This window comes from Osmerus eperlanus, chromosome 9, assembly GCF_963692335.1.
Source record: "Osmerus eperlanus chromosome 9, fOsmEpe2.1, whole genome shotgun sequence".
NCBI classification, from domain to species: Eukaryota; Metazoa; Chordata; class Actinopteri; order Osmeriformes; family Osmeridae; genus Osmerus; species Osmerus eperlanus.
Genome location: NC_085026.1, coordinates 8,967,007 through 9,077,584, shown reverse-complemented (window position 1 = coordinate 9,077,584; position 110,578 = coordinate 8,967,007). Strand labels below are relative to the sequence as shown.

Below are 110,578 nucleotides of genomic sequence, written 5' to 3'. Positions count from 1 at the left end.
GTTATGTAAAGGAACTCTAGTTGACTGGCATCATTATCTGTCCTGCCTGTATAAAAATAAGGTGGAGGACTGAAACAGTGTGTGGCATTTATGTAACTGAGGCGTGGAGACGGGTTTCAGGATCCCAAGCTGTTTCCCTGACAGGCAGGAGCAAATGTGACAGGAGAGGGTGGCGAGAATGAGGGCAAGCCGAGATACAGAGACACAGAGATAGTGTGCTATAAGGAAAGATAGATATAGAAAGAGAGAGAGACAGAGAGAGAGAGACGAAAGCGAGGGTGAAAGAACCAGACCAGATGTAAAAAAAAAAACATCTTACTCTTTGCTGACCATAACATGTTTATAATAAAATGACTTTGTATTTATTTTGATGTTTGTCAGCTTCTATTAAAATAAATCCCAGCTATGCCTCAGTAGAAGCTTGTCTCTTGTCCTACAAACGCACTACATTTCCAGTACCCTACAAGTACAAGTGCTCTACACTACAAGTACAGTACACTGTATTTGAAAACTTACAATGGGAAGTCAACAACAAAAAGTGTTCCACAACCTCAAATGCTCTGAACAAAAGGCTACAAATTACACAAATGCAGGCTGTTTTGCACGGTCTACATTCTCAACAGAGTAGCCTACAATATGTCTCCATCTATTTATTTCCAAACTAGATTTAATCTCAGACAATACATTTAATAAAGCTGCTTGTATATCTCACCTCCACTCTCCACATGTGAAACCCCCTCAACAACAACATGTTAGATTATCTTAAACCACAGTCTTCAGTTTCATATAATGACCCTCAGGTAATTGCATGGTGCAGTGTTGAGGTAATTACTGAGCCTTCAATGTGCTTGCCTCCATCTCTCCACTCTTGGGATGGAATCAGCTTGGGTGTAATTACAGCAACATTATTGACTAAATGTTTTCCTTTATTAACATGCAGTTAAAGTCCACTGCAAGACCTCGTTTTAATTTGTCGCTTCCATCTGGTTGTCCCTGGTCCAAGTTTCTGTCACAGTTCCAGCATCCTAACGAGGACTCTGTGCCCAGCTGTGTGTGTGTTTGTGTGTGTGTGTGTGAGTGAGTGTGTCTGTGTGTGTGTGAGAAAGAGAGGGTGAGAGAGAGAAGGTGAGAAAGAAAAAAAGAGAGTGTGTATGTCTGTGTGTATGTTTTCTATACTGTCTGTGAGTATAGGTATGTGCGCCTGGCTTTTTCACCTCCAATAAAACACTGTGCAGCACCAGGAAGTAACAAACCCTAGCCTGAACCAAAGTCATCTGGGGCAAATTATTTATGTGCTTCTCGCTAACTGTAGCACATTAGGCTAATCGCTCAGGTGAATAGGGATGTGTCAGATAAGTGCCTCGTTTACTTGCTTCCCCATGATTGAAGCCTGATAGAGTAGGGGGCCATGTTGTTAATGTATTAACAAGGTGATTAAAGCTAGTTTTAGAGTGACCCTTTGAATTAACAGCATGTGAAGCTAATCCTTAGGCCATCGATGAACCAAGACGAGCCTGGACTGGTGGTTCATCATCACCGAGACCCAAGCGGCCACTATGCTGCCAAGCCCTAACGTCATCACATGCTGTACCACTAGCTGAGTTAATGGATAAGAGCTTTAGCACATGATGGACAGAGAGATGTGCTATAAAGCAATACAGCTGACTTGATAAGTTACATGCTGTGATTAACCACAAAAACGGATTGGTGAGATTTGTGCTTGTCTGCACCAATTTCCAATTTGCTCGAATCTGGCAGACATAATAGAAAGGTGTAGGAAAAGTGTGTATTTTATCTGTGTATTTTTTGTTGCTGTGCTTATCTTCTTCTGTCAATGGGAGGTGATCATTAAAGTTAACAACCCATGCATGAGGCCAGTCAGCCAGCATACTCCAACATATGGCACTTCATGCCAATCTAAGTTTGCCATCTCAGCATTTTCTGAAATACATCATGTGAAAGTAAGCTATCAAGTCTGAGAATTACGGTTTGGAAAAGAGCAAGTAAACAATCGCTTTAGACAAGTCGTTTCTAGTGGAACGATAGCGTTTTTGTAGATTTCTGTTGTTTGATGCTGAGTAGAGAGAGGCTCCTATATAGTCTAGCTTCTGAGATTCAATCAGCTGCAAATTCAGTTGCCAATCTCTAAGGAAATACACATTCACCCACAAGTGAAATGTGTACATGTCCCAGATCTCCTAACCCTCTCACCGTCAAATGATTGTTTACTACCTTTTAACATTTGTGCAAATTGTATTACCACCCAGATAATTTGTTTCTTGCCTCATAGACTGTGGTTATAATGACAACCTTGCACCCTCCTTCCTGTCCATGTGAAGTGTCCACTGTCTTCAAGAATGTTCTCAGTCCTATGTTGTTCTCCTTGTCAGCCTGAAGTCAGCCGAGTGACTGAATTATTCAGGCTCACAGCAGCACCTTTCCTTTATCTAGCCCCAGACCTGGCAGGGGATGCAGGAGAGGCAGGGGAGTCAGAAGGCAGGGCAGGAAGGGGAGACATTGGAGGTAGGGCAGGGAAGATGTCCCGCTGCCTGTCTTCAGACACACATCCCTGGCACCACTTTCACAGCAGTGGGAAACACCAAGCCTAAACATCGCACCAGATAGAATTGCAGTGGATTACAGTATCGGTATCAGTGTAGATGTATTTGATACATGTTGTCAACGGTCCAGGTGTTTTTCTAGACTCCATTCTCCAGCCTCTCAGTCACCATAAGTGTGTCAGGGTTCCAGAACTCAAACTGGGCACAGCACAACGTTTTTGCCCCTCCCTCCTGCGAGAAGACAAGCTTGTTTAAACACTCTCCGCTGAGAGAAGGGAACCGTTCCGCCTGTCAAACAGAAGACCGACCTCCCTAGGCTCCTCTGTAGGGCCCTACCATGATCGGCTCTGCCCCCGAACCACACCTCTCAGACTGCCTGAACCGGTCCACAGCTGCCCAGTCTTCATGGATGCTACTGTACATAACTGTGAAAACACAGAGGGTTACTGAGAGATGCTTGAAGGGCCTCAGTTCTCAAATGTGTCAACATGAGAAAGCTATTTGTGTATCGTATCTCATATTTCTATCACTGCTTAGTGGTTTTTCCTTTGTCCCAAAACACTTTGATTTGAAATGCCGCATTTGAGCTTCACGTGATTAATTTCAGAGGCCATATGGAAGAAAAAAGAGCTAAAGAAATCCGTCCCTGATTCCAAGATTAAAAATCCAACTCTGCGAAAACTGAAAATGGCAGTCCATGGAAACTGGGAGTCAAGGTTAAGGAAATGCAACAAAGCAGCACAGTGCTTTCATAGGAAATCAATAAGACTTTCCTCGTTAATGTACTCGTACTGCTGTGTGGATGACTGTCCAGTCACTGGAGAGACAAGGAAACAGCTTTCTCAACATGATATGGAGGGGTGGTGGGGAGGGGGTTAGGGGGGTGGTGAGGGAGCAGAACTTAGAAAATGCTGCAGTTGTCTCTTTCACAATTTGCTTTATGTCAAAACAACTTTCAGTTTTTGAAATACACCACATATGTGACTCAACAAAGCAATGGAATCTGCGTTCTAAAGTCGCTTGAGGAAGATCCTTCTTCCCAGCAGTGGTCTGGTCTGACATGCTGAGGCCACAGCTCTGAGCCTCTCTTCCTGTGACCTCATTACTCTCAATGCTCATGTTCCTAGAGAACCTATCAGATTCTTTGACTTCTGCATGACCCATAACTAACAGCGTGTACTGAAGGTTGGCGCTAACGTGTCTCTCAACTTTTTTGGTCAGTATTCAAATCATGTCTTAGCCGTGCAAATCCTGCCTGGGAAAGGTATTGGATGCAAAACCGAAAAGGATAAGTAAGACTGAGATATCTGCCAAAAATAAATTCCTATAATACCTGTAACTGTTGTATTAGTCTGGATGGTTATAAAGGATATAAGGTTTAGGATATACTAGGTTTAGCTGGAGATTCCTGTGTCTCAAGTCGGAAGTATCAACTTACAGTGATCTCCAGAAGGGTGTTGCTTATCTACCTTCATGTACTTAGTGTAATGGTTGTTTTTCTGATGATTTTCTTGATTGATGTTATGAAGTAGATCGTATAATTTGATGATGACAAAAGACTCTGACTGGAAGTTTTTTAATGAAAGATAAACCAAAAAATGAAGATTGTAGAGGTTATCTGAAGTGGACTACTTCAAATGCATTTGCGCAGTTAAACAAAATTATATTTACATGTAGTCATTTTTCATTTTATTTTTTACATTTAGTCATTTTAGCAGACGCTCTTATCCAGAGCGACTTACAGTAAGTACAGGGACATTCCCCCCGAGGCAAGTAGGGTGAAGTGCCTTGCCCAAGGACACAACGTCAATTTACACGGCCGGGAATCGAACTGGCAACCTTCAGATGACTAGCCCGATTCCCTAACCGCTCAGCCACCTGACTCCCATATATATATATATCTAATCAAGATTACCTACGTTTAAAGTGTATCCCTAAAAATCAGATTCGTCCGTAAAATTACGAGTTTGTAAATGATCTTCCCCCCAGTAAACTGCAGAATCACTAGACTGGACCTTGATGGTGGATGCCAGCCATGACACCACCTTTCCCCATTGTCCAGAGCTGTCAGGCAGCCGAATGAACAAGCCCTGGATATGAAAGACCAGCCCTGCTTAGCTTGCTATCTGTACCATTTGCGCTAATATGAGTGGCTTTATTACCATATAAATGAGATAAGGTCTTCAGTAATTGCGGGAGGAACCCTAACCCTGCAGGAATTAAGACCAAGTAGCATGCATTGCAAAGAGTTGTGATTCAGGAAGAAGGAGCAACAAGCTCCAGAAAAAAATGCCAAAGTTTAATGTTTATGTTGTCTGTACATAACCTTAGAGATCTCTCTAGTCAAGACTATTGACAAGGATCTTCTAATGAAATAACTAATGTGGTAAACCAAATCAAATGCTGGATTGATTGTCCTTATTCTCCAAAGACGTTTTCACAGAATTACAAAAACGTTTGAATCATAAACCTTTTTTTTTTAATTCGGTGACTGCCTCCCCAGTTCCAGGTATCTGATACAACTGCAGGAAATGCCATTTATACTACGACTTAACTGCTACATTACTGTTAGGCTAATTAGATATTGGATAAGTAAGGTAATGACATTTTCTAAGATGTGTTCCATTGGGCATTTCTTTTACGAGTGGCATTGTAAAACGTAATGGTGTTTGGGCCATATAGAAAAAAAGACAGATGGAGAGAGATAGAAAAGTGAGAGAGAGAGAGAGAGAGGGGGGGGGGGAGAGAGAGGGGCAGAGAGAGATGGGGGAGAATGGCATTTATTAGTTGATGGAATGACCCACCTGGGATAAAAGGAGCGGTGACATTTTAGCTATGGAGCAGTGCAATTACCCCTCGTGTCAGCTGCCACGGAGAACACGTCTGTCACTCTCCCCTCAGCGCGACTCGTCCACATCCACAGGAAAACAAGCTCTAATCAGCGCATGCTAAAGTCTGGACTCTTAATGTGAACACAGAGAAGAAAGATATGGGTGTCCTCTCCTGTGTAGGAGGGGATGACTCGCACGTCCTCCGTCGGCCGCACGACGAGCATGTCCGCGAATGCGAGGCACTCTTGATTGCTGTGAATAATCAGATGGAAGCAATTGTGTGCACCTGCACACGGAGGGTTCGTACATGCCCGGGTCATTTCAACGATTGCTCCGAAAAGGAGGGGTTTGAATCCAGCGGATGTGTCGCTCATCTGCCACCCTGTGACATGCCATGACGATGAGGACTACATAATGGTTTACGGTGGCTACAGAAAGCGAGAAGCAAGTGGAAACATCAGCATCCATGTGCTCTCATCTAAAAGGGTCTACTTGCTTCTTAGCTACATTACATGATGACAATGCATCAATGAGGCAGATTCATTCATGCCATTACCCTGTCAGGACACAGAGGATAATGATTGAAGCAGGCCATCACCTGACCTTTCCTTGTCATGAAGTAACAATTAAACCCCATCCAAATCACAACACTGGGTGTTTCCATTACCTTTTATATCATAATGGCCGCCTCTCACAAAACACCACCCACCTGAAGGTCATGGTAACCTTTAGTAGCATGCAGTCAAGACCTATCGTAGTTGACCTTTCCCCCAAAACTGCCCCTCCATGAGCCGACTTTATTGAGAGGTTTGATTGCACGTTAGGTTTCATCATCAGAGTTTGGACGAATCTTGCATTATTGATTGAAATAACAACTTCTGAGAAGACAAAATTGTTTCCTGGGGTGTGGGTGTGATAGAACAAAGGGTGTGGAATAGAAAGGTGGGGGGAGGGTGGAGTGAAGAGTGGGGTTGACTGAGTGAGACAGAGGTAGAGTGATGAAAAAAAATGAAAAAAAGAGAAGAGGGATCTTCTCACAATAGCCTGTCTGTCTCTAACGTGACTACGTGACCTGACTTGATTCAGTCTCGCTGTAGCCTTCTCGTTAATCTTTCATAGCTTGCCTGTAGTTATCATGACTAAGAAAACAGTCAGCTTCTCTTCCTAGTATCTGACACAAAGACATGCACTTTCATCTCCAGTGCCATTGAAGGACAAGTTTGATTTGTTTTTGTTTATCGACTTTTCTCACCTTCCTCTGAAGTCTTCCAATATTTAGCAAGCTCCAGTATTCAGACCTAGACAAGAGGTGGTGGTGATGAAAGGCACTGACTTTGGCTGGTCTTTGATCAATTACAGTAACTCTGTCATGTGAGTCACTGGTCCTATCAAGAAGGTTTGATTCTGAACTAAACACAATTCATTAAAAACATATGGAAAAAAAGATACAAATAGTTCTTTTTGAGATTTGAAATCTTCTGTCCAACTGTTCTCCTGAGGAATCTTTTTCAGATCAACTTGTCTACAACTGTCAAAGACCAATGTAGTACACATTCGGACTGGCAGAACCATTGGAAAAAACAGCTACAGCCACACAAGCTGTTTTGAAATCAGTTGTTCTTTTCATGCAAGAAGGTTTATCAACGATGTATAAAGGGATAAATGTACCAAATAAACGGTCCTGAAATGTACAGCATTGAAAGAATGTGTGCTCATCACAATTTAGCTGAGTGGCACATTTGAACAGAAGGGACTAATGGCATTCTGAGCACTTGAGAGAGCGACATCAGTTCTACTCTCCATGAACTTCTCCCTGGACTGATTCTCATACTGTAGACTTCAGTAGCCATTAGTACTTACAGACTGATGAGAAAAGGGGCATTTGGGTTACGCTAATGTATTCTTGCATGAAGGGAATCTGATGTCCCTACAGGGGCATGTTGTAGCCAGGCTTCGTCCAGCTGAGCTTGTCACTGCTTCCAGAGAGTGGTCCAGATGAGGTCAATGGTGGTTACTTTCTTCATCTCCCCTGGGCTGAGTTGGTGCTGGACTGGCTGAACTGGATCTAACCCCAGTGACTACCATGAGGAGTTCAACAGGGAGATATGGGTTGTATTTGAGGGCACATGTATGTTACTAAACTGTAGTCAACAAGCAAGATGATTTAGGCACCTGATAATTGTACTACTTCAGCATCAGGGCTAGCGACAGCAGCCTTGCTTTATACAGTATCAAGCTGCAGTACCATTTAGATGCTACACTTTCCCACCTACCAGTGCAACACATCCTCCATACAGACCTTTCGTCACCACACCACTAGAATAAAACGATTCGACCAACTCACTGGTCATTCACAGACACAGTTACCTCCACTCCCCCACGCTTCTACTATGAAGTAATCAGACGATAAGTCAGTAACAAACAGCTTCATACTAGTAGATGAGCTTCCTGCAGCCCTGTTTGCGTGTGGATTTCCTGGAGTCAGAGAGCGGCGATATTAAATATTAAAACTCTCTTGCTGCCACGGGGCACGGCTACGTTCACAGAACAACATAAATCTTGTTTACATATCCTCATTTGGTAGTCTTACACAGAAGTTTAATTTCTCCATCATTATTTTGTACTCCTGGAGGTCTGGAATAAGTGGGCCACAGAGGATTTGTTTCTCTAATTGAAAATGTGGATAATATCCCTTTCCTCTGTGCGATGACCGCGGGGATTTGGAGCTTTCATTTTACATCTGAAGCCACTCCATACAGCTGACCCAGGACGTACTCTGCTTTAGCTCGATATAAAAACAACGTCTGATTATACCTAAAAATACATTTAGTTTTTCATGGCCAAGTACTCAAGCTACATGGCCCAGGTCAGTTAGTTGGAGTCCTTCAAGGCCACCAGGGGGAAATGCATGACGCCTTGATTCCACAACAGCCTTAGCATTAATTAGAAAGAGTGAGTAATGACTCCCGTGTATTAAATATATCTTTGGTGCTGTTGTGATATCAAGCCTTAATCCTCAGCAGTCTGGCTGTGGAGGAAGCGCCATGCTCCTCAGTGCGAGATGAAGAGCTTAGATGCCTAAGACTCACGACACAGATGTTGGAAATAGAGTGGGGTGCTGGTGGCTCAGAGAAGGTCTTAATCAACACCGTTAACACTGAAGGCGCAGCATGAGTTGTTGTGTTACCATACAACCAAAAAAACAAAGCGGTTTGATAACTTACTTCAGAATGGAACTGCTGACTTTATTTATACGCCTGTCTCTTTACCCCCTCCCCCTTTGTTAAACTTCCAAGCTGCTTCCCTTTCACGTCATTCTCTACAGGGACACGTGCGTTCCACCCAGTCTTTTTATAAAGCAATTTTCAATAAAGTCAGCTTTGTTCTGAAGCAGGGCACACCATCTGCCGGGTGTCTAAATAAATGCAAGGGGATATTTAACTGCACCTTGCTCTGCATTTAATGACACTAGGAAAAATGGCGAGCGAGACAAAAAAAAACTGACAGTTGTAATTTTGCAGGAACAGGATGCGTATGAGGACACTCACCACCCCTGTGACAATAACATTTGCTTTCATGGAAGAGGCAAAAAAGAAAGGCTAATTAAGTTGATTTACAACCTTTCATCTTTTTTAACATTTTGGAGAGGGGAAATGGCTGACACATTTTGGCTGTAATGGTTTACATTTGACAGTTTAAAAAATTTACTCATCAAGGGCACTTTTGCCTTTATCTTTCATATAAAAAATAATAATCTCTCAGCACAATGTCTGTCCGAGGGTACATTTCCATTGAAACAGCTGAGTTTGAAGGATAAAGGAACTATAGTTCTCAACTCTCAGAGACACTCAGAAGTACCAAGGAGGTGTATAGTTATGGCTTTGCCCTATGAGATATTTGGCTCTCCCTGACTTCAATGTGTTGGTATTTTTATAGCTCAACGCCACCCTCAATTAGTATCATGTCACTAAGTGCCCTTGACTCCAGTCAAGCAGAGCTGCGTGTGCTGGTGTGTTGTGGGTAGCAGTTGTAAGCTGTGCTTCAAAAGGGAGTGCAGGCACAGGGGTTTGAACAGGAGAGCAAACTCCTGCTTACTGACTGACCTTCACATTAATTATTTAGGCTGTCTAGGGAAGACAAAAGGATAGATCCTTGAAACAAGTCTGGAAAGAGTCCAATTTATGATTTATGCATCTTGTTTTTAGATACAAATAGAAAACAGCTCAACAGTAACTTTGTCTGATGTTTAGAATTTGTGTCGTTTAAGTTCAAGATTTCTATCAAAGGTTTGACAGTACATTTCAATAAATCCAATATCTGTGGGTGTCACAGGACTGTAATAAACAAGACCAATCATTTAGTTCAGACTGAACTTAGTTAGGTTTTGAATCCTTTTGAATTCAAGCCAGGCAGGATCTTACCGATCCTGCCCCAAAAAAAGAAAGTAAGAAACTGCAGCCATGGGCTCTCCAGCAAGATTAATGACCATTGATCCCCAACACAAACCACCAGGGCAGCAGACCTTGGCTCTGATGCCTCGCTCTCATCAGGTCCAGATGACCAGTACAAACCTCATTACAGACACTCCAAACCCCTGGCACATCCCTCTGCTCTCTGTCTCCACCTCAGCCAAGGACAGGTGTGTGTGTCTGTGCTTCCTTGCTTTTTTGGGTTCATTGAGGTGTGTTAAAAAGGCAAAGCCTTCCTGCTCGATTTAGTTTGTCTGTAAAAATCTAAAAAGATCTACAAATACATTTGTGATCGTTTCTAATATGATGCATTTATCTAAAATGAACAGGAATGATGATTTGATGATTTAAGAAAAAAATTTAAGATCACATTTCGCTGTATTACTATTGTCTTTCAGATTTCAGCAACAGATATCCATATATTGTACATGCTTATTCTACCCGTCCATCTCAACTTCTTCTCTTTTTATGAGATCAAACCACCAGCCCTCTATGATAATCTGAGGGTTTTGAAAACTTTTCACCATCTTCTGGGCAAACATTGTGTATTGTACCATCTTCCTGATCAGAAGAAAACTTCAAAACTGAAGGGGCACAGGGTCACTGCCGATCCGAGGTTGAAATATAGAATTACCATTCTGTATAAATATCCCTTTAGCAAATCAGCTCTCCCACTTTCCTGAAGGCAAGTATTTGATTCCTGCCCCTAACACAGTCTTTGATATTGGAAAAAGGCCAGTCCAGGTGATGATTAGCATTAAATAGTATATATCCTCATTATTTCTCGAAAAAAGACTATTTTCACTTTTCACTTAAATGGGAACAAAAATAAAATATGGTCATTATAGATTTCTAAGAATGGAGATTACTGGATGTTTGCATAGCACATCAATGCCTAGACAAATAGGTGACTTACAGTAATATGACATGATGGCAATGTAAAAAACCTTCGCTGATTAAGATATCTTAAAAATTCTCAAAAGCAGACAAGACTTTGATGTTACCAGACTAACTGGGGAATCTGAAATTGATAATAATGGAAGCTTGTTAACTTTAGATTCATACTTTAACAACAGTCTAATACTAAGGAAAAAAATCACCATCTAATTAGGCCACATGTTTAAATTTCTTAAAGAGGAGCTAATTAAAGGAGAAAAATATTTACAAGTAATTAAAAAAAATACAAGACAAGCTGCTCTTTAGCATTTCATTTCAGACATGATATAATTCCACCCAACCTGAAAGAAGACTTCTCTACAACCAGTAAAACTGGATTGAACCCAGAGGTCTTCAGGTCCACAGCACAGGCACACATGCTGAGGCACCATTCCTCTCATTAGAATTAAAACAACATGATGGGCCACCGAACATCCTACTCCCTCAAGATCCAAAACATTTCAATCATCCAAAGAGAACCTGGCCACGACTAGATGCATCTGGAGGCCCAGGAACTTGGATTACCAGATGGTATCTACACACATGAACTTGCTGATGAAGCAAACGAAGACTTCATTGAATACATTGGAGCCAATGTGTAGCCATTAGCATGGATATCACACCCCTGTTAAGATACTTTCATACAACATTGCCCATCAGGGGGTGGTGGAGACATTGCACCATCTCCTTTTAAAAACATCTGTCTAACATGAACTAATCATGGCTGTCCAATCAACAGGAATATTGAATGGGCTTTCACCGTCTGCTTCAACACAAGGATTCCTGATGTCCCACTGAAGAGTTCACCTTGCACATATGGGATGAAGTACCAGAAAAGCTAGTATGAGGACAGTTAGCTTGACTGAACAAACATCCCTTAGATTTTTCAACAATGCATTTTCTACCCAAATGTACAAAGAAACAAATCAAAATCCATGAATTGCAATCATTGTATTTTCTGTGCTTCAGAACCAGAACGGGAAGGTTGGTTCATTTTCAGTTGTAGAAGTGTGTGTGTGTGTGTGTGTGTGTGTTTGGGCTGGAGGACGGGGAGGGGGAGGGCACAGGCAGTGAGCACATCTAGTATTTTGTGTAACCCAAATAAGCAGGGATCCTGCAAGATGGACCCTAAGAGGGTTTTCCTCCATAGCTGGACAATTTCATGCCCTTCAGGGATCTCATACATCAATTCAATTTATTTCAGTAAATGGACCAATTCATCAGGGAAATTTAGAATGTCGTCTGTGTTTTCCATCAAGCCGTACCTTGCTCTGCTTTATCATCTCCACCAATGGATTAAACACGTCTGCAGAAGTTAGAAGAAAAAAAGTGCGGACATCTTGACAGTCGCCAAGGTGATGTGTTATTATGATTTTCTTCTACATGTGTAATAAAGCAGGAATATAATGTAAGAAGCATGACATCTCACACAGCCACAACCACATTTCAATGTGTGTTAGCAGAGTTAAAGCAATCGCATCAAATGAAACGGACTACATCCGTGTAGTCTGTGAGGGACGACGTTGGGTTTCTTGACGTAGGTCACATCTCTTGACTTCATGTCAAGAACCATCAATTCTATGTTGACATGTTCTTCATAAAAAAACAAGTGTTGTGGTGGAGCCACAACAGCACGGTAACAGAAGTGATAACTCAGCGCCTGGGAGAGGAGGGAGGCAGTGAGCGTCTGCCGGGCGGAATCCTTCCAGATGTCTGTGCGCGATACGCCCCTCCTCCCGCCCGCCACCCGGTGCTGACGAGCCTGTGTCATCCCCGTGACATTTTCAGAGCCATCACATTCCATCAGGACAGTAATTAATCAGAGCCATAACAATGTGATGGTGGCCTAGAACAGTCGCGTTGCCACGGCACCGGAAGGAGAGGGAGAGAGAACACTGCCAGGGACCTCCGCGGTGCCCACCAGGGTGCGACAGGAAGTACTTCCACGGCAAGTCGTCAATGACATCCCGCCTGTCCCCATAGTGACATGTGTCCTTGCTGGTCCACACCAACCCAGACTGTGCCTTCACAGTCAAGAGATACACAAGCTTCATTAATATGATCAAGATCTTCCAAACGTGAGTGGGCCATATCAGCCACATGGACATGCTGTAAAACAAATAACAAAATGCACCACTTTTATAATCCACTGTCAATTTAGAATCCCAACTTCCAACCATTTACATAAAGATCTGGTTCAGCCCATCTCGTTCTCTCATACTGACGAGGTAAGGGTTTAACACCATACTGTGAGCCATTGGTTGTAGTCCTCACTGATAATGTGGTTGTGTAATCCCATTCACAGTATTGTTAATCCTGTCACCTACTGGCTAGCCAGGAGGGGTATGTGAACTTGAATCAGCAGGGCGATTAAGTGACACAAGCTGCAGGCAACAATTGAGTTGAATGAGGACCAGATGAGCCCAGGAGTTTCAGGCTATGTAGAATGTACAAGATTAGACAACACAAGGGCAGACAGCTGTGGTGATTCTTTGAAAATTCAACAACAATTCAAATTCAACTATTTGACTTAGTTGCATTACCTGGACTGAAGATTGTTGTATTTGAATATCTGAATAAGTGTTTTGGTGACTGTGGATATCTTCAAACCAATAGCCAATACAGTCACTCATCCGTACTTTCATACTTTGTTAGCATTTACATCTAGCCTTGTTTGTTTGGTGTTTTCCTAGCACACTGTGACAGGCATTTCCTGGTTTGCTTGTCACCTTGTCACTGTGACCTTTACATGTGACATAGCAATGATTGTAGGAGTGCTCTTCAGCCAAGTGGATACTAAATGGAAGGTGCCATTGCATGTCAAACAATTTAGCCATTACTGTCAACACTTCATGTTAGCCTGTAGCTATCGTCTGAAACACGCATCTATACTTGTTTTAATTGTTGTGCATATGTATGAGCTATATGTATGTTTGTATGATTGTATATTTTGTACGTTCCCTTTATGTAATATGTGGTAGTCAGTATGTCTGTATGTATTTATGTTTGTGTGTTTGTGTGTACCCCTATTGTAATATGTTATGTGTACTTTTCTATCTGGACCTTGAGTCTGCAAAATAAAGTTATATATATATATCTGTGGGATGGAATGGCTTCAATCCAGTAGGAGTCTGCTACAGGACACAGGGTGACAACAGAACACATGCAACATTTATATGTTTAATTCCACCACTCATTAATCTTCCATAAACAGATGGATCAATGTTAAAAGATTAGAACACTTGATTCCTTTCATCACCTGTTAGTTTGTGTTAATCCTGTGGTTTACCTCACTAGGGTTTAAGGTAATACAGAGTTGTAGAGAAAATAAAAAAAATGAAATAAAAGCTTTACCTTTCAGTCCACCAAACCAGGTGAGTTGAAATTATTATGAAAGCTGCTGAAGCAAGAAGGTAAAGGTGCTGTGCTCGGGGGAGGGGGAGGGGGGGGGGTGGAGGCCCACGGACAGTCCAAGGCCTTAGAGAGCACGGATGCTGGTGGAAATGCCTCTGTAAGCACTGGAATTATTAACATTTAGGTATGCTTACAAGACAGTATTAAATCAAAGTAAGCAAAAATATCAAAAAAGGCTGCAGTGCTGTAGGACCGCACATACACACTTTTATTCACTCATTTACATTTCATGTCAAAGTTGCCCTCCTCGACACTCCCATCTTTTATTGAGAAATGAACCGAGCTCAGAAGAAGCCTTGAGGCTGGAGAGCGTATCTTATCACTGACCCCTTTTTGTGTCAGTCTTTGAAAGCTCGATATTTCTTGACTGTTGTAATATTTTTGCAGCGAAGTAAGGGTTTCTCTCTGCACGTGTCAGGACTTTTCCCCCTTTTCCCCAAGTCTGTTGCCAAACAATACTGTAATGAGACCAAAACATTTATTTGTCAATAATAGTAAGGGGGGAAATGCGAATGACTACGGTACATGCATGCAGATCCATTGCTCCAAAACACAGTTGATGCAGATACTGATTTAGGTGGCGCTTTGTAAGAATTTGTTTGGGGGTGTTGTATTCATTACAGTGACGTGTAGATCATTATTGGCAAATTGTTTTGTGTAGCCATTGCCCACATTTCAAATTCACACGTCTTCACATGCACCCAAAATGTTAAAAAAAAAATTGTATTCATGGATTTGGATATGCTTACCAAAGAACCTTGACACATCTCACGTCTCAGAGGCTGCTGGTTAGTGGGTGTCAGTATGTTTTAGCAGCCAGAGCTCCGTTTCAGCTCTGTCTAACCCTCCTACCCTACAACACTGTCTACTTGTGTGATGGATGAGAATTGATGGGCAAATCAATCGAGATCACAGCTTAAATAAAGAGTGATTTTAATTGACTTAGTGTTATTGACTTGTGATTCCCTCTGGCTCTTCCTGACCACTTGCAACAGAGAGTGAAAAGAGGGGATGGAAATGCTAACAGTCAGTTGTTAATCATGTGGAACAGAGTTAAAGGAGGATTGACAAAAGCAATTCAGATAAATGTCTACTTGGAAGAACCTGATTCCATGCTTGCAGTCTAGTCTTTAGTGTGTTTTCAAACATCCAATAACTCACATGTATTCATACAAAACATTTCTGAAGTGTATATAGGTTTTCTTATGACTCAGCACCAATGATTTAGACTGAAGTATAACTGTCTGAACAACTAACTGGCTGGCTGGCTGACTGACTGACAAATATGACATACAAAGACATTGAAAAGTTCGGGACAAAAAACCTTGAGAATATCACCTCAGATTATTCCATTCAGAACAGGAGGAACTTTGGATAACGTGCAATATTAATTAAGCAAGAAGACAGTGGTTGAAAATAGATAAACATTCTAATGGGATTCTTTAGAAACCTAACTGAAGACTATGACAGTAAATGTGACCCAAAGACCTTAATGAATTCAAAAATTCTGCTGATGGAAATGTTTTAGCATACAGAGCAGGAAGCTTCCAGAACCTTAAAAACGTAATATGATAGGAGAGACGTGAGGAGAATTTTAAATTTCCATCAGCAAACATTCTGAGATATATTTTAGAATATCTTGTAAAAGCTAAATGAATGAGGATGTGGATGTGTTTATGCAATGACATCCAACCTGCCAGAATTATGGCACTGTGGTAAATAAACTCTGAAAAATCTGCCAATGTATCATCATTTTCAAATGATTATAAGTGAACAGATTTCCCATTTACAACAAATGAATCAAGATACACATCTAGATTAACTGCAGTTGGGTCATATAATTTATCAGCATATTATTAATGAAATAACACTACCAAATTAAATGAATGTCTGAACCCCTAAAGCATTGGATCTTTCTCAGTCTCCGAGAGTTTGGTCAGTGGAGACTCTAATTTCTAGAGAACTATAGCCATTCCATTACAGACGAGGCAGGATGGGAAATGATCATTTTTTTCACACCGAATGAGACAGACAGATACAATATCTGCTGGTATCAGAGCAGCGGTTGGAGAAGCAGGAATCCCTCTCTCTCTCTGCCTATGAAATATGCAGAGTCTGCATATGATTATGAATCGAAACCTGAAACATAGCCCCTAACCTTTGATACACGCACAGTCAGCACAAGGGAATGCCTGTAAGATTAGCACGAGGGAGAGGGGGGGGTTGCCGATCCCTATTGCGTTGGAGCAGTTCAGAACCGGCTGTTTTAATAATGCATACTCACTCATAAATATAGTCAACCTCCCGTCAAGCACAGTGAAATTAAACAAGTTTCGCATCTCAGAACGGACTTGCTCAATGCTAGGGTTTTTTGTCAAGGACTAGTCAATGGTGATCTCTCATTTTAGTCCATTGCGGTTGGTTAAATGTGATGTAGATTGGAGATGTTAATCAGTGATCATGGAGGAGTTATTAGAGCATGCTGAGCCATAGCAAGTCCATATAAGGCTGAACAATTGTAATTTGTAGGCTTAAGTGTACTTTGGCGTGGATTCAAAATAATCACTTCTTCATGAGAAAGTATCTTTTAGCTTTCAATCCCTTAGAATAAAAAACAACAAACTAATACAGCTTAGATATTGCACAAATCAAACACAACTAAAGGAACTAGGGAAAATAATCATAATCAGCACAGCTAAAGATAACAGTAAAAACTTGACGTAACTCTCCCTCCAGAAAGGCTTCTGGTCTACTCCTACAATCCTCCAACTCTCCCATCTACCTACATGCCAGGTAGCTAAACACAGACAGGCTTGCAGCTGACACAGTTTATACTCTTCCTACTGAGTTATTGATGGATGGATTGAGATCTGGAAGACGATGGGCTGGAGCTCATTTCAACCTCACGCCTAATCCCAAATGTATGTCTTTTTAAGTGAGACCATTAATTAAAAAGAAAGAGGCAGAAAGGTAGAGACAGACAGAGGGAGAGAGAAAGAGAGAGATAGAGCGAGAGAGAGAGTAAGAGAAAGAGAGTGAAAGAGAGAGAAATACAGACCTGAAGACAGAGAAAGGGGTTTTCTTCATTGAGTGAGTGTGCTGAACCTTCTAAATCACCTGGAATGAGCACATCACAACAGTCCGGGCAGTACAGACTCAGACATCTCTTCCAATTCCATTTTTAATATCACTGTATCTCCTGAACCATCCAGGATCTTTCTGCCGTAATCCCTCTGCTACATATTCCCCATGCTCAATATGTTAATATCTCCCACCACATGCATCATTCGTCAGGGACATGGCTGGTGACTCTGCATCTGTTTCCAACCAGACAGATGTGCTAACACGCTCTTCTAAAGCCCTGGGTGCCTTTCTATGGTTGATTCGCCATGCGCGTTACATGATAATAAGATCAGTTCATTTTTCATGTTAAACACACATTGTAAACCCTCGGACAACAGACATATCAGGGTAGTTAGGGGTGTTTTAACAGACCTTATTGTTTACAGCAGTTAAGAGAGGTGTTCCATGGCAGATGGCGATAAGTGCATTGGTGTTACCCATTAGACCAGATACAGCAGAGATTGTGTGCCATTTCGGCTCTGCGCCCAAATCCTTATATTTTCCAGCTTCCCTAAAGCTGCATTTCTATTGCATTTATTCATATAGAAATAACAATTTTCTCAGCTTACAAAGCCCTGACCCTCCACACACAAAATCGCATATTCAAATATTTCTGTAAGTGGGAACAAAACTCTTTGAAGTTGTTTTTTTATAATTACAAAGTGGTTTTGACAGACAGTGCTGTTGTTAGTCTAACGACAAATATTGGTCTTGAAGGACATATTTTGCATAAATATGTAAGCAACAGCATTATTGGCTTTGATAAAACTTGCCTCCACAATCGTGAAATTACCCTTGTTCCCACATGAAGGTGTCAAGGGTTAAGGATAATGCAATAATGCTGAAACGCACCTGATTAAATGTCTAGCACTCTGTTCAATTAGTGGGATGGAATTAAGTAAAGTAGTTAGGTAAAAAATAAATAAAAGTGGGATGTTTCCTGTATACTTAACTTTTTTGTTGCCTTCAGCAAAGTAACCAAAAGGGGTGACTTTGGAATTCTTAGTCATAGTACCACACAACTTAAAATACACATTTTATACAATCATCCATCTCATACAGACAATTTGTAATTCTGATTTGGACTTACATTTGTACATAAATCTGAGGGGGTTGGCATTTGCGTGTCTGTTTATGAAAAAGTATTCATTTATTGTGTCTTCCTCGCAATTTTACCTTTACGTTGTGTGCATTCAAAGATAACTCTGCAACCCATAAAAGATCGAAATGATAAGAGGTATTTTGTGGTTGTTTATTACAATTATTTTCCATACCACAAATGTATTTTAACTATTCCAAAGGCAATACGACTGGAAGCTCCTCAGCAGCCTTTGAAAGTTGACTCCCACTTGAAGCAACTGACCATCTGTAATGATCGGACTCAGGAGAAGTGGTAGCGATCCAAGTGCGGGCTTTTAATGGTAGTACAGAGTAGTCAGACAGGCACAGGTCGTCAACAGGCAAACAGCAAGGTAGGCAAATCCAAAGGATAGTCGGGTCACAGTCTTGGGTCTAACAGGGGCCGGCAGGAATTTCAGAGACTAGGCACAGAGCAGGTACGGATTTCAAGCAGGGGTCGTTATCTCCGTTTCTAGAAAATCCAAAGGGAAGAGCAGAAGAATGGTCGAGGCAAAAACAAAGGTTCGATACACATAAATCTCTTAGATAAGTAACACAATAACTAAGACTTTGCAGTGAAGAAACAGGCTAAGCTGGTATATATAGATCGAATATTCTAATCAGGCAAATGAGGTGCAGGTGTGAGTGTGTGTTGAGTAACGTCAAAACTCTGGTGACAGTGATCTGGGAAGGGGAGCCACCACTGTCACACCGTCAAAAGCATCATTGGCTAATTTGTTTTTATCAAAGTCACCTCTTCTTCATGCTTGAGTATTGTTTATCGCACAAAAGTCTGTCATTATGGAATGTAATATGTGCTGCTTACAGTACCAAGCAGTACTGAGAGGAATACATTTGAATGCATTTCCATGAGATGAAAACATCTTAAGTGTATATGCGCTGACCCGGGGACATTTCCGGATGGGCTCCATCCGTTTGAAGGCATGTTTGGAGGATAAATATAAAAGCTGCAGCAAGTGTTGCAGTCAGTCAGCGTGCATTCGTGTTTGGATGAGAGAGAGAGAGGGACAGAGAGAGAGAGAGAGAGAGAGAGAGAGAGAGAGAGAGAGAGAGAGAGAGAGAGAGAGAGAGAGAGAGAGAGAGAGAGAGAGAAGAGAGAGAGAGGTTCTTTGCAAACAGGCTTTCATGTGCTTAGGCTGACAGGCGTTTGAAGTAAGTGGTCGAGTGTGAGATTAGGCTTGAGTGTGAGAGGACGGCCTTTCGAGAGAGAGAGAGAGAGAGAGAGAGAGAGAGAGAGAGAGAGAGAGAGAGAGAGAGAGAGAGAGAGAGAGAGAGGAGAGAGGAGAGAGAGAGAGAGAGAGAGAGAGAGAGAGAGAGAGAGAGTACCTGATGTATATCCTCCGAGTTTGTGACAACACTTCCACAGCAAAATATCCTCGCATTGATCAGTTTAATCTAAGCGCCACAACACAACACTACACAACACTTTTAATTGGTGTACTTCCCAATGCTACTTTTTAATTTGAATTGAATTCCCTCTTGTTTTGACATGAATCTGTTTCCTTTTTCTCCACGAACACTAATTTGATGTTTGGCTGTTGGAGAACCAGAGAGCCATAGCTCAGGCACCTGAAATGATGCCCTCCAGGGACTGAGAACTCCTGGGTGGAACACACTCACTAAACCTGCCTCTCCCTCTCTTAGTTCATCCAAGCAAGGGCCACATTAATGTGTCACTACAGATACGCATCAATATTTCCAGCTCAGGGATTTTCATATTCACCCACAGACTGACAAACTCTATAGACTCTAACTAGATATACAGTATTTTTGAAGGTTGAAGTGCTTTACATGACAGAAATAGTTTCCTCACAGGTGGAGGCCATAGGTTGAGCTTCCCGTTATCAAAGTTCTAAGGCCTAGTATCACAAAGTCATCTGGGTTCCAACACAGAAACCTGGGGTTGCCCATGAGGAGACCTGGGTTTGATCCCCAGTGCATACAGTAAATCAAGGGGTTACACTTCAGTCTGAAATTTCTCTATAGATTCTCACAACATTGTGAAACTATTAACTATTTGAACAAGAAAAATTGTTTAAAAAAATAGTTCCTCTGTGACATGCTTGCGTGTAAAAAGGGCTATACAAATACATTTGATTTGATTTGATTCATTGAGGGTATATTGAACATTTATAGATCATCTACAAATTCACTCTTCAAAAATAGTGTTACCCATGTGTACTACAGTATATTTGCTCAGTATTATTGCTCTATGGTATGACACTGATATTTTTTGTTTTAATAACCCAATTCTAATCCATCAAGATAAAGATTATTTAAAAACTAGAGAGGGTACAATTTCTGGGGAAATTGTAGGGTGTGCTTGCTTGCGTCGGTTGCACAGGGGTCCGTTTTTGGATGACATTTTTACAACTGATATTTCTGTATATTTTATATAAAAATGCATACTTATTATTCATAAAGATTACATAGATTTAAAAGCATTTTTTTTGCTCATCATTTACAACTGAAAATACGAGTGAAGTGTAGAATGAAATAGATGTATTCTCATTTCCCCTGCAAGAGGCAGCCTCATAGCTGAATCAAAACGAATACATTTGGCAGACCGGTGCAAAAATTGACCTAATCTCTATGACTTAAACGTCCTTTTAAGTTTTTCCCTTCTCGTGATATTTTAAGGCATTTAGCCTACTCATATTGCATTCATTCATGAATAAAGAACCTCCTTTGAAGATTATTCTACGACGTTACCGGCAGTAGAAGATGGAATCGCGATTCAAACGGTACCATCTGCTAACTGAAAATATGCCCCCAAAAACGTAAATAAGCTTGACATTTATTTAGTGGAAAATCGCTTTCATAAAAAGCTCACTGGTAGCGATCGTTGTCAGTAACAACGCCAAGTGCGATATAGCCCTGTGTGGAGAGCTGCCCCGGTAAATTGTACTAACTACTACGGTACAGTACTAGACTACTGCTGTGTTCGTCTTGGTAGCGATTGCGTTGGTTGAATTGGATTTAACGTTCCGTTGTACGGTTTAGATTTAACAGATTGACAAAGTTTAGGCTGTGGCAATGAAGTTAAGGTTAGTAGTTAGATAGACTTTTGATTTAAGTAAGGGGAGTGCCGAACATGTTCTGTCGCCGTTTGACTTCCTACAGCTGTAGATGTTTTTGTAGTGTCTCGCGTAGGCTACAGCGTTGCAGTGAGCAACACTGGTTTGAAACCACAGGTAATGATAATTTCACCCACAAATCGTTTACTTGTAATGTAATGTCATAATAAATCCTACAACGAAAATGTATTTGTGAGGAATGTTTATTTTAACGATTGAAAACAGATGCATCATAGACCACTGTAGTATGTGTTGCCCGGGCAACAGAGGCTAATGTCATGATGATAATACTTCAGTGACATAGTAGACTACTGTTTCCGAAAGTAGATGTACTTCCTTAATAAAATCAGCTTATATTGTACATTACACGTCACAATTGTGTGTCATATCACAAAGTAAAATTAGTAAATAGTTATCACCCTGGCCTCTTTGCTTGTGGCGTTTCTGCAGCTGCCTTGCAGTAAAGCAGTTAGCTTAGCTATCTCCCAGAAGTTAACGAGCTGCTAAACTAATGTTCTGCTAGAGGTAGTCACGCGAGTTTTCGTGACGTTAGTGACGTAAGTAGCGTCATTGACTGTGGCTAGCAAGTTAGCCACCGTTAGCTTCACTTTTCGCCACAAAAACTTAATTTCCACTTAAACCATGCAACGGAACGTAAATCCCAATAGAAGCAACTCAATCGCTACCAAGACGAAACTTTTGACACCTAGGTTGTATATGTAGGCCAAATATTGACTGAGTTTTAGGGGGGCAAAAAAAATAAAAATACAAAATAATATATATGTGAGAGAACAAAGGTTGTGCCCTTGCCGAAGGCAAAGCACACCCAATTGGTTATTTATTGATCCATACAAAGGATTAACATACAAAGTATAGTATAATTGTAATATTTCAGATATGAACCACATTACAATGAACATTAGCTAATCTGATCAAAGCTGTGATGGAATTATTGAATAACCATGTGTCTGAGTTATTCCATGGCAGTAATCTTAGCCAATAAAGTGGATACCAATGTCAGAAAAAGCGCATATAACAGAATAAGCTAAAATCTTAACCCAAACTAACCTAGACTCCAGACCCATGCTTTGACAGTGCCTTCCCAATCTTCCTATCACATCTATCTTCCAAGATGAATGGAATATTATTTAACAACCCTCATCATCTTTCCCCCAGAATGTGTTCTACTGACATGGCAGCCTGGGATAGTGCAGCTGCTGGCGTCTCTCTCTCTGCTGGTCTCCCTCTGCATGTCTTCTCTAAGGCTGAGGGGTAGTCCATGTTCCTGTCTTGTTCCCCTCTAATGATCATTAATGGCGGCCATGACAGTGTCTCCTTCTGTGGACAGACGACCACACTTAAATCCCACTTATCTATTAACCGCTGAACTACCAAAGCGCCCCATGGCAGAGATTTGAGGTTGCTGAGATTTTGGAAGCACCCAGGTGCAGTATCCCCTAATCCTTGATTGTCAGGTTTACCTGTTTTTGAGGCAGTTCATGTGGGCTGATTGACACCAGCAGGAAAGTTTCTTGGCCCTGTTTGTGGTCGACTTGTTTGTGTAGAGAAAAACTTTCGCTGTCTCAATAATGGATGAGACTGAGCTGCTGAGCTGTGGTGTCTGAAGGAGGCAGGAGAAGGCCAACGTTAGGAGCGAAAACAAGCACACGGAGGTGTAGTCAAAGGAACAAAAAACACAGACCACTTCTGTCATTGTCTTAGGAATAAAAGGATTTCACGTCAACACCATGAGTCATAATACAGAACACCTGAGCTTTTTAGCAAGACCAAGACCAGTTTCCATCCTTCCTTCTGAATGTAGCGAATCAAAATGCTTTTGCCTGCAGCTCAACTTATCTGTAGGTTTCAAAGTCTCAGACTCTGCCAACCAGGATTCAAGACATTGGTGCTGCCCTTTACAACACACTGAGCGAAGGGGATATACCCCATCACTGCAGGTAATCCCGAGGTCCTGTCATCTCTGTTTTGCAAACCCATGCAAACCGCTTTGTGCAGAGCGGTTCAGCAAAGGGACAAGCAGGTGAGTCTTGTGGTGAGCGGTAGTTTAGCAGCTCAAACTAAGGGGGGAGAGTCAAGCAGTTCAACCGTGTGGTCAACACACATCCCAACTGCACAGTAAGACTGAGTAAGAGTAAGATTCAGAAGATCACTATACTGTATTTTAAGGTACCCCAAGATTTATGACTGGTCTGTCATGAGTTAATGATGGGAGAGTGTATCTACCACTGAATTCGAATATTTTACCTTGGGAAAAAATGTGTGTGTGATTTGGTTATCAGATGACAGAAACGAATTAGATGGCCTGTCTGATTAATCATTATTAATGTACCTGCGGGTGGCGGTATTCTACGTAAATTATTCTGAGACAGGAAAGGACTGAAAGTAAGCAATACAAATATGCACACCAATGATTTCAGCCTGCAGGAATGTTTCCTTTACATTTCCATTTTTATTGCTGTCCATTCCAGGCCATTTCATTCGCAAAGCAACGTCAAGACTAAACCAATTTGTTTAGGCTGTTTCCCATTCTAAACATTTCCATTACGTAACTTGCCCTCCCATTTTAATGAAATATTATCTATGTAAAACGGTTGGACATCAAGTTTGGGAAACAGTATAAATCTAATCCCTGCAGGGATCACTAAACATGGACTATGAAGTTATCTAATTTGAATCAACTTTATGGAGCAGAAGGCAGAGTTTGATCAGAACAACCGAGCCAACATTAATCAAGGATGTCCACTTAGGCTGACTGGGGATACAGTAGTGGTATTCTGCCATTGAAACTGTCCAAGTCAACTGGACAAAAGGTCTTCTCAGATGAAGCAGTACTACTCTATATACAGTACAAACTTTGTATTCAGCTGAAGCACTGTAACATCTGTAATGCTTTTCTTACATTTAAGTGTACTTCTTGTAAATATCCAATTTCTTAAGTAGCTTTCATTGAAAACTGGCACTTCAATATGAATGTTTTAATTGATAATCACTCTAGCAAATGAAGCGAAACAAGTGTCTGAAAAAAAGACAGAGGTTGTCAGTGATAAAACATCTTTGACGTCTACTGATAAAAATCAGTTAGAGATTAGCCCTGAAAGTTAAATGCTGTAAACATACCAGTTTACTCGTACCTTTCACAGTCAACACAAACTACATTTTCACTGAAAGGCCTGAAATAAAAAGAAGAAAATGAATGGCATGAATACATCTGCCTCTTCTTCTGGGAGGTAAAGAGAGATCCAGCCAAGGTGATTCACGCTTCAGTGTCACTGTCAGTGAGCCACAGAGACAGGCGTCTCCTAAGCACAGCACTCTAACCATGAGCTCATGTTTCTCTCCAACAGAGGAAATGCAGGAAGAAGGAAGCAGAACGAGAGGAGAGGATGCCTGGATTCTGGAAGAGTGGTCTCGCCTGTAGGCAAACACTCACATTGGATCAGTGGGTCCATTAATGTTCATGGTTGCTGGTTCTGGAACCATAGACAGCAGATGGGGAGGTGTGTAACATGACGCCTCACAGGCCTTAAAGAAAAAAAACGCTGTCTGTTGAAGAGAATTGTCCAAGAAGTAGCGTGCAGACACACACACGCATGAGCACACAAACATGCAGACACGCATTGCACACACACACACACACAAACCACACAAACAGACACACACAAACGCGCAGGCACACACTCACAAACTCACTAAGAAGTGAGGAGCCCCTCGCCCCTCAGCCAGGCCCCTGTCACAAGCACTTCTTGTCGTCAGGCATTGTGTGACTCCCCTGAGCTGGTTGCCAGGCAACCACAGTTGCATTGATATGCACAAGAGAGAGAGAGAGAGAGAGAGAGAGAGAGAGAGAGAGAGAGAGAGAGAGAGAGAGAGAGAGAGAGAGCAGGGGATACCTCTCTTGCCTCTGTGGCGTGGCATCAGCAAAGGCGTCAGCACGGGGTGCGAGTCTGGCTCAGCGGCTGCCGTCTCTTATAGCAGCCGAGCGCTCGCGCTGCGCTCAGTCACACAGGGAGACACAGCCAGTGAAGCGCAGGAGAACACTTGTCAGACAACTAATCGCTAGGGAAACAGGAGCACACCAACATTTACAAGTCAGTCAACGTTTCTACTTTTCCTTTATCCTGGATGGGGAAACCTTCTGAAACTCTTGGTGGTGTACAGAAGAAAGTTTGACGGCTTGTTAGACGACGTCTCTGCCAACTTAGAGATAGGTGGATGTCCAGCCTTTAGGAGAAAGACAGGGCAGGGGTACTTGAAGGGATTGAGGTTGAGCTTAGCAGGGGCGTACTGTTCAGAAGAACATGGATCTGCACATATGAAACTGCCTCCTTCCTCCCCTCTCTCTCTGATCTGCCTCTTGACTGGCTCCACACTTCAACCTGACACAAACTCCCCCAGCAGAGAGAAGAAGAGAAGAAGAGAAGATCAGGTCGAAAAGGAGAGGACAGGAGAAGCCAGGAGAGGAGGAACGAGAGGAGGAACGAGGGGAGAGAAGGGAGGAGAACGCCGGCTCCTCCGGCTCGTCGAGGCGGAGGAGGAGGACTCCGGGAGGCGGCGGCAAAGAGAACTTGGCCACGAGTGAGATGAAACTCGGGGAGCAGACGTTCCACCGCCGCAGGGTACGACAGCCAACCACAGCCCTCCAATCGGACAGCCCGGAAGACGAGCCAGCCCTCTCTGGACCCAACGCTGAAGGATGAGAGGACACGACTTTCCCCTTAGTTGCCAGGGATGTCGGCGCGTCACGGAGAGACACCCCCCTCCAGCATGTCCAATGCTATGTTTCTCCTGATGCTCTGCAAGGTAAGCCCTCCACAGAACTTGCTGTATTTCACAGGGTTTATGAAACAGTTTGCGAGTCATGTAGAAGCTGCATCCATTTGAACAACAAAAGACTTCAAACACGCTCTACAAATGATCTACCAACAGGATCTCCAACTTGGACAAGTTTTTGAGTGTGTCGCTTGAAGCACTTTATAAAGGAGTTTACATAACATTGGTATGAACCGCTACAGTACTGTCCTGTCTCCCTTGGTGCTGTATGAGGCTCAGTCAGCTGAGAGTGCCATATGTTCAGGTTCATATGCACTGCTGGGAATCCTATGCAGCGCGTTGTCAAAAAACAATTGAGACATTTTACAGTAGATATCACGCATATGATATCATTGATAATATGGTACGTTGAGACATTTTTACCAATATTGTTGGGTAGGAACAATAAGAAAAGGTCTACTCGGGCTGTATGATTTTCAATTTTTTGTTATATATATTTTATTATTAATTTATAATTGTAAATGTATCTATATATAAGGAAGGGGAAATATTACACTGGATTTACTTTTGAAGCAATGTTGGATCTAGTCCAGTACCATAGGTTAAGCACTGTACAATGTGCTTCTATAATATGTACAGACTGTGTGTGTGTGTGTGTGGGGGGGTGCATAGTTCTATACGTTCCAATTTTTCTGTGTGTGTTTGCATGTGTGCACATTCATGCATCGCATTGCATGTGCACGGGCGTGTGTGTGTGTGTGTACATATGTCTGCCTTTACTTAGGAAGGAGGGGGGTTGTTTGTTTTAATTCCATTTTAAAACAATGCCAAAAGCAACTCTGCCCGTCAGAGTCAGTTAGCATCTGGAAACATTTGGCATGCTCAGAATTATCCAAGTGGCAAAAAGCCTTTACTCTCCACTGATCTGGAGATGCTTGTCCCCACTAGGTGTGGATGGAGGGCCTGGATGTGGAGCTCCAGGTATAACAGCGCTCCCCTTTCCTCCTCATGCTCTTTTTATCTGATGTGCGCTTGCGGCGTTGGCGTGGAAACTTTGGAGTCAGGTGTGTGGCATTGTTGTTGCCTTCAAACAGCAGCTTGGAACACACTAGGCAACGCTTGCTCCAACCACAAGCTCTGCTTTAAAGGTCTGATCTGTGAAGCTGAACAATACTGTGTGATAACAGATGTTAGAGACACATCAGGGATCTCTAGCTCTCTCTCAAACACACACACACACACACACACTCACACACTCTCACTATTTATCTGTCTCTCTCAAACACACACACAAACTCAAACACACACACACACTCAAACACACACACACTCACTATTTATCTGTCTCTCTCAAACACACACACAAACTCAAACACACACACACACTCAAACACACACTCACTATTTATCTGTCTCTCTCAAACACACACACAAACTCAAACACACACACACACTCAAACACACACACACTCACTATTTATCTGTCTCTCTCAAACACACACACAAACTCAAACACACACACACACACTCAAACACACACTCACTATTTATCTGTCTCTCTCAAACACACACACAAACTCAAACACACACACACACACTCAAACACACACACACTCACTATTTATCTGTCTCTCTCAAACACACACACAAACTCAAACACACACACACACTCAAACACACACACACTCACTATTTATCTGTCTCTCTCAAACACACACACAAACTCAAACACACACACACACTCAAACACACACACACTCACTATTGATCTGTCTCTCTCAAACACACACACACTCAAACACACACACAAACTCAAACACACACACACACTCAAACACACACACACTCACTATTTATCTGTCTCTCTCAAACACACACACACAAACTCAAACACACACACAAACTCAAACACACACACACACACTCAAACACACACACACTCACTATTTATCTGTCTCTCTCAAACACACACACACACTCAAACACACACACACACTCACTATTTATCTGTCTCTCTCAAACACACACACACACTCAAACACACAAACACACACACACTCAAACACACACACACTCACTATTGATCTGTCTCTCTCAAACGCACATCCAAACACACTTTCTCTTTCTTTCTCTAGTCGCCCGGCCCAGACATCAAAACAATTTTGTGCTCAGACTTATAAAGCGCACAAACAATACGGTTTTATTGACACCACAATGAGAGTAAATCCCATGTAGGCTCGCAGTGTAAAACAAAGAGACAAATCAATGCTACGTATTTACTGACATCGTAGCGCTGCTGTACACTGCCAGCGATGCCAATTTAATCTTCAACACACCTTCGCCGTCTCTGAAGCGCCAGTGTCGAGGCGCCCAGACAGAGAAGAGCGATTTGGACCGTCTCCAGAGCGTCTGTTTGGGAAGAGCAGCTGCACTCCACAGTGATGTGTTTTCCTCTTTTTTTGCTCTCAGTTTTGGCAAGCTCTCTCCCTCTCTCTCTCCCCCTCTCCCTTTCTACCGCCCCCCCTCTATCTCTCTCTATCCCTGTCTCTCGCCACCGCTCTTTCTATCAGCAGAGAGCAGCCGTGTTCACGCATGAGGGCGCAGTCAGGGTGCCACACAAAGACTCATTCAGGTTGAGGGAAACCCCGTTTATTGGCCTCCCCGTGAGGGGTAATCAGATGCCATTGTGGGAGATCTGAAGCTGGGCAAACAGAGAGCACTCCAGACAGCGTTGGATCTAGCTCCTCTCTCCAGCAATATGCAGTGAAGCACATAATGGCCCAACTTGAAGATGCTGGTGACAAGACCATATCTTGCATATTAGGATTCATCTCCTTCCCATATTGACAGCTGTAATATGCAGTTATCCAGCTTCCTGGTGTTAACGATTCATCTACACCTTGTTCGAATCAACCCACTAAAACAACGGCATGGTGATCGATGTTGGTCACAGTGACACGTTGATCCCAAACAGGACATCATCATCACGCTGCCTCTCCTGCCTGTTTGTCTTAGCCACATGGGACTTCACATTGTTTCATGTGTTCTGCCCCGAGATGCTTTAGGTCTGTCTCTGACATAATGGCAGGTTAAAAGGTCCATTGACCAGAATGACCCGTCTCGGGGGCAGGGGACTGACTGCGACTCCGACATGTCCTCATGGTCCGTCTGGAGACTGCCTCTCGCTGCTTCACTACTGTCAGCGTTACTGTCCTCGGAGTCCCTGGAGCTGGACTGGAGTCTGCTGAAATGTACTGTATGTCCTGAGTGTGACAGGAACTTTTACCTCAACCAAACAGTTTGAGAAGAAGTCAAGACTTGGGTAGGGGAGAACTAGGACAGGGGCGAGAAAACACAAAGGGCTGTTACTCTACCCAAAAGGATACATAGATTTCAAATTACTCTCCAAACGAGCCTCCGTGGATTGTGTTCATAATCTGGCTTTTCCAGATGTTAATTACAGCAAACAATTGAGTGAGATAGTATCGACCATCATCAGCCAAAGAGCAGGGGAAGTGTTGGCAGTGTAGACACTGTGATGGGTGGAGGGAAGACAGACTGAATATTAAACTTATACTGATGCGGTTCTTCCCTGTGGCTGATTCAACACTCGGGCCTGGGTGTGTTTGCATAGAGGGACGCTGGAAAATTGGCTGGTGAGGAAATGAATGCGGAAAGTGTTTGTCCTGTCATTAACCTATCGTGAACTACAGAACAAGTCAACGTTTTGAATAACTGATATAGTGAGTCTAACGAATGAGCAACTGGCCTCTTCAGACATTTACCTTGACAATTATTCGATTTTCAACTTGTTTGGTTTCTCTTTAAATCCCCAATAAGACCCACAAACTACAACATTATCACGTGAATGCATTCATTACAATGCTGAGGAAAAAATTATGCTCAAATTCCAAGTATTTAGACTGGCTTCATGGACTGTAGACAATAACCCTGGCCCTGCCAGAGAAGGCCCACTCCACACCACTGGTTGGGTCGACTCCTCAGCGGGCATGATGAGTGCTCCTGCTCTTCCTGTAGAAGCGTAAAAACTCGTCGACCCGTTGGATGAGCTACGGTCTTGCAGGACGTGTTCGGATGCCAACCTGCTCCTTTGGGCTGCAAACACCCCCTGCTCCTTCACCACACACGGAGCCTGGCTGAATCACACTCACCTCATGCACCCCCTTCTCTGACATACACACACACACACACACATAGGTATACTGTATTGTAGACCGCTGCAAAAGCCACAACACATACATAGCCATTCAACTACACAGACACTTTTTCTTCAGACACACGCATGTGCCTTTACAGAGGTAAAGGTATATGTATATATGGTATATATCACTGATGGATCATACACATACCTCCAACCACACACACACAGACTTGTCTTCAAGCCACACAGGCACAATCCCTACCAACTACACACACACTAATTCATCGCTAAAACGAAACACACTGCCTAATGTATCAACACCTTTTTCCCAGAAACCCTACCTTACCCACTACACAGATACGCTTTAAAAATGCTTGATCGTAAACCAAACGTTTGAAAGCAACAGTGTTGATTCGAGCGTTTGACTACAGCCTTTCTTGTATTAAAACACACTTAAAGCGGATGGCTATATTTTATTTAGGAAATTAATATATTTTTGATGAAAAACGTCTCCCGTCTCTCATCTCCCTTCACTGAATAAAAGATTGCCAAGTAAAAGCTTGAGAAAAAAGGAATGCAACATCCAGGAAGTCCCTGTCCAACCAGGAGCCAATTGTGTGTGTCGTCTGTGTAGTGTCTGTGGGTCGTGTTTGAGAATTGTTATTGTTGTTGCTATCATTGCCCTGTTTCTGTGTCAACGCTTGCCTTGCACAATGCCGTGGCCAAAACGACACCAGCATAGAAAAGGATTTATTGACAAGATATTTCCCGTTGACATTAGCCGTATTGAGTCATAAAGCTGACAGAATCTCACATCAACCTCGAGTAATTCAGTCCCAGACTTCCTCAGACATCCTGGCGCTCTGTTCCCAGCACATCAGCTTCATGCAATCACCTTATTAGTTCTCAAATCCACCGACTCAAAGCTTTTGGTGAATGGCTGTGATTTTTGATTGATCAGCAAATCCAAATCTTGCCTTTCACAGATTTAACCATTTCTTAATTACACTGCTCTTGAACTTGCTTGAAATGTGTTTTTGAGCTCCTCTAACTCTCGAGCACAGTCTTTTGTAGAAAGATCAATAATCTAAATTAAACATAGCAATACAGTACACTGATTGATTGTACTTTTTCTTATCTGCTTGTTCCAGACTGGTCTGAGAGGAAAACTGAAGACTTTTCCAGGGAAAATGGTAAACACTGCCATCAGTGATGAGGAAAAAGGAATCCAAGACAAGGAGGGTAAGGAGGAATCCATCTTGGCGATGCTGGGAATCATTGGGACTATTCTCAACCTGGTAGTCATCATCTTTGTCTACATCTACACTACCCTGTAGGCCGAACCCACGGTCCTACAAAATCTGAACTACTACTAAGACTTCCTGTTTCTCCACCGGCCCTAGCAATGCTGATTGGCCGGAAGTGGAAACCAGAAGGAGGAGCAGAATTAAAAAATGGCCATCATGTTAAAAGGGATGTGAAACTGTACGGTCATGGCACCATGTGCAAGCAACGACAACTTCACAAAGTGGTGCTAAGACTGTGGGAGACTGGGCTGTTGCTGTGGGAACCATCTCTGAGGCTGTCAAAGCCATCCTTAATGAAAGACACTTTACAGTAATAACCTGTACATATGCATGAGGATACATATGCGTGTGGTATCTTTGGTCAGACATTGTCTGAGACGTAACTCCCACATGCCACTTCCACAGGAGAGAAGGAGCCGGAACTGAGTGTGGCAGCAGCTGCTTTTCCGAAAAGTTGGAAGAAGTGACATTTGTACAATGGAAATCATCAAATTTGTATCGATTTTTTGCGGTACATACGTAGGTTGGAAGATGACCTACAGTCCAGTTTGATGTGGAGGGAAGCTGACCATGAGCCTTTTTCATTCTTAAGTATGGTGGCTTAAACTCACTGTAAAGACATTCTTTACATGGAAAAAACATGAATCAAATGTTGATATGAGTGTGTTTAGTGGATAGGTTGTAGCAACATGTGAATCAACCTGGTTTAATGATTGTTCATATTGTGTCTTTTAACTATTTTAACAAATATTTGTCACATTACGTTGATAATTTAATATCAAACTAAAACAGATAGTTTATTGTGTGTTTATTGATAGATGGAGCGGGCCTCAGTAGGATATTTGTTTCCATACAAGGTTTTTTGGGGGTGTAGTTCAGGTACACATGATTTGTGAGGTAGGAACATAAACACATCCCTTACACATGTGATCTGCATGAGAAATATAAATGGACATTTACTGTAAAGGTGGTTTAGGGTTATTATATAATATAATGTCATCACACTATGTGTAAATAGCATTTTGGGGGTTTAGATATTTGGATATATATAATTTTGTGCTGCCCACTCCCTCAGTATGCCAAGTATTTCAGCTTAACTTTGACAATGACTGAAATGCCTTAAAACACAGGGGAATTGGTATTTCCAATCATGTATTTACAATATCAGACTAATGGTACTTTTATGAAAGGTTTATACCCTTGTTCTCATTTTGTCTTTTGATTAGAAAATGATTACATATATATATTATTATATTATTATACATATATAAATTCCAATTGTATATAATCATATGGTATGTTGAAACCACTGTGCAGCACTGTTATGTTGGTTGGTTGGTCATACATTGGTAATGTACGACCCGTAAATGAAATACCTTAAAAAGCACAATAGAGGAATGCTCATCTACAGTCTATGCTAGTGTGTCAGCAGACAATAGATGTTATAGTAGGTTTAATATAATGTTTGTGTATGCCTCAGTCTACAACCGCTTGTGATTTCAGAAAGTGCCTGAGTTCAGAAGGAACATATTAAGAGATTTACTAATCTGACATAGACCCCTTTGTGAAGTAGCTCCAACAGTTCATGCAAAGTTAATTGCAGGCAGGTATTCACATCAACAGGATATTATGATAAGAACTGATATCCTTCATCACATGTATGCCAGTGTTACAGAAACCTCCAATTCTGGATCAGTAGAGTTGATCGTTTTAAAAAGGAAAAGTAGGTCTCCATCCATCAGCTAGGAGAGAAGGAACTTGTACAAGTACAGTCTGTGGATCGTGTTTTGCGAATGTATCTCAGATTTGTTAGTTGAATTTATTGGCTCATTTCTTTTTCTTTCTGTTGTTCTATTATTGAAAAGCCTCTGCCAGAGAATCCTGAGACAAAGCACAGCATGGGTCTTAATAACCTTCCACATATTGTTTATCTGTTTTCCCAGAGCTATTTCTACATATTATGTAAGCTTTTGCTTATTTTCAAATTCTCTAAGCTCGTGATTCAAAGTTTCTACTTACCCATAGGGGAACGTTTAGGGACTTTTAGGCATTCTACAGTTTTATCTATTCCCTTTTCTTTAGATATTGATTATTTCAGCCTGCTGTTTTGTTAAGATAAAACAATAAAACAATTAAATATTCAGTTGACATGAGTGTATGTAATTTGTATTATTTATCTTCAAATATGGCTCAATACAGTATGCTCACTCTCATAGACTTTCATGGATGGAAAAGGATCAAATAGACTCGAATAGAATCAATTATTTAAACTACCAAATCAAGTGTTGGTTACACTTGTCACTTTTGAAAGACTTATCTTTGCAAAGTAACCTTCGGGTGTTGACATTGTTTCAAGTGGAAGGGACATTAAGCAGTTTTTAGAAAAGATTTACACCTGAATATGGAAGGCACTCGACAGTGCTCTCAACGGAGGCTTTGAAGATGGTGTCGTCCTCTGACACTTCAGTGAGGAAGTACGGTGCCTGCGAATAGACAAGGAAAAAAATAACAGACTTTGGAGACTGCAGCGTTTCATTCTATGAGACACATATCTCTGTTGAATCCCAAATCGATCTGAAAGACGTAAAGAAGGAAAAGGAACACAAAGCTAGCACGACAAAGGGAGCAAAACCAAATCATCCTAAACAAGTTTATTTTTGTTCCATCTCCTTTTTGTTTGTATCATTTGGTCATATTTGTGTCAGAATAATTTCTCCCCTCCATTAAGAATCCTCTGGAATTGGAAACAGACTGGAATAATCCTGTTTGAGAAGAAAAAATGGGAATAAAACAGCTTAACTCCACATTTTGAATCTATTGGATTAGGCAATGAACCAAGTAAACAGTGTTGTTTGAAGAACCACAGCTGCTTAAATTCACGCAAGCCTAGGAGCCTTCTTTAAGCTATTGTTTCACCTGGATACAGAAGCCTACATAGCCCCGGATCATTCCCCTTTGAAGCTGAAAGAAGCTTTACTGAACAATGACTGGAAGATTTGAATGTATTACACATGGATGATTCAATCAACCTGATTGTCCAAGCTGAGGTTCAGTCTCTATAGAGCACATTTAACATTCTTTATGCGTCTCAGTAAAATGTTGCAATCAATTCATGTAACACGATGAAGATGCATATGAAAGAAAAAAGCCACCGTATAATGGCTGTCAACCAGAAATCTGTAATGACTGACTGAATGTTTCAGTCTAGATGCAAAGTTACAGAATACAGACGTTCAACTTAGACTCTTTATTGCAATGTTCTCAAGACATATTGTACAATGCCTGAGGCATACTCTGGTACAGGATCTTTGGAAAGCATTTCCAAGCATGCAGTCCTACAGTGATTCAGTGTGCATAATAAAGAACTTTATCAACATCACCCCCTGAATCCACCACAGAGGCCATGGTCTCTAAAATGATTATATTCAATACAAAACAGGGCCAGATATGTTATCATCCTGCACACCCCAGCAAAACATTTTAAGAGGAACATTAAACACCACTAGATGTTTAACACACATTTACATTTAGCAGACACTCTTATCCAGAGCGACTTACAGTAAGTACAGGGACATTCTCCCCGAGGCAAGTAGGGTGAAGTGCCTTGCCCAAGGACACAACATCAATAGGCACAGCCGGGAATCGAACCGGCGACCTTCTGATTACTATCCCGATTCTCTAACTGCTCAGCCACCCGACTCCCTACATTCAACATTTCATATTGAATGTAGATGGTGCGCATAAACATACATTCACTCTCAACACACCATCTGCCATCAACCTGCTGTCGCATCCAGGGTCAAACCAGGTCAAAGTTCACCTAGGAGTTACCAAGTTTAAAACGAGCTCCCTTAAAGCCTCCCAAGCTACAGTCCACAATGAGGGATCTGAGAAGATTTCCCCAATAGATGTGTCCTACATAGTTTTTCTGTCACAGAGGGTGCCCATATCCAGCTGCCTTCTTCTGCTTCTCGCTCGTTTATTCATGCAACGAAAGAAATCCTATGATCAAAATAGGAGTGGGGTTGAAAGCCATAACAAATCCTGATATAAATGTAAAACTGTAAGGCAGGCAAAGTGGCAAAGTGTCACATTAAGTCAGGAAGTCAGATTACATATCTTTCTAGTGAGGATGTTCTCTGGCTTTAACATTCTCTGGTTTTCTCTGGTCAACACTGATTCCTTGCCAGGAGTAGTAAACAACAAATACAACAAATTTGACCCCCATGTTGAAGGTAAAATGATAGCGAAGATGAAGGACTACTGTTATGACGATAGAAACTACCGCCATCCATGAAACCGCAAGAACATCAATATGAGGAGAGGGCTTATGAGGCCCCTTCATCACAACAGTTACAAACCACCTCAACTACATAAACAAGAGCTGCAATCCAGATGAGCACCACGGAATATGTCTTCTCTACTTCTGGGCTTGAAGGACTCTTGAAGGAGTAATGAGAACTTTCTATTCAGGGTTTCATGCCAAGAGAGGACCAAATTATTCAAATCTGCCCCACGAGATCCACTTTGCACTACTGTTTATCCTCTATTAACATAAGACAAGACCAGAAGAAGAGTCATTAAAAAAGGCAAAGATGCTTCAAAGTCTTTTGTCTTGCGGTTTGGATACAAGCCAAGGATGTTTGCTTGAAGGGGCAAACAAGCTTCGTGCTTGTCTTTATTCAGAGAAGTAGGTCATAATTACACCCTGCTATTAACAAGAGTAGGCTGCTACATAAACTTTAGTTAAGCATTTGAATCTAACGCAATAGATAGTTGCATCTGTAGCCACCATTTTACAAAGTCACATAAGAAGCCCCCTAATAGGTTGTTTTAGAAACTGTAGTTACTGTAATATATAATAAGGAAATTAAATTAAAATGATGACATGAAAGGTAGATTAGCTTCAGTGACAGGGAACATCAAACGGTGCGTCTACTTTTGGACGACTCTCAGGCCCTGCAAGGCAACATATAAAATGTACACATATATGTATTTGTTTAGCAGCACTCTTTAATCCCCAGAGACTTACATGGTATTGGGTACATGACACATAGTATGCACGGTGCAAAAAAGCCGGATGGAATTTAACTTCCAAGGGCTGAGTGGGATTCCAACCCACAGTGGTGTCCGCAAAAGGCACATTACAGGAATAACACCTTATCACAGTGAGCCACCATGAGGCTTTGGTTCAGAGGGCTTTTTAAACATAAGTGATGTCCTGACTATGATTAATTATGTGCTGTGTATGTATAACTAATATGCTGAAGAGAACTGTGTTATAGAGTGGAATGATTAAATAGCCTTCTTGTCATCCGTCAGCCTACTTTCTTCTTTAATCCAACCAGATTCCTGGTCGGATTTCCTAAATGCTAAATATGTTGGCCAACTGGAACGCCTTAGGTTGGAAGGTTTTCACTTGGAACTGTTTGTAGGCAGGATATCAAGACAAAGTTCCTCAGCCGTCTGCCCTCTGAAGAGATCCAACACACATCCTCTATCCAATGTACACATTTCAAGTGACATGTCGTCCAGCTCTCCTGATATGTGAACAATAAGCAAAATTGAAGAATTGAAGCGTTTGAGCAGTAAACGTTGTGAAGAGGTGGTTTCGCTTTCCCTGGTGTGTACATACTGATGACAAACCACAGATTACAGGGTAAACACAGATCCGATTGGTCCATATCGGAGAAAAAGCGGAGAACTGGAATTGAAAAGGATAGATCGCAGCAAGTTGGTTTTTAATGAGAAGGAGCAGGGGGAGAGGAAGGGACAGCTGTGCTGTCTCAGACTGAAACTTAGCTACTCAGCTAGCAGTAATTGTCACTGTGCCTTCCTAAACACCAAACAAACACAGTTCACCATCTGTATAACATAAAGATTTCTACATTCCTTACTTACAGACCTATTGTTGTACGATTTTTTTTCATCCAACTATAGTCACAGAATAAGACCTACAGTTACTTCAGAGGAGTCATGGGGTTTCGTTTTTCACTGTGCAGTAAGTAAGCTGTGGTATATGATGGAGTATGTTTACAAAGGAAATCAATGGTAGTTAACTGCATGTTTGGCGGTTTGCAGGTTTTAAGCTTACCCTTCAATTGGTGACTGACAGTAGAAGACTTTCTGACCAAACAATTAGGAGCCGAAGACCTGAGGTAAAGAAAAAAGCTGCAGACACTAAACTTCAGCAGCTGCTGATACGGCCCAGTTAACTTAAATCCCTCCTGGTGCTGTGGTTGTGTTGTGGCTGTGTTGTCTAGTTGCTCAGGTACTTATTTTACACAGAAGCATAGGGGGTTCTTCCAGTCTCATCAGGTTGCTGGGGCACTCCTGTCTCTGCAATGACATATTGGATGTTTCACTCAACAAAATAGTATGCTATTTTCATGTTTGAAAACAAAACTACTAAATGAAGCATTTGACAATTTGAGCTATTAAATAATCATGTCTCCTGGGTACGGGCAAGGTCCTAAGGGATTTTCGTAAGAGGTTAGAGGTCACTAACTTCACCCACAATGAACACTGGTCATTAGCTATGTAAGTCTCGCTTGACAGGACACCCACGCTTCATCTGCAGTAGAAGGTGACTTCACCTACGACCAAAGACCGTACAGTCTCTCAGGGTTCAATACCCCACAGGTTTTAGTTCAGTGGGCTAACACAAGCACAGTATGAGCACAAGTGGCGATCAGTCAGTAACCATTCCCCCATAAGGGCTGGATGATCAGCCAAAGCCCACCACGGAGCCTGGCTTCTCCACTGCTTCCATGAAGATGTTGCCAATGCGATGGTGCACTCGGCAAAAAATCCTGCTGTAATGTTGTGGTCACTGTCGACAAAAGGGTCCGGGTTAGTCACGGCCTCCACCTGTGCCTCTGCTCCACACCCCGGAGCTCCCCCTCAGCCCTTGTTTTGAGGGGATTTGTTTCCAGTGACCCATTTTTCGTGAGGGACAGACATGGGAAACGGAGGGAGGAGGAGTGGGGAAGATGTCTTCTTTAGAGCCGCCAAAGTGATTTCACAGCCCCAGAGACAAGTCTATGTTCAAAGAGAGGGCGAGAGAGAAACAGAGCGAGGGGGCTTTGGAGAGTGACGCGCCTCAAGGAGAAGAGCTGCCCACACTGCCCTCTGCAGATGGCTGCTGTCAGCTAGCGCTGGTGAGGATGGGGATCTAAACAGTGTAGGAGAGCCTTAAGACATACTTTAACACACTGCTGTATGTGCCTTGATTGTCTTCTGAGAATTCAGACCTCAGAGGGTGTTGTGAAATGTTCCTTCAGAGCATTCAATGTCTCTTTAATGTTCAATTTCTGTTCATGGTTTCTGTAAAGCCCTTTCTTGATCATGAGGCTATCCGTTCAAAGGTAATGTATTCATTTAGAAGACAATCTTCAAAGTGGCATACTAAATACTGAATACTAGTGCATCAGATAATCAAGGACTGAAGTGCTAACAGTATCACAGGGTTTATTGCTAAATAACTTGAAAGTCTGTGTTTACAAGATCATTGTGCATCACATCTCATATCATATTATTTTTTTGCACATTATCATTAAGTCATGGGTTTAACCGTGTGAGCTTTCAGTGGGAAATGATGCATTTAGTTATTAAAAAGTGTGAGCGGCAAGAGTTTAAGTTTCTGGTTTCAAAGTCAGCAAACATTTCACATCTCATTTGAGAGCTCAAGCATACTCTACCCGTGCCACATACAATTAGGTTAGAGAGAGGGCAGAAAGTAATCAATAAATAATCTTCCATTTCCCTAAACTGAAATCCAGCCACAAGCCTGTCTCACAAAATACAAAATTTGTCAGCTACTGACCTCTAGTGAGACAGAAAGCAATAGCATATTGTTCTGAAAACACGCTACTAAAATCTTGATCCGGTTTCATTTTGAAGTTCAGTACATTTTATTTACTGTTGCTTCTTGCTTGCAAAATGTGTACAAATCTGCATGAATGATGATACAGTTGTATAATGGACTTAAAATCAGGCAGAAAATCTGAACTGTTTTCAGAACAGCCCATGAAGTAAGATGTTTCACAGTAATACATTGTAGTTAATGTAGCATTAACGAAAGGTGAAAGACCCCTGAATGATTTCTGAAACTCTGTTTACCTCCATAGTAAAGTTATGTTTGGCACTTTAAGTTCAATGACACAGTAACACAACCTTCATGATGGCATTTCCCAGCCTCTGTTGGCTAACAAAAGGCTGCTCCTGAGTGCTATAGAGGGGGAAAGGAACAAACCAACATCCATGATTCACGAGCTCCTGTGTTATAGATCGAACGATTCAAGGTCTTGGATTTCTGCACACAATAACCGTGCCACCAATATTTTCTATACGCCTTACCAATTTGGTAATGAGGGTGTGACAGTGCATGACTCGTATAATAGCCCAACATTCAGCTCTGCTCAATGCCGTACTCCAGCCCCATAAAATAAGCCCTTCACGTTATTCATTTTAATGTGCCTGTTGACTCCTCTGACTAAATCAGAGCAGACAATTGATCCCATTAGCTGAGGTTTGGACTGTGTCACCTGGCCGGGGGTGAGACTCTAATGTATGGCATCTCCAAGCTGACATGGGTAATTCATTCTACTTAATCACACTCTTTGCATCACCTTAATATCATGTCTTTTGTAATGCCTCTCTTACTCTCTGACGATAACTTAGTGGCATGATTAGGAGAGGAAGCACACATGCAGTAACGTGCAACCCCATGTTCATGAGAAAACACCATCACTGTCATATACAGTATGATAGGGAAGAATAGGAAAGCACCATGTGTTAACAGTTGAAAGATCAACAAAATTGCCCAGCATTAACTTTTTCACATCTAGTCGAATCGTCTAGTCCATAACTGTCCACTTGGATCCCCTTTATAATTTCGGATGAAAATACCCTTTATATCCTGCCCATTGTACCATGCAGTTGTCACCAGCATATCTACTGCCATTCAGCAGGCCCTCCACTAATAAGCGTTGGTAAGGGCAGTTTCCATCTAACACGCCAACATTACATTATTTGAAATGTCACAAGTGTGATAGCCCGGTTGAGTAACTGCTGTTGTTGGGAATGGCCCCCGTGTTTTTGCTGTCTGTCACCGAGGCTCAGTCCTTGTGTGTTGCCGGTGGCCCCGAGGCAAACAAGAGCGGAGGTGGAGGGGTTGAGGGAAGGACAGAGAGAGAGGGGGGGGGGGAAGGACGGAGAGAGAGGGGGGGGGAAGGACGGAGAGAGAGGGGGGGAGTGAAGGGGTACACAGACGGAGGTTGATGACCTTTTCAGAGCGTCATCTTTTAATAAACAGTGACAGCCTTTTAGAGACCACTTACCATTCATATGGCCAACAGAATTAGGCCAACCAACAAAACTACCCACTGATCAAATCACTGTCTCACTGTCTGTAAAAAATCTGAAACAACACAAAATCAATATTCCAGTGAAGGACATTCATATTTCTGGCAACTACATACACAGCCCAATGTCTTAAAAATAACTTCAAAACTGAGACCTAAATAGTAAGAGATGTTTCTTTTTTTAAGCATAAACCAATATTCTGACTTTAAAAAGACAACAGTACATTTGGTTGGTGGATCATGTCGGATATGGATTTACATGAGTCAGCCAACCTCCCCTTCACCAGTCCTTTGCCACCACCAAATGTGACATGGATTGTTTCCAAGGTGCCGTATTAGTGCATGTTCGCTTGCAGAGAGAGTGCTTGGCCACACTCATTTGGTGACATGTTTTTATGCACCAGTGCAGCAAACACGAGAAGTGCATACAGGAAACAGCCTATCGGAGATAAAAGCAGGAATGGCGGCAGAGGGGGCACGCAATCACTGCCTCCGCCTGTGACGGCCTCCAACCCTCCCAGCCTCATGTTCATTGTATTAAACATGAAGCAATTACACAGCCCTACCCAGGCCGCAATGATTCTCCGTTCTCATGTTTGAGCTGAAATAGAAATGCCCCTTATCCTTGTTTCTGTCCTGTGGGAGGAAATCTCAACATGTTGGGGAGTTGGACATTCCTGTGTGTTCTTTTTTTTTTTTTTTTTTACACTGATAGAAAGATGATGCGATTAATTGACTAAACTGCGTTCGGATTAATAACTTAGTAGGCAAACTGGAATACATTTGCATCCATATGAGATTAAGATCCTGACTATTGGCCTCTGCTTCTTCCTCTCAACATTGTCTCTGGATTTTCCCACAATTCATTCATGGGGGCGGTCTCAACACTAAGATCAAAGCTGGCAGGCTGCTATGATAAATTCCATTGACACTTGTTAGGGGTTGGGGGAAATATAGGAAGATAGGATTGGACACCATTCATACCTGCTAAAGGTTTCTGGTTCGTTGCAGTGTGGTGAAGATGCTGCTGGACTCAGTAGCAGCAGTCTTATTTACAGGCTACCCACTGCTCTCTGGACTCTCTTGAGACACCACTTGGGAACCAGGCCACAATATACACATTCATTCTAAACGCTGCCCCTACATATTGGCGTGGAGATCTCTATAGAGCCATAAAATGCCACGTTTACCAGCTTGCATAAACAGATGTGAAAGGTGAGTACTTGCTGGTACTTTTGAATGTACTTTTAAAAGGTTCCGTACGTGCGTAGAGTTTTTTGGAGTTCTGCGATAAGAGCCATACCGTGCTGGGTCCTTGTTTAGCTGAGCAGGTGCCTAACTTTTTAAGTGCCTCGATTCTATGCACGTGCGTGTTCATTAAGGGGAGTGTTTGGTGTCGCACAATTTCAAAGAGTCCCCGCTGATTAAATTAATTAAGCCCACTTCAAGTCACTCCCCGTGCAGGGAAATGTAAATGAAGCCAAAGTGCATCATGTGGGTTCAAACGATCAAATCATGTTCAGCTTTACTGATGCACTTCCATTTTACAACTCGTTCTGTAAGAAGCAGGCATGCAAGTGTGTCTCTTGGGAGGAATGACCGGTCCCCAACACTGATTGAATACGAGGAACAGGTGGATTGAGTGTGCGTGCATGTGTGCATTTGTGTGTGTGTAAGTGTGTGTGTGTGGATGCTCCATGGGGAAATCTACTGAGAAACAAAGAGCCTCATGCCATCAGTTACCTGCACTACTTTCACCTCATTACACACACACATACACACACACAGCAACCCCAAATTCACTTCTGTAATCACCTGTGTTTCAGTCCGAGGCGGCGTGGTTTAAAAGCTGATGCAATACTGTCCTCCTGAGGTTCTCGATTGACAGATGTGGAAAAACACATTCTTCTTATTGCTAGCAGTGGTAAACAGTAAATAGTGTTATCAAACAGGGTTATCCAACACTATACGTTAGAATATCATCCCTGTCACATCCACAGCTTGATAATAATGATAATCAAACTTGTTGCACTTCTAACCTGTAGTAATCACATAGTTTGTGATAAGATTCTGTTTTAGATTTTAGATTTCGAGATTTTGAGTCTGTAGGTTGCAGTCTGCATTGTAATTATCTGCGACAAACACACAGAGAGAATAACCATCCATTGATTTCATTTATCTAGTCTTGGTCATGAAACGTTTTGATTTTGACCACGTTTTTAATTGGTCCTACCAGAGAAGCAGTAATGGCCATATCCTATCCTGTAGGTTCTCCTCTGCCTGTCATCATGTCCCCTCGACATTTCCATAGATGTCCTGTGACATTCTGCACCGACCATCCATCTCTCCCTTCCTCGCTCCTCAGCCTGGCTCTGGGACGTGCCACACACACAGACCCGGGGTTTTAAGGGCCGTCAGCAGTCTGATCAACCCATCTGAGGAGGAGGACCGAGGGCGGAGGATGAGGAGTGAAGGGAAAGGTCGGAAAGGGAAAGAGGGCTGCGGAGGCATGTTGGCAGGTGCATGGAGGCAGGTGCATGGAGAAGATGCAGACAGACGGTCAAGTTGATGTTTTATGGCAGCTCTGTAGGCGGACAAGGTTTTCTAGAATCTACCGTCTCAAGGGACTAACATTATAGGCTGACGGACAGGCAAGGATGTCCACTTTAAATCACAGAGGAGTATCAGTGACTCCGGGAATGAGCACTTGATCTCTAGAGTGACCACTAAGGAGAGGCTGACCTCTGATTTGGTCAGTTCATATTCAAGGAGGACCAAAACAATGGCACTGTCCAACACTCAAATACCTTCCTGTATAATAGGCTCTTATCTTTCCCAACTTTACAACCTGCAGATGAAAATGTGAAAACAACATTTCATATTATGACACGTAGCAACAAAAAGGGGTATTTTTATAACATACTATTGCTGAAACATTGACATAATGTAAGCAGACACAAACATATTTAGGCAATGCCATAACCTTACACATATCCGACATGAAGTTTTACATTTTCAACAACTGAATTGTACTGTACATAAAGTACTGTATATAGGAAAAGAGGCTAATATAATGCAATATTTATCCCCCAAAAAAGCTGTCTCAGTGCAAAGCTACTGCGCAAAGCTAGTGCGCTGAGACAGGAAGAGATAACTCCATACTGTAAGTGTCAGAAATATCCCATAACTGCCTTCTTCTCCAGAGTGCAAAAACAGGTTTACATGGAAAACTCTTTTTTCAAACATCACACACTTTATACGGTTTCGAAACGTTCTCTGTCGAAGCTTATTGTCCATCTGATTTAGAAAAGTGGAACTGATCCTTTTAAAGTAATTTAAGATAAGAAAGAAGTTAGCTCTGGCCAGAGGCAAGTCATAATGCAGTATAATTTAAGAATGTGAAGCACTTAATGTCAGAAGGTGGAGGTCAAGTAAATGTGTCACACCATTTTCCTTGTCAAAGTATTATGATATCTAGGACAATATAGTAAGGCAACTTGCTGTTAATAACCAATAATGCACATCTTTTGTAAGCCCTGTATTGAGGTTTGAGGTTGTTTTTTAGCTGTTTGTTTTTTCGAAAAGGCTTTCACATTAGTGCTTCTGGGGGAAAACGGTGATGCACAAGTCTTGGACTACAACACTGCTTCAAATCCTATTCACATTCTCACCTCTCCAATGGCAAATCAAATTTGCATATCTAACAAGCATTCATATTTTTCATGTAAAATAATTGTATATTCTTATGCAGGGGTGTTTTAAAGGTTACACATGCAATACTCCAAGCAATATGCATCGACTTGTCCCTTTACACCATGAAACCTCTAACAATAGACTGGTCCGAAGCATAATGTTCTGAAGAACAATATTTTGCATACAACCCATATTTTGCGTGTTAAATATTCATAATATTTTCATGTTTTAAATCTTCATGAACGAGAATGCTGAAATGTGCTCATGGCTGTAGACCTATATATTTTCTTGCGTTGTATTGGAGGTGTTTGGCTCAAATAAATAATTCATACAAAGACCCAAAGGGAGTTGAGGAGTTTGCCTGAATGGGATTCTTCTAAAAAAACAGAAGACATGATCAAAATGGCCTCCTTAATAATGAATGGTGTCATTCTCTTCTCCCTGTCCTGTCCCCCTTTTGAAATGATTAGTGGTTGGTGCCAGGACCTTTTACTGACACACACATTGTTGGGCTCAACGTATTGAACCACACTCTACAGTGGGTTTGCTACACAAAATGTTTAGGGCCTCTAGGCAAATGACTGCAGGAACATGTTCTGACCCATTCTCCCCATTTCTTTATAAGGAGTCTAAAATCACAGACCTACTGTAATGCTATCTCACAGCTCTAGAATAGAAATAGAATGTGTGAAGGAAACGGCTTTTGAATCCAAATGTAAGGCTTTCTCTATCTCATAGCAGTAAAACAATTGTTTGTACTCAATCTAGATCTGTGGTAGCTCTTTGCTGATGGAACGCATGGAAATCCCAGAATTCCTGTTTGGAACTGAACCAAAGGCCATGGCAACAGAAGTCTTGGCACAAGGGCATGTTCATAACCAACCCACTGGAGTGTGAAATCAAAAACATGCATGAGCATCACAATCTGGACTGAGTAGTGATGTCAGCAGTCTGGTGACACGGCCCCTTTGTCAATCAGCTTCACCTCCGGAGGAACGCAGACCTGCGTGGTCTTTCTCAGAGGGTATGATTCGAAGCCTGTTGGAATGCAAACTGACATACAAACACATTCATCGCATAGCGTATCGCTATAGTAAGCACTTAAGGGTCGCATGTCAAGTGTGTTCTGTAGGACGGCGGGGGGATAAAGGAGAGGAAGTGCCAGGGCGGCTGGGGGAATGGGGAGGGTAAAGGTCATCTGAGACATAGTCCTCAACACATTGTCAACAAACATCCCAGAGGACATGACGTGTCCATGTCCTGTGACTTCCAGGCATAACGTGAGAGATTGCGCCTTCGGCAATGAGAGCACTGTGTTTGGCATTCTGCTACTAGTTGGAGAAGTTGTTTGTTGGCACAGCAGCGCCAGCTTCTCTAGCAGGCAGGAAATGATGCAATGTGATGCCAGCCACTGGCTGACTGAAACTGGACAATGAAAAGTGAAGGGTGGATGGTAGGGGGGCATCCTGGTGGATCAGACCACTCAGGCACCAACTCCACGCCAACCTGGACTCCAACAGAACTTGGCCTCAAACACACACATACACAGGTGCACGCAAACACACACACACACACACACACACACACACACATACACAGCCCACTAACCCATGAGCACTGATCTCAGGCCTTGCCTGAGATTCCCGTTACAGAACACGTAGCCTCTACGACGAGCCACCGTGCCCTTTGCCACCTGGCTGGGCAATAACAGCTGCGTCACTCACTCTGTGAGCGAACATCGTAGCAGAAGCCGCCACAGCAATTGTGTGTGTAAGAAGAGAGGAGAGCTGTCATTTAGCCTGGTCAGATGTGGGGTGCAGGTGCTGCAGGGAGCCCATGACACGCAGACCCCTACATCTCCATCCACCATCACTAGAGCTGGATGGCTTAGAGCTGCCAGAGTAGACAGAAATGAAAACAGACAGTGAGATTATGGACTAAAGCTTTGGGGCCACCAGAAAGTAGCTAAAGTATAGAAAAAGATTCAGCTTTGTGTTTGTTCGACTACTTCTTTTACGGGAGAGGAAGAAACAAGGACCCTGCATGTGTGGAGCTGAAGTTCTGTCCGTTTCTTCAGGAACGGCGTGACTAGTCAGTTCGGTTCTGGGTCTATCAGTGTTAATCAATCGCAGATTGGAGAGAGAATCTTAAAATCGAAATATCTTGACAGGAATAACGACCATGTAAAACAAAAAGTAACAAAGTCTCTCTGAGGCATGAAGGTTAGAGGAAAGATGTTATAGTAGAATGGGTAAAACAATGATCACATACAGCCAACAGGTGTTCATTATTCAATCGGGCAAATACTACAGTACATCTTAGACCTGTGACAGTCATCAAAACATTATAAAGGTTACAGTTGGAAAGCATATGAATTTAGTATTATACATAATACACAAACATATGATAATACTGGTTGTGATTAACATAAGCAGATAAGGAATACCAGATTTCTTCCACACAGCACATTATCAACACACAACATCAGATATATACTATGCAAGAATGTGGCAGGTTACAGCAACAGGCTACTCACTATCCACTGTGTCTATTGTGTCTATTGTAAAATGGCATTGGGGCGTGTAGGGGTGCAACAGACCCTATGGGGTTCAGAAGAGGTGATCCAGGAGGGGAGATGCTATGTATAGAAGCACTGTACTGGAACATTCTAAACCCTGTGGGCTGCTCATGGTCAAACACACACAGGGTGAAATTCCACATGTTCAGCGAAGCATTAATAATGAATTGCAGTGTGTAACTCGTTGTGTATGCATCGACTGATGTGATGTACGCAAAGATGAAGTAGAGCGAGTACACAGAGAGGACGAAAAGCTGGAGGATGTACAGAACAGGTGAGTGTGTCGGGGTAAGGGGAGGAGGGAAGGGTGTGTGTGTGGGTGTGTGTGTGTGTGTGGGGGGGGGGGCGTTTGTGTGTGGCTTGAGGGATATCATTTTACCTGTCTTTGATTTGACAAGTACTAAGCCGAGGTGACTGTGTGATCTAATAAAGAAAACTTTCCCCCTCATGGTTTCAGTCCAAAATCCATCTGGATTCTGCTGCTTTTCAATGCATTTGATTTATTAGTCTTCTATTTTGTTTGCGGTAATGGTATTCATTGTTTCCAAACCGCTACAGCTGTCTAAACCAAATATAGGCACAACAAAAGTCCCTCAATATTAAGGATGTTTAAGACTGCTCAGTGAGCATGACCACCCCCATAGAGATACACAGGCTGATCTTTACTGTGATAGCCACTGTCTCACTCTCACACATGCACATACGACTAGCACTGCAACTTTTAGCAATGGCAATGTTGTTATTGAGCAAAAGCCAGTTCCATCATGTTTATATGAGACATCAATGATAAACCTGGGCTTTGTCAAGTCTGTTTTTTGCTTGCAACAACAAAAGTCCTATGATTAAACAGACAAGATACTGATAAAATATCGACACATTGGCAAGCAACACGACAGCTGTCAAAAACGTGTTCTCACGAGCGGCACCTGACACCTGTCCCCGAGAGCGCACCTTAGTAAATGGCAATACACACTATTGCCACAAACACTATATTTTGGATTGATATATATGGATTATATACTTTGAATAGAAGAAAAAAATCGAAGAGAAATTGCTGTTACATTTTCTCTGCTCTGACTTTCATCCAGTTGGCATGACTGTGTCTTGACAATCACGGATTGTCAGAATCAGATACACTGTTCATCGCACTAAAAACATCTGTAAAATACATGCATGCTAATGTGAATATATTTTCAAAGCTAATATCAAGTTTAGCGTCTTTTCTAATGTCAATAAACTTGCGCAATAGCAACATGTTGGAGAGAGAGAAAAATAATAAGATGAATAGAGAGAGAGCGAGAGGGATAGAGAGAGAGGAAGAAAGATGGAAAAATAAGGAGGGATGGGGGCGTGTGTACCTTCCACCAAACCAAGGCATCTTTTGATGGCTCTTCTGTACAGCTGTCTCGAGCTGACATCTATTCTCCTTCTCTTCACACCCCCTTCGTTTGTGAAAGAGAAGACCGTCACCAACCGCTCATGAAATCGGTGTTCGCTCGACATGCCTTTCATATGAAGTCGGTCTGCATCTGAGGAGCTTTGGACGACGGACACTTATGCTGTATTTTGGAATTAGATAAACAGACCCATATTTTCCCATCTCTTCTTGAGTGCCTTGGCTTGAACAGAGCAACAGTATGGATCTGTCATTCATGGCTGCGCAGGTAAGAAAAGCGCGCTTTGTCCATGTTTCAAATCACTGCTTAAAGTAGTTGAATTTGCATTACCAGAATATCAACTTCTGTTGTGTCAATTTGTGAGGGCGTGGCACTTTAAAGTTCTTTCGATGTTTAACTGTTTTGTTAAGCATCCCGATTGGGTGCCATGCGCGCAACCACGAGCGGAACCATTTTTGAATAGACTAACGCAGCATGAATTGATAACGTATAGCGTTTCAAAACGTTCACCTCAGAGTGTTCTGTGTTGTTATTATGTATATTTTTAACCAATTAGTCTATTGGAAAAGGATCCACTTCAGTTTGACACATATGACGGCACGTCGGTATATAGCCTACGCAGAAGGGTCTTGTCGGATTATGAGAACTAGAATATTGGTATGGGAATTTGTCATTGTTTGTACGTAAACCCACATTAGCTATAACTTAAGGCATAATTATGTTTTATCACCGGTTTTATCCCACAGCAAACCAACGAATCAATGAATTAATGCACACACTGGAGCTTGAAATCAAAGACATTTCTCCTGGCTATTACACCCCCTATTCAATATCCACTTGGTGTGATCAAGTAGTGGCTATAACAGTCAAGTGCAAAGCTCATATTAATACAACATACCCATAATAAAATAACTCCTGCTCCAAATTCTTAGTTATTGTACAGTATATTACACATTATCATATATCCACATGTATCCCTACAGTATGCCATGTATTAATTGTAAAATATCCATTGTTGTCATGAAAGATTATTGGTTCAATTTAGACCTCAGACAGTATGTGAACAAACCCAACCAGTCACAGGCTCAATACCTATAATATTTGTAATGCTACCCCGAAAAGTATTTTCCATTTCTATTCTAGCAGTCTCAGCAAGCTCCTCATCATAACCCTACTTTCCCTAGAATGGACAGGGGAATTGAATCAAGATAAGGATAACGGTAGGGCTCTCAAGCCTAGTCTGGAATAACGAGTCAGAACAATTGCACCTCCACTGTCATTGGTAGTCTAGAAGTTTGACTTGATGCACTGAGAAAACATATTTTAGACGTTTTAGTCCATCCATCATTGTGTGCAGCTGCTAAATGGATGAGAAAACCCCCTGAAAGACCCCTTATTCCTAAAAGATGACTGCCACCATAACTTTTTTTTCTTAAAGATACTGAAGGTTCCTGAGAAGAAGGCAAACTCTGTATATGGTGCATTCAGCAGGGTTGGAGGGTTTTGCAGTGGTAGTTTCAGGCAGTAGCTGTGTGGTGGAGATGTAATGTGTGTGTGGGGGGGTTGGTGGGTGGGTGGGGGTACTGAATAGTCCAACCAGGATTGCTGAGACCGAAGATATAGACCGAAATAAGATATTTACAGCTCACGCTGAAATATTACAGTATTTACTGGTGGGGAATTCTGTAATATATCTATTCTTTACTTTATCAACCTCTAACAATAACACTTACTGCCAGAGTTCATCGTTTCACGAGTGTGTGTGTGTTTTCCACTGAGGCAGAGGCCAAGTCAAGAAGATGCATTTGAGCAGCTGTCTGTGCTCTCTATGTTGACTTCAACACATCATTACATGTAGAGTAAGTTAGAGCAAGCCCTCTCATGTCTTAAGACCTGGTAACATGGTCACAGTTCAAAGGTCATGTTTATGGTTTTTATACAGTGTGTGATTCAGTACATTAAACCTCAAACAGATATTTTGACTTTTGTCTGAATTGTTTTTCGAATGCTAATGGACACAAGCTGGATGACTCTCAGGAGAAGTGCTCAGACAATGCATGCTATTGTGTCTGATGAACGATTTGCATGGCAGAGCTGCCTCGGGTTAGAATTGAAAAGGGCATACTTCATTAAGTCCAGAGTCGAGGCGTCCTCAAGCTTGGCAAAACATGGATTAATAGGTGGCAATCAAAACGTAGCTCTTGAATACTAAGTTGAGAGGGATGAGGCACTCTCTGGCTGCTGTTTTAGACAACAGGTCCAATGACAAATTGAAACACTTGACTAGGGAGCTACACTCGAACCATAGTGTGTAGGGTCCTCTACATGTCAACTGTGGCAATGCATAAGTGGATGCTTATAATAAGTGTTACCATGAACGGCAAGATTAAAACTGGACAAATTGAAAGCCTGCAAGACAAATCTACAAACATGCTTAAGCTACTCACTGGAAACTGCCCTTGACCGTTTAACATTGAATCTTACAGGTAGCATGCACTGTAAAGCCCGGTGCCGTGTGTTGATGTACAAACTCAAAGCCGTTCTCCCATCAGTCACTTAGTGATGCATGTTAAATGAGTCTGAACCCCCAGAGTGTTTGGATGTGTTGGTGCTGTAGACCGCTGTATGAGGCGAATGTTTTTGAGACAGATCTGTCAACGAGCGGCAGATCCAGACACTCCCCATACCCTTCCTTCCTCGCCCTGGGCTCCCCCTACCAGCCCCCCGACACCCCCCATACCCTTCCTTCCTCGCCTTGGGCTCCCTCTGCCAGACCCCCTGGGTCCCCCTCAGACTTGTCTGACAAACTGGAGGGAGGTGTTCTCGCTCTCTTTTTTTCCATCTCTTTCTCGCACTCTCACTCCTGCTCTTTCTCTCTCCCTCTCTCCTGCCCTTTCTCTCTATCTGTCTTTTTTACTCTTTGTCTATCCCTCTCACACTCTCTCTCTCTTCCACTCATTTCTCCCACACATGCACATACATCTGCACAGTGACTGTAGTCAGCATACAACGTCAGTATTGCCAGGAGAACCGGAAGTATTGTCCTCTTTCATCCAGATACAGTATTTTGACTATAAATAGCTTATAGGTACAATACTGCACCTGCTATATGGATGCATTTTTATAACAAGTGCATTATCCATCTCTCCAAAACACTATCATGATTAGACTTGCACTGTTCCTTGTACAAGGCCGACATTAGCCACACATATATAACATTTGGACAGTTTCCGTGCCCTTGTCCTCCTCCTTCTCCCTGTGTATAGCAGGTCCCTGTTTAATGGATGTGGCAGAAAGGTACATACAGTATGATCCTAGATAGACCCCTCTAATGGAAAACATCAGTGGGAGATAAAGAGAGGAGAGAGCAGAGTTCTGCTGTATCATCCTCAGATAAGCAGGTTCAACAGTTCACGGACTAGACTACTTTTGTTTTACCCGTCCCTCAGAAATGACGGCGGTCCGCATATGAGGCCAGTTATTTTGGGATGTTGCACAACATACAGCTGCACAGCCAATATTCCCATTCCCTTTATGTCATCATGTCACCAACGCAACGTGAGGTCTTGACGCCCAGACGGTCTGGCGTTTCAGCCCTTGAGCTTTTTTTTGCTCCATCTATGGTGATTCGAAGGGTTTAATAGTGATACTCCAGCCTTTCTGGGACATGAGAGTGTTGGCTTCACTGTGCCCTCCAGTACTCGGCTATCCCTTTGAGAAGTGGCTTTCATATGAGGCCTCTGTTAACTTCATTAAGAACAACCATTGGCAATTTTTTTGCAGTATGCTCCACTCCCCCCCTGGATTTATGTGATGGATTTTACTGCTGTTCAAACTGCTATCCAATTATTGTGTTAACACCCCATGCTGTGTTTGTTGGTAAACTAACCTTTCTGACATGTGCTAGGCAAATGGAATATCAAAACCTTTATAAAACTCACCTTTGGAGGCCCATTGCTTGCTGGTCCGATTGGCAGCTCCATTCAGTTTCAGCACAATGAGCATCTATTTAACTATTTCATGAAGACATCTTCACAGCAGCAGCTCGCTAAGACTTTAATGAGAGGAAGGGGAGGTAAGTGGCAGCTGATGCTGAGGATATTGTTAATGAGGAAGTCAGAGAGCTTTATAAGTGATGAGGAGGTACCCTTATTTGACACGTCCTCCAGAAATAGACGCCTCTCACTGCAGGGGCTGAGGGCAGGTCAGGCACCTCACAACGTGGCTTCCTCATGGCTTACTGCCGGTGCTTGATGGACTCCACCTTATCGGTGGAGTAAACATGGAACCTGACGTAGCAGTTTGAAGGAATATAACTGATTGTTTCAAAGAATAGAAACCATGTAGGTGCATTTGATTGACGCACGGCACCAACGGGAATACTCATAAAAGTGCTAAATATGCACGCAAGCTGCACACAGCGCACGCTGAATTACCCCGCGTATTTCAAATGCCGCTTATTTGACCCAGGGCTGTAGAGAACATTTTCAAGTGGACGTAAAAACATTGCTACACTCTAAAGGGTATAGATCTGTGTGTGAGCTGACTGCAGATAGACATAGGCAACCAGGACAAAAACCATTGCTTCAAACTAAGATTCAATCCAATAATCTGCTGGATATTGGATATTGTGGACTGAGGGTATATATCTAGCATGGGCCACTCTCCAGAGGCTCGCTACTAAATTACCAGCTAAACTAAGTGGTGGTTTTCTACAGCGAACATCATGATTGATCAATAAAGTATGTACTCTGCCGTGAGGAATCCCACATTTCAGCTGTTTTTTACCTGTCACTTGAACCGGAGTAGATATTTGCATTGCTCGTCAACCGCAATGATGAAGCTATTTTGGTCCTCACTGAATGAATGATTGCATATTGAATCAATGTCCTAAAGAGACAGAGTGAGGCTTAATCATATGACATGGGAGGTAGGAGGTAACACAACATGGTTGACTCCCAAGCCTTACAGTGCCTGACGGATCGTACGGTACCCTGCAGTATAGAATATTCAGCTGATTAGCATGTGAGCTACATTCATGTACAATCAGGTTTTTGGTGATCTTGTTTGATGATCTATGGGTCAGGTTAGGTATGCAGTACTCACAAGCAAATACTGCACCTCAGGGAGTATTTCAGAAGTGCTCAAGCAGGAATGAGTGAGCTTACACTGTCTTCATGAGTGCAGTTCCATGAATCCCACTTCGGATATTTTCCCTACCCAGGGCAACACAGCCCTTCAGCAGCTCAAAAGTAAAGCCATGGTAGGTATGTCCAGAACCCTAACTTCTCTCTCCACACAGTCCTCTGTACATGTGAGAGGGCTACGTCTACGTTCTCTGAGTCTACGGCAGCATTACTGACTCTTGGCTTAGGCGAGGTTGTTTCCCCTGGTCTTCTCTCTGGGTAAACTAATGTCCAGTATCAGCACAGGGGTCATCCCCAGGGGTTAGCCTGAGGGCTGAGCTGCACTCATCCTCACTAGACTTCCACATGCTCACCCAAAAAGTCAACTTTATGTTTGCCATATTGCCATCCCGGACTGACAATAGATTTATATGCCAAACACGGCTCGTGAATAAATAATATGTTCCATCTGGTTCCATTTCTTATGCAAATCACTCCAAATGTCAAATATATACAGTGTGTGCTTATGTCAGTTGACATTGACAGATGAATATATATTTAATTCCATCAACAATGCCTTATGACTATTAACAAGGGTTGATGACACTTTCAATATAGCTTATAGACCAGTGAAGCTTGCTAATGCTTATCTTTGCAGACACACTCCTCTTCTAAACCCCCGGTGTTGGGATTCCCAGACTCTCCAGTCAGACTTTGTTCTCCCTTCCCTGAGCCTGCCAGTGCTGCCATGGGCAAAACTCCCTCATCTTATCTCTCTGGGTTGGATTTGATTACAAATCATATCTCTCTCATATATTGTATTGCGTCCCTCAGTTCCATTCCTCTGCACTTCGGCTATTTATAGAGGCACTGCAAACAACGCATGTGGTCTTGATATTCTTTTCCTCCCCCCTGGTTGTAAGCCTGTACCACATGGGGCTAACGTGGAGTGGGGATATTGTTTGCATTGTGGGTGGATGCAATAATAAAACATTTTGAGCAGCATTTGGAGGCAATATGGATATTTTGCTCATGTGTGCTCTTTGATATGAAAGCTCTCTCTTAAACACTTCAAATGTGACACTGGAGGCACATAGCCTAGCCTATATTGGATGGATGGAGGTTTTTTCTGCTTGGTTTTCAATGTAATCTCTATGCCTCCAGAGACTAACAGAAACACCTGTGCTTGTGGCGTGATCACAGCCATAACCGTACAAAAGACTTATTTATCTCCTTCTGAAAGACTGCTGTTTGCAATGACAGCATAATTGATTTGATTTCACACCAAATGATTGCGTGCTGTCATCACCCCCCCTCTGAACTGAGAGTTAGGCCCTCCACAGTACATCTTTACACTTATTTATGCATGCCATGGTGCTGGATGTCAATGATGCCTTGTCATTGTCATGCTGGAAAAGCTGTGCATGAACATGGGATGGATGGATAGCGAGAAGAGAATCGACTTTGAGGAGGAATACAAAGTCATCAGGTGATCTAAAGGACAGAGATAGAGTGAAGAACTCGATGAGGAAAAGAGAGAGTGGATCGGGGGTGGATGAGGAATGGACGGTATACGTGAATGTTGGTGTCGTGTATCACATCAGGACAGATGAATTGTATTTCCTCAGATTATAGTGATTCATGACCTATTTGGACCCACTGTCACACACAAACACACTACTAATGGGAGGGAGATGAGGTGATTCTGCCGCCTTGTCATGTTTGTCATGCGTTCCACACCAGAGGTAGGCCTTACGACAAATCCATGTACAGTCCCTAAATAAAGCGGACAGTATAGCACATTCATAAGCAATTCATAATACGCCCAGGGCCACTGAATAAACTTGTGTACATACACACTTTCTGATATGCACATGCATCCAATTTGACTGTACTGTACTGGATGTGTTACTTTCAAGTGTCCCAAACAAATAAACTCACACTTATGAAAACACATATTAAGGTCATGTAAACCGCCAATAAAAAACAGGGACTCTGGCTCTTGTCATCCTGCCTTTATCCATTTTGTTACTGCAGTTTCAGACATAGGCCCAACCTGTGACTGTACAGTACGCTGGCCCCCTGACCTCCAGCCCGGCATGTCAAATCACACACCTATTGGTCAAAAACTGAGTGACTATAGTCCAGCACAGCAGACAGCAAGTATGCCTGTCCAATTCGAGAAACCAAGTACTGCCATCTCACTCTCAAATCACAAGACAATGATACAATTCATTTTCAGATCCCCTGGGCAAGTGCCCAGATTGCCTGAATGGTAGATCCGGCCTTGTCCTGGACACAGAAGCAGACTACTTTAAGTTACTGCAGCTGGGATGAAAGAGGCATCAGTTGGTCCGGTTTTGGTTGTCATTGGCCTCATGTCTATGCTCCTAAAGGTTCTACAGGGATGAATAAAGTCACAAAAGCGAGAGAGAGAAAGAAAGTGGGAGAGAGAAATGTAATGGGAGAGAGAGAAATATCTAGCGAGAGAAAAAGTGTGTGAGAGAGAAGTGTCACAAATACCCAAGAACTTAAGAGTAGTTGACAGTTCGCTTGGTGTTTCAGTAAGCTAGTACTCCCCCATGATTGGACGATCCAAAATGTTTTTTTTTGTTCATGAAGGGGCACTTGACGTTGCATTGTAATCAGTCCTGATGATAACCAATGTAATAACTACTTATGAATTACATAAAAAAGAGAGTGCGCACACTCACACACACGAGGACAGAGGGGGAATAACGCCATGAATCATGGAGCTACAGGGGCCTCCAGGAAAAGCGATTTGTCATCCCCATCTCACTGACAGTTGGGAAGACGGGGCTGGCTCTTATTACCTCCTGCCATGCAGCTTACTGGGGATGAAAGAGTCAAAGTGTTATGGTGTTTTTTTGTTGCTTGCTTTTCATGTTCCCACTCTGCTTAAAGCAGGATTGTCCCCCCTCCACCCACTCTTTTGCCTCACACACACACTTTGACACACACACCACTAACCCATCCAGAGCAAAGTCTTACTCGAGCGGAGATTCAATTAGGGGCTACCACCTCCATACTGAAGTTTCTCTATATTACACACTGTAGGAGGTCTGGTAGCAGGTCTGGTAGCAGCAGGTCTGGTAGCAGCCGTAGGGCTGGCTGACACCAGCGACGGAGAAAATAAGAGCCTTGAGAACTATTCACACCCATTCGACCCCCATACGTTCATCTCTCTCTCTTTTATAATCTCCCCCCAGGATTCCTCTCACAAACACACACTCACATATCTCATTGATGATGTGATTTATCATTTCACTGCCGGCGTTGCGTTTTCTCTGATGCCAAATCCTTTGAAGAAGAGTGAGGTCAGAGGAAGAGAGAGAGGGGGGGGGGGGCTAGGTGTCGTCCTAGGCATGAGACGGTTAACCGGGTGAGGGGGGAGGGAATCATCCCCCGCAGCTTCCAGGCAGAGAGGAGCCACATCTGGGCTCCAGAGTGGGGTGCGCCCCTCTGTCTGCTGGCCCTGGTTGTCAAGAAAAGCCATTATTCGTTGCTAAGCTCATCCCCACGACAACCGGCGGTGAGCCCGTAGAGAGGAGTGAGGGCACTTTTACAAGCCTGGATGAATTCTGAGTAGTAGACAGTAGACATAGAAAACAGATCCACACGCATGCATTCTAAAATCCCTGACATGGAACGGCAAGTTGGTTTGCACTCAAACTGTTTACTTAAATAGTGATTAATGCAGCAAAGGAAAATTCCACAGGTACTCATCCTTGGGAAGGTGTACCTGTGCAGGTACAAAGTGCAAGCCAAAGTCTTTACCTGTCATTTTCAGGATGGTGAATATTTAATATGAATCATTTATTATTCATTTCTGTTTAATAGGTTAAATATTGTCTACCCTTCTTTCCTCTGATTTCTTTTAATTATTTTCGTGAGAGGAAGATATCTGTAGCCAAGCCTACCGCCTCATTGTTTAGTTTTCTCTTTAGAATCAGATTGAATTACTGTTGCTGGGAATGAGATGCTGGAGGTCCACTGGACCATGAAGGATATCACCTGGAGCTCTGGACCTGGGGAAGATTCTGACGCTGTAGATGAGATGTGCTGTGCTGGTCTTAACACCACAGCAGTGTGTGATTGCAGCAAGTGTATTTTTTAAATTAATATGTTTGGACATAAAACACATGATATCCACATAAAGACATGTAGCATAGTGGGCTTCAGTACATTGCCAAGAATTCCCAAGTTGGGCTCAGTAAGGCTAAGATGTGTTCTTGGGTGTAAACACATGAACACATGCTGCACATTTAATCAGTTTTATACATAATTTAAATGTGTGATCGTATAAATGATTAATGGGTTTCTTTTGGAGAGAAAAAGCTTTTTTCATGTTATTTTAGAAAGCTACAGTATCTTATAATGATAAACCAAAAAGATCATTAATTTTCAAACTCTTAAATATTGTTTTAATAATTTTTTATTTATCCAAGAACGGAATTGCAAAGATTAAAGAGAAACCATGCTCAGTTTAATTAGCAAATGTTTAATGATCCATTGGTAACATCAACATTGTGGACATCAGCATGAAATAATTCAGAGATATCCCCTACAGCTACAGCATTATATTTATACCAGCAGGAACATCAGAAGGATACAGAACCAAATTCCCTGGTTTTACATGTTGTCTGTCAAAACCAGAAGGTTGACGATCAACTTGGAACGTTTGTCAGCATAGGAACACATCCCTGAGAGGACCAGAGTCGGAGACGGAGGCAGAGTCATAGACAAAGCAGAGGCAGATGAGAGACAGTCCCTCTGGAACAGCTTGGAGAGAGGCACGCTATACTCAGCATGATCTTGGAGAATTTATGAGGTTCTCGGAGACAGAGCATTTTCAGAAGCATCTGTGGTGCTTTTTTGGTGGTGGACAGACTTGAAATAAAGCGGGTTTAAACTCATCCAATTCTCACACACAGTCAGCTACTCCCTAAATCCTAGTTTTGAAGAGAAGTGCACATTTTCGGGGAGATTAAGGACGACATTCTGAGTCATCGTGAAAGTGTAAGTCCTGAAAAGCTTGAATTCCCTGGTACTTGCAGCTCAGCTCAGTCTTTTCAGCAGCCATTTCTGTACTGTTGCTTTTTTCTGTTGACTGACGTGGGTCGTCATGGACTGGAGCACTTCAAACAAACACACACACTCATGTCAGGAGTTAGACACTGGAACAAATGTGTGCACAGATGTCACACACACACACGCGTACTCGCATGCACATGCAAACACAGTTCACACTATCAGTAGACTAGAGCATACTTGTACTGTATACATACTGGATAACAACAAAAGACATACAGACACGCCGTGAATGAGCATTGCATTTTGCAACCCCGAAGAATACTTAAACTATGAGTGCTTGTATCAGTATCAGGTATCTTCACTCTACCACTTACCAGTTACTCGATCAGTAACAACAGAATTTCAACACTGCCCATTTTTCTGTGCATGGTTAGGTTACCGGTAGCAGTTTCAGACATTGCTGTGTGAAAAATAGTCAAATACCAAAATTGTGTTCTAGTGGAATCAGAGTGATTTAGATGGCTTGTCAGAATTGCTGTGCTACACCCCTTCTATTGACTTATAAGATTGACTTTGAAACTCTCCTGCCAGCAGAGAGGGAAAACCAATGAGGCCGGCGCCTGTAAATCAGGATGTCAGAGCCGTGTTACGAGTCCACCTGTATCCTGCGAGGATGAACCAGTCTTATAAACCCCCATCACTCCATCAGATTTACAGAGGGGTTAAAGGTCAACTCACTGAGTAAAAAGCCTAATTTGTTGTTCTGACATCATCATGTTGTGTTTTCTCACTCTTTCGTCTGAAATGATTTACACCACAATCTGTCGACAGCAGATTTGAACCAACCTGTCTGCACAGGGTGGGCATTCTCATATATTTTGTGTCACATTTCATGTCATATCTACTATGCGGGAGTTTTAAACCATGCTCTGATTGGTCTTATGCGTCTGTATGGACCCAAAAGTTTAACTTTGCTCAACTTTTTACTCCGTCACACAGAAAGGAAAAATACAGCCATGGCCATATTGAAGCACATTTGACATATACATTTTGAAAGGCACCACACAGTCTGTAAAAATATATAGTGTATGGACACAGCATTATCTGTCATGGGAGTGTTGTGGTCTTCAGTGGCTAAATATCTTTAGGTTTGTATGTTTGTTTGTTTGTTTGGTGGAAAGGCTGTATTAACAAGCACTTATTGCTTAGTGGCGCCAGCCCCAGGAGAGGTCATTACAGTCTGTTTTTACCCAGCAGTTACTGTAATCAGCCTGTCGGGCAGGATGCCAACTACAGCTGTATGCATTAATCAAGATGTCTGAAGGCAGGTGTGATGTAGAGTGACGTCGGTCCCCTTGTGTTCTGTTTCTATATAGCTGCCTATCCACCGAACATGTGCTGCTGGATCATTCATGTAATGCTCATATGTTAGAAACTCTACTTTGTCCCTATTAAATTCAGATGAGTTGATCTAGATACAGTAGGTAGATTTTTTTTGGAGCAAGGCTCAAAGCTATGCCTCACTGCTGTTCACCGCCCGACAGACACGGCTCTGCATGTCTCTATCTGTCTGAGGCAGTCTGAACCGACTGGCTGGTGTCATCACCACCGCCGTATCGACATCCGCCCGGCCATCTTCCCTGCGGCTGCCGCCATCGAGCCGGTATTAAGAGCCCCGGAGAGAGGTCAGGGAAGTTCATGCTTCCGTCTTCAGTGCGTTCTCTTCCTGGTGGTACGGCCAGAAGAAGCTCGATTACCCAGGCCGCTCACCCGTGGATGCACTGCGCATCTCCAGGCGTCGCTTCCCTGATGACGCTAATGCACTGGAGATGGCCCTGTCATTGCCTGGTTAAGTGCCCGGCCGCCTGGGGATCCTCCCGTGTCAGGGTTCCTCTATCGAGCTCCATTAATGCTTAGCCCGTCTGGGCGTCGACCTCATGCATCTCAGCGAGCTGAGTTTGGGTGAATGGACAAGGAGCGGCCATTCCCGGGTTCCTCCCAGGCGCAGACATGGACGATTCTCTCTGACGATAGCAGCGGCTCTTATAGGAATCGATCCGTTCGAGCTGGGTGTCAGCGCGTAGAACACTTTATTCCTAGCATTCATCAGTATTTATGTTTCTATTATGGCATGAAAAGGACCGTTCGATTGGGTGAGAATCCTCGCGTAGCAAAGCCTGGCTATTAAAGAGGACTCAGCCAATATGCTGCTGACACAGTGAGGTGAACGGACACCCAGTCTAGTGCCAGGGTACATGCGTGTCCTCGCCAATCACTATCGTGGCAACACTGCCGGATGTGTCATGTCATTATCCACAACCGGGGGTCAAAGGCTGCAGGGCACTGCAAGGCTTCTCCTGTGCGAGGGCAAGACCTTGATTGAGTGTGTCGGTTTGTGTGTGTGTGTGTGTGACAGAGGCAGGGAGAGAGGGAGATAGAGAGAGGGGGCTCTGAGTGGGAGTAAACAACAGATCCAAAGTTCGTGTGCATGTGTGAGAGCTCGACATCCCTCCGAGGTATTTTTAGCATTGTTTTCTGACATCCTCGGCAGGAGAACAGAGTCTGTTTTCCTAATCTGAGCGTGGCGAGGTTTCTTCTCAGGCACTCCTCCACATCACAGATGCACAAACACACAAGGCTACATTACAGGAGATCTGAACCTACGTGGAGAGAGGGGGGGGGGGAGGCAAAAAGGAAACAGGAAGGATGATGATGCGCGTCTTCTGCTCTGATGACCAGCGTTAGCAGGGCTCTAATTTTCCGACTCCGTTGAAATATTAATCTCCCCGATAATGAAGCCCTAGTTGCCACAGTTGGGCCCAGGGAGGAGAGGTGAGCAAAGGAAAGGATACAGTCGACGAGAGGAGGAAAGAGAAGGGAGGGGAAAAAAGACGAGAATGAGAGGAGATGGGAGAAGCGATGAATGGTAGAGAAGAGAGGACATTTCAGAAGAAGACAGGAGATCAGAAACCAGGGAGGGCAGGAGATCATAAGAATACACTACAGCACAGGGCCCTTATTTCCTTTCACACACTAAGTATGAATTTGCTATCAGTAGAAACATCTCTGGGGGAAGGTACTGTAGGCATACTGAAGTGCTCTCTATGGTTTGCGGTTCATATATTCTTTCTCTACTCCCAATCCTTCTCTCCCTGCTCACCCCGCCCCCCCCTTCTCTTTCAGATCCCCGTCATGACGGGGGCCTTCATGGACTCCTCGCCCAATGATGACTACAGTGGCGAACACTCGCTCTTCAACTCCTCGGCCAGCGTCCACGCCGCCAACTCCACGGCCTCGGCCCAAGCCCAACAGGAAGAGCAGCAGGCCATGTCCAGCGATGCCGTGTGGCTCTGGATCGCCATTGTGGCCACCATCGGCAACATTGTGGTCGTGGGAGTGGTGTACGCCTTCACCTTCTGATCCCCTCGATATCCCCCCAGGGCTTCCAAACTCACCCCAACAACTCGAAACTTCCTGTTGGGAATGTGATAAGAGGACAAGAACAGATGGATTCTCCCTGTGACTCCCTAAAGCAAGTCCCGTAATGCAAACAATAATTATGGGATTATGGATTAAGCAGTCAGTTGGCAGTTGGCAGTACTAATCATACCAACGTCTGCATATTAGGGAGGGTAAGAATAGGCTGTGTTCACAACAGGTTTATACAATCCAACCCAGTCTATCAGTGTTGTTTCATTGAAATGCAGAGCGGCGAGAAGAGAGAGATTAGAAAGGGATTGAGATGAAGGACGAACTGGACCATCTTAAATCCCCCCTACACCAGGCAATTTAGGAGAGCGCTGCTTGATCATTCGGCTGAGCAGAGGTGGTGAATCATTGTCAACATCAGAAAGTGGTATCAAAGAGGGGATTACTCCAGCAGCAAACTGGGTAAACACAGTTTCGTCTGGAGAATTGTTGTATTCTGGACCATCGAGGTGTGGTGAGGGCCCTTCTTTTGGCAGATCATTGGTAATGCTGATTGATGTTAAATATTCACTGCTGCCACATGCTTGTGTGACAGCTCGTAGTCGCGCTGCGCGACCATCCTCCCGATCTTTCCCCACACTGACACTCGAACTCGGGACCGCTGACTCGCATGCGCAACTAATTACAAGCTGCCGCAGGTGGACTGTATTTATACTTGAGGAGTGAGTATAACCAATTCACATCAGTTACAATTGTGACACCTGATTTGTTCAGAACGAAAATGTCTTCACTTTTCCGGCAGACCAAATTCAAGACGTTTACAAGAGCCTACTGTTATATCTACTGTTGATGTATTACTGATGTGGCGTGAAAGGGTGAGACAGAAAGAACCAAAGCACACTGTAGGTCTAGATCATGTAAAAGGAAAACTTATCTGTACTGCTCACGTATTCGGATCCCAGATAACTATTCACCCCTTCACTTACATGGAAGGAGGAACATTTCTGACCGAGAAGTTGTGTGTCTATCAATCTGCAATTTAAAATAGAGATTCTGGGACGGAATTAGCTTTGTGCTGCCAGGGAGTCCAGAGGCAGACGTTTCCATGGAGATTAATCCTCCACCTAATTGACAATGTTAACTGTTCTCCTCCAGACACACGCGAGAGCCTGTCACGTGGGTGTTCATGAAAGTTAAATGACCTCCCAGTTGAATAAATAAACACATACAGACAAGCCCAGGAAGAAGGTAACCTTTAAAAGCTAGCAAAGTGACATCATATTCTGATCCTAATCACCGATTTCCATCTGCTTCCTGTTTAGAAAATCAGACAACACACACTTAAAACTGCATTAATAGAGCAGTCTCAAGCCATGTCTTTACGAGTCTGAATTAATTATAATGTTATTAGATATTAGATTTAGGAAACATTTCACGATCCACTTGCAAAATATACAACTCCGTTAATGACTTTATCAGTCTAGCATATGTATAATATTTCCCTCCAAGAGATGAGGTGTTAATATCAACAATATCTACCGCATAAAAAGAAAGACTTGGAATAGTTAGTTTTTATTCAGTAATGTTTCTTATGTGATATGGAAAAAGAAGACTTTGTAGTTATTTCTAGGAATGTTGTAGAGGGTTTCCCATGTCTTGGTGTAAACACTGTCCATAACTGTTGTTGATGCAGTGTAAGGATACATTTCATTCACCGACTTTACATTCCCTAGCTATGAAAGAACTGCAAGAACATTTTGTTATTTAGATCCCTAAATTAGGAGGTAATATTGTTGACAGAAAGTCTTTTTTTAAGACTGTAGTTTTATTTTTATTAAGAATTTGCCGTGTAAGTGTTCAGAAATGTTGTAATTCACCGACACAATACTCTTTTTTGTAAGAACATGTATTACTAATAAAGTTTCAGGGTGACTGTACTGTACTATAAAGAAGTTTCTTAGAATTGTAATTGTGTTGGGAAAGGTGCGTGTAGAGGGAAACAATGTAAGATCTATGGACATATATGCCTCTAAGGCTCAGGAGCACCCCTAGAGGCAAGTTGAGACCCTCTCAATGCCAGCAGCTTCAAGTCACTGCGAAACAGCACTTTGACAGTTTCATGCGTTTTTCAAAGACAAGTTTCTGGCTGGTGCGTCACATTGGCAGACATCACTTGTGAATGCTGAGCCTCCAGGTAAGATTGATGCGAGGGAGAAATGGCATCATAAGTCATTCTGACACCTACACGCCTGCCTGGCTGTGGTTCGCTGTCACTCTCTCACTGATACAGGGAAAAGAGGCCTTGCTGTGATTTGTCCCGATAGGCTTCATCTCCCAACCACATTGATTAGGTCACATTCTCGCCTTTCTTCTCTCCTGTCCTCTCTCCTCCCTTGCTCTCTTCTCTCCTTTCTCTCATTCCTCCTCTCTCTATCTTCTCCCCCCCCCTCTCTCTCTCTCTCGTTTAGTAACCTACTTTCTATCGGGTGCCTCCACTTCGCCACAGGCTTGTAACACCACATCAGGAGGCAACAAGAGATGATCTTCACTCAACCTTGATGATAAGCCCCTGCTCGCCTCTCCTTCCTAGCTGACTTTGGATGTGAAAACTCTGAACGGCTCACCACCATCTTAGAGAGAAACAGCGAACAGAGAAGCAGGTAACCGTTGACCCAACACATGCTAATTCATGTTGATAGATGCTAATAAATGTGGTAGCAGGTGCAGGTGTATGAGGGACCATTCGAGCTAGTGGGTTCTGATTCCAGGGTTTGTTCCAGATGAGGCAGCCTGGTAAATAATAGATCATGAGGGTTAATTGGAGCCCGGGGTCAGATGCATCAGTCAGGTTTCTAGAGAAGTCCTGCTGCAACCCACTCCACCCACCTACCCCCCCCCCCCCCCCCCCCACCATACCCAACCCCGGATTCCCCCAGGATGCAACACTCCAGCTCTCTCCTGTCCAATCAAGGCTGACATCTCGGTAGAGAGGTGCTGAATATGCTAATGTGTGCCAAGCACCATGGACATGTCTTGTCAAGCTGTCGGTTCAGAGACACTGCAGATTCACTCAGGGGCATTCCCTCATCCACCACCTCATTGGAGGAGCTGAGTGACACAAACCCTCCATTAGCATGTGTATAGAACACATTTATACAATACATTACATAAACATGCCAATATTAGATTCACATTACAGAAACGCCCAACAAAATAATATATTCTTTTTCAACACACACATAGGGTGAGAGAATACATACATTTATTTATTTTCACATCCCCAACAGCAGAACAGTTATTCCATGATAATACATGTGTGCGTGTGTGTGTTTAGGTGTGTGTGTGTGTGTGTGTGTTGGAGGCAGAGTGGGCTGGGACAGTGAAGACTGTAGGAGTGAGGGGGCAGAGTGACAGGCTATCTAAACTAATAGCCACAATTATTAAAAGCCCTTTACTAACTCTTGTTGTCTTGGGATCCCATTCTTACCCACTCTGATAGCAGAAAGACCCAAACTCAGGCAGGCATACCAAATCAATCTCTCTGCAAATCTTTTCGACTGAAGCACCAGGTACTGTAGTCAGCACTTTAAAGTTTTTATGTAGGTTGCACATTTCTTGGAGAGTGGGTCCGTTGTGAGCTCTCTAACACGGGACTTGATGCATACCTCTTACTGGATCTTCAGCTCATTTGCGGGCCAAGCCCTGGTCTGGGCTGTCAGACATCCAACAAGCCATTACTGAGAGACATGAGGGATCTCCAGACTCATTAAACGTAGCAGGGCGTCCAATCAGAGGGAGCCGCATTGACCGGACTCGGTATCAGGTGACGGAAAAAGGGCAGCAGATAACTTCAGACCACTTTCTCTTGGCTCACCTGAGACTGCGTATGAAAGACACAAAGCGAGCAGTGTACAGTAGAGGTGGAGGAAGCAGGTGTAGATTAATGACTCGCGCTGAGACCCTCTCTCGTGCACGCCCCTCCCCCCCCCCAGCGTCAGGGGGAGGGGGGCACATCTAAATCTCATTGCCAATCTCCAATCAAAGGCTTTCCCTGTGGAGCTGTCAGCATCGGGACAGCCTATTCACCTATCAGCCTCTGTCAGCACCATGACGACGGCTTGACGACCGAGGCGGCAGTGGCTCACCTCACACGGGGGACGAACGAGGGGCTGGAAAGTTAGGACAATGTTGTCGCTGTGTGTCAGCAGGCGGGAGATCAGTGCAACGTCTACAGTATATCATCTGTAATCCCCGCTGACGTCTGTATGATGAATGTTATTGAAGCTAACTGCTTCGGCGCAATTGTAATAAAGGCTTACTGTCCGGGTGGCTGCCTTTGTGATTGACTGACAACTGTCAGAGACTAGAGGATAGGAGATGTCAGGGGAGGGGAGTGAGGGGAGGAACAGAGAGGAAGGGAGAGAGGGGAGTGTGGAGAAGGATGGAGCTGTTCTTGATTAAGGGAGGAAGGAGAAATAATCTTCCGTTTTGATTCCATGAAAACAGTGGACTATGATTGGGACCTGTGTGGCTTTCTTCACTAGAATGTTCCATCAAAGGTTAATCTCACCTACAGCAACAATCTCTGCTACCCTTGTTTGCTAATTAATTAATACAAATATAATATGCAGTATTCATTGCATGCAGAAATGAGTGCCATTTAGTGCTTGGGTCCTTACATAAGAGTTTGGACTCTCTTATGGACTGGGCTGAGTACACTCTGAAATGAAATGGATTAAAACCCCAAAATATTTTAATAATACCCAAAACTGAACGTTTTGAACAACCCATTTTGTTTAATTCAATGAATTGATTAATTGATTAAATTAAGGGATTCAAATAATAGATTTGGTAGTTCAAACCCAAATTAAGGTCTAAATCGGATCTTATCGTATACAAGTTCAATGATGGTTGGTGGAGGGATTTTCTGAGGAGGCTGAGTTGTTAATTGAAATGGATCATTAGCTATGACAAGACGTTATTAAACTATCACATTTTTTTGATTATTAGGCTCATATATGCAGATAATATAGCCTATAAAGACTGACAACACCTTAAATCATTCCCATCACCAATACTTGTCAAAGTCATATTCACACTAATATAGTAATCAACACAGTTATTCATAAAATATGCTTCATATAAGAATCCTTTCAAAGTTGGACAATCTACTCCACTGATGATGCATGTTTTCAATGAGATTGAATTTGGCAATTCATCCTCTGAGTGGGATTAGTAATTGAGAGATTGCCTCATGATGCAGATTTTCCAGGGAAAAATATTGTCCTGTCATAAGCAAAACACACAAGAGGGGGGAGGAAAAATGCAAATGTCAAGGAAGTCAGATCTAATCAATTTCTACATTAGGCTCTCCTTTGTTCCCCCAAACTCACAATATGATAGTGTGCCAGTGCTTGCAAACTAAAGGAAAAGAGAAAGGAAGATTGTATAAAAAAAGAGAGATTTTCATGTTGCCCAAGGGCACTGCTGTCCCCATCCCTGATGTAAGGCACTCGTTGGCAAGGCACCATTACAATCAGTCATTAATAAGAACTCAAGCATTGCCTGTCACTGGAACAGCATGCCTGTACTCTTCCACTACAGATCCTGGAAGCTGGTACAGCACACTACTAAAGTGCTGTCTGTCTGTAACAGTAAGTAAGCAGGGGGAGCTGTCTCTGTGTTTGTCGCTGTCTCTGTCGCTGTGTTTGTCGCTGTCTCTGTCGCTGTCTCTGTGTCTGTCGCTGTCTCTGTGTCTGTCGCTGTCTCTGTGTCTGTCGCTGTCTTCGTCTCTGTCGCTGTCTCTGTCGCTGTCTCTGTGTCTGTGTCTGTCGCTGTTTCTGTCGCTGTCTCTGTGTCTGTCGCTGTCTCTGTCTCTGTGTCTGTCGCTGTCTCTGTCGCTGTCTCTGTGTCTGTCGCTGTCTCTGTGTCTGTCGCTGTCTCTGTCGCTGTCTCTGTCGCTGTCTCTGTCGCTGTCTCTGACGCTGTCTCTGACGCTGGCTCTGACGCTGGCTCTGTCGCTGTCTCTGTCTGGCAGTCCCAGTAGTGATTCAGTCGTGATGGGACTTCATGAAAGAGAGCTGATTTAACCACACAGCTTGTCATCCAACAGAAAAGGTTGTGACCCCTGCACATGAGCCCAGTGGAGCCTGGCCGAGGTACCCAGGGGCCTGTAGGGGCTCTGCAGTCTTGCAATCTTTGTCAAGATTCAATGTCTTCAGAATAGATAAGGGCTCAGACCACTGACGAGAGGCTGCCACTCCCTGACGGCAGTTGGATTTGCATGAGAGGGCTGTGGCCCTGTCACAATGTAGATTGACATCCATCAATCTCGGCAGCCCAGCGTTCACTGTCAAGCTCCATAGTGGACCTCTTACTAAGCTGCTGGTCAAGGGAGGTGGAAGCCACGGTATGTTTTATACATGAGAATGGAAAGAGAGACAGAAAAGGAGGGAGGCGAGGATTAAATACTAGAAGGTATGCTGCTGTCTTCTGCCTTTGTTGATTAATATCTGAAGCTGATGCACTCACAGGGAGAAGCAGGGAAAATTGATAGTGTCAAATATTGACCATTTTAGCCCCACCGTGAAACATTATGAAGTTTGCCAAAGAAGCCTGTGTTTTTGTGTTTCAGGCATTTTCTGTTCCAATCTTGCACTTTTGATTTATGACTGGGTAAGTTCATCTTTTTGCGATACTGTAAAAGGCCAAGCCAGGTGCTGTACGTGTAATCCCATTTTAGAAGGCACCATTAGGCCGTGCTGCACACTGTTGGCTCACCTTAGCATTTAGTTCAAATTACATATTAGATACATCATACTCAAAACAAACCATACATTAGTGAACCCAGACTAAATCGAATCTGCACTGACAGTTAACCTGATAAGGTGTGTTTTTGTGCAAGAGAGAGGGGAAAAGAGAGAGAGAACACAGAATGACAGGCACATGCTTGCTTATATTTATGACACCTCTATTTTGTCCAGGAGAGGGCACTGTAATTTTCAATACTATATGTGATAGTATGGTCACCTTCCCTGTCCATGTTTGTCCAACAATCTGTCATCAGACTGTTCAGTCTTTATCAGAAATCCAGAGACCTGTTCCCCAAACCAATTCCATATGGACATTTGGGTTAGATAACCCTGCAACAAGCATCTCTGTTTACTGATGTGGTTAAAGGTTTCAGTGGGGAAAACACTTGGAAACATCTTTCGATTGCAGTTTACATTCTCCGTATGTTAATTGATTCCCAGAATTCAAGTAGGCCTGACAGGATGCAAGTGAAGTGTAAAAAACACTTATGATGATGATTTTCCACAGTACGTTCCAAGGTGACTAAGTGGTGCACCAGGGATAACAGTCGCCTTCACAGTTTACCTTGCACCCAAAGGCACAGCTCTTGTAAACACTCCCACACAAAAAACAGAGCACAAGATAGGGCCATAAACATAAACACACAGTTTTACACCCCAGTGAAAGATTTCAAAGCTGCTCTGGGTGAATATTTGAGGAAATACTAATTTTGCAGCTACATTTAACTGGACTCAAGCAGGTATGACTATCTCGTTCCAATTAGATGACACCATGAATTTGGGGGCTGGAGTGGTTTCTTTTCAAATCAGTTCATGATTGTGTTGCTTTGTGTGTGATAAGAAAGAGGACTGATAAGTGTTTTCATCATCTCATGGTGAGTCAGTGAACATTTTCAAAAGAAATCAAGTTTGTTATGACTCCTCAAACAGACTCAATCTGCTCATGTTATTCCCCCAGCCCTCATCATTTTCTCCCTGTCTTGCTTTGCCTTCTCTCTTTATTTTATTCTTTTCACCCTCTCCCTTGATGTTTGTATTTGTAGTGGTGGTCGGCAGCTGTGAGCCAGGGATGGAAGCCCAGATAAACATCTTTAACAGAGGATAGTAGTCTAGTTATGGTGTTGGTGTGGGTTCTGGTCCAGATCTATTAGTGGCCACAGTCTCTCAGATGGGAGGCCCAATAGTTCCCCTTAGTTTCAGATGATGGGCCTGGAAGGGGGAACCATGGAGGTTATGTAAAACAGAGTGGAACATATGTAGGAGACAGGAAAAGGCTGGAATCAGCGTGTTGGAAGAATGGGCTCAAGGATGTCACCACGGCGCCCAGGCGGAATGTTGTGTTCCACGACCACACCCTGAACTCTGAACCACAGTCTGACAGAAGAGGCTCTGAATGAAAGTCCCAGATACTTCTCTGATACTTATGTTCTTCTTTGAGAGGTTCAGGACCTTACTGTTGGTTTAGGTCATGGCATACTAGTGTAATACTACTTATTTGATAGGTCTTTGGGTCTTGTTTACTCAAGTTGATTTGTAAAGGTTTATTTATGTTTATGAGACCTCATGGTTTTAATTACTGTAAATGCTGACCACAACACACTCTTGCATTTATTATGAACACTACAACACAGCATAAACAATTGCAAGCTTTATCTTCTCCAAAGCTCAAGGGCATTTACTAGCATTGTTATGAGTAAGCTAAGGGAGTTGACTAGATTAATTGAGTTGTGAGAGCAAGAAAGCTACATAAGTTTCTTTCAAAGGCTGTGGGAATCCTGACTGAAAGAGAAACGTTTGTCAATGTCATTTGTTGTCTTAAAAGAGCTTCAAATAGATCCCCTGTCTTTGCCATTTACTTCAATGCCTGTTTGTGGTGCACTCTAGTGCAATGTCCATTGGCTGTGTCCGTTGGCAGGGAATGCTAGAAGTAGTGCCCGTTGGTGATGAATGTGTGTATATGTATTACTTCCATGGTTCTATCATCATATCAGCAGTTCATCATGGTGGCGAACCCTTTAATAAATATATATTTATATCTCCGGAACCCCTCATCCAAACATCTTGTCCTATGTCCTATGGTCTTAGTGAATTTCAACTTCATACAATGCCAGGTTCTCGAGATGATCACAGACAGATACCATACATAGACACACACAGATCCCTGCTTAGGAAGTTAAATGTACCATTAGATTCCTCTATTGTTCTCATAAACAGATGGTCATCAACAGGAAAAGAAAACATAATTACTAATATCTATTCCCCCTTTTCCAATACCCTGCGGCTTTTGGAGAGCTATTTTTCCTGCCACAAAATAATCAAGTCTGTGAAGAATTGACTGACGCAAAGTTGCCTGAGGTTCTCACACACAGAACCAGTGCAATCTCCAGCTTCTGAAAAGACTGTCTCAAGAAAACAGAGAAGTAATGGATATCTTGTTTGTCTTGGCAGGTAGGAAGACCGGGTCTATTTGATATCCTAGACATGTGTGCATGGGTTGGTTTTAACCTGTTTACGCTCCTGTTTCGCCCGCGAGACAAAAATGCTGCCTCCCCCTTCCTCAGTTACGACGCACTAAATTCTAAAAAATATATTTTTTAGACGCTACACATGTTATACATCGTTGGAAAGCTACGATTCTTGTGCTTCCATTGAAATAAACCAATTCAAGATCAAGTCGCAATAGCAAGCAAAGTCAACGTCTTTTTCCGGTGAACATTCCTTCAACAATGCCAAAGAAAAAAGTTGTACTCACCCTAAGTTGTTCAAATAGGTCCAGGTGTGCAAATCATGCCATCAAAACTTGATCTGCGTAAGTCCCAAGGGTTCAAAGTATCTAACCATGTAAAGTAATTCGTCCAAATACAATGTTTTACGTTCATGAATAGCCATTATCCTTTGTTTCATTATGCAAGTTAGCCGAAGGAAGAAACAACTTGTTCACATAAAAGTGTTATTTTCTCCGATTTATCAACGGAGTATTTACAAAATGAAGGTCTCAAAATGTCCGTTGAACCCTCCCCTTTTGATTGACACCTTGTTCGACCCAATAGGAGCTTCCATGCCCCGTTGACAGCCCTCTAAAGCCAACTAGGTCTGTGCGTCCTGCCCCCCCCCGCCCCCCCCCCCCACACTCGTTCTAAACAAATTTCTCGAACTGGCTTCGACTGGCTCTGAAATTAGCTCGTTAGCCTTGTAGCTGACAGCTAGCTGAAAATGCCAATACCTCATTTGTATGCGTCTGTGGAGCCTTCAAAATAACAGTCGATTGCGCAATATGGTTGACAGAATCAGTGTTCTTTGTGCGCCAATCCTTGGAATCAGATAAAGCACTCCAATGTGTTCATGCTTCAGTTTTTGTGTTTCAGTATTACTAATTAGGGATTTAGCTATTATATATGATATTTCTAAGTACCAGAGATGGGCCAGAGATAACAATTATGAAAAATAATACCTTTTTATTTGACCTTGACCTTGGTTACAAAGGGTCATTTTGGAGTCTCCAAAAGACCCTTTTAGAAAATTCCTGGATGTACTCTTATAAAAACATGTGTCAAATATGAATATATTGTGGTATTATGTTTGACTTTTGATTTGAATTGGGTAAGGCTTCAACCTGTGGTCCAATTTAGTCTTCCAGATAATACCTACCACCTCTAGGCCTCTTCAGGCCTCTGTTTTCAAAACAAAATCTAGGCGGAAATAGAAATTTTCACTTTCCTTGTGTTCAAGCTTCTATTACTCAACACTAGAAGGACTGACAGGGGTCCTGACAACAGGGGACATAACTTCAGAGTGTCAGCTTTCAAAAGAGATCATTTACATGCATGTACTCCAAATGGTTCAAGAACAGCTTCCAATTTACTTTGGGTATGCTGTTTAGGCGTTTTCAGGCAAATTTAACAGGAACATGAAAAGGTTAATATGATTAATTAGTTGAGCATTGTTGTGAGGCGTTAGGTAATCACCGATCGAACTGATTCTCCTCCCATGTGATCAAATGTGTCAGACACTCAGTCTTGTGTGTAAAGTCTATGGATAACTTCACTGTTATCATTCATGAATTGCAAGACCTGTAGGGCAGCATGGTCTTGATTAGTTTATTCCCCCCACATCTGACAATTGCAATTCTATTTAGTTGTAAAAAATTGCAATCAAAACAATTCTTAACGTCTCTTAATTGTAACCCTCTCCTTTATTCTTTGCCAAACCCAACACTAGTCACAACTCACTATCACAAAATGTGTGAGAATTGGGTTTCCCTGTGGACATTAAGGATGGAACAAAAACCCTATTGGAGACTGCTTCTGGCTTATCTCTGTCACTCAGAGATCATAAACATATGATTTCACAGAAATATTTGCATTTCATTACAGCTACCAAGAGGCAAATCTATGAGTCCTTGGTAGAAAGAATAACAAAAGAAAAATACTGATGATAACCATTGATGCAATTGCCCTGTTTTTTGATACAACCTTATTCATAATACTGATGTGATTTCCCAAATATTAATATTTAGCAGACTTGTTGGAAATGTTGTATTATTCAAGCTTATTTCTCAGTTCAGTAGCTTCTGTTCACAAAGGAACTTGCCATTGTCCAAAGGAACTCGACTGCTTAGCATGTGTAGCGCTGGGCAAAGTGATAATAGTTTTCATCTTGCCTATGGAGTAACCCCGTAACCCTTTAGGAATTGCATAATGTTAACTGAGTTGCAAATGTAAACATTTACAAAGAGCTACCTGTCCCGTTGGGGTACATTATGTGGGATTTTTTTCTGAGAGATTATGTTGTTGATCATTCTGACTCCTGATGGTTTGATGTGGCTCAGATGAGAGACGAAAGGTCAGCTCTGGACACCAGATGGGACCATCGTTGGAGGGTAACTGGGCCATCACTTCTACCTTCACACCCTGCCACACCACCTGCTGAACCATCTATCTCAGGGGACATCTGAGCATGCAGTGTCCCCATTTGTTGCGATAAACTCATTTTCAGAGAAAGAAGAATGGTTAAATTGAGGAAACTGTTGCCCTGTCCAGACCAGGGAGTCTGGAGTGACATAGATTTGTTATTAGATCATAAGGTGAGAGGCCGGCTTCCATGTTAGGCATATGGTTGTGCAGTGTGTGTCCTGTCACAAGATGGCAAAAAAAGAATAAGGTGGCGCCACGATCCATAGTGCTTTAGGAGTCAATGCTGTTAGCACCATTCAGCAGCTAAATGGCGCTCTCCTTTAAGTATCAACAAGAGGTCAACAACCACTTTTCCTATGTGTCTGATCTTCCTTTGCATTTAGGAACAGTACCAGCAGTACTGGCTAATTGCTGGGTGCATTTGCACTAAGTGCAGTAGGATTATTGACCAAAAAAAACTAATGCTCTTCCAGTAACTCCAATCTTAAACTAACTCATGGTCATCTTACATGAAGCACAGCAATAACGCAACATAAAACAGCATCCACATCAAAAAGCACTTATTGCTGACCAATACTTAAGATTATGACAGTGATATTAAAGGTTTATACCAACCCTTTGAGTGATTTTAACCAAATTAAGGCCATGCTGTTACCAATTACTGTTTCAAATTGATGCAAACTTACGTTTTTTCTGCTATAACCAGTTTATGATCCCTCTGTCTTTCTCTGGCGGCACTTTAGCTGTGTTGGACCCCTAAAGGCCTGACAGTAAACACACATTCTGTGTGTGTAACAGAGACCTCAGGGACCTCCCCTGACACTAATTAGAATAATATATTACGTAAACAACACAGATACAGTGGTGAGGGTTAAACACAAGATGTAGACTACCTCAATATGTAATCAGTTCAGTGATTACATAGATTAAGTATTGGCTTTGATATGTTGAATAAAAATAAATGAACAACTCTTCCATTTACATGAACTCCACCCTTTAAAACCATGTTAGAGTATTTTTGTGAAGATTTACCGAAATTTTAGTTAAACCGGTAATTCCCCTGTACGTGTTTAAAGACTATTTACTTTAATAAACTCAAGTCTGAAATCCACAGGGCAGGATGGAAGCCACACAGGAAGGGTCACTTTCACTCAGCATCCTGTCCAGGAAATCCAATCATTTGCAAAACAGGTGATGGGTGAAAGAGTCAGGGTTACATTGCCTGAGACTGCAACGTCTAATTCTGTACAGGCACTGTCTTCAACAGCAATCTGTCTTCATTGGCATCAAATGCAGGATGGAAAGTGATGGAGACTGACAGTGTAGAAAAGTCAGATGCATGATAACTCGATTTTTGTAATCAAATATTTTGAGACAAAAATACATATCTCAGACTTTTTCATTTTTCATTCTGGAATGTTCAAATGGAGTTTAGAAGATTACACAAGTTGGAAGAGAAGATAAAATAAATAAAGAAGGTGCAGGACTGTGAGAGTGACATCACATCGATCTCAGGTTCCTCCTCCTTTAAGAGAGCGAGTCTGTGCCGGGCTCAGAGTGGAAAACACAGCAGCAAAGGAAGTCTCTGGATTAGGCTGTTTGCACATCTGGATTTCTACACAACAGTGAAACTGTTCAGCACCTCAAGGTTTGTAGCTGCGATTTTATTTTTTCACAAAAGTCAGTACATCGGTCACAATAGGTGGTCGTTTTTTTGTTGTTGACAAAATTGTCAAATTGGAGGTTACCCATTTTTTTGTATTGTTTATTTTTATCTTGTTGAGTTTATGTCAAACATTTATAAGGTAAATTACAACTTGATGGTTTTTACCAAGCTTTCTGAGGGTGAGTCAGGAAAGCTGACAGATAGGATACTCTACCAACGACATGGACTTATAACTATTAGCACATGCTTGACAGCACGTAAGGGTTGGGGTTAGGCTAAACAGACACACAATCAAATCACTTTCTGCAATGTCCTTCTGATTGCGTTTTGTTGTGTATTACGATGCATAAAATTAGGTATTATATATTTCGAATATATTAAAAACATTCCAGGTGCAGATGCAACAGCAATTTTTAATGTTTTCATCATGGAAAAAATAATGTTGTATTACCCTAGTTCAGTGGTCTTCAACCCTGGACCTCAGGTCCCACTGTCCTGTAGAACGATGAATGGATTGTTATCAAGCTCTGAAGCCCGATCCATTCATTTGAATCAGGTGTGAAGCAGGGAAACATCTAAAACATACAGGAAAGTGGGCCCTGAGGACCAGGATTGAAGACTACTGGCCTAGTTCAACATTTTTCTAATAGTACTATCTGATGGGATAACCATTTACATTTTACATTTAGTCATTTAGCAGACGCTCTTATCCAGAGCGACTTACAGTAAGTACAGGGACATTCTCCCCGAGGCAAGTAGGGTTAAGTGCCTTGCCCAAGGACACAACGTCATTTGGCCGGGAATCGAACTGGCAACCTTCAGATTACTAGCCCGACTCCCTCACCGCTCAGCCACCTGACCATTGATGAGAGGGTTAACAGTTGTCTACAGTTGTAGAGTGCATGCAAGAGAAAATAAAAAAAGGGATGGTGCAATTTAAGAAGTATGCAAAATGTTTACACTAAAATAGATCCTTTTAATCTATGAGCCACTCCATGAGAACTCCATGAGCCAACACAAATATTTCTTATCAAATTATCTTATTCCAAGCCAGCATAGTAACAGTCCCAAAATTTGTATTCCTACAGCCTGCCAATGGACATCAACACTACAGACTTTACTCCTGTCAACCACACCAACACTAGTGACTGCCCCTACACTGAAGGTTGGGAATGGATCCGGACCATGCAGCCCGCTTACATCCTGTCAATCAGTGTGCTGGGAATCCTGGGAAATGTATTTGTCTTGCTTGTGTTCTGCCTACACAAGAAGGCCTGCACGGTGGCTGAGATCTACCTGAGCAATCTTGCAGCCGCTGACCTCCTGCTGGTCTCCTGTCTGCCCTTCTGGGCCGTCAATGTGGCGAACGACTTCAACTGGCCCTTTGGAAAACTGCTGTGTCGCCTGGTCAACCTGGGCATCAAGATCAACACCTACTGCAGTATCTACTTCCTGGTTTTGGTTAGCGCTGACCGCTACGTGGCACTGGTCCACACTATGTCCCATGGCAGAATGCGTCGGCCCTTTTATGCTAAGCTGGGCTGTTTTTTGGTCTGGGGTTTGGGCCTGTTTCTGGCGTCCCCAACATTCATCTTCAGGGCTGTCAAGTACTTCCCAGAGTGGGGGGTGAATGCGTGTTACCTTGAGTACCCCAAGCATACAGAGCTAGCGTTTGAATTGCTGCTTGTAGGCTTTGGGTTCATAGTCCCTGTGTCAATCATCTCCTACTGCACGATTCAGATCATCCAGGCTTTGAAGAGCCAGGCCATGCAGAGGTTCAATGCCGAGAACACTGAGAGGAAGGCGACTCTGCTGGTTCTGACGGTGCTGCTGGCCTTCCTGTTCTGCTGGGTGCCCTTCCACGTGGTCACAGCCCTGGATCTGCTCGTCCGGAATCACGTGCTGGAGGGCTGCGAGCTCAGCTCCATCCTGGAAATCTGTAACCAGATCTTCACGTACCTGGCCTTCTTCAACAGCGTGCTGAACCCCATCCTCTACGTCATCGTGGGGAAGAACTTCAGGAAGAAGGTGAAGGAGATGTTTGAGCAGATGTCGCTGAAGAGGAAGATGGCTACTGGGTCCACACGGTCACAGCTTTCATCCACTCTGAAAACCCTGACATGAGCCTGAGAGTGTGCCACAGACACAACATATACAAAAACTGTCTGATAGCTACAGAACATCTGTAGAGCATCTGTTCTAAAGATTCCAGCTAACCCATCAGTCTCTTCATATTTCTGTCAGTTGCAAGCCTAAATGAGACACAAACTGTTACCTTCAGAATAGATACTTTTGTAAGCTATGATAATTTGCAACATCCTTTCGATCACATGACTCTCTCACTCATACTATTTTATTATATACAATTTGCAGAAATCATGAAATCTTTGTACATTGATTTTGATTTATTTTATTTCATTTTGATTTTAATATAAATCAATACAACACACTTACTCATGAGCCAGGTTATTATATAAAAGGGATTCTGGGATGAGCAAACAAGGCTTTGATCCCTATCTCACTCGTTATGAAAATACATTGCAATCAAAATGTGTATACCGGTAATTAAGGGATCTCTGACTTCACACACCTAGGCATGATAAGCGATTGTTTGACAAAGTCTGCTGGTCTATATAGTATATCACAGCTGTGCATTACTGCATGTGACTCTGAATTGTCTTTTTAGAGACATTCTAATGTGAGACAGATGTGTTTCCAGTGTTTGTGACGTTTCTATGGCTAAATTAGATAATGTGTCACAGTATTTTTGTGGTTCTTTGTCTGGCTAGTGTGTATAACACTTTCCAATCCCAGTTTTACAGGCTAGACATGTAGTCAGAGCTGACTGTGGTCTGTGTATCCTTTCCTTGTCCCCAAAACTACAGTTCGCCCTGCCAAACAGGAAATCAACTTTAGAAGCCTGTTTTTACTGAGGGGGCAGACATTTGAGTAAATACAAAGGGAGAGAGCAGGGGGAGTAAGAAAGACAACAAGAGCCACACCCAGAGTGAAGCCCTTGTCGAAAAGAAATGTTACTTCACCACAGTGGAGACTTGGTCTTGGCAGACAAGAGAAACTTTATGGGGGAGTTACAAAGGTCATGTGTTATAGTAAGCATACAGTTATCGCAGAGATTGGCCATCTGTTACTAAGTATAGTAGTTTATGAAATGAGCCGAGGGGCTCTCCAGTGGCGACAGCACGTACATGGTCTGTGTGCTATGATAAAAGCATCAGTCCTCTCGTGCCATCCATTAAAATCCATTATTCTTCGTTTTTCTTTGAATATCCATCGACACACAAACGCCGCTGCACACTATTCTCACTCTGTTGACTTACTTAAGAGGTTTTTTCATCCATTACACGTCGGTGACAATTAGTGACGCTACCGGATGTTCATTTAGAAAAGCACGTGGGCACCCACACACACACACACACACAGAGTCAACCCTCTCTCAGTCTAATCAACTCTCAGGGTGACCTCAGTTCGAACAGGCAGCATCTCATGGAGGTCTTCGATGTTCCAGAAGGGGAGTGCAACCACACAGACTCCTGGGAGTGGGTCTACACCATGCAGCCGGCCTACATGTCTTTGATCTGTGTTCTCGGTGTGAGCGGCAACATTTTCGTCCTGCTGGTCTTTTGCCTCCAGCGGAGGTCCAGCACTGTGGCTGACATATACCTGGGAAACCTGGCTGCCGCAGACCTCTTCATGGTGGCTTGCCTGCCTTTCTGGGTGGCCACTGTTGTCAGGCGCTTCAACTGGGCCTTTGGGGAGCCACTCTGCCAGCTGGTCAACCTGATCATCGGGATGAACTACTACTGCAGTGTGCTGTTCCTCACCCTGGTCAGTGTGGACCGGTACTTGGCGCTGGCCCGACCGTTGGGACAGTGTTGTCTCAGAAATCCGGGTGGGGCCAGGGCTGTGTGCCTGGGAGTGTGGGTGGTGGGAGCTCTGCTGAGCCTCCCTGCCCTGCTTTTTCGCTCAGTCCGATTCTTCCCTGACCTGGGCGTGGAGGGGTGTTACATGGCGTACCCCCACAACGGCTGGAGGCTGCGCTACAACTTGACGGTCAACCTGCTGGGGTTCCTCCTCCCCGTCCCTGTGGTTTCCTTTTGCAGCTTCCACATCCTGAAGGTCCTTCAGAACAGCCAGGAGATGAGGAGAGCCAGCAGGCCGAGGGGGCGGGAAAAGAGGTGGGCCGAGAGGAAGGCGGCCCACCTGGTTCTCATTGTGCTTGGGGTCTTTGTCCTCTGCTGGCTACCTTACCAGGTGGTCATCTTGTTGGACACCCTGCACTACTACAAGTTCATCTCTGGCTGTGGGTGGACCCATGTGCTAGACATCAGCACCCAGCTGTCTACTTACCTCGGATACAGCAACAGCTCTCTGAACCCTTTCCTCTATGTGATCGTTGGGAAACACTTCAGGCAGAATGCGAAGGCAGTGTTTAAACAGATGCTGTGTGGTGGGACATGGAGGAGGTCCAGCCACAAGGCAAATGTCAACTCAACCACTAGATACACAGATTCCACCAAGGTATGATATCAGAAATGGCTGTGTGGTTAGGTATTCTGGGATCCCATATTACTGCGACGGCTCCATTATTTGATAAGGCTATTTGTACGTGGCTTTTGCTTAATAAAACCATGTGAACGATTGTTTTGCTTTGAAATCTATGTGCATCATTATTGAATGATATTTGTTTTTCGTTTAATTCAACCTCAATAAATCATAACTTGCTTCTGACCTTTAAAACATGCTTGTATGTAAGCTCTTACCTTTACCATTATGATGTACTGTTATTTGTGTGCAGATATCCTCTATTTGGCCCAACCTATGACATAAATAAAATAACTTATCTTGTATATTCAAGAATAAACATTTACAGTGACAAAATAAATGTTTTTCTTTTACTCGAGTATTCCACTGGAACATCAGCGACAGGGAGCTGTGAGTTGGTGTTCTTTAACACGTTTAGACACATAAACGTCTGCGAAGGCAAGGCGTGGAGGAATGCTCTTCTATATACATTTCTTCGCTGTGGTGGTGGAGATGTCCCCACTCCCCAGACTGAAGCCTCCAGAACAACAGCGCTGCAGGCTCTGTTGTGTTGTGGGACGCCAAGCTGCATCTTCTGCTCGACACAAACAGATTTTGTCGCACCAGCTTGAGGTAAGATTTGTGTGGACTGAAGTTGTGATGATAAATAAGGATGTGATGTGACAGGGATCACAAAGAAGAAAAGAAGAGGTGTAGAAAGGGATAGAATAGACAAGTACTGTTGGTCCCAGAGGGGACGTGGTGATACTGTTTGGAACTGATGTTTCTGAGATGGAGTACACGAATCTTGAGAAAGGATCTTGTCTTGTATTCTTGTTAGGCAGGCCTGTGTATTCATTTGGTAGCTTGTGCTATGACGCAGAAATTACCCTTTGGAAGAAAAATATAATTCCTTCTTCAGTGGAAACAATTATCTGTGCCTTTGTTTATGTCTTTGCCAACTGCCTGTTTCTGATTTCTCAATGAATCATCGCTATACATGTAAATTGTGTATTTATGTATGTTTTATTACAAATATTATTATTATTATATTACATAATATTTTACATATTATGTATTTTTTTGCCATGCTTGTTACTACTACTTAAAGCTTTTCAAATGACACCTCATAGATCATGGAGCCTTTGGGGCTTGTACACACAGCCAAGACCCTGTTTGAGAACTCCAGCGCTCTTCCCACTCCCACCACCACTGAGACCTTCTTAACTCCAGAATGGGTACTGATCTATGCCATCATTCCCCCCTACCTTTTTATTCTGAGTGTGCTGGGATTCCTGGGTAACTCCTTTGTGTTGTTGATCTTCCTGCTCAGTAGAGGGCGCTGGACTGTGCCCGAGATCTATCTGGGGAACCTAGCCCTGGCTGACCTCCTCCTCTTGGCCAGCCTGCCCTTCTGGGGTGTGACTATGCTCTTCGAGCACAACTGGCCTTTCGGCTCCTTTCTCTGCAAGGCCGTCAACCTCTCTGTCGTTGTCAACTTCTACGCCAGTATGTACATGCTGGCCATGGTGAGTGTGGACCGCTATTTGGCCCTGGTGAAGACCATGCAGGCCAGGTGGCTGAGGAGGACACGCTACGCCAAGGCGGTCTGCCTGGGACTCTGGGTGTTTGGAGTTCTGATGGGCGTGCCCACCATAGTTCACAGGAAGGTTGTGCCGTGGAGTCAGACTGAGGACTTCAAGGCTTGCCAACTGGACTACCCTGCCCATTCCTGGAAACTGGCCCAACAGCTCCTATTGAACGTGGTGGGCTTTGTTCTACCTGTTCTGGTGATTGTCTTTTGCAACTTGAACATAATCAGGACCTTGAATAAGAGGAGGGAGTGTGTTTACACGCCGGACGCCGCTGACAGGAAGGCCACTGTTCTAGTGCATGCCGTGACCATCCTTTTCCTCCTCTGTTGGGCTCCCTTCCAGTTCTTCACATTCCTGGATTCACTTTGCGACATGGGGCTCCTGGATGAAGAGGCGTGGGACCTCACTCTGGACATTGGCAACCAGTTCTCCACGTACCTGGCGTTCCTCAACAGCGGCCTGAACCCTGTGCTGTATGTCTTTTCCGGGCAGTACTTTAGGAGGAAAGTTAGCGCCATCTACAGGAGCAGACATCAACACAGGGGATCTGACCTGACTATGCAGCGACGCTCAGTCGTTTCTACCTATCTTCACAAAACAGAGCAAATCACACTTGTGGTGATGTAGACACACCATCCCCTGACCTCTCCACTCGGAGTCTATGGAACAGCACAGAAGAAAACAATGTAAGAGAAAAAAATAGATGTTAAAGGAGTGTTTTATGGCAGATTGTTGAAAAGAATGTAATTGTTCAACCTTGTCTGGTCCAGATCATGAAGCATGTGTGTTATTGTATTTGAAGAACTCTTTGCAGAAATGATTTGCAGTTACTTTTGGTAAACGTCTCTTGTTGAAGGAATCAAGGGGACAACATAGCCAGTATTATTAGTGTAGGTGACTGCCAGTGTGTGTGTGAATGTGTATGCGTGTGTGAGTGTGCATGTGATTTGTGACTGCTTTCCATACTGTAGGGTGTCCAAGTGATTCCACATGACCACCCACATTTATTATTTGCATGTGTAGGTCATCTGCTTTTGTATATCTACTTGTAAATCCTGCCGGTATAGTCATAATTCTCAAGCAAAAGATATAGCACACAGGGAAGTGAGTTGTGGTAAATATGATTCCCTTTAGAGTACAACACGATCGGCTGTTGATAACATCCCAACTTTTTCACATTAGAGTAAGCTCACCCTTGTTCCACAGTTATGTAAGAATATGTTTTTAGCTTTCCTAGAACCCTCCCGTCAACCATTCACAATACAGACTCCTAGACTGCCAGCACAGTTCTCCAGTACAGATGAGAAAGAATCCATGACAGTCTACAGGCTCGTGTGTTTATCACACGCTTCAAGGTGCTTTGCTCAACTTTCACATGACTGGCCCCTGAGCAAGTCCAGAACCTGAAGAGAAAGCAAAAGCATTCCAGCCACTCACAGTTTGGGTTCTTTGGGTTATGAACACCATAAAGGGTGTCTTTCTGTATGATGAGATGAATGGTAAAAGTGTTGTACACTGTAAATAAACAATTTACTTATGTACCTGTACTTTCAAACCATTCTGCACAGGTCAACATGCAAGCCGTACCCAAGAAGGAAGGTGTATGCTAGTGTGTGTGTGTGTGTGTGTGTGTGTAAGTGGGCTTGTGTATAATTAGGCACCTAATTAAATATTTGCTTGACAAAAACCAAAGCACACAAGTGGGATTTCGATCCTTACAAGAAGTTTGCAGGTATGGACTCAGTAGGGTGATGCAGTGGAGTATATGTCCTGTGTTGAGAGCCGTCACCCAATTAGGCTTGTGCATGACCAGAGTTGATTTCCAATTCCTATTTCCAGCTGTCCAAATCTAATAACGTGGACTATTCAGCATCATTAGCGAGACTGGACCAACCTCACCAACTCTGTTTTGGACTGCTCTAATCTTGTTTACAGTGTATGAAGCCATCGCTTGTTAAGGTTCGTTATGTCTATTGCACACAGAATAAACACAATTAACAGGCTCTACAAGACTCTAAAAGGAGGGAAGCAAGTTGAGTCGTATCAGGGCAGTAGGTTGCAGTGATAAAGCATTTGACTGAAAATCAAGAGTTCACAGGTTCAAATCCCTCTTTGTTGGACACTTTGCATAAAAGTGTCTGCTTAAAAAACACATAATTACAGTAACTCTTCCTTAATCTGAATCTAAATGATGCCAGAATCCTTTCTCCCTCAATAACAAAGCCCCAGAGCGATGGCCAGATAAATCGAATCCCTCTGTTGTTTAGAAACGTCCAGACTTTTCAGAAAGAAAGAAAAAAGAAACGCTGGGGTTTTTGGAAGGTTAACATGTTTATCTTTCGCGACTTTTGACCCAGCCTGTCTGAGAAGCATGCGTCTGGCCGTCTGCTGCTGTGAAAACAGCCGTCGGAGACGGCCTTCCAAACCCTGTCTGTTTCTCTCACGCCCATCGAGCTGTGGTAAAGGTCTCCGTGTTGCAATTTGTCTGATCAAATGTTGACAGAGGAGAGGAGCCGGGGGGTGCTGGGTGATGCAGTGGGTCTGCTTGGTGTTTGTCTTCCATGCCCTGCACATTGTTCTCCATTACGCCTTTATCCTTGATCTCACAACCATCAGTTTAAAAAAAACTGGCATCACCTGTCTAATAACACTGTGAACCACCAGAATCAGAAATATATGTGATTAGTGAGGACCGTGAACCACATCCTAATCCGTTTAGTATTGCATGTTATGAATAAACGTAATAAGAAATGTTAACAAGAAATGTTCCAACACACAGGGGCGCTGCAGGCCTTCTCCTCCAGTGTCCTGCTGATCCTCCTCACCTACTTGGTGTCGTTCCCCCCCGGCAAGGTCCTGATGCTGCTGGGAGCCCTGCTGGAGGCTGGTGACTGTGCCATGGCCTGCAGGCTAAGGGACCCCTGCATGGTTCTAGTGGCCACCACAACAACAGCACCTTGCACACAGTCATACATTTCCTGATTAGCTTGAGTGCCAGAACAGAGATGAGGAGAGTGATGGAAGGGTGCCATAAAGGATTCAGACAAATATGGCCGTCAAAACAACCAGGAGTTTCCACGGTTGCATAGGTGGACCTCACTACTGGTAGGAGACGTCCTTTACAGGACTTCATTAAACTCCTGAGGTAAATTGTCAGAGGTAATACATAAGATTGCAGTGACTCACAATATAGTAAAAAAGAACGTCATACTAAAACTTCATAATAAAATGAAATAGCCATTTTAAATGGCAAATCTTAGATACCCCTCTTTGCCATGAGAATAGGGTATAGATACAGTCACAAGCTGACTTCTTTATATGCTCTTTTATCAGCAGGAACACAGTATGTCAACATTGGCCGGTGATTACGTATTGACAGTACAATATTAAGTATATTCACCTCTCATGTAGACTTGGTAATTAAATCTATACTGCAGGGTCCACCAGCCTTCTGTGTTTGTCTCTTGAATCTTGTGACACACTAGGTGACTTATGGCAGGGTGGTTGTTAAGGAAACAGTGGCAGCCCCTTCCTGTTACTTTATGTTGAGCAAGTCGCTGTGTGAGGGATTTATCAGGTTCACGTAGGAAACTTGTTTGTACCAGACAAGAATTTTACCAGCCAGAAAAATTGATCCGCTTTTATATGGACGGCTTTTGTATAAACCGTAAGTATGAGTTTCATGTGTCCATATTTCATTCAATAATTATTCTGTAAGATCTAGCTTCCATACTTAATATGAATGACTTACTCAGCTTATATGGACGCTGTGTCTACTGGTGACCCTGTGAGAAAAAACATCAATTGTAGAAGCTGTTCATATGTTCTACTATAGCTGAAACTTTGATGAAAAAGAAAAATCCCGTACAAGACAAGTCAGTTTATTCATGTGAGAAGGCTATAATCATTGTTTTTTGTAAGGGAATTCTTTTTAGTGGACCTTTCAATACTGAAACTAAGATGACTTATGCATTTCAGTTTGCTTTATGTGGTCATAAACATTGTATTGCCTTGCTGTTTTTCGAAGGTGAGACCACAACATGAACTCCACCTCTGGCATGGATAGTTTCAGCCTATTGGCCAATCTGACCGACTCTGAATGTATCCCCGTAGAAGATCCAGACAAGCAGAGGGCTTTTCTGGTGTTCTACCTGACCCTCATCATCATCTCTATCCCCTCCAACACCTTCTCTCTCTATGTCTCCTGGCAGCACATCCGTCAGAGGAACGAGCTGGGAGTCTACCTGTTCAACCTGGCCCTGTCCGACCTCACCATAACCATGGGCCTGGGCCTGTGGACGGACTTCATCCGGCGCGGCGCCTGGGTCCACGGCGGCTACGTGTGCGTCCTCTGCGTCTTCCTCCTCTTCACCAACTTCTACACCACGGACGCCTTCCTCTGCTGCATCGCCCTCGACCGCTACCTCGCCGTGGTCCACCCGCTCAAGTACCCGTGGCTGAGGCGGGTCGGCACGGCCGCGGCGGTCAGCGGCGGCATCTGGGCACTGGTGATCTGCTTCAACGCCGCCACCATCGGCTGGGCGGACGCGTACAGCGACGCCGGGCGCGCGCCCATGTGCTTCAGCGTGTTCCCGCTGTCGCGGAGGCAGGCGCGGGTCAACGTGGCCCGCCTCGTCTTTGGTTTTGTGCTGCCCGTCCTGCTGGTGGCCTTCTGCAGCTGGGGCACCTGCATGGCGGTGCGCTCCAACCGGGCCACGGAGGAGCAGGAGCGCCGGCGGGTGTCCCGGCTGCTGGGGGTGGTGCTGTTCACCCTGGGGCTGTGCTTCGGGCCCGTCCACGTCATGATGGTGCTGCAGTCGCTCCTGGAGGGGTGCGGGGACCCCGTCTGGCTCGTCTACTCTTACAAGATCAGCATCGCCGTGTCGTCGCTTAACTGCCTGGCTGACCCTCTGCTCTACTGCTTCTTCACCAAGACGGGCAAGGCCAGTGTCACCCAGGTGGTCCTCTTCCTCCAGGGGAGAAGAAAGTCCCCAGACCAGGGGGTGGTTTAGGGGAACATGGGACATCTGGCAAATGTTACCACTCAAACTGACACTTGACTTTGTCTACTTAGGTCTGCCAAATGATGCGTTGGATTAGGGAATCCGAATGCTCATATTAGTTATTGACTGCATGTTCAATATGGATTTGCCAGTATGGAATTAAACCTTTCACCTTGATTCATCATACCAACCTAATGTGTCTGTTTAACGTGCCTTACTAATGCGCCACACATCTGTGGGACATCTCCGACTGAAAGCAAGTGTACGTTCAGAAGAAACTGATCATACCTTATCAGGACCACCCTAGAGTACTGTATATACAGTACAGCAGATTTACAACTTGGAACACGAGTGAGTTTGTTCAAGAGCTCATGTTAGTGTTAGCCCTGTTAGCCAGGTCTCATCCTTGCTTGTCCAATCGCCTTGTGACAAAGCAGAGGAATGTGTTGTGTTTGCATTTTCACTTCAGTTTTACTGTCCTCTCGTTTCTTTGTGCACATGCCACTGTCTCAGAGGTGACAGACTTTCCATCTTCTCCATTCTGATAAAAACATCTTCTCTCCTGATGTCTTATCTCAACACTCCTTTGCAATAACTGCCGGGAGTTGGTAAATTATTTGGGTATGATTGAAAATTCTGTTCAATACAAACCAGGGGAGTCGTTAGACCCTTTTTACTGGGGCACGTGCCCCAGTATAAATCTGCTGTGCCCCAGTAAAATCTAAAGTTTGAGTTTTAACAATTTACTTTATTAGTCAGTGCATTAATTTAGTTTGATAATCCCTAAAAGAATAAACACAGTTTCCCAATCAAAGCAGTTTAACTGAAAAAAAAAATTATGCTCGCAGAATTCCATGTCAGCACGCTCTTCTGAGCTTGCCAGATATCCACTGCAGCACACACACAGAAGTCCAGGTGTCGGACTCGGCACACAAGTCAGAATTGAATGGGAAAATGTGTCCAACTTTTGCCTGGTACTGTAGGCTAAGAAAACATTACAAAACTAAAGAAAGTTTTTAAATGATAGGCCTACCGATCATCTTATTTTGACTAAAACATAAAAACAATATTACATGACGCTGAAAAAATCATTTTTGCGTTCAAATGAATGTGAAAAACAATTGTGCGCTCGCATTAACTATTGATGTCCCTGCCAAAGCTGATATCAAACTTGCGTCCCTGAACTGTTGTATAGTAAGTTAAGCAAGGGGAGTTTGTATAGCCTAGTAGTGCATTGTGCGCAGCACACTTGGAAGAAAAAAAAGGGATATGAATAGGGGCCTGTGCCCCAGTAGAGTTTTAACAACGCCCCTGGTACAATCTGATCACCACCTAAGATTGTAAGTGGGTATCTGTTTCCCACTTGTGGGCACACAGGAGAACTGCATGCTTAATGTTCCCTTCTGTTGATGTTGTGTAAAGTAGCAAAAACAGAGTTTAAAACCAATCATTAAGTCATATACAGTGTGCTTGAACTATGAGAAACATTATAGATATAATTATGTGTTAATCTATAAAATAGGTTGATGAGATTAGTATATTTTGTGGGGGGAAACTAGGATTTAAAACCCGACACTTGGGTTAGATTGAGAGGAAAATGTTGAAAGATACAGGACCATGAATTCTGATGTACCTGCACTTGTACTCTCTGGGAATGGCAAATAAACTTGAAGCTTGAAACTTGATGACTTGGAATTATTCTGAGCATTGTGGTTACAAGTTACGTTTAGGCGCCCCCTGCTGTTCATGAAGCAAGTCTAAAGCAAACCAGTCGGGAATACAAGTGGAACAAATAGACAGGAGAAAATCTGTGATTATGTTCATCATAAGCTAACTCTGACAAGGAAAGTGCCACATGCATGAAACTTACTCTGGTTACTCTTACTTGTCCCCTCAATGCACAGTAAAAATCATTCTCAATCAATTTGATCCTGGGATATAAAGAAACAGAAGTCAAATGGGGGGGGGGTGCATTTAAGGGCAGGGCTGTATATGTAGCTCTTTTCCTAATGTCAACACAATTAACAGCACATGTAACCTCATCTGACTGAATCCAAGCTTGGGCAGCTGAGCTCAGCTCTAGCACTTGCTGGGCCTGGGGAATATTCAGGCAAGGCACGTACACGCGCCACTGAGAAACACTCGACCTAATACACAAATGAGCCAAAAATGGCAACAAAACGACCAAAATAGAAGCCCAGTGAGTGGTTGGGTAGTGACATTACATATGCTCTCTGTGCGGCAAGCTAAGAATAGTCTATGTATCATTGAAAGTAAAAGGCCAAGCGCTTGGCATTGTTCATATCTAATGTATGTGAGGAAATGGCATGCGTGCAAGCTTTCGTGTGTATTTGAGGCAGGCAAGTGCATCAAGATCAAGGCTGCTCCATGCCAGAAGGGCTTTTAGCAACTCCTGACTCAGTGATTTCAGCAGCTGTCTTTGTCATTGAAGAGGAAACTCCTTGTACTGCTGCTACTGTATGAGTCACTCATATTCGGCTCCATATACAGTTGCTAGACACACTGTAAACACTAGTGACGCCAAACCTTTTTCTTGTGTCACTGCATAGTCACCAACAGTAAAAACAGATTCGAACGTTTCAGTTTCGGCTACGCAACTTGTGTTAATGTAACATGCAGTGGTGACAACTAAATCTGACTTGATGTCTTGTTTTCATATTTGAAATGTCTTCAGCTCTTTTACCTTCTCGTGACACCCAGTCTAACCACCTCTGCCCCGGTTCCCTTTGGGGGTTGTGAATCTGACAAAGCACATGTCACAGTGATATGTTGCTATCCAGGTTTATTAGAGTTGATGTCAGAGGGTTCCTGAGCCTCTGTGCTGCGTGACAGCCTGACTGCGGCGATGTCTCGCAGCTTGTTCGAGCGTGTTTGACCCCCAGACCCTCTGAGCTGCGTGTGTCTGGAACATTCCTGTTCACCTCTCCTCCTCAGCCTCTCTGTCCCCTCAAGCTCCCTCCTCCTTCCATTCTCTCTTTGCCACCCTGTCAGTGTGTATATGTGTGTGTGTGTGTGCATGTGTGTGTGTGTGTGTGTGTGCATGTGTGTGTGTGTGTGTGTGTGTGTGTGTGTGTGTGTGTGTGTGTGTGTGTGCGTGTGTGCGTACAGCCTAAAAATAAGTAAATGTTGGATGTAGTACACAGTTCACAAAATGAATCTGTCGTCCATGTTTCGATGACGATGTAACTAAGAACACTTTAGATGCCTTAACAAATACCTTGTTCTTTCTTTTTCTTGAACCATCGTCTTTTTTGTGATGATGTCATTACACACAACACGAAAGACACAGTGAATCAAGCTGTTGACAAACTGCATCCAAATCAATCCCCTTGCCGTCTTCTCTTCCCTTGACACAGAAAACCTGACACATGCTGGACAAGCGTGGGTGAATTGTATGTCACAACGGGCTTCTGAGTAAATGTTCCCATGGGAACAGTATTGCACAGTGCCACGCATCAGTAGTTGGTAGGTTGTCTGGTAGTACTTCATGCAGAATCCAGAGGACACTATGGTTCTGTTTCTCCCTTTCTCCCTTTCTCCCTTTCTCCCTTTCTCCCTTTCTCCCTTTCTCCCTTTCTCCCTTTCTCTCTCTCTCTCTCTCTCTCTCTCTCTCTCTCTCTCTCTCTCTCTCTCTCTCTCTCTCTATCTCTCTCTCTCTTTCTCTCGCTTTTCCTCCCGACCCTGGTGTGACTTAAATCCTCTAATGGAAGAAGAGGAGGCGTGAAGCTAAGGCGCTGCACAAACCTAGCATGGCGAGGATCGATCCACTCCTGTTTGACATGAATCAAGGTCTCTCTAACAATGAGAACTTAGTAGAAGTGGCATCCCAGCGAGGCTGCTCTACGGCTGATGTTTAGCAGCTAGAGTACACACTGTACATTCCAAGATGTGCAGCACCACCACCAAATGGCAGCCATTGTCGGAATTCACATCTCTCCTGCATTATACACGACTTTGATTGCAAAGTGGTAGCCTGTGCCTCGTCTACAGTTGATTACAGGGCTGCCAGTCAGGCAGGTGAAGGCCACATGCTCCCCCACAGCCCTCGCTGTGGCTGTGTCACGTGAGGGCCAGAGGTCTGGGTGGACCGTAGGGACAAGGGAGATTCGTAAGGGGGGTGGGGGGGAGTGGGAGCAGCTGGGGACGCAGGTGGGGGGTGGAGTGGAAGTGTGTGTGTGTGTGTGTGGAATGGGCAAGGGTTGCTAGCAGGTGAGAGCATGCAAGGGCAGAGAGAGGCAGCGAGGGGTGGTCCGTTTTGCGTGAGACAAGGTGAGGGGAGGGGCTGGCAGAGTCACCATGCATGTGGGTGGACAGACAGGCAGAGAGACTGACGCACATGCACATGCATACATTCAGACAGACAGAGACTTCTTGAACAAACACAAGTCCAGCCTTCAACCTCGAACAGTGTCCATGAACTAACACCTACGAGGGACTTACAGAACAGACACAGCAAGCTCATAGATCATCTGACAAAGAGGAATCCTGATTGGTGGAGAGATTGTTTTCTCTTGGCCCTCAGTCCCTGTTTGATTTTTATTGACAACCTTTCCAGTCTGAAGTCGCACAACACTGTAATGCAAACACACCTGGGATCTGCATCCAGCATGATTGACAGCTCTTTTGTACTTGCACAAAAGAGGGGGGGGGGGGGGGTGGAGACACAGAGACCGACAGGGACTGAGAAAAATGTGCAAATCTAATAACAAAGAGAGAGAGAGACTAGAGAGAGAGAGACTGGAGAGAGGGAGAGAGACTAAAGAGAGAGCGAAAGAAGGAGAGAAGGGAAGGGAGCAGATTGAAGAGAGGTGAAGGTCATCTCAACCTTGAGGACTCATCCACACCTCATCCACCCAGCCTTCATATGCGCTGTGAAGAATGGCGTCGTCCCCATGCCGTATGGCCCTCCTTGATGGATGTCGCTTGCGCTGTCATCCGCAGCCAGGTTCCACTAGCTGGCACACGAGGACCCACACGTGACCAGGGCCTTACACGAGCCCCACGGAGGGAAGGAAAGGCCTGGAGCGCGTTGCATAATGACATGCCATTATGTTGTCATTCATGTGTGGAGTAATGGGCATTTCCTTGAGCTTGAGTTTTAGAGTATCGAGTTTATTGATGATGAAAAGGTATGTAGTGTCTGTGTGCTGAGAAAAATCTTTAATCAAATCCAAATGACATTTTGGATTTTTTTCTTATTCTATGCTTTATCTGACGGTCCAATTCTGCTGAAACGGAAACCCTGCTGAGATCATTTATTTTCGCGTCAGGATAATTTAATGGGATCAGTGGTATCTGTGCCTAATTTCACCTGCTCATCTTGATGTTAGGGATGCATCACAGCACTCCTGGATCGTTTGTGTTTATTCACTTGGAATAAAAGGACAATACCTCTTCTCCTGTTCATTACACACACAAAAATATCCAGATGAGGTCAATTTCTACATCAGAGGGTTTTACATATTGTAGTTGTAGTAGTAATAATAGTAGTAATAGTAGTAGTTTATTTGTCGTTCAACAATGCAACGTTAATGGTTGCACCGTCTCGGATCGCAAAGCCCCGCAGAGGATAGTGAGGACAGCTGAGAAGATCATCGGGGTCTCTCTTCCCTCCATCATAGACATGTACACCACACGATGCATCCGCATAGCAACCAGCATTGTGAATGACCCGACACACCCCCTCACATGGACTCTTCACCCTGCTGCCGTCTGGCAAGAGGTCCCGAAGCATTCGGGTCCTCACGGCCAGACTGTGGAACAGTTTCTTCCCCCAAGCCATCAGACTACTCAATACTCAGGGACTGGTCTGATACACACAGACCCGTACACCCTCCATCACTCAGGGACTGGTCTGATACACACAGACCCGTACACCCTCCATCACTCAGGGACTGGTCTGATACACACAGACCTGTACACCCTCCAACGTCAGAGTTGGACAAATTGCACTCAATTCTTGGTCACTTTATACTTGCTACCTCAATATTGTCCTGTCTTCTGTACTTGTACTTTATACAGGAATGTGTGCACTTTATAGAGGAATGTAGGAATGTGTAGGTCTTAGTCAGTCTGTCCTACGTTGTTTTTATGTAGCACCATGGTCCTGGAAGAATGTTGTCTCGTTGCTGTGTACTGTACTAACTTTGCATGGTTGAACAAAAAAAAACGACTACTACTACTATTGGATAGTTGCAATGCTGTTTGGCACTAGCATAATCTATGGTCCTGACATCACCTCGCTCGGGTAGTCTGAGAGTAGTCTGAAAGCACAAGTTCCATGTTGTCTGGAAGTCAGCCTTGACCATTTCCTTTGGCAGTAAATCCAATTACCGGTAGGGTAAGTTTAATTCTCTCAATGACACGTTAACGACTGGTGTACAAGTACAATGACTGCTATGGGAGTATGCAACATACAGTACAATAATGCAATTATGCAAATTACATCAAGCAACAAATTGCTTCTACAGGTTGTTATTATTTATTTTCAGAAAAGGCACTCGCCACATTTGATGTAATGTTTGCACAACGTTTTTTTGGGGAATAGCAGATCAACTGAGCGAGAGCAACCCACAAGTCATGGTAACGCTGGTATGAAGCACAGTCAGGGTTTACACCATTATCTACAGTAACAATATTCACCATTGGGAACACATGCTTTGCAGTCAGATGATAGCGTACAGGGGTTTTCTCCCTTACAGCAACTACAATGATGATGTAACGGTGTTGGATGACACCATCTGTTCACCCTATGTATGATCATACATAATAAATGAGTAGAAAAAACGGTAGAAAATTGGCAAACATTTTGGAGTGTAAAGCTTCAGGAAGCACAGCAACAACACACAGGCGTTTGTGAGGACCAGCGTGATTGGTCATTGGTAAAATGAAGGGAAAAAATGATGTGTGTGTGGGTCTTAAAGATAGCAAGGATCAATTACAATATGGGTCAAACGACAACCATGCAAACATACTCTAACAGTGAAATATAAAAAAAAAATACTCAATCACATTCAGAATCAGACAATCAATCAAAGATTTGTGTTGGTTGTGAAAACCAACACAAACATTTCAGCAAAAATAAATCATTATAAAAAAACATGGTGATATGGACCTTTCAACATCTCTTCTCCAAGAATGGTAGACAAGTTGTATGATTCCCAGCCATGCCAAATGACGTTGTGTCCTTGGGCAAGGCACTTCACCCTACTTGCCTCGGGGGGAATGTCCCTGTACTTACTGTAAGTCGCTCTGGATAAGAGCGTCTGCTAAATGACTAAATGTAAATGTAAATGTCCACCAGATCAATATGACACGTGCCCTTAAAAGGATGTGACTACTTTAGATAATGACTTTCCTAGTTCTAGGGAAACTACTAGTAATTACTTTATTAGATAAACAAGCTCAGCAGTAAGATTTCCTCCTGGATTTCATATACAGTATGATGTATTATCGCTTTCGTTCAGTTGAACCAACAACCACTAGCACAGATAGCCTTAGGCTTTTACCTCACATTCAAGTCATCTTACTCCAACCTGAGAGCGTCAGAAAACCAAGTGTTGTTTTAAAATACCATGCACACAGAGTAATATTCTTGTTTGGCGTGAGCTCTTAGCACAGTTATTATTCATAATCCTATCGTGTAAGAATATTAGTACTTAAATAAATGAACACTATATTGTCTATTGACCCAGCGCCCAACCCCCCCCCCCCACAAGTCTTTCTTATTACTCAGGTTAACCCAGCAGCTCCATCGCCTGATGCTAAAAATAGCTCCTGCGGTATTAGATGGCAAAGTGTAGATCGATATGTTTGTGAGGAATTCAGCCGAGGGTGAGATGGAGGGTCTCTGGGTCACTGGCTCACATCAGCCCCCAAGTCGAAGAGAATGTTTCCACGTTGTCTTGTCGTTTTCGTCAAGTACGCAGAGGGGGAAAGCGTCTTGGCAACTGAGTTTGGGGGAATGGAAAGCATATGTAGAGGTGTTGTTTTATTCATGAGACGTACGGCATATGACCATAGCCTCGTCCTCTGTCTCTTCCATCATGTCTATTTTTGGCAACAAATCTGACGTTTCTCCGTCACTAGGACACAGTGACTGTTAACTTAGCCTAGAGAGACTTCAGAGCATGCCCAGATCTACGCGGAGAAAACAGAAAAGGCACATTTCAAGACAATGAAAAAAAAAACTGCCCCTCAACGTCCTGCTATCGTTGCATCTCTCACTGTCTTTCTCGCACCCTCTCTCTTTCTATCTTTCTCTTTCTGAATCTGCATCTGAGCATTTTTATGGGCTTGTCTGAGGCTGAAGGTTTCTTCCTTCCAGTATTTTCTCGTTCTCTCTCTCTTTGGCCTGAGCTGGCACAAAGCCGTTCAGGTTAACGCGATCTGCCGTGCATGTTGGCAGATTGGTCAAACTGATGTTGGCTTCCTTCCTCTCCTCCTCCTCGTCCTCCTCCAGCTGTCCCTCTCTCTGTCCTTCATCCTTCTGTTCTCCCAGGGCTGTGCCAGCGCCACCTCCTCCCCCACCCATGGCCTCGCACGCCAACCGCACGTCTTCCGGGACGTTCTGCCGCAGGTCCTGGTTGCGTTGACGCTTGGACAGCTTGGTGAGCGAGCCGAAGCGCAGGTTGAAGAGGTTGTCGTCGGAGGACGAGGGCGAGGCCCGCTGGGGCTGCTCGCTGCTCCGCCGACGCTCCTCGTAGGGCTCCACGGCCCCCCGCACACGCAGGTTGTTCAACTTGGTGTCGATGCTCTCCTGAGAGGACGTCTTGAAGCGGCCCGCGTCCAGGCTGGCGAACACGGCTCTCTTCTCGGGCGAGAGCATGTCCAGGGAGTGGGCCCGCTGCTCCAGCCCCAGCTGACGGCGCTCCATGCTGCGGATGGTGACCGCCCGCTGCAGCTTGTCGTGGATCTCCACGCTCATGCGCCGGCGCGTCTCGCGGAACTCCGCCCGCACGTTGGCCTTCCACTCGGCCGCGTGGGCCTTGAACTCCCCCACCTGTTGTCAACGACACAGCAGTGAGTTTGTATGAAATAGAGGGCAGTAGTCCATCATGGTGTATGAGTCATCGCTTCCTGCTAACATTAAAATGCAGAGAGATTAATACAATTTCAGTCTTGCTAAGAGGACCGGTCTCCATACAGTCCTATCGACAGATCGATAGCCTGTCGCTGCCCTAATGGATCTGCTTCCTATCATTCGAGGCACCAGACTAGAAATGAACCAGGAAGCAGAACAGCAAGCATGGTGGGCAGAGGAGGGAGGGAGGGAGAGGGGGGGGGGGATGCATAGGGGAAGAAAGAGGAACAGAAACAGAGATGGAGAAAGGGAACACATGGGGTTGGAGCAGGTTGTCCGTCTCAATTGCTCTAAGTGAAGAAACCCACCTCCTCCTTGGTCTTTTTGGACAGAACCCTGAGCCAGTCCCCAATCATGCTCAAAACCGCCGCAAAGTACGCCAGGCCCACCAGGATCCAGAACCACACCACTGGCTTGTACCACTTCATGTAGTCGATTCTTCGGTCACCACCTGGAGAGGACAGGTCAGACAAGCGGTCATGAGTCTGTGTTGCCAGGGTACAATGGGAGATTTGGTAGGTTAGATACATGGAGCCGCCATTACGTCGCTGTGAAAGTTCGGGAGACGAGACACGTCACATTGACACCTGAAGAGTAATTGAATGTTGTGACCTGTAAAATGTGCAAGTACAAAATAACTAGTTGTCATACCGGCTACATAGTCTCCTATGCCGACAGTGGTGAGAGTGATGACCACAAAGTAGATGGCTTCCAGAGTGGTCCATCCCTCGATGTGTTTGAATATGACGGCCGGGATCGTGACAAAGACTATGCAGCCGGCCAGGATGAAGAGGATGGTGGACGTCACTCGGATCTTCGTCTGGCTGATCTGTTTGTGTTTTTGCTGCAGAACACACAAAGAGAAATGGAGGCTGTGATGGGAGCGGTTTGGAAACACACAACCGGCCCTGCGTTTGGAACTTGTTCATAACCGTTGTTAGTAACAGCGTCAATACTCATTAACTTCCAATCTCCCATACACCAGAGGACAGAAAGCATCGACCAACTTCAATAGACCCAAGAACTCCATGAGTCACTTCCTTTGTAGTTGGATCTCAAGCCTCATGGCTTTCCAACCGTCTTAATAAGGTCTCCATCTCAAACCATTCAATTGCATGCACCCCCTCGCACATGCACAGAGAATCCCAATTAGACCCTGCCCTGTTCCCTGCCCTTCTCCTCCCTAATACAAAGACTCTGTCGACTTAGAGCTACAAAGCACCTCTAACTAATCTGGACAAGCCTGATTCAGACCTTAGAGTTCAAATACATCCCCCTGAGCCAGGATAATACCTGGATAACAGCAACAAAGTCTGCATGAAAAGGAAGGCATGATAGACACCTGACTGTTCAGCATGAATGGACTGGTAATGGGTTTGAGATAACGACATGTTTGTTTACGCTATGATAGACAGTTGTGGTGACATCACAACAGGAGAAGGAGTATTTTTTCTAAGTTGCTCTTTTCATAATGTCCAGAAATATCCAACTTGGTTGTCTAACTACGCTGTTGTGTGACACCATATGTCTTGCTAGTTGAAATTGATAAGATCAACACTTGAGTCTTATCAACATTCATAATCAATGATGACACAGCAGTAGAACTCACCTTAAAAATCCTCTCCACCTTCAGAATGCTCTTCACGAAGATGGTGCCCAGCTGGTCACCAATCCCTGCCAGCAGGAAACCGAATAGCGGGATGCCAAATATGGCATACAGGATACAGAATATCTTACCTCCCTCAGTACTGGGGGCTATGTTACCATAACCTGTGACGGAGAGAGGAAACAGGAGGAGGAGGGGAGGAAAGGAAAGGAGAAGGGATGGTCAAGCCTTTATTAGGATCTAAGCCTGTACACAGCTTTGTATTCCTGGAGCTGGAGGTCGGAGCTAAATTATCTTTTAGAGCAAGTAATTAAGTTGTTCTGGGAAACGTGGCATTAATTGAGGCCCTGCAGGGAGTGTCTCTCTCTCTCCCCCAGCAAGTGACGCGTACAGACAAATGAAATGATGTTCAAGGGGTTCCGCTCAAAAGATTCCGTCCTTACTTGCACAGTAATTTGTAGCCGGAAATTACATACTGGGTGGACTTGTTGACGTACGAAAAGAAACAAGTGCGTCTTTAGAGTGACGCCTTCGTGTTCCTTTCATTCATGTGTTTGTCTATTAACGGTGCATTACAATTAAAAAGCGAAGACATGGCCTTGCTTGCACTGGATCGAGAACTTTCTAGAAAATTCACACAGACTCATCCTTTTTAAGTTCAAACCTTCATAGAGAAAATGAGTCACTCGTTAGCTTAAGTGGAGTAAGTAAGACTTTCATTCCAACCTCCATGTGGGTGAACAGCTGGGCCTGTCTAGCCTTTGCATTTATGGATGATAGAATTGCACCAATGCACTGATTGAGGTGTACTACATTTCACATGACATTCACTTCCAAAGCAACAAAAGAATTGTGCATGAAGAAAGCACAGCAGAAAACAAAGGATCAGAAGTGTAAATGGTCGTAACAGTATGTGGGTGGACAGACTCATGGACCGGTCAGTATTTACTTAGTTACAGAGCAACATAACTACATCTCAGCAAGCAGTCACGGTGCAACCATAACAACATCTCAATGACAGTGCAACAGTGTGTAGTTTGGGGAGATTTAGGGAGCAGGTTACCGATGGTGGTGATGACTGTGCCAGCGAAGAAGAAGGCGCTGCCCAGGTCCCAGTGGGAGGAGTTGTAGGAGGTGTCTCCTATGGGACTCACCCCGGCGCTCACAGCGTCTATGGCATGCTAGGAACAACAAAACACAGTGCATAAGGCTATATGGATGACATGGACACAGCTTGATCGGGTTGAAATCCGATCTCTCCTGACACTGTTCCATCCTTGAGCATAGACAGAGCATTTCATGAACTTGCATGCCGAAGCAATGGAAGGAAGAGCTGTAACCACCAACTACTAAATAACGCTGGTGTGTGTTCCCTTTGTTTTAACGCCACAGCAGGCTACAGTTCACAGCACAGTGCCATGCCACCCCATGCTATGCCTGGCCAGCTAAAACAAGTGCCCGGGCCTGATTTCACACCATAAAGCCATCAAGCCGTGAACGCAGACAACAGATTCAGCCGCACCGCTGACTCCCGCGTGCACTGGTGACATACTGTAATTACGTAACACACGTGAGAAGAGTGATGATGGAGCTGACCACGATGACATTCTCCACAGACGAACTGAGAAAGGTCACCAGTGGACCAGGGGGGGTGGCAGGAGGGGAGGAGAGGGGGGTGGGGGGAGGGAGTATATTGTGAGGCTTGTCAAGGCAGATTGAGAGAATATGAGACGGAGAAGGAGGAAGAGAAAGGGAGAGGTTGTGGTAGAGGAGGGTAGGGTGAGAGGGGGATAGGGGGAGGAGGAAGAGCTAAGCGAGGGATGACAGAGGGGCGTAAAGAGTGCTTTCCTGTTGGTTGTAGTTCAGACGGTTTGCTGTGTGAGTGTATGGGCACATACGCGTGTCCATGTGTGTGTGTGAGCAGGCAGGACAGAGTGCAGGTGTGAGGGTCAGCAGAATGACCGGGCTGGGTCCGCCACAGTCAGGTGCTGCACCCCTGCACATGCGAGAGGAAACAGCAGGGAGGGACACACTTCCTGTGAAATGACCCTTTCCAGGATGTCAGAGAAACGGAGAATACGGTTCACACTGTTCCCTCTCATCTGGACTGCCGGCACTGTATTGTGAACCATTGCACACATCAACTAAGATGCATGAAACCACCACATAACACAACCAATCAAAACAAGATTGTATTATCTGAGCTTTTGATGCATGCTCATCTTCATCTGTGTCTTTGTGGTGCTTAAGTCATGCGTTTCTCTGTTTAGCATTTTGCTCTACTTCAGTCCCCAGGAGTATTTTTCTTCAGTGCTGGGCAGAGTTCGCTGAGACAATCATCTACTGGAACACTTTTATCTCACATCTCCGATCTCCAGTTTTATGTAGGCTGTTATTCTGTTTTATCTCCTGATCCTCTGCAGCATCGCAAACATTTACCAGTTTCCTCCCCTAGTCCCATAACCCATATTTCATTTTCTCTATAACATGCAGTGCATATTAAAAAATGAATGGTAGACACCCATGTGGTCGATAAAAACATTCCAAGGTAGACATACTGGATGTGTTCTATTTTGTTATAGTAACGTTGTTATTGATTTATTTTTATAAAGGAAGGTTGGGTAATTGCTATATATACAGTACAACCCACTTGATTGAGAAAACCAAATATCTGATGACGGTATAAATAGCACATTGGTAATGGAGCGAAGCACTGTTGAAACTAAAGTCAAGTTAACAATGGAATGATCTTCACGAGCAATGTACAGCACAGAAAGCCAACAAACACAGTCTAACAGCAAATTATGTATTTTTTGGTTTTTAATGAGATCAAATCAAGGCCAAATGTTTGCCTTTTGGCTGGAATGTCTTTCTGTCCACTATTACATTTATGCATTTAGCAGACGCTTTTATCCAAAGCGACTTCCAAGAGAGAGCTTTACACAAGTGCATAGGTCACTGATCATAACAACGAGATAACCCCAAACATTGCGAGCAGCCAAAACATGAAGCATATACATTGTGAACAACCAAATATAGACACTTCATGGTGCTTAGTAACAATTAAATCAGTGATCGATTACAGATACATTGTATATGCATACTGTGTGTTTCCCTGCCATGTAAGGGAAGCCATGTCTAATTTGTCACAACATCGGCCCCATTGCAGGCCGGTTAGCAACACGGATAACCTGAGTCAGGTTCTCAGGGTCTCGGTGTGAGGCTCCGCCCCTGCAGTGTTGCCAAGGGGCTTCACAGCAGGTGGCTGCGTCAACTCAAATGGCATCTACATCTAAACAGCACTGATACAGTACCTGCCACACTCTCACTTTACATACTCTGGACTCTTTTTCTCACTCTTCCTAACTCATTCTTTCCCCCCCCCCTCTCTCTCTCTCTTACTCTCTCTGTGTCTCTTTCTGTCTCTCTCTATCCATCTGGCAGATGGCTGAGAACATCAGGACTATATCCAATCATCATGCAAATTCAGACTTCCCTCTTCTTCATCTTAGACTTCCAAAACACCACCTGGTGATGTACTGCACCTCCAGAGGAGACCAGAAACACGGGACACATTGAATAATGAAAGCATACTTTTAAGTTGCAAAAACGAAGTTAGCATTGGAGGCTTTGATGATATTGACAGCATAATAGGGCCTCAAAGGTTTTGTGAATGAGGTGTATGAGAACTAAGATAAACCAATTACTGCAGCTGTGTGCACTTCTGAGAGGTCATGTGATTATCCCAGCACAGGTATGAAGGATAATAGTAAGTGTCTCTGTCAGCCAATTATTTGACCTGGATTTAACCCACATCATACACTTAATCAATTACATGTTTTGCAGATCAAAAGAACCATTGACCACAACCACCAAGGTCCATGTACTGTAGGCAGTTCCTCATGTCAAAGTCACCGCAGAATGTGTGTGTGCGTGTGTGTGCGTGTGTGCATGCGTGGGCGGGGGTATATGTGTGTATACGACAGAGAAAATCACACATTTCAATACTTAAGCTTGGCCCTGTAGTTGAATATAGCCGTGTTCAAGTCATAAGCTCATTTTCAAATCGAAGTGTCACAACAACAAATAAGAGCTCTTGAATTCACATTGTGCCACAGTCTGAGTCATACCATTGCTGCAAGGCTAAGCCAATTAGGTACTGCATCCTAGTGGGCAAGCAGTAGGTGGGCAGCAAGTACACTTTAGTCACATACAGTGCCTGTGCACAAACTCTCTCTCTCTCTCTCTCTCTCTCTCTCTCTCTCTCTCAACACAGACACACAGCAGATGCAAACAAAAACAACTCTTTCTCTCTCTCTTATTCTTCTCAGAGCTACCATCTTGAAGCTTTCTTCTCTGCCAGTATAACAACATTGAGTCACTAGCTGGCCTGATTGGCAAGCACTCCCGTTGTGTGAGAGAGAGAGGGCGAGATTGAGACAGAGAGAGAGATGACGCGAGATGGCAGAGTGACAGCCTTGACACAGCACTACCAGCTGGCCTATAGAACCTGTTAAAACAAACACATACATCTCGGACAGCCTGATGAAGTGCTTGTTTTATACCCCAGCTACCCCCTGGATCGTCCTTCTCTAAGCAATGGCAGCGAACCTTGCCTAGCAAGCCAACTTCTCAGGTGGGAGTTACAAAAACAATATTTAGTTGATCAAAGATGGTGCTACACAATGGTCGAAATCAAGTTTGTACACTCAGGGGGGATGGTGTCGTGAAGGAGCCAATAAATAATGTCATGGTCTTTGCAGTCCAATAATTGCTTTGTAGCAAATCGGTACCAAATGTATGTACCTGTCCTATTACAGTGAACTATTAGTATCCCCAGGACTCAAACTCCAAAAATATCCAGCTTTTCTAATCAGTCAATAATTAGAGAATCCATAGAGGGATTCTTAAGGCAGGTTCTTCTCTGGCGAAGCTGGTGAAGCACTTTAAGGGGGAGGTGTGGCTAAACTGGCCCATGCCACGAATAATTGATTCCCTTTGGGGCCCCCAGGCACACCATGGTAGAGGTTTAAATCTCCACGCCTTCCTTCAGGAAACACTGCCCTTGATTTCTCCCAACACTGCATCGAATTGTGCTTGTGTTTCCTCCCCCAAAATGGCCCCCCTACGCAAAAATGGCAAAGTGTCAGGAGAAGCGTCCACAGAACAGAGGTACTAGATGTGGGGGTAGGGGGAGCAAGATGTACATAATGACAGGTAAGCTAAGCAGCACGCAGACATACACTGAAACCAGCGGTGTTGAAGATGCTAACATCAAATGCAGCCAGTCTGCTGGAAAGTGGAGCAAATAAAATGTCATGTGGGTGCTTCTCTCTTTCAGGTCAGCTAATGCTTTAAAGCTCAGGCATATAAAAACCTCATTCAGATATTGAAGGGAGGTCTGCCTCTACGATTAGTTTCACACTTTATGATGTAAGAAAGCTGTACACAGTCATTTGACCTGCTCTATTCATTGCTACATGATATGTTGAGGTTTGACGGACTCTGTTTTTCCCCTAGGATTCATAACCATCTGTTTCCTGGATTGAGCAGACCCCTGGACCTATCTGGGATCCCTATGAGTAAAATCCACTGGACATCTGCATTTTAATGGTTTTGTAACACGACAAAGCTCTCCAAGAAAAAAAATCGCATTTGGCATGGGATATCCTGTCATCATCACCCCGTGTGGAACTGCATGGAATGGTCCGTCTGAATAAACAACCACTCTGTCCCTGTTGGGATTGAGTTCCACTGATGTCTGGCCAGTGCTTTCTACCATCTGACTCCCTCACACCTCGCTGTTTAGCTCAGCCCACTGCAGCAGCAGCTGCACATCTCAAATCCTTTTCCAATCACAGTTACAAAAGGGTATGTGTGACACATGGGCTTGGTTTTCCTCAATGTGATATTACACCGCAGGCTGTGAGCATTGTCACGCTAAGGTCAGATAAGACGGTAAAAATGGACACGAAAAACCATGATGCGACCTGTCTCTTCTGGTTGTAATCTAGAGTGATTCACACAAGTCCCCTGGCCTGAGAGGTTCATGAGCCTAGCTCCTGCTCCTATAAAACAGGTAGGTTCCAGTGGAGATGGTGTTGTCTAGACCGACGCAATCAAGTTTCATTGTAGGTCAGAATTTTACAAGTGGCCATGATAGGTGTGAGGAGCCAAGTTCATCTTGAGACTGAGATGTGTCATCTCTGGTGTGCAATCTGTTCTCAGCAGATCCTGGGAGATACATCTATTGATTGTTGTTGGGGAACTATCTGTATAGCTGTGCAGCTCATCCAATTTCATCAATGTACATCAGTGCTCATCAGAACTCAATCCTTCTTGAGAGGTTTCAAGCTTTCCCAATAATAGATCTCCTAATCACAAAAGTATAATCCTAATAACACAAAATAATTGTATGTATACAATATGGCTGTATAGAATCTATAATGTGTAAGAAATCTTCTGAAATGGTGCTTCAGCTTAGCTTGCCGAGACATGCATGTTTGTTCAGTAATGTTCAAGAACTGGTGTCTGGATACATAACCCCTGTATTTCTTCAGCATGTTACATAAAGGAGAGACAGTGTTTGCCACGGCGATCTTGTTACTCCATTTAGCTATGTGTGGGTGTTTCAAAAGAGCAGCTCAATCAATACCAAGCCTTAATTATTCTCAGTTTTCAACTCAAGAAATTTTTCTAGCAGAGGCATTGTTAGACATAAAACTCTACTGGGGCACAGGCCCCTATTCATATCGCTTTTTTTTCTTTTTTATGCATTGTGCTTGCTGCGCACAATGCATTACTAGGCTATAGAAACTCCCCTTGCTTAACCCACTATAGTACAACAGTTCAGGGACGCAAGTTTGATATCAGCTTTGGCAGGGACATCAATAGTTAATTGTTTTTATGTTTTAGTCAAAATACGATGATCGTTAGGCCTATCATTTAGAAACTTTCTTTCGTTTTGTAATATTTTCTGCGGGCATCGGTTTTTGTTTTCGGTTAAACTGCTTTGATTTTACAAGCGTTGATTGGGATACTGCATTTATTTTTTCCGGGATTATCAATCTAAATTAATGCACTGACTGATAAAGTAAATTGTTAAAACTCAAACTTTAGATTTGACTGGGGCACAGCAGATTTATACTTGGGCACGTGCCCCAGTAAAAAGGGTCTAACGACGCCCCTGTTTTCTAGAATAGGAAAAGGTCACTGCAACTCACCACATCAAGCAAGGTCAAGTCTTTCCAAGAAAACTAAGCTAACAACAAGTGATTTTGTTTGTTTTATCGGATTTCTTATGTAACAAAATCCTGACGGTCGATCGAGGCACTTAACCATGGCTTGAATATGTTTATATGTCTCAAGTCTCAAAGTGCATTATGGGTATAGAAGCTAGCTAGAACAATGGAGGTCTAGTTGTGGTTAATTGATGAAGGATGGACAGGCCTTCCAATACATGGCATTAACTTATCACTTAAGAAACCGCAGTCCACCAGGGGGTCGGCAGAAAGTGCTGTTTTTGTCATGGTGTGCTTACAGGCAGCGCAAGACAAACTCATATATTCTATGCAGATCACAGATGAAAATGCGCTTATGGATTCGTTACTTTGTGGAATAGATCTCCTGTCTTGGTCTTATAAGCTGCATCTGGAAATAACTTGTGTAGTATGGTATTGATCACGTGTTTATTCATTACACTCTAGCCTTTAAGAATAAATAAACAGATCATGGTCCATCCTCTGACACTAAATGATAATATATTTTATAGTATAGTGTACACAATGCATACATTATGGTTTTAATAACCTGCCAAGCAAGCTTTTCTAAATGGCTAATTAAATCTTGAGTTATTCCACTCCATAAGTGTCACAATCCATCCCATTGACCCCTGCGACTGCATTCATGTCACTCCACCTCCTCCTTCCACTCCTCCTTCCCATCCTCTTCTCCTCCTCTTCTTCTCCTCCTCCTCTTCTCCTGCTCCTCTTCTCCTCCTCCCCCGCCTGAGCCCACTCACCTTGATCAGAGCCTCCAGTTCAGCGGGGGTGACGCAGCGGTGCCTCAGCAGGAACGAGGCCTTCTCCAGGGTGATGCTGTCCTTCTGGTTGCTCTCAAAGGGCTTCTCCAGTGCCTGGAAGGCCAGCCCGCCACCCACCAGGTAGAACACCACCACCACGAACACCGCCACCACCGTCTTCCACTTCATCACGGAGTGGAGGGCCGCCAGGCCGTCTGTGCTGGCGTCCATGCTGGCCACCACGCTGGCGGAGCGGGAAGAGATGGAGAGGCGCGGCAGAGGGCAGTGCACGTTGGCCTTGAAATCACAGCCCATGGGATTTTGCATGGCTGCCACGCTGGCCTGGACCAAGGTGGATTGGATCATCTCTGATTGGACCTTATTTGGTGGCTCCAAGTTGGTTTGGACTGCCACTGAAAAGGGAGACATAAATATGTCAAATAATGAGCATGTGTCTTTTTGTGTTTTTGTGAGCTGAGACGTGTTGTTTGGGTTTAGCTCTGGAGCCTCAGTAACACATAACAAAGTTCATCACAGAGATAACTGCAGCCCAGCGGTTAATGATAAAAGCCATTAGTCCTGTGCACTGCAGTCTGGGGCAGTTCCCCAGTACCCTGCAGGGTGGAGTTTTATCTCCCTGTCTGACCAAACATGCCCAGGAGACAGTATGGATATGGATATTCTGCCAGACAATAGTACTGCTAAAAGGGAGTCTTTTTTCTTCCTTCTTCCCCTTAACTGTTAACATTGTCCATAAAGACACTAAGTGCCTGCTTTCTTTTTTATGTCAACGCGAGGGGAACACTTAGAACATTGCCAAGACAAGATGTGCAGAAAAAACGTTTGACTAACCTCTTTCCTGAGAAGCAGGATTCAATCTCCCTAATAGACAGGCACATACTATGAGAGAGATGGATAACTGCCTCAGCGGGTCATAGGTTTCCCAATGACCTGTGTCATTTATGAATGCATGCAAGGGGAGGTCAGTGGAGGTAGGGGACATTTCCAAGGAGGTATTAAGGAGCTATTTTTAGATCACGGTATGTTTACAATAACAGCACTGTTTTGGCAATTCAGAACCTTATCTTGTACACATAGTCCCAACAGACACACACACATACATACACCTCTCCAATGGGAGATTATTTGGCACCTTACAGTGCGTTCACACTGCAGCGTTTTTTAACGCTCTGCATCGCTTGCCTTCCCACAGTACACCACGCTCGGGGGCGTGTTAGACAAGTTAATACAGAGTTGTAGTTCTCTAAGGTCACTGTTGTAGTCATGGCCAAGCGTGCAGATTTGGGTTCATGTACTCACAATATCGATCAAAATACCACTTTTACACAACATTTATGTAAGTGCAAGATTTTACTAGTGCAAGATTACAGTAGAATACATGTTACGCCACCGGTCACTCAACCAGTCGTTTGTAGGCTGGGCTAGCAGTGGCACAGAACAGTCACGTAATGTGACGAGACTGAATTTAAAAGTAGGCTATAAAAACACACTAGGAACAATGACGACATCGGCAACCATGCACCATGCATTATTAGTTTAATGTAATCTTTAAATTCAGGCTCGTCACATTAGTAACTTTGTTCTGAACAGAACTGGGTGTGCAGACACATACGAAAAGTTTCTCCTCCATCTTGAAATTGTGAAACCTAGAAATGTTTATCATGACCAAAGGTTGCTACGTTACAAGAAACAAGAAAACAATCCGATTGGCCAACGCTAGCGTTTTCACGCTCCTCATTTACATAAAGTTGAGAAAATCCAACTTGCAACGCTCCGCTCCGCTCCGCTCGCCTTCCCACAATGCCCTACGCGAGCGTCAACGCCTGGTTTCATTGAAAATGAATTGGAAGCCGACGCCACGCGCCGCCCGCTCCGCTGCAGTGTGAACGCACTGTTAGGGCAGGGCAATGGTTGTTGAACAACGATGCCAACCCCACCACTCTGTTTATTAAAAGGCGACAGATTTATCTGAGGTTACTACTGAGACACACAATCTATTTCTATACACACTTAAACTATATGGATCTCATCCATACTATGCATGTGTTTGTTGACAAAAGCTACAAAAGTACAAATCATCTTAGCATTTCCTGTAACTACTGACTATGCTGCATGAACTTGGATGGCACTACCAACCACTCCCCGTAAACGTGTTTGATGAGTCAAGGACATCCAGGAAGTCCCTCACGCTCCTGCAGGATGGATAAATCTTGTTCGTCGATTATTTGACTGGAGCCAAGGCTAAATCGATCCCGACAAACTTCTGTCACATAGTTATGGAAACACACATCGAGAGATTCCTCACAGCGCTTTTGAATGATTACGTTACAGGTTGCAGGGAAGAGCTATTTTGGGAAAATTTTGTATGAGAAACGAAATAGAAACAAAGAAACATTCCTATGGTAAATTCAGAGAACAGGGTGTGTTTTATCAATATCCACCCAAAACTACTCAAATTTGATGGACATTCTAGACATCTGGAAGTACAACCCATTACTAAGCAACATTCAAACTGGGTCAGGTTCCTGACTGGTCTGACATTACCATGAATTACTTTTCATCACATCAAATAAATGAGTGGAATGGAACAAATGAGCAGTTCATTAGTCCTACATTTTAAATTAAGTACCCTTCACTCCTACTGTTTGCCTGTATCACCCACTCCACCAGGACGCCAAAGATAGCCAAGCTCATATGGGATAACAAATGGTTCAACCATTAAAAAAAAATGGAAAGTATCCAGATTATAACAGGGATCTATTATTAGAAACAATATTTCACTTGAGAATAAAAATAAAAATGTTGTGAGCATTAATCACATCATTGTAACCAATTGAATACACTGGCAACCCCTACTTATGATTTTCATACTTATACTTCATACTTATGGATGGATGATCCAAATCAAACTATAGGTTTTGACACAGTGGGAGAGGGAAACCGTGTTCAGTGTGCCAGTTGCAGGTTTGGAAACACCTCTTTTCGTTGTTCAAACAATGATTAAGCTTAAATAGCGTTAAATTAGTCTAAATGTAAACGGGGTGAACAAAAAATCCGAAAAAGAAAATAAACTGTGAAATAGTCAATTCCGTCCAGTTGCTTTGCATAGCTCTTTGCCCGGTTTTCCCCACGGTCCTGGCTGGGCGGCGGCATCTCCCCAGCTGTCTCCGTATCTCCCCTCTGTCTATCCATGAAGGGCGCCCTCCACTCTGCCCAGCTGAGCCCACAACAGAAAGAAGAGATCCACTCCCAACCTGCTTGCTTTATATTGAACCATATTTTCTGACATAATCACTAAAGGTAGGCTATACATTTTAGTGTAAATAAAATACATTGGAGATAAATTGTATGTAAAGAATAAAAAGTAAAGCCCCGTTTCTGTAAAAAAAAAAAAATGATTTCGTCTACTATTGTCTTCAAGATGATCAGGGTCTGAAAACCCAATATCTCACCAAAAGCAGATAAAGTAGATCATAATTAATTACCAACCTTGTTCTGGGTCCCAATTTACTTGTTTCCGAGGGTTTTCTAATGGAAATTTCATCGTTCTATTGTTCTTCTCAAAACACACATACCAAGTGTTCAAAAACGTTAAATAGCTGAAAATATCCTATCAACTATAGTACAGTAGCTTATAAACTATCATATAAATAGATTCACTCATATCTGGTTATTTAGTGAATTGGAATATAAAAAAATAAGGTAACAAGAAAGCGTTTTGTCCAGAGTCATGTATCCTTTTCAGAGTGCTTGACAAGGGCGCGTGGTGCAGGCTTGGACAAATTGTGCGCCTTTCACTGTAGCACAATGTGGGACCACCCCTACACCCAACATCTCACACGTCAGTCCAGTCCACTTGGTGAGACTGAGGTATCGAAATAGCGCTTAAGTGTTTCAGCAATGAACTTTACACAAGAATGGCAAACAAAGGGAACCTCCTTCCTCTTGCCCAGATTTATGGGCAAAAAACTGAACCAAAAGGGGGGAAATGTCTCAATTGAGGCTTGTGGCGGTATGTGCCAGTAAGTCATAGCCTAATTGAAACGAGTTTATATGTTTGGTTATGTAAATAGAATACTTACTAATGTGAAATGGTTTCGGTCCTCTTAATATTCACGATTCTGTAACCAGCGTGCAGGCACATGGTGTGGTAGTGGGCGTCGTTAATAGCCTACATTCAGCGGTCGACGATTTAAGCCATTACATCATCCTTCATCATGCATAATGTAGTAACTTGAATACTATAGAGACAAGTCATCCAATCCCTCCATTCTTGTCAAGTAAGCCTCAATCTGGTGAAGCCTATTCTATATTTAGATCTTCTGTTGCGTTGTTTTGGAAGCAGAAAAGGAAGCATTGGAATACACCTGAAAGCTATAGGTCGTGATTATGTTTTTCTGATTGGCCACATTTGCCACAATTCCAACAGTTAGTGGACATGCATGTGTTAATTCTTTGGGATTCTAGTTTTTTAGCAACTACACATTGAATTTAATGAGGCAAATCCTTCATGTAAACTAACATTTGCCCCCGATAAGAGTTTGTATTTAATGCTTTCCGGGATCTTTCCTTCAGTACCATGGACAGATACTTCAGATGCCACCTTTTGTAATCTTTGAAAACTGTGCGTAGAGCGTAATGACGCTGACATAGCAACCAAGCATGGCGACGGACAGGCGTCCTGATCTTGGTGCTGGAGACAGCATTATTAGCAAGCTTGCTGGCTAATTAAATCCAGACAGTGATACAACATTTGAACCAACATTAGCAATCTACCTAGATTTTCGTCCAACACCGATGTGTTGGACGACGGAGCATGGGATACATTGCCTATATTATGGAT

The 110,578-nt window shown here is 43.5% G+C and overlaps 8 protein-coding genes across 9 annotated transcripts in view; 7 read left to right on the top strand and 1 right to left on the bottom strand.

The window, feature by feature from the left end:
• The first annotated feature begins 25,501 nt into the window (after positions 1-25,501).
• Positions 25,502-32,599, top strand: LOC134026650 (protein TUNAR-like). The gene is made up of 2 exons (XM_062469541.1): positions 25,502-26,372; positions 31,656-32,599. Exons 1-2 carry the CDS (start codon positions 26,301-26,303, stop codon positions 31,839-31,841), a joined length of 258 nt encoding a protein of 85 aa, XP_062325525.1. The 5' UTR covers positions 25,502-26,300; the 3' UTR covers positions 31,842-32,599.
• Positions 32,600-48,841: 16,242 nt separating this feature from the next.
• On the top strand, positions 48,842-64,382 carry LOC134026572 (uncharacterized protein C14orf132). The gene is made up of 2 exons (XM_062469445.1): positions 48,842-49,111; positions 62,209-64,382. Exons 1-2 carry the CDS (start codon positions 49,085-49,087, stop codon positions 62,443-62,445), a joined length of 264 nt encoding a protein of 87 aa, XP_062325429.1. The 5' UTR covers positions 48,842-49,084; the 3' UTR covers positions 62,446-64,382.
• An 11,291-nt stretch (positions 64,383-75,673) lies between these two features.
• bdkrb2 (bradykinin receptor B2) lies at positions 75,674-77,990 on the top strand. Its single transcript, XM_062470189.1, has 2 exons — positions 75,674-75,827; positions 76,934-77,990. The coding sequence occupies exon 2, from the start codon at positions 76,941-76,943 to the stop codon at positions 77,967-77,969; it is 1,029 nt and encodes a 342-aa protein (XP_062326173.1). The 5' UTR covers positions 75,674-75,827; positions 76,934-76,940; the 3' UTR covers positions 77,970-77,990.
• A 1,347-nt stretch (positions 77,991-79,337) lies between these two features.
• On the top strand, positions 79,338-80,719 carry LOC134027057 (B2 bradykinin receptor-like). Its single transcript, XM_062470188.1, has one exon. It carries the CDS (start codon positions 79,350-79,352, stop codon positions 80,388-80,390), a length of 1,041 nt encoding a protein of 346 aa, XP_062326172.1. The 5' UTR covers positions 79,338-79,349; the 3' UTR covers positions 80,391-80,719.
• A 199-nt stretch (positions 80,720-80,918) lies between these two features.
• bdkrb1 (bradykinin receptor B1) lies at positions 80,919-83,683 on the top strand. Its single transcript, XM_062469682.1, has 2 exons — positions 80,919-81,020; positions 81,521-83,683. Exon 2 carries the CDS (start codon positions 81,524-81,526, stop codon positions 82,607-82,609), a length of 1,086 nt encoding a protein of 361 aa, XP_062325666.1. The 5' UTR covers positions 80,919-81,020; positions 81,521-81,523; the 3' UTR covers positions 82,610-83,683.
• A 1,254-nt stretch (positions 83,684-84,937) lies between these two features.
• On the top strand, positions 84,938-87,808 carry LOC134026629 (psychosine receptor-like). The gene has a single exon (XM_062469517.1). It carries the CDS (start codon positions 86,023-86,025, stop codon positions 86,992-86,994), a length of 972 nt encoding a protein of 323 aa, XP_062325501.1. The 5' UTR covers positions 84,938-86,022; the 3' UTR covers positions 86,995-87,808.
• A 5,563-nt stretch (positions 87,809-93,371) lies between these two features.
• On the bottom strand, positions 93,372-109,514 carry kcnk10b (potassium channel, subfamily K, member 10b). The gene is made up of 7 exons (XM_062470331.1): positions 109,225-109,514; positions 105,715-106,127; positions 98,758-98,875; positions 97,698-97,858; positions 96,740-96,932; positions 96,397-96,539; positions 93,372-96,007 (listed from the first exon to the last, which is right to left on the bottom strand). The coding sequence occupies exons 1-7, from the start codon at positions 109,277-109,279 to the stop codon at positions 95,294-95,296; spliced, it is 1,797 nt and encodes a 598-aa protein (XP_062326315.1). The 5' UTR covers positions 109,280-109,514; the 3' UTR covers positions 93,372-95,293.
• An 869-nt stretch (positions 109,515-110,383) lies between these two features.
• The window catches only part of spata7 (spermatogenesis associated 7), a 4,894-nt gene continuing 4,699 nt past the window's right edge, over positions 110,384-110,578 (top strand). For both annotated transcript variants that reach the window (XM_062470250.1, XM_062470249.1), the window contains exon 1: positions 110,384-110,578. This exon is cut by the window's right edge and continues 10 nt beyond it. In XM_062470250.1, the coding sequence (XP_062326234.1) occupies positions 110,552-110,578 (27 nt within the window). In that variant the 5' untranslated portion in view covers positions 110,384-110,551.

Bases quoted from the DNA above. Each gene is read 5' to 3' on its own strand.
- LOC134026650 (XM_062469541.1), top strand. From the start codon at position 26,301: ATGTCGGCGCGTCACGGAGAGACACCCCCCTCCAGCATGTCCAATGCT. The intron at 26,373-31,655 runs GTAAGCCCTCCA...TGCTTGTTCCAG, and splicing joins TTCTCCTGATGCTCTGCAAG to ACTGGTCTGAGAGGAAAACT.
- LOC134026572 (XM_062469445.1), top strand. From the start codon at position 49,085: ATGGATCTGTCATTCATGGCTGCGCAG. The intron at 49,112-62,208 runs GTAAGAAAAGCG...CTTCTCTTTCAG, and splicing joins TGTCATTCATGGCTGCGCAG to ATCCCCGTCATGACGGGGGC.
- bdkrb2 (XM_062470189.1), top strand. From the start codon at position 76,941: ATGGACATCAACACTACAGACTTTACTCCTGTCAACCACACCAACACT.
- LOC134027057 (XM_062470188.1), top strand. From the start codon at position 79,350: ATGGAGGTCTTCGATGTTCCAGAAGGGGAGTGCAACCACACAGACTCC.
- bdkrb1 (XM_062469682.1), top strand. From the start codon at position 81,524: ATGGAGCCTTTGGGGCTTGTACACACAGCCAAGACCCTGTTTGAGAAC.
- LOC134026629 (XM_062469517.1), top strand. From the start codon at position 86,023: ATGAACTCCACCTCTGGCATGGATAGTTTCAGCCTATTGGCCAATCTG.
- kcnk10b (XM_062470331.1), bottom strand. From the start codon at position 109,279: ATGAAATTTCCATTAGAAAACCCTCGGAAACAAGTAAATTGGGACCCA. The intron at 96,933-97,697 runs GTGAGTTCTACT...TGTGTTCTGCAG, and splicing joins AGGTGGAGAGGATTTTTAAG to CAAAAACACAAACAGATCAG. The intron at 96,540-96,739 runs GTATGACAACTA...TGTCCTCTCCAG, and splicing joins CATAGGAGACTATGTAGCCG to GTGGTGACCGAAGAATCGAC.